The following is a 144,179-nucleotide window of genomic DNA, read 5'->3' on the forward strand; positions in this document are numbered from 1 at the left end:
TTCTGAAACCTTCACTAACAGCAATCAAATAGTCTAATAAGCAAACAATGACATAACTGAAAGTGAACATTGTACATGTTTTGTGTGATTTCACCCACAGAAACAGCATTTGTTATAAATGGCCGTCCTCGATATGAGCTGGTTTCTCATCATTGGTGTAAAAAATACAAGACTGAGTACACGTTTCACTTCAAAATTTAGACTATGCTACCATCTAGAGGAATATAGATATGGTAGCACCTTATTTTATTATTCCATGGTGATACTAGTGGCCCTCAGAGGTTCTGTAGAAACTAGTGTCTTTTTCAGCAGTAAGCGAGCATGTGTGTTTAAAACCTAAATATAGTCCCTTTGTGATTTTGACCTGATGAAGATCGTTGTCTTTTTTTGTGCATTAAATCACCATGGGAGCATGCCAGAGTTGCGGACATTCCTTTTTTCTTTGATACACGGAATATTCAAAAGTATGTGGATACCCCTTCAAATGAATGGATTCGGCTACTTCAGCCACACCCGTTGCTGATAGGAGTACAAAATTGAGCACAAAGCCATGCAATCTCCATAGACAAACATTGGCAGTAGAATGGCATTACTGAGGAGCCAATGCCAAGCGTCAGCTGGAGTGGTGTAAAGCTCGCCGCCATTGGACTCTGGAGTAGTGCAAACGCGTTCTCTGGAGTGATGAATCACACTTCACCATCTGGCAGTCCGTTGGACTAATCTGGCTTTGTCGGATGCCAGAAGAATGCTATCTGCCTCAATGCATAGTGCCAACTGTAAAGTTTGGTGGAGGAGTATTCACGGCCTGGGGCTGCTTTTCCTTATTCGGGATAGGTCCCTTAGTTTCAGTGAAGAGAAATCTTAACACTACAGCATACAATGACATTCTAGACGATTCTGTGCTTCCAACTTTGTGGCAACAGTTTGGGGAAGGCCTTTTTTGTTTCAGAATGACAATGCCCCGGTGCTCAAAGCAAGGTCCATACAGAAATGATTTGTCGAGATCGGTGTGGAAGAACTTCACTGGCCTGCACAGAGCCCTGACCTCAACCCCATCGAACATACAGAAATGATTTGTCGAGATCGGTGTGGAAGAACTTGACTGGCCTGCACAGAGCCCTGACCTCAACCCCACCGAACACCTTTGGGATGAATTGGAACGCCGACAGTGAGCCAGGCCTAATCGTCCAACATCAGTGCCCGACCTCGCTAATACTCTTGTGGCTGAATGGAAGCAAGTCCCCGCAGCAATGTTCAAAAATCTAGTGGAAAGCTTTCCCAGAAGAGTGGAGGATGTTATAGCAGAAAAGGGGGGACCAAATCCATATTAATGCCCATGATTTTGGAATGAGATGTTCAATGAGCAGGTGTTCACATACTTTTGGCCATTTTTTGTATATATGTCAATGGACTGTCCTTGGACTGATTCAAATATTAAACGTCTCACTACTTTTTAAGCATTTTGCGTGTTTATTTTCCTTGAAGATGGGGTTTATATAGACCAAGGTTCTGCAATAGGTTGATCGCCAGCTACCAGTTGCTCACAGCCCACCTATGAGTAACTCGCCAAACAATTCTGAAAGTACATGCAATTTTCACGTGTTCCACCACAAACTGCCATAAACAAATCTCACAGGCATCAGATTCCGCAAGCTCACAGCTACTATCTAATCAACGCAACGTTCACATTATCCCACCCCTGGTTAGCCACAATTGGTTTAAAAAGCCAAACATAACACAAAATCTAAAAATTAATTTCCAGCAGTATTGCCCATGTCTGTATGTGGCACGTGCGTTTGTCTATCACTCTGTGTGTAGCCAGTTGATGTTATAACCGACTTGTGGGTTGACAGAAATACTTTCCCTTAAACCTTCTTAATTAAATGTTAACTGCAGAGTAGGCTTACCTGACAGAAGTATATAATGAGCAGTGCTTGACTTGGGATGGAAGAAGAGCAGGAGCTGTCTTTTTCCAAGTCGGTCCATTAGACTACATTATGTTAACCAAAATTCACAAATGACATTATGCGATAGAGACCTCTGATTATTCACTGTTTATGATTTACACACATTTTCCATTTCTTCATGACTATTATTATAGCTTACATGACAAGTAACCATTACTTGGAAAACTGGAACTGGAATCCTGGAAAACTGCTACCACCTCCTGCCGTTGTGCCCTTGATCAAGGCACTTAGCCCCCCACATAGAACTAAAGTATTAGTCACATGTTGTCAACATACAATTATTCCCTCCTTCAATAAATCAGGGATCAAATGGATAAGGTGGGCTACATCAAAGCAAGGTATCTAACTAGACATGTTTACATAGAAGGCTCAACTATTCATGTTTCGGGGGAGATCTATGCACAGCAAGTTATTTGTCAATTACACTATTCTTCGAATATTTTTAACGCTGTCGCAATTACATGGCTACTGTTTCTTAAGGATCCGCCCCTTTAACATTTAAAAAAAATGTTGCCTAAAATGACATGCCCAAATCTAACTGCCTGTAGCGCAGGACCTGTATCAAGGATATGCATATTCTTGATACCATTTGAATGGAAAACACTTTGAAGTTCGTGGTATTGTGAAATTAATGTAGGAGAATATAAAACATTAGATATGGTAAAAGATAATACAAAGAAAAAAACAACAGTTTTTTTGTATCATCATCTTTGAAATGCCAGAGAAAGGCCATAATGCTCTTCAGAGTCTGACCACACAGACTCTGACTAGCCTCAGGTATGGAGCTACTTTGGGGTCTGGTGGTGATGCAAGGCCTGGGGTCTGTTTGCACCTGATCTGCCTGTTTGTGCTTCTTTAAAAAGAAGTCTGATATCTCTCCCTTTCTTATCATGTTTATTTGACCCTATGAAAGAATAAGACAGTCTATTTTTACATCTAAGCATCCAATTACCCACATTTTAGTCCAATCTCAATCTTAATTACAAATCCCCATTATCTTGACTGTACCTTAAAATCAACTACCAGCCGAGGTTACTAGTTAGATCATGGCTAGCCCTACTCTGCAGTAAGTAACTTAGCTAGCTATAAGTTCTTACACCTTTACGATAGCAAACAGGCTATCTGAAAATTGTGGTAGTCTTTTGAGTAACGTTAACAGATTGATAATAACAATTGTTCGTTTTGAGTTCAAGTACGAACATTTAACTGAGTTAATGGATTTCAAATTGCTGAATGTTAACTTGCAGAACACTGACAGCTGAAGCCTACTAGTTACCTCACATAAGCTAAACATTCGTATCCTGTAACTTACCACACTGCACTGTATGTGTGTGTATTACTAGCACAGATGTAAACATAATGTTCTCTCTTTTCTGATTAACTCTGTTAATGGAGCCAAAGGTCTAACTTTAACTTACACAACGACTAAACTTTCATAAAGTTTTTCAGGAAACCTAAACCCGATGCTAAACCTTAAAACTTCAAATGTGATGCTTTCGCCAATCGTGAAAAGAGCTTGTGGAGCTGTGGAAATATGATCTCTTCTTCTTCTGTATGTTCTTCTTCTTCTGTATCTCACAACCAACGTTAATATTCTCTCTTCCTCGTCCTCGATTTGAAAACGTCAAAATAAATGCTTCTTTCAACATGAGGTGAAATGAGATGTCAATCAGCATCATACTGCCAGTAGAGAATTACATTTTGGGGTGGCACCCGGGGTGGCCAATCAGATGTCAGGGGTGTCCAGTGCCACCCCGGACACCCCTCTGGCTCCGCCCCTGGTTAGTCGTGTCTGTCATTATTTTAAACATGCTGCATAAATGTCGCGCTCTCTCTCCTTGGGCAACAGCCCACTTGCACTGGCACACACACAGCACCACATACATACACTGAAGGGTCATTCCGATATTGGCTGACACAGTTTTTTAATTGATAGATCATCTTTAAAAGTGTGCTTTCATGAATTGCATTAACAACAATTATGAAACTAATTTCCATGACTTTTCATGAACTTTACAGTCTTTTGAAAACTTGGAACAGTGCAAAATGCCATTCAGGCTGTCACATTTTCCTACTGTCATTTACAGATTCACAGACTAGCGGCAAATACCTTTGAACAAAGCAGAATCAGAAAAGTAATGCCCACTCTCCTTGCGATTCAATGAAGAGTCCGCCTTCATTACGCTTTGATCAACCTTTTTTGCCTCAGTATGTGAATCTGGGCCAGCGATAGGCTACTTTCTTTTTATAGAGGAGCTGGTACACAATTCCCCATTTGAAGTGCCAGTACAGTGTTCTGGACAGCTTCGGCCCAAGTCAAGCACTGTAAGTATATCAGTTGCATCTGTTATTTGCTAATTTCGCCATGAAATGAGCAGCAGCAGGACAGAACAATTGCTAGACAGGCACGTTAGATGGCACATTCATCACCTACATTCCTCACCTACTAGATGCATAATTAAAGGTACATATGCACAATTAAAGGGGAATTACACAATTTTTTGTGTTTGTTACATTTGTTCCAAACCTAAAACAAATGGTCTTCTGATGTGATTTAATGTTTTACATGGGCTTAGGACATCCAATTGTGTTTTTTCTCTATAAACAATTGTCATTTTTAGAGTGAAAAACAACAGCATCTTAAAACCAGGAAAAATATAATAATTTAGGAAAATATAAAACACAATTTGGGAGAAAAAAAAATCACAGATTTTATAGGGTATATTAATCATTATTTTACCAGGTATATTCACAGAAAACATAGTGCACTACTTTTTCCTGTACACTAAAGACCTTGCAGAGAGCAAATATAAGCAAATATAAGCTTTTGAAACTAATATTTAAAAAGAACTGATGTTGGCACAAGATGGAAGGAAAGTTAGAGTTGCAGATGAGAGGAGAATGTGCCTATTTGACAGCTAGAGAAAATGTGTAGCTCACGTCATGTTTTCTTTTTTAAACGTAGCTCTCATCTTAGAAAAGGTTTGCAGACCCCTGATATAGACTGTGTGAGTACTTTCAAGTTCAACACCAGCCAGGCAACAACACTGTACAATAAGGTACATACTGTTCACACACATGGTGTGTGGGTGTTATGTGTTATGCTTGGGAAATCAGATGATTTTAGTTCATGGATGGTCAGTAAAGCTAATCCTGAGTTTGTGGTTCAGCCAAACAGCAGCCCCGCCACTTGGTTTGGTATAAAGCTGAGGGATGGGGCTTGGAAAAGGGTCTTTATTGCACTGGCAGGTTATGTGATTGGTTAAGTATTAACATTCTGTTTTATTGTGACCTGTAGAATGCCTGGAATTTGATTGCTTTCATAACTTGTTTAGAATTAATTTAGCAGATGCTCTTACCCAGAGCGACTTACTTCTGTAAAGTAGTGAGTTTATACATTTTTTGTACGTTTCCCCTGTGGGAATCAAAATCCACAACCATGGCGTTCAGTGTGGGAAAAGTACTTTTTCGTCCACCAGCCACCATGGCAGGTAAATATTGTCTGTATACCACACCCCCTCGTGTCGTGTTCTTTAATTATAGTAGTTCAGAACTCTATGCTGACATTTTTTATAAGGAGTAGGCCTACATGATGTGCTTCTAAGTGGAAATGTAGGAGCACACATAAATCTAGGATAACAATTAAAGTATTTGAGTGTCTTAATGATAATAAATTACTAAAAGTTAATGAATAAATGATTTTAGGAGTGATCCATGCTCAATCAAGCACAATCATTAGGTGAGACAAAAATGTTCAGCTGCCCCTTTAAGGGACTGGCCATTACTGTGGTAACTTTGAGCACTTTCTTGTCAGTGATGAAATAAACATCTCAGACTGCGATGTCATCCTAACAGCAGACAGTTGAAAAACATTGAAAAACAACCTAGCGTGTGAACAAAACAATACAACTGGCCAAGAAACACGAGGACAAAATCACACTAGTAGGGGAGAGCCTGGACCAAAGTAACACATGCCGAAAGTAACACGGCCAACATTTACCTGGAGCTAACTCTGCAAATAGCACTGCTATCGATCAATAATATAATAATACTCTTAGCAAAAAGGTGTATCTTTAAATTACAATAAGTAGAATCTATGAGAATAGAACGTTTCAGAACTTTTGTGAAACATCACAGCACAGTTTAAAAATATAAATAAAAAATGGAAGATGGGAGGGGTTGAGTGGAGCTATTGTAAAATATACTGTGTCCATAAAATGGATATAGTATATTAAAGGTGTAAGTAGAAGTCTATGGGTCGTTGTCCATTCGTTTACTCCAATTAGGGGAAGGGTGGTAGGGTTAGGGGGAAATAATGAAGGAAAATATATTTTATATATATATATATATATATATATATATATATATATTATATATTAACTCAGTAAAAAAAGAAACGTCATCTCACTGTCAACTGCATTCATTTTCAGCAAACTTAACATCTGTAAATATTTGTATGAACATAAGATTCAAGAACTGACACATAAACTGAACAAGTTCCACAGACATGTGCCTAACAGAAATGGAATAATGTGTCTGTGAACAAAGGGGGGTCAAAATCAAAAGTAACAGTCCGTATCTGGTGTGGCCACCAGCTGCATTAAGTACTGCAGTGCATCTCCTCCTCATGGACTGCACCAGATTTGCCAGTTCTTGCTGTGAGATGTTACCCCACTCTTCCACCAAGGCACCTGCAAGTTCCCGGACATTTCTTGGTGGAATGGCCCTAGCCCTCACCCTCCGATCCAACAGGTCCCAGATGTGCTCAATGGGATTGAGATCTGGGCTCTTCGCTGGACATTGACATTCCTGTCTTGCAGGAAATCACACACAGATCGAGCAGTATGGCTGGTGGCATTGTCATGCTGGAGGGTCATGTCAGGATGAGCCTGCCAGAGTGGTACCACATGAGGGAGGAGGATGTCTTCCCTGTAACACACAGAGTTGAGATTGCCTGCAATGACAAAAAGCTCAGTCCGATTATGCTGTGACACACCGTCACAGACTATGACGGACCCTGCACCTCAAAATCGATCCCACTCCAGAGTACAGGCCTCAGTGTAACGCTCATTCCTTCGACGATCTACGTGAATCCGACCATCACTCCTGGTGAGACAAAACCGCGACTCGTCAGTGAAGAACACTTTTTGACAGTCCTGTCTGGTCCAGCGATGGTGGGTTTGTGACCAACAGGCGACGTTGTTGCCGGTGATGTCTGGTGAGGACCTGCCTTACAACAGGCCTACAAGCCCCCAGTCCAGCCTCTCACAGCCTATTGCGGACAGTCTGGGAACTGATGGAAGGATTGTGCGTTCCTGGTGTAACTCGGGCAGTTGTTGTTGCCCTCCTGTACCTGTCCCGTAGGTTTGATGTTCTGATGTACCTACCCTGTGCAGGTGTTGTTACACGTGGTCTGCCACTGCGAGGACAATTAGCTGTCTGTCCTGTCTCCCTGTAGCGCTGTCTTAGGCGTCTTACAGTATGGACATTGCAATTTATTGCCCTGGCCACATCTGCAGTCCTCATGCCTCCTTGCAGCATGCCTAAGGCACGTTCACGCAGAGGAGCAGGGACCCTGGGCATCTTTCTTTTGGTGTTTTTAAGAGTCAGTAGAAAGGCCTCTTTAGTCTCCTAAGTTTTCATAACTGTGACCTTAAATGCCTACCATCTGTAAGCTGTTAGTGTCTTAACGACCGTTCCACAGGTGCATGTTCATGAATTGTTTATGGTTCATTGAACAAGCATGGGAAACAGTGTTTAAACCCTTTACAATGAAGATCTGGGAAGTTATTTGGATTTTACGAATTATCTTTGAAAGACAGGGTCCTGAAAAAGGGACGTTTCTTTCTTTTGTTGAGTTTAGTACCAGGCAAAAGCTTGGACATACCTACTCATTCAAGGGTTTTTCTTTATTTAGACTATTTCACACATTGCAGAATAATATTCCCTGCTACATATTGGTCGCCAAACCCACTGGCTCCAGGTCATCTATAAGTCTTTGCTAGGTAATGCGCCACCTTACCTCAGCACACTGGTCACCATAGCAAAACCCACCCGTAGCACGGCTCCAGCAGGTATATTTCACTGATCATCCCCAAAGCATTTGGCCGCCTTTCCTTCCAGTTCTCTGCTGCCAATGACTGGAACGAATTGCAAAAATCACTGAAATTGGAGACTTTTATCTCCCTCACTAACTTTAAGCGTCATCTGTCAGAGCAGCTTACTGATCGCTGCAGCTGTACACAGCCCATCTGTAAATAGCCCATCCAACCAACTACCTACCTCATCCCCATATTTGTTTTTGTTTTTCTGCTCTTTTGCACACCAGTATTTCTACTTGCACATCCTCACCTGCACATATATCACTCCAGTGTAAATGGCTATATTGTAATTACTTCACCACTATAGCCTATTTATTGCCTTACCTCCTAACTTCATTTGAACACACTGTTTACAGATTTTTCTATTGTGTTATTGACTGTATGTTTGTTTATCCCATGTGTAGCTCCGTGTTGTTTTTGTCGCACTGCTTTGCTTTATCTTGGCCAGGTCACAGTTGTAAATGAGAACTTGTACTCAACTGGCCTACCTGTTAAATAAAGGTAAAAAGAGTAAATAGTGAAGACATCAAAACTATGAAATAACACATACGGAATCATGTAGTAAGCAAAAAAGTGTTAAACAAATCAAAGTACATTTTATATTTTATATTCTTCAAAGTAGCCACCCTTTGCCTTGATGACAGCTTTGCACACTTTTTGTATTCTCTCATCCAGCTTCATGAGGTAGTCACCTGGAATGCATTTCAATTAACAGTAGTACATTGTCTCAAGCAAGTGCCCTAAATGCAGCTGGTGGCCACACCAGATACAGGTGTGCATTGTCTCATTAATGTGAAGACTGTTATATTGTCAAATCAATTCTCTAGGTATAATTATTACGTGATTAAACTAATCATGTAAACATTAGTTAACTAGGTGTCACGATCGTCGCAATGAGTGGACCAAGGTGCAGGGTGGCAGGCGTACATTTTCCTTTATTAAATGAACACCGAAAAAAACACAAAAAAAACAAACAAAACATGAAGCTAATAATAGTGCTAACATGCAACTATCCATAGACAAGATCCCACAAACTAAAAGTGGGAAAAAGGCTGCCTAAGTATGATCCCAAATCAGAGACAACGATAGACAGCTGCCTCTGATTGGGAACCATACCCGCCCAACAAAGAAATAGAAAAACTAGAAAGCACATAGAAATAATAAACTAGAACACCCCCCAGTCACGCCCTGACCTACTCCACCATAGAAAATAAAGGCTTTCTATGGTCAGGACGTGACACTAGGAAGTCAGGGCACCACAGGAAAGAACTTGTTCTCAACTAGCCTACCTGGTTAAATAAAGGTGAAAAAAAGACTAGTACTAGACTAGTACTTAAACAGCTGAATGTTCCTGTGTAGTCTTCAGTTTCAGAGATGACTTAACCATTCGTGACGTCCGGTTCGTATATCGGTCTATAGAGTGATAGATTTCCTAACCATATGTAACGTATTCAGCTGGCGCTGCACGTAACTGGACTGTATTTAAATATCCACGGACCACTTCAACTGGTTGGAATACAGAAATATTGTTTCATTATTCAACATCTTTATTTTAAAGTTTTGGTGGGAGGAATGCCTTTGTTCTACAGAGTAAATCCTCTCTCAATACTGCATGTCCAGTGAAGAGAGTTTCTGTAAGGAATTTACGACCTGTTATGAAGTCATAAAACTGTGGGGGAGAGAGAGAGAGAGGTAGAGAGAGAGAGAGACAGAGAGAGAGACAGAGAGAATGAGAGAGAGAGAGAGAGAGAGAGAGAGAGAGACAGACAGACAGACAGACAGACAGACAGACAGACAGACAGACAGACAGAGAGAGACAGACAGACAGACAGACAGACAGACAGACAGACAGACAGACAGACAGACAGACAGACAGACAGACAGACAGACAGACAGACAGACAGACATGCAAAAAATACATAGAACACCAAATAATGCATGCAGAGCAGAATTAGGCCGATACCTGCTAATTATCAAAATCCAGAAAAGAGACATTCAATTCTACAAACACCTAAAAGAAACGATTCCCAAATCTTCCATAACAAAGCCATCACCTACAGAAAGATGAACCAGGAGAAGAGTCCCCTAAGCAAGCTGGTCCTGGGGCTCTGTTCACAAACACAAACACACATCACAGAGCCCCAGGACAGCAACACAGACCCAACCAAATCACAAGAAAACAAAAAGATAATTCTTTACAATGTGTAAAGTAATTAACAAAAAAAACAGAGCAAACATAAATTGCTATTTGGCCCTAAACAGAGAGTATACAGTGGCAGAATACCTGACCACTGTGACTGGCCCAAACTTAAGGAAAACTTTGACTATGTACAGACTCAGTGAGCATGGCCTTGCTAATGAGAAAGGCCACCATAGGCAGACCTGGCTCTCAAGAGAAGACAGGCTATGTGCACAATGCCCACAAAATGAGGTGGAAACTGAGCTGCACTTCCTAACCTCCTGCCCAATATATGCCCATGTTAGAGACACATATTTCCCTCAGATTACACAGATTCACAATTTGAATTTGAAAACAAAAACAAAGCCGATTTTGATCAACTCCCATATCTCCTGGGTGAAATACAACAGTGTGCCATCACAGCAGCAGGATTTGTGACCTGTTGCCACAAGAAAAGGTCAACCAGTGAAGAACAAACACCATTGTAAATACAACCCGTATTTTATGGTTATTTATTTTCCCTTTTGTACTTTAACCATTTGTACATCATTACAACACTGTATATATACATAATATGACATTTATAATGTCTTTATTCTTTTGTAACTTCTGTGAGTGTAATGTTTACAGTTCATTTTTATTGTTTATTTCACTTTTGTATATTATCTACTTCACTTGCTTTGGCAATGTTAACATATGTTTCCCATGCCAATAAAGCCCCTTGAATTGAGTTTAATTGAATTGAGACAGAGACAGAGACAGAGAGACAGAGAGAGACAGAGAGAAACAGAGAGAGACAGAGACAGAGAGAGACAGAGAGAGAGAGAGAGAGAGAGAGAGAGAGAGAGAGAATGGAGAGAGAGAGAGAGAGAGGGAGGGAGGAGAGAGAGAGAGAGAGAGAATGGAGGGAGGGAGGGAGGGAGAGAGAGGGAGGGAGGGAAAGAGAGAGACAGAGAGAGAGAGAGAGGGTGGGCCGCCTATGATCCTCCCCCAAGGGCACGTCTTGACACTTGTTAAATGTTAATTTGTGGAATTTCTTTCCTCAATGCTTTTAAGCCAATCAGTTGTGTGTTTACAAGGTAGGGGTGGTATACAGAAGATTGCCCAATTAAGTAAAAGACCAAGTGCATATTATGACAAGAACAGCTCAAATATGTAAAGATAAATGACAGTCCATCATTACTTAAAGACATGAAGGTCAGTCAAACTGGAAAATTTCAAGAACTTTTAAAGTTTTGTCAAGCGCAGCCGCAAAAACCATCAAGCACTATTATGAAACAGAGTTACCTATAATGAAACTGGCTCTCATGAGGACCATCACAGGAGGGAAGACCCAGAGTTATCTCTGCTGCAGAGGATACGTTTATTAGAGTTAACTGCACCTCAGATTGCAGCCCAAATAAATGCTTCACAGAGTTCAAGTAACAGACACATCTCAACATCAACTGTTCAGAGGAGACTGTGTCAATCAGCCCTTCATGGTTGAATTGCTGCAAATAAACCACTACTAAAGGACACCAACAAGAAGAAGAGACTTGCTTGGGCCAAGAAACTCAAGCAATGGACATTAGACTGGTGGAAATCTGTCCTTTGGTCTGATGAGTCCAAATTTTAGATTTTTGAAACCAACTGCCTTTGTGAGACTTAAAGTAGGTGAACGCAGAGTAGGTGAACGGTATATATTTACATAATACAATATTTGGGATTGATGGAATATTAAAGCTGATATACCCTCTAAAAAAATCTAATCAAAAATCAAAACGCCTATTTTCTCAGATAACTCCGAAGCTTGAATGACGTAGTGAAGTCAGCACGTTCCTAATTTGGAGGATGACCTCCCTGCAAAAAAACAATAAATGTTCCACTGCCAATGTTTGTCTATGGAGATTGCATGGCGGTGTGCTCAATTTTATACATCTGTCAGCAATGGGTGTGGCTGAAATAGCCGAATCCACTCATTTGAAGGGGTGTCCACATACTTTTGTATATATAGTGTATATATCGTTGTATTTTTTTTTCACTTTCTCTTACTAAGCTAGTGAATGCAGCTAGCTTTAATTTATTTAACCTTTATTTAACTAGGCAAGTCAGTTAACAACAAATTATTATTTATAATGACGGCCTACCGGAGAACAGTGGGTTAACTACCTTGTTCTGGGGCAGAACGACAGATTTTTACTTTGTCAGCTCGGGGATTCGGTTACTGGCCCAACACTCTAACCTCTAGTGAATAGTTTAGCCTACTTAATCACCAGGTTCAAACAGAGAGCGATACTATGTTAGCGATACTATGTTAGCTAGCTGGCTATGGTTAGCCAAAACTGGAACTCTTCCAAGCCAAAGTAAGCCTTTTGTTTTATTAATTTATTGTCACTGGGGCCCAACGGTGTATCTGCTAAACTGCTTGCTGACTGTACACTCACTCTACTGCATTATTGTAGAGGGTTTACTATGACGTTAACTCTATTAGCTATGTTGACTATGACGTTATCTAATAAGGTGACGACAATGTAGGCTGTGTGTAATGGTTAGCGCTTACATGTATGATATGAAGGTTTGGTTTGGAAATGTTTTTTCGCCTGGTCACAGACAGCTGATGTGTTGCACACTGAAGTCAACAAACAAAGGGTAAAGGTGAGAGGAAGAGAGCGCGTAGATGCGAGAAAGAATCATACAATGAACAAAGTGATCATGCTGTTTGTATGTTGCTGCTATGAAAGTGAACTGTGTTTGCGTGTGATCAGCGTTGTATTCATTCTGACGATTCTGTTGAAAAACATTTCTTAAACGTAAGCAAACCGAACGAAACAGGGATCAACATATCTGAATTTGTCATATAGAAACTCTCGTTTGCGACTGTTAAAATAATGATTACACACTAGATTAGCAAGATGTAGGCAAGAGTGTTCAAGGCGTTATTGAATGTATATCTGTATAAATTAACACTCTTTATGGAGGAATTATGGTTTCAACTGTACCGGCAGATGGCAGACAGCGTGTATGGCGTGTATGGCGTTTTATGGGCGGCCAGTTTGTTGATGTCAACGTTATGAACTGAGTTCCCCATGGTGGCGGTGGGGCTATGTTATGGGCAGGCATAAACTATTGACAACTATTGACATAAACTATTATCAATGGCAACCTGAATGCACAGAGATACCATGATGAGATCCTGAGGCTCATTATAGTGCCATTCATCCACTGCCAACACCTCATGTTTCAGCATGATAATGCGCGGCCCCATGACACAATGATCTGTACACAATTCCTGGAATCTGAAAATGTCCCTGTTCTTCCATGACCTGGATACTCACCAGACATGTCACCCATGGCGCCTGCTTGGGATGCTCTGGATCGACATGTACGACAGAGCGTTCCAGTTCCTGCCAATATTCAGCATCTTCTCACAGCTGTTGAAGAGGACTGGGACAACATTACACAATCCACAAGTAACAGCCTGATTAACTCTACGCGAAAGAGCTGCATGAGACAAATTTGATTTGATTTACTAGGATGCCAATTAGCCGACACCAATGGCGACAGCTAGTCTTACTGGGGTCGAACATATAACGAAAAAATACATTACAGACAAAATACTTTACAATTACATATGTTTAAAAACATAAACATATAGTGTGTGTGTGTGCATCAGTTACACATACATGTCAGTACATACACACAACAAGTAGGTCACATGGGGGAGAGGCTTTGTGCTGTGAGGTGTTGCTTGATTTGTTTTTTATTTGGTCAGATCAGATACTGACTGGTTTTCTGATCCACGGCCCTACATTTTTTTAAAGATGCGTATCTGTATTCCCTGTAATGTGAAATCCATAGATTAGGACCTAATGAATTTATTTAAATTGACTGATTTCCTTATGTACTATAACTCAGGAAAATCTTTGAAGTTGTTGCATGTTGCGTTTATGTTTTTATCTTTATTATTCTGGTGGTCAATTACCTTATGCCATGGAAATGTGATAAGCATGATGAGTTTTCCATTTGCGAAGAGAATGAAGACTTTTATTCTATCAAGGCACGAGGAGCGCGCATGACAAGGACAGCTGGAGCAAACCTGATTGGTCGGGCTAAGCATGAAGTCATTGAAAAGGGTGAGAAAGATCTCCTACCACATTCCCATTAAAGTGAGATGAGAAGATGATGGTTAATGCAGCTATTATGTGATCCAATTTAGTCCGATTAATATCGTAAAGGAAAATATTGTGGTTGCGCAACATTGTGATGTTTATACATGGTTCATTTTCATAAATTACGAACCTATAGCATTAATTATTACAATTCTAGCCTACTTAAACACCAGGCGCAAACAGAGGGATACTATATTAGCTAGCTGGCTATGGCTATCCAACACTGGAACTCTTCCAAGCCAAAGTAAGCTTTTGGTTTTATTAATTTATTGTCACTGGGGACTGACGGTGTATCTGCTAAACTGGTTGCTGACTGTACACACACTCTCAAATTCTACATGTGACCTTTGGAAAATAAAAAATGGTTCCCAAATGCTCTGTGTGACCACCCACCAACATGGCTGATGAAATAGGCGTTCTTACCATTAATTTAAAAATGATCCTCATTTGGCTGGTGGCGGGTGTTAATTTCCAACCCTGCTAATGTTGCATGCGCCATGCTCTACCAACTGAGCCACACGAGACAACATACACACGCTTGAATGATTATGTTGTAATGTTTTAAACAACTATTCCAGACATCTGAAAGGTACCTATTCACATCTGTGTGGCTCTCCAAAACATGTGAGAGTTTCATATGATTCACTAGATCTAATCTCAATTTTCCAACACAGCTCAGAACAATGACCACCAATCTATATCTTAACATGGCAGTGAAGGGATTTTACATCCCCTTTTCAAGTAAATGCGTACAAGTTTGGTATGTGGAACATACTAGATCTAGGCTACATCCCAATTGCCACCCATTTCTCTACATAGTACACTACTTTTGACCAAAGCCCTCTGGGGCCTGGTCAAAAGTAGTGCACTACTGCATATAGTGAATAGGGTTCCATTTGGAACACATGCATAGTGTTTCTAAGTACTTTGTCTAATATCCATGTCTCTCTAAAGCGTGTCTGATACTTGAGCATCCGTGACTAGAGAACCACGAGGGAGGAACGTGTGATTTTGGGTCAAGGAGGTTTGGAGGAGAGCAAAGAGGAGAGGATGTACTTACTGGGAAAGCCAGCCTATTTAGAGAACTGGTGGTTGTAATATATTTTATGTTTAGTATCTTAAGGCCAAATCCTGAAACTGGCTTGACGTCCAGGATCAATAAGCGTCAACGTCTCGAGCTGTTTGCGCAGATCTTAAGTCAGAATAATACCCAGAAGTAACAATTGGTATGATACATCATCATTGATTGTTAACATTTCAAAGTTAAAATTATATGTTTATTCTAAATGTCAATAGACAACAGAACAGAGAGGACAACTTCTGGAAACCAAGGCAAAGCGCTAGGGCTAAGTTGACATTGCCTAGCCTCTATTTTAAGTCAATGTATTTTGTGTGAGCTCAAGTTATGTTGTTATCCATTTGATGAACATCAGATTGATATACTTAAACTGGGTTGGGGTCAATTCAAAGTCAATTCTGTAATCTTGGGAGATCAGTTGAAATAACAATTTAACAACAATATGTAGTCATTTTATTGGATCCATTTTTCATAGGTGTGACATGCATTGTAAAATAGAAAAACTTTATTGACCTGGAATTAGTACTAAATTCAGGTAAAACTAAGTATATGTTGTTCTCTAGAGCGTTAGAAAACAAGGTATGCCAGCAGCATACCACCCTGTTTGCTGGCTTGCTTCTGAAGCTAAGCAGGGTTGGTCCTGGTCAGTTCCTGGATGGGAGACCAGATGCTGCTTGAAGTGGTGTTGGAGGGCCTGTAGGAGGCACTCTTTCCTCTGGTCTAAAAAAAATATCCCAATCCCCCAGGGCAGTGATTGACACTGCCTTGTGTAGGGTGCTGTCTTTCTGATTGGACGTTAAATGGGTGTCCTGACTCTCTGAGGTCATTAAAGATCCCATGGCACTTATCGTAGGGGTGTTAACCCTGGTGTCCTGGCAAAATTCCCAATCTGGCCCTCAAACCATCATGGTCACCTAATAATCCCCAGTTTACAATTGGCTCATTCATCCCCCTCCTCTCCCCTGTAACTATTCTCCAGGTTGTTGCTGCAAATGAGAATGTTTTCTCAGTCAACTTACCTGGTAAAACAACAGATAAATAAAAAGTCTCATGATTTAAGCATATGTACTTTGGTTGGTGTCCATATTGATCGTGTCTGGGCATCTGGATAGATAAAAAGCTGTCTTTTAAAAAGCATGTTGATGAGTTAGTTGAGAATAAAAATGGGCTTCTTCTATAGAAATTGGTCTCACCTCTCGCTAAATAGTAGGAAGCAAATTATTCAGTTCTTATGATGTTGTGGTGCCTCTAGGGAAATTCAGAAAGCTGATTGAGGACCCTCTAGGGAAATTCAGAAAGCTGATTGAGGACCCTCTAGGGAAATTCAGAAAGCTGATGGAGGACCCTCTAGGGAAATTCAGAAAGCTGATTGAGGACCCTCTAGGGAAATTCAGAAAGCTGATGGAGGACCCTCTTGGGAAATTCAGAAAGCTGATTGAGGACCCTGTAGGGAAATTCAGAAAGCTGATTGAGGACCCTGTAGGGAAATTCAGAAAGCTGATGGAGGACCCTCTAGGGAAATTCAGAAACCTGATTGAGGACCCTCTAGGGAAATTCAGAAAGCTGATGGAGGTCCCTCTAGGGAAATTTCAGAAAGCTGATGGAGGACCCTCTAGGGAAATTCAGAAAGCTGATTGAGGACCCTCTAGGGAAATTCAGAAAGCTGATGGAGGACCCTCTAGGGAAATTCAGAAAGCTGATGGAGGACCCTCTAGGGAAATTCAGAAAGCTGATGGAGGACCCTCTAGGGAAATTCAGAAAGCTGATGGAGGACCCTCTAGGGAAATTCAGAAAGCTGATTGAGGACCCTCTAGGGAAATTCAGAAAGCTGATGGAGGACCCTCTAGGGAAATTCAGAAAGCTGATGGAGGACCCTCTAGGGAAATTCAGAAAGCTGATGGAGGACCCTCTAGGGAAATTCAGAAAGCTGATTGAGGACCCTCTAGGGAAATTCAGAAAGCTGATGGAGGACCCTCTAGGGAAATTCAGAAAGCTGATGGAGGACCCTCTAGGGAAATTCAGAAAGCTGATTGAGGACCCTCTAGGGAAATTCAGAAAGCTGATGGAGGACCCTCTAGGGAAATTCAGAAAGTTAATGGAGGACCCTCTAGGGAAATTCAGAAAGCTGATGGAGGACCTTATTATTGATGGTGTTTTTTTTATTGCTGGGTTTTTCTTTCTGCTTGAATTTTGTATTTATATATGCGTATTTTCTGTCATTTATGTAATTCAGGGCTCATCTGTAAAAGAGACCTTGATCTTGATTGTATTCCCTACTTAACTTTGTCTCTTGCTTGACATGCATGAATGTATAAACATATCAGTAACATGTATGCCTATAGAAAGTCTACATCCCCTTGAACTGTTTTCACATTTTGTTGTGTTACAAAGTGGGATTCAAATAGATTTATTGTAATGTTTTGTCATTGATCTACACAAAATATCCCGTAATGTCAAAGTGAATATTACAAATTAATAAAAATGGTATAACTAAAATATAGTCATTGCATAAGTATTCACCTTCTTTGTTTAGGCAAGCCTAAATGAGTTCAGAAGTCACATTTGGCTTAACAAATCACATAATAAGTTCACTCTGTGAGAAATAATAGGGGTTGACATGATTTTTTAATTGCTACCCCTTCCTTCCTCTGTCCCACATACATACAACATATGTAAGCTCCCTCAGTCAAGTATTGAATTTCAAGCACAGATTAAACTACAATAGACAGGGGAGATTTTCAAAAGCCTTGTAAAGAAGGGCAGTGATTGGTAGATGGGTAACAATAACAAATCACATATTGAATATATATTTAAGCATGACCAAGTTAATAATTATGCTGGGGATGATGTATTAAACCACCCAGACACATCAAAAATGCTAGACAGGAAGGAAGCTGCTTAGGGATGTCACCATGAGGCCATTGGTGATTTTAAAACAGCTACAAAGTTCAATGGTTGTGATCGGAGAAAAGTGAGGATGGATCACCAACATTGTAGTAACTCAACAATAATGACCTAAATTACAGATAGAAAATAACAAAATTATACAGACTGAAAATATTGCAAAACATGCTTGTTTAATGCAACATGGGACTAAAGTAATACTGCAAAGAAATACACTTTTGCCTAAATGCAAAGCCTTGCTGTATGTTTGGGGCAAATCCAACACAACACATCACTGAGTAACTGCCTCCTCATTTTCAAGCATGGTGCTGACTGCATCATAGTGTGGTTATGCTTGACATCAGCAAAGACTGGGGAGATTTTCAGGAAAAACAATCAAAAATGTGACCAACTGGGGACAAGATCAAATACAATTTCTAGTGGGGTTAGCATTAGTGTTAGGGTTAGAATTAGGGTTAGGGTTAGAATTGGTGTTAGGGTTAGAATTAGTGTTAGAATTAGTGTTAGGGTTAGAATTAGTGTTAGAATTAGGGTTAGGGTTAGAATTAGTGTTAGAATTAGGGTTAGGGTTAGAATTAGTGTTAGAATTAGGGTTAGAATTAGTGTTAGGGTTAGAATTAGTGTTAGAATTAGGGTTAGAATTAGTGTTAGAATTAGGGTTAGGGTTAGGATTAGTGTTAGAATTAGGGTTAGAATTAGTGTTCGGGTTAGAATTAGGGTTAGGAGCTAGGGTTAGTTTTAGGGTTAGGTTATAAAGCTAGGGTTAGGTTTAGGGTTAGGGTTAAGGTTTTTGGGTTAGAGTTAAGTTTAGGGTACGGTTTAGGTTCAGGGTACGGTGAAAGGGTTGAGGGTTAGGAAAAATAGGTTTTTAAATGGGACTGAATTGTGTGTGTCCCTAAATTTAGTTGTACAAGACTGTGTGTGTGCTCCTGCTTGTGTTGTGTGCATGTTGTGTGTGTGTGTGTGTGTGTGTGTGTGTGTGTGTGTGTGTGTGTGTGTGTGTGTGTGTGTGTGTGTGTGTGTGTGTGTGTGTGTGTGCTCTCCAGCATGTGTTAGCATGTGCTTGTGTGTAGTGTATCATCATCTCACATCAATGAATTAAAGGAAGGGGTTTGGTCTGCAGATATATCACACAGGCCAGCCCCCAAAGTGACTCTTATCAACTGTGTGCAAGGATTCCTCAGTGTTGATCTCACCAACCCCCATTGTAACACCTCTGGGTAGCAAAGGTTATGTTGTCTTTCCAGGTCTGTACATCTCATATCTGATTGGAGGTTAACTTTACAGTAATGCTGTTGGTCAACAACTCAGATGTTGTAAAGGGGTCTCAGATTCATTGTATCTTTCTCTTTTTTTGTTCCTGAACTGCTTTGGTGAGATACTCTTTCTTTCTTTCTCCCTCTCCCATGAGCTATGGGCCATGGCTCAAGCCATGGTTTCTTTGGCTCTCTCCCACTCTGGTCATGCTTAGAATAATGCTTTGTAATGCTTGTTAATGCTTTGTAACTTCAGCTTTATGCCTTGTAAATGTAATCATTCAATTTACAAATTAATTAAATACACTTGTATTTATAATTCCATTCTCAGACATTTCTTGATTGCCTATTACTGTAACTGCACTACAGTCTCTTGCATAATGATAGATCATCTGGTGGAGTCAGATTCTTAATTTAATAGACTTTGTTAACATATTAATTGAATAGTCCTATTACGAGGCACATGTGAGGTGTATATAATATGCTTATATATCAAATATTACTCATTACAACATCACAATAGACACATGACAAAAGGTCATGGGCTAAAACAACAAATCGTTTTGAGGGATTATACAACAACTTTTTGCTAGTGATTAAACTGTGGTTCCCTTGACAACATGACAGGACTCTTCATGCGTTCCTAAGGTCCAGAGTTTCTCTGAGTTTTCCAGTGAGTGTGTAGTGTGTGGAGAAGTTTGAGTGGTCCCTGTGAGCCTCAGCGTCCAGCCACCACTGTCTCTGTGCCTACGCACCAGCATGCATCTTACCCAGGACCCGAAAGTTGAGATAGGATTGAGCGATCAGGGGATGGTCAACCCTGCCTTTGGGGTAAGTGCTGCATCACTCTCTCAAAACAACTGAAGAACTGCCAAATCACACTGCCTTAAGTATCACAGAATCTCAAATGTATGTGAATGCCTTCAGTTCAGTGTTCATTGGTTCCTTGAAATCTTTGGTTTCTTAAGCTGAATTTCATGATGTTGGGTCACAATTGAACACAATTTTAGTGGGATATGGGAACTTTTTCCCACTGCATTCATGCTGGTTTACTTCGGTGCAGGAGGAAAACAAAAGGCTGAGTTATTCATCTTAGAAACTAGAGCTGAATTTAAGCTACTGTGGAATGTAATTTTCCCAGAGCATACTGAACAGACTGGGTAGCTCAATGGAAGACATTGTTTGATACCACAGCTTGTAGCATAGATATGTTGTTATCAAATACAGTCATGCAATCCAAAACCAATATATATATATATATAGAAATGACAAGAAATTACATTAAAATGGTAATAACACAGTTCTAACCTATAAACTGTGTGTTTGACTCGTGAGGAATCATTTAAATATTCTCTACATACAATTGGCCTTTTTATTTATTTATATGCGTACGTTTTCTCTCCCACTGCAAAGCCTTAATGGTAATCAATGTCTAGAAAACGGACTCAGAAAAGCAGTTAGCCAGGATGAATTAAGATGACAATAAGGATGATTATAAGGTACACAAAAGGCCATCAGATAGCTATATTGAGTCGTTTCCTCTTACCGTCCAAAGCGAATGCATGCAGCCGGCTATACACTGGTATCCCCTGTGGACCGGTTCGTACATAAAAACTTCTCCATTCAGGCTACAAAGGTGTCGATGACAAAACATTTATTTTTACTGCTCTAATTATGTTGGTAACCAGTTTATAATAGCAGTAAGGCTATTGTGGTATATGGCCAATATTCCGAGGCTAAGGGCTGTGTCCAGGCACTCCACATTGCATTGTGCATAAGAACAGCCCCTTAGCCATGGTATATTGGCCATATACCACATCCCTCAGGCGTTATTGCTTAATTATAAGATTATAATAAGACATGATAAAGGGGTTGTACTGTGCGTACTTATGACACACAAGTCTTAAAATGTTTTGGCATCGCTTAATAAGGCATTATAGTTATGGAGCTAAAGTATATGTTGCTGAATTACAATTTGTATTTATTTCAGACTGAATGGAGCGCTTAGTGTACACAGCTGGATTGAGAATTTATTTATTTTCACCCCCCCAAGCATATTTCTCCTCAACCTAACAAGACAACTAAAATAACAGCTGCCTGCACAAAATCTAAATAGCAACAATTGGCTGAGCCAAAGCAAACGTTCATGATGAATGTATGCGTGGACTAAACTGCAGTGTTATACATCTTTCTTCATGTCCTGGTATTTTCCCAGCACATTGAGTTGGGAAAATGCCAAGAACAGGCAAATCCCACCGTTAATAACCCTAAGACCAGGTACCACACATTAACATTGTCAAATCAAATCAGCTAAATCAATCAAATGAATAGCACATTATTATACAATTATCTGAGTAAAAACAATAAAGAAATGTATACGTTGAATGTTTTTTAATTCCTACACTGTATCTCCACTGCAGTATTTCCAACAATGACTTTTACTCTTTGCTGTGAATAAATAACATTTGGTCAAATATTTTTTACCAGGATCAAAATCTCACAGAGTAAAAATGTCTCACAAGTGTAAAAGATAAATATTGAGACCATGACTAGAGTCCATGACTGTCTGGAGATAATGTTTAAATTAAGGTTTGGAATGTTTTTCCGACTTCATGACAACAAGTGGAAAGTGTATCTGAACCAACAGCTTGTGTGTCCGAGATAGATCCCAGCATTTAGAGCGAAATGGTCCAGGGGATAGACTCCAAGTCCCCAAGTTTTGAAAAAATAAATATGGTGTATTCAATATCAATTCAGCAACAGCATGATGCATTAAACATTAATATAACGGTTGCATTCCACATCTCTTCTGCACTAAATACTATGCTCAGAAATGGAAGTGATGTTGTCTACTTAAAAAAGAGAAATATCCATAATACACTATATATACAAAAGTATGTTCAAATTAGTGGATTTGGCTATTTCCGCCACACCCGTTGCTGACAGGTGTATAAAATTGAGCACACAGCCATGCAATCTCCAAAGACAGATAATGGCAGTAGAATGACCAGAGCTCAGTGACTTTCAACGTGGCACCGTCATAGGATGCCACCTTTCCAACAAGGAAGTTCGTCAAATTTCTTCCCTGCCAGAACTGCCCCGGTCAGCTGTAAGTGTTGTTATGTAAACTGGAAGAGTCTAGGAGCAACAAAGGCTCAGCCCCGAAGTGGTAGGCCACACAAGCTCACAGAACCGGACCACCGAGTGCTGAAGCGCATAGCGTGTAAAAATCATCTGCCCTCAGTTGCAACACTCACTACTGAGTTCCAAACTGCCTCTGGTAGTAATGTCAGATATCGGGAGCTTCATGAAATGGTTGTCCATGGCCGAGCAGCTGCACACAAGCCTAAGATCACTATGCGCAATGGCAAGCGTTGGCTCGAGTGGTGTAAAGCTCACCGCCATTGGACTCTGGAGCAGTGGAAATGCGTTCTCTGGAGTAATTAATCACTCTTCACCATCTGGCAGTCCAACAGAGAAATCTGTATTTGGAGGAAGCACGGGAATGCTACCTGCCCCAATGCATAGTGCCAACAGTAAACTTTGGTGGATGAGGAATAATGGTCTGGGGCTGTTATTCATGGTTCGGGATAGGCCCCTTAGTTCCAGTGAAGGGAAATCTTAACACTACAGTATACAATGACATTCTAGATGATTCTGTGCTTCCAACTTTGTGGAAACAGTTTGGGGAAGGCCATTTCCTTTTTCAGCATGACAATGCCAATGGTGCCAATGGTACATAAAGTGAGGTTCATACAGAAATTATTTGTTGAGATCGGTTTGGAAGAAATTGATTGGCCTGCACAGAGCCCTGACCCCATCAAACACCTGTGAGCCTGGCCTAATCGGCCAACATCATTGCCCGACCTCGCTAATGCTCTTGTGGCTGAATGGAATTAAGTCCCCGCGGTAATGTTCCAGCATCTAGTGGAAAGCTTTTCCAGAAGAGTGAAGGCTGTTATAGCAGCAAAGGGGGGATCAACTTCATATTAATGCCCATGATTTTGGAATGAGATGTGCAACGAGCAGGTCTCCACATACTTTTGGTCATGTAGTGTAATTTGCCCATATATGGTTGTTGAGGTTGTTGAAAATCCACAGTTGGTTGTGTTAGTAAGGTGGCAAATTAGTAACTGATTGCCAAGACTCTGGACTCTTATACTTCTAAAATGGAATGAGGGAAGTGAAGGAAGTTCTAGTGGGAAGGCACATGGTTATGATTCGAGATTAGAGGGTCATTATGGTCATGTCACGCTGTACAGTAGGCTACACACCCACGTGCAGTGAAAAACTCCCTTCTACCAAGCTATTAGAACATTTCTATCAATGTCTATGGCAGGGATGGGCAACTCCAATCCTCGTTGGCCTGATTGGAGTCACACTTTTTCCCCAGCCCCATCTAGCAGACCTGACTCCAATAATCATCTAATCAAGATCTTCAGTTTGAAATGCAATTAGTTTAATCAGCTGTATTTGTGAGTGATGGGGAAAAAGTGTGACACCACTCCGGCCCCTGAGGACTGGTGTTGCCCATCCCTGGTTTTGGGATGGCCACATGGTTCTGAAAGAGCTGCAAAATCTGGACCCCTACAAATCAGCCGGGCTAGACAATCTGGACCCTTTCTTTCTAAAATTATCTGCCGAAATTGTTGCCACCCATATTACTAGCCTGTTCAACCTCTCTTTCGTGTCGTCTGAGATTCCCAAAGATTGGAAAGCAGCTGCGGTCATCCCCCTCTTCAAAGGGGGACACTCTTGACCCAAACTGCTACAGACCTATATCTATCCTACCCTGCCTTTCTAAGGTCTTCGAAAGCCAAGTCAACAAACAGATTACCGACCATTTCGAATCTCACCATACCTTCTCTGCTATGCAATCTGGTTTCAGAGCTGGTCATGGGTGCACCTCAGCCACGCTCAAGGTCCTAAACGATATCTTAACCGCCATCGATAAGAAACATTACTGTGCAGCCGTATTCATTGATCTGGCCAAGGCTTTCGACTCTGTCAATCACCACATCCTCATCGGCAGACTCGACAGCCTTGGCTTCTCAAATGATTGCCTCGCCTGGTTCACCAACTACTTCTCTGATAGAGTTCAGTGTGTCAAATCGGAGGGTCTGCTGTCCGGACCTCTGGCAGTCTCAATGGGGGTGCCACAGGGTTCAATTCTTGGACCGACTCTCTTCTCTGTATACATCAATGAGATCGCTCTTGCTGCTGGTGAGTCTCTGATCCACCTCTATGCAGACGACACCATTCTGTATATTTCCGGCCCTTCTTTGGACACTGTGTTAACAACTCTCCAGGCAAGCTTCAATGCCATACAACTGTCCTTCCGTGGCCTCCAATTGCTCTTAAATACAAGTAAAACTAAATGCATGCTCTTCAACCGATCGCTACCTGCCCCTACCCGCCTGTCCAACATCACTACTCTGGACGGCTCTGACTTAGAATACGTGGACAACTACAAATACTTAGGTGTCTGGTTAGACTGTAAACTCTCCTTCCAGACCCATATCAAACATCTCCAATCCAAAGTTAAATCTAGAATTGGCTTCCTATTTCGCAACAAAGCATCCTTCACTCATGCTGCCAAACATACCCTTGTAAAACTGACCATCCTACCAATCCTCGACTTTGGCGATGTCATTTACAAAATAACCTCCAATACCCTACTCAACAAATTGGATGCAGTCTATCACAGTGCAATCCGTTTTGTCACCAAAGCCCCCTATACTACCCACCATTGCGACCTGTACGCTCTCGTTGGCTGGCCCTCGCTTCATACTCGTCGCCAAACCCACTGGCTCCATGTCATCTACAAGACCCTGCTAGGTAAAGTCCCCCCTTATCTCAGCTCGCTGGTCACCATAGCATCTCCCACCTGTAGCACATGCTCCAGCAGGTATATCTCTCTAGTCACCCCCAAAACCAATTATTTCTTTGGCCGCCTCTCCTTCCAGTTCTCTGCTGCCAATGACTGGAACGAACTACAAAAATCTCTGAAACTGGAAACACTTATCTCCCTCACTAGCTTTAAGCACCAACTGTCAGAGCAGCTCACAGATTACTGCACCTGTACATAGCCCACCTATAATCTAGCCCAAACAACTACCTCTTTCCCAACTGTATTTAATTTATTTATTTATTTTGCTCCTTTGCACCCCATTATTTTTATTTCTACTTTGCACATTCTTCCATTGCAAAACTACCATTCCAGTGTTTTACTTGCTATATTGTATTTACTTTGCCACCATGGCCTTTTTTGCCTTTACCTCCCTTCTCACCTCATTTGCTCACATTGTATATAGACTTGTTTATACTGTATTATTGACTGTATGTTTGTTTTACTCCATGTGTAACTCTGTGTCGTTGTATCTGTCGAACTGCTTTGCTTTATCTTGGCCAGGTCGCAATTGTAAATGAGAACTTGTTCTCAACTTGCCTACCTGGTTAAATAAAGGTAAAATAAAATAAATAAAAATAAATGGTGGAGGTGGAGGGGAAATCCATTAGGTGGCAGCAAAAGATTAGCAGATCGTAGCCTGAGCATCCCACTGAAACCAGCTGTTGGATAAGTCTACCTTTTGTGGCTCAAACAAGCAAAGACACATGGAGTGGTTCTGAGAAATCCTGTTGAATTCTTTGACTGTGTTCATGTGATGAGGCATCGGAGGTACTGTTCTCAGATTAAAGGCTTTCAGAGTGATTTTAAGGCTTTTCTTGTGACAGTTGTAAGATTTCTGTACCTGTTCAACACATTGCTATCCATTTCTGCTTGAACCTTTTTCCCCAATACAGCACCTGCTTCCTCTCCACCTCTTGCCAGTGAAAACATATTCATACCACACATTTGATACGTATCATTTACCTTACCTCAATGAGAGATTAGGCATCATGATGAAGGTAGCTATGTTAGCAAAATTACAAAAGAAAATGTAACAGCTGTTTGTAGATACAGGTGTTTGTAGACACAAATAAGGTGTATGACTGAACATAAGTGTTGTCATGTGCGTGTCTCTAGAATGCAAGGAATATCTATACCTGCTACTGTATAATTGGTCAAATCAACTTCTTGCCCGATTAAACATTGCTAACATTACTTGAGCTCATCCAACAAAGACTGAGCTTTTTAAACAATTTAATCCATAGTGAATTAGTTAAAACATTGCGGAAGAACACACAGAGCACAGGGAAGGTAATACATCTTGTGGGATACGTGTTAACATGTACCTGACTTCTTTATCTTTAGGACACTGACTGGTTTTAAGTAGCGTCGGTGGTCTATATGGCCTTGTTTACCGTCAGAATGGATTACTAGCTGCCCACACCGGTGCCATTTTCGCCAATCACATGCTCCCATCAGACTCCGTATAGATTTCCCTTTCACGGTCGCAGGGTGCATGGGACAGAAGATGGACTCCATAGCTCAGGCCATAATAGTGACATGGATATGGATTCCTACGGGTCATTTCAATGATTGAACAAGCACTGGGGCCATTACACAGTAGCACTAGCACATATTAGACATACCCTTTTTCTTTGTGGTAAAATACAAATATTTTGGGATGGTAGGAATACCACTTAGACTTCCTTCACAGGCAGATGTTTCTTGTTTTCTCTTTTAGTCTTTGGCATACTGTTCTTTTAGAATGAATTTGACATCAGAGAGGAATGTTAAAGGGAGGTCACACAATCCTGTGTGGTTGTCGTAGGACTGTTTCTGTTTTTCTCAGAAAACCACTAAAAACTGTATCTTGAGATATATGTTTTACTTTAAAAATTATTCTTAGTCTTTGAAGAGTACTATACTTTTCTGGTTAACTTTTCTTCTCCAGGAAATGGTATATGTAAGATTATAAACTGGGTGCTTCGAGCTCTGAATGCTGATTGGCTGACAGCCGTGGTACAGTATACCAGGTATACCACGGGTATGACAAAACATTTATTTTTACTGCTCTAATTACATCGGTAACCAGTTTATAATAGCAATAAGGCACCAAGGGGGTTTGTGATATATGGCCAATATACCACGGCTAAGGGCTGGGTCCATGCACTCCGCGTTGCGTTGTGCGTAAGAACACCCTTAGCCGTGGTATATAGGCCATATACAACACCTCCTCTGGCCTTATTGCTGAAGTATACTGTACTGTATGGCGTCATGGAAGTGAATGGTCAGTGAACTAATTCATCAAGAATTGTACATTTTTAGATTGTTTTGGGAATTTCTTATGATAATAATAATAATTTACTTTGATGTCTATTTTTCTAGCTTTACGGGTAGCCTCAGAGGGTTATTTGTAGGTCACAAAATGTATGTCAAAGCATGTAAGCTTATGTAAGTATGTACAGTATTGTATTGATTCTTGAAGAATATAACTTATAAATACAAAAATATAAGCGCGTTTTACTCCAATATTTGTAAATATAAACAAACACCATATAGCCTCAAAACGTAGTTAAAACTATAATTTTGATATCATGGATGGTCAGTCCTTACACCCATAGCTGTGTCTATGAATTTGAGAGTGGTATCATTTCTCCAGCCCCACCCCTCAGCTTTTTACCCAAATAGTGGTGGGAGACAGTTTGTTATTGTTTCAACTGTAGATTGTCAATTTTAGGCTCTGAACTATATGGAACAACGAACAAAACCGCAAATTTCAACTTCCCCTCTAAAGACAGTTTTCCTCAACAGGGCCCAGACAGTGGTCAGTCAGAGAGGATTGACATGGATGGGGCTCACACGGAGGGTCTGGAAGAAGGTCAGGAGGACCAGAACAAAGGCCTGGACCTGGTCTACTCCATCAATGATAGGCCACCATGGTATCTCTGCATCCTGCTGGGCTTCCAGGTAAGGGAACAACACAGTGCAGGTTGTACCCTGTGTTAACCACCAGGGTTGGGCTCAATTTCATTTGAATTTAGTTAATTCAGGAAGTGAACTGAAATCCCCCTTCCAATTGAAAATTAAGAAGCTTAGAGGAAAATTGGAATTGGAATGTCAATTTATTTCCTGAATTGACTGAATTGAAATGTGATGGACCCAAAACCTGCTGTGAACCAGACATCTTCTTTATTGAAGAAACATGGACTTACTACGACTGTAATATGTGATTGTCTCACCTAGCTACCTTAAGATGAATACACTGTAAATTGCTCTGGATAAGATTGTCTGCTAAATGACTAAAATGTAAATGTACATCCTTTACCTACTCCCTCTTCCCCTGTATATATATATATATATCTTAGTCTACAGTTAAGTCTCCCTCTTCCCCTGTATATATATATATATATCTTAGTCTACAGTTAAGTCTCCCTCTTCCCCTGTATATATATATATATATCTCTTAGTCTACAGTTAAGTCTCCCTCTTCCCCTGTATATATATATATCTTAGTCTACAGTTAAGTCTCCTCTTCCCCTGTATATATATATATATCTCTTAGTCTACAGTTAAGTCTCCCTCTTCCCTGTATATATATATATATCTCTTAGTCTACAGTTAAGTCTCCCTCTTCCCCTGTATATATATATATATCTCTTAGTCTACAGTTAAGTCTACAGTTAAGTCTCCCTCTTCCCCTGTATATATATATATATATCTTAGTCTACAGTTAAGTCTCCCTCTTCCCCTGTATATATATATATATATCTCTTAGTCTACAGTTAAGTCTCCCTCTTCCCCTGTATATATATATATATATCTTAGTCTACAGTTAAGTCTCCCTCTTCCCCTGTATATATATATATATCTCTTAGTCTACAGTTAAGTCTCCCTCTTCCCCTGTATATATATATATATCTCTTAGTCTACAGTTAAGTCTCCCTCTTCCCCTGTATATATATATATATATCTTAGTCTACAGTTAAGTCTCCCTCTTCCCCTGTATATATATATATATCTCTTAGTCTACAGTTAAGTCTCCCTCTTCCCCTGTATATATATATATATCTTAGTCTACAGTTAAGTCTCCCTCTTCCCTGTATATATATATATATCTCTTAGTCTCAGTTAAGTATATATATATATATCTCTTAGTCTACAGTTAAGTCTCCCTCTTCCCCTGTATATATATATATATCTCCTACAGTTAATATATATATATATCTCTTAGTCTACAGTTAAGTCTCCCTCTTCCCCTGTATATATATATATATATCTTAGTCTACAGTTAAGTCTCCCTCTTCCCCTGTATATATATATATATATCTTAGTCTACAGTTAAGTCTCCCTCTTCCCCTGTATATATATATATATATCTTAGTCTAGTCTACATATATCTTAGTCTACAGTTAAGTCTCCCTCTTCCCCTGTATATATATATATATCTTAGTCTACAGTTAAGTCTCCCTCTTCCCCTGTATATATATATATATCTTAGTCTACAGTTAAGTCTCCCTCTTCCCCTGTATATATATATATATATCTTAGTCTACAGTTAAGTCTCCCTCTTCCCCTGTATATATATATATATATCTTAGTCTACAGTTAAGTCTCTTCCCTGTATATATATATATATATCTTAGTCTACAGTTAAGTCTCCCTCTTCCCTGTATATATATATATATATCTTAGTCTACAGTTAAGTCTCCCTCTTCCCTGTATATATATATATATCTCTTAGTCTACAGTTAAGTCTCCCTCTTCCCCTATATATATATATATATCTCTTAGTCTACAGTTAAGTCTCCCTCTTCCCCTGTATATATATATATATCTCTTAGTCTACAGTTAAGTCTCCCTCTTCCCCTGTATATATATATATCTCTTAGTCTACAGTTAAGTCTCCCTCTTCCCCTGTATATATATATATATCTCTTAGTCTACAGTTAAGTCTCCCTCTTCCCCTGTATATATATATATATATCTTAGTCTACAGTTAAGTCTCCCTCTTATAACCATTTCCCATCTACCATTTCTTGGAAATAGTTCTGCATGCTGGTTCCTAGCAGTCATATACTGTAAGTCCCCATCTCATGCCACTCCTACTCTGCCTTTCCTTACTCACTTTGAAGTCACCCCATATTTGATGTCACCATTCCTCAAAGGTAAAAAACATAATGGACAGGAAACAGCCCATATCTTAATAAGTACCACCAGTCAGAATGGTTTGAGCTGAAAAAAAAAAAAAGTTATACTTTTGACTCATCTGTCCATAGAACATTCTTCCAAGAGTCTTGATGATCATCCAGGTGCTTCCCGGCGTTTTTTTGCAATCTTGAGTCAACTTTTTGGACGAGATGGGTCCCATTATGTCTGGCGAAAACTAAACACTGCATTCCAAAGTAAAAACCTCATACCAACGGTCAAGCATGGTGGTGGTAGTGTGATGGTTTGGGGATGTTTTGCTGCCTCAGGACCTGGATGACTTGCCTTAACAGAAGAACCATAAATTCTGCTCTGTATCATTGAATTCTAGAGGAGAATGTCAGGCCATCCGTTTGTGAGCTGAAGCTGAAGCTGAAGCGCAGCTGGATAATGCAGCAAAACAATGATTAAAACCACACAATCAAGTCTACATGAAAATGGTTAAAAAGCAACACATTTGAAGTTTTGGAATGATCTAGTCATAGTTCAGACCTAATCCCAATTGAGATGTTGTGGCAGGACTTAAAACAAGCAGTTCATATTTGACAACCCACAAATGTTGCTGAGTTAAAGCAGTTCTACATGCAAGAGTGGGCCAGAATTCCTCCACAGCGATGTGAGAGACTGATCAACAGGAAGCATTTGGTTGCAGTCATTGCAGCTAAAGGTGGCACAACCGGTTATTGAGCATATGGGGGAAATACATTTTTCACCCAGGGGAATTGAGTGTTCCATAACTTTGTTGATTACATTTAAAAAATATATTAATTTCTTGTTGTTGTTATTTGTAAACGCAGGTTCCTTTGATCTAATATTAGGTTTTGGTTGAAGATCTGACAACATTTAGTATCATAAAAATATGCAAAAACAGAGAAAATCAGAATGAGGCAAATACTTTTTCACAGCACTGTATCTATGAAAAGCTAAGACTCTCACGAACACGCACGTGTAACATGTTTGTCTCTATGACGCTCACAAGTTACACAACAGTCGTTAGAAGGTAAGAGGTTCTTCTACACAGAAGATCATAGGAAATCCCAGGACATTGTGTCTATAATACTGTAATAAGCTCACATAGTTGCTGTCAAAAACTCCAAACTTCACACAGTTGTCACTGGATATGAGGGGGCCACTATTTCCTTCAATTCTACACATTTTGCCATAGGGGGTAGAGGCAAATGTTTACGGTTGTTAATATGACAACTGATGATCAATGGGCCCACCCCAGTCGGTAATTTGGTTCTGCTTACTACAATTTCAGATAGCTGGCCTCTATCTAAAATAATTTAGCTGACATGGGCCTATTGAGTGACTGCTAATGCACAACCAAATTTCGAAATTGCACCTTGTGTATTCTATTATTTTAACTCTGAGCAATAAGTTTAGACCGACTGAGTCCCCCCCACAAAAAACATTGGTTTGCAGGCCTACAAAAGAGGTGCCGCCAGTCACCCATCCCAGACTGACAGCATTCATATAAAATCATTGTCTTATCAGGTTTTTGCTTTTGACAACCCTATTAGTTAAATTGACATTTGTCAATACCACTCATTAATGCAACTGTTTGGATCAAATTGTTCTGTGTTCTACCTGTAGCTCTGGTTGTCCTGAAAATAAAATGGTAAAATACTTCATTGTGAGGCTAAATATAAATATTACTCGATAAATGAAAAGCAGATTTTTGCTTGGGTCTCGGGACTGATAGGGTTTCCCATAATGAGGAGGTTGGACAGACCCTTTAACATGAAGTTCTGGTGTATAGCATCGACCAGCACTTTCTGGAAGACCTGAGCAGACATCAAGGATGCATAAGCTCAAAGGCTCACCATAAGGTCAGGATATATAGTATATAGTGCCCTCGGAAAGTAATCAGACCCCTTGACTTTATCATATTTTGTTACCTTACATTAAATCCTCAGCAATCTACACACAATATCCCATAATGACAAAGTGAGAACAGGATTTTAGATTATTTTTTCTAATTTATTAAAAATAAAAACAGATACCTTATTTACATAAGTATTCAGACCCTTTGCTATGAGACTCAAAATTGAGCTCAGGTGCATCCTGTTTCCATTGATCATCCTTGAGATGTTTCTACAACTTAATTGGAGTCCACCTGTGGTAAATTCAACTGATAGGACATGATTTAGAAAGGCACAAACCTGTCTAGGTAGCCTAGTGTAGTGGTTAGAGCGTTGGGCCAGTAACCAAAAGATCAAATCCCCAAGCTGATAAGGTATATAAGGTCCCACAGTTGACAAGGCATGTCAGAGCAAAAACCCAAGTCATGAGGTTGAAGGAATTGTCCTTAGAGCTCCGAGACAGGATTGTGTTGAGGCACAGATCTGGGGAAGGGTACCAAAACATTTCTGCAGCATTGAAAGTCCCTAAGAACACAGTGGCCTCCATCATTCTTAAATGAAAGAAGTTTGGAAACACCAAGACTCTTCCTAGAGCTGGCCGCCCGGCCAAACTGAGCAATCGGGGGAGAAGGGCCTTGGTCAGGGAGGTGACCAAGAACCCGATGGTCACACTGACAGAGCTCTAGAGTTTCTCTGTGGAGATGGGAGAAGGAAGGACAACCATCTCTGCAATACTCCCCCAATCAGGCCTTTATGGTAGAGTAGCCAGACTGATGCCATCGGCAGGGACTGGAAGACTAGTCAGGATCAAGGCAAAGATGAACGGAGCAAAGTACAGAAAAATCCTTGATGAAAACCTGCTCCAGAGCACTCAGGACCTCTCAGACTGGGGCGAAGGTTCACCTTACAACAGGACAACGGCCCTAAGCACAAAGCCAAGACAACGCAGGAGTGGCTTTGGGACAAGTCTCTGAATGTCCTTGAGTGGCCCACCCAGAGCCCAGACTTGAACACGTTCGAACATCTCTGGAGAGACCTGAAAATATCTGTGCAGCAACGCTCCCCATCCAAGCTGATAGAGCTTGAGAGGATCTGCAGAGAAGAATGGGAGAAGCTCCTCAAATACAGGTGTGCCAAGCTTATAGCGGCATACCCAAGAAGGCTCAATGCTGTAATCACTGCCGAAAGTGCTTCAACAAAGTACTGAGTTAAGGGTCTCAATACTTATTTAAATGTAATATTTAAAAAAAATTTTTTTTTTTTTGCTTTGTCAATATGGGGTATTGTGTGTAGATTGATGAGTAAAAAAAACAATTAAATAAATTATAGGATAAAGCTGTAATGTAATAACATGTGGAAAAAGTCAAGGGGTCTGAATACTTTCTGAAGGCACCTGTGAACAAGGCCTTCAGAGATTAGTCAAAAGATAGACACAAACATAAAGGAGGAAGTGGATCTCGCAAACCATGAGGGTCCTAGGATGTCTAAAATGGCACCCTATTCCCTATGTAGTGCACTACATTTGACCAGGACCCATAGGGCCTGAAATGGCACCCTATTTCCTATGTAGTGTACTAATTTTAACCAGGACCCATAAAGCCCAATTGGCACCCTATTCCTTTTTTAGTACACTACTTGTGACGAGTCCCTATAGGGCTCTGGTCAAAAGCTGTGCACTATGTAGGGAATACGGTTTGATTTCCCACGTATACTTTCCCACGTATACACGTATATTTTCTCATTTTGGATGGCAGGGTAGCCTAGTGATTAGAATGTTGGACTAGTAACCAAAAGGTTGCAAGTTCAAATCCCCGAGCTGACAAGGTACAAACCTGTCATTCTGCCCTTGAACAGGCAGTTAACCCACTGTTCCTAGGCTGTCATTGAAAATAAGAATTTGTTCTTAACTGACTTGCCTAGTTAAATAAAGGTAAAATTAAAAAATACATTTTGACGCCAAAGAGCTCTAATTTCATGTTATCTGACCAAAGCACCGGTTCCAATCTAAGTGCCAATGTCGTTTAGTGAAGTCCAGGTGTTTACATTTGTTGGACAGCATGAAAATAGATCTCTTTGGCTACGCACACCAGCGGCAGGTTTGGCATCAAAATGAGAATGCATGAGCAGAAAATTACCCCGAACCTACTGTAAAATATGGTGGTGGATATTTGATGTTATGGGGCTATTTTGCTTCCACTAGTCCTCGGGCCCTTATTAAGGTCAACCGCATCATGAACTTTATCCAGTACCAGGACATTTGAACCAAAAACCTGGTTGCCTCAGCCAGGAGGCTGAAACTTGACAGTAAGTGAACAGTATCATCCAGCAAGACAATAACACCAAACACACATCAAAATCCACAAAGAAATGATTAATTGACAACAAAATTATAATTTTTCAATGTTCATCTCAATTTTCGGGCTTAAAACCCATTGAATTGAAGAGTACAGTCCATAAGCGCAGACAAACGATTTCAAGGATCTGGAAGGATTCTGTATGGAGGAATGATCTAAGATCCCTTTCAATGTGTTCTCCAACTCATTTTAGAAAAAGTTGTCACGACTTCTGCCGAAGTCGTTGCCTCTCCTTGTTCGGGCGGTGCTCTGCGTTCGACGTCACCGGTCTTCTAGCCATCATTGATCCTTTTTTCATTTTCCATTGGTTTTGTCTTGTCTTCCCACACACCTGTTTTCAATCCGTTGTGTATTTAACCCTCTGTTTCCCCTCATGTCTTTGTCAGAGATTGTTTTATTGTCAGTGTAGTGTGATTGTTGTATAGGTGCGCGTCGGGTCCTCGTTTGTGTGTTTATGTACATTTAGTGTTATGGAGCATACTCCGGGGACTTTATTAAAAGACTCCATTTTACACTCCATTTGACTCTCCTGCGCCTATTACACCTACGCATGACAAAAGTATCAGTGTCATTATCCTCGCAAGGTGAGACATTGATAAGTATTGAAAACAGGGTGACAATAATTTTGAACCCTACCTTTTTGATAAAAGAAATATGACTCTCTGAGCCATTATATTAGTATAAAATAATATATATTTTTAGCATACAATATAGCTCAGTATTTGAATTACTTATTTTATACATCATTTTTGTACATCTTTATCAAGGGTGTCAATAAGTTTGGATGCCACTGTATGTATGTAATAACTTATATTATTAATGGTAGCGGTAGTTATATTAATTGAAGGCCTATTAGTAATTTAACAACTTATTTTGTGCTTACATTTTTGTTGTTGCTGTTAATGTAGCTTCATTGCCAAAATCCTGACCTATCCCTTTAAACCAAATGTCATTATCGACTAATAGGGTATTTTTCCACTGCACTGTGTCAACACTGGACTATCCAGTTCCAGGCATAAGCGACATAATCGGTCACTTAGGGCCCCAGTTGGGGTCTCTTGGCAGTAAGAATACACCAGGTGCAAATTCAAAATTCAGTTGTGCATCAGCAGTTTTGCCAATTTTTAGATTGGTAGTTAGTCTAGCCAGCTATCTAAACTTGTATTAACCATGGCCGAATACCAACTGGGCACGCAGGCCCCTAACCTCCAGGGGGCCCCCATTGATTTTGTTAGTCATTCTCACTCATATTATATTAACATGGCATAAGTCATTACAAAAGGTGCAGAATTGCAGGAAATTACCTGCAAAACGGCACATTTTTGCTCTCTACCCCATGGCAAAATGAGTAGAATTGCAGGAAATTAACTGTAAAACATTTTTAAAAATGATCTACACCGTCAAGAGGGAGGCCACTAAAATGTTTTGCCATGCTTGTGTTATGCTAGTATAACACAAGCATTTGCACACCTACATGCTTAAAGCCCAGGGCTAACATGTCAAAGAAAGTAACAGAGGAGCTGAGGGGACAATTAAATGCATATCCTGTAGTCATTCAGCAAATATGTTTTCACACTACTGATTTCAACAATGTGTTTGTAAGGTCAGGCGGGTGTTTAGGGTGATTAAGGCTACCACTGAAAAGAGGAGGGCCAGCTAAGATCTGGGCCAATGTTGGTGTTATCCAACTTCAATGAACGCATTATGCGAAAGTTATGTGCGAAATGTGGTTTTGGCCTGGACCAAGGGAGATCTAGGCTAAACCAAAACCTGTGAAGAGCTTTAAAGGGATAGTGATAGATTTAGGCAATGAAGCCCTTTTTCTACTTACCCAGAGTCAGATGAACATATGGATACCATTTTTATGTCTCTGATTGAGTGTAGATTGAAAGAATTTGGAGGTAGTTTTGTGAGCCATCACTAACTAGCTTGAGCGCAACAGCTGGAAGTCTTCACGTACCATAAACATATAAATGTTATCCATGAGTTACTCTGACTTTGGTTAGGTAGAAAAAGGGCTTATTCACTATCGCTTTAAAAGTTTGGACTGAAAAAGAATGGGGAAAATAGTAAAGGTGTATGTAGCCTAATCATAATAGTATTAGAACAGTGTGTTCTGACATTTGTATTTGTGTGTGATATCAAGTCATGACAGGTATGTCAATGTGTCTTTCAGGGGTTGTTCTGTTGTTACGGTTATCTGTTTACAATATACTGTGACTCGGACCATGACATTTCATGTGTATGCCTTTCGGTCTTTCTTCTGCTTCTGTCAACAGCATTATATCCTGGCATTCGGTGGCATAATTGCAGTGCCTCTGATCCTGGCCGAGCCTCTCTGTATTGGACACAACAATGCCGCCAAGAGCCTACTCATCTCCACCATATTCTTTGTGTCGGGTGTGTGCACATTGCTTCAGACCACTATCGGAACCAGGTAGTTAGTCCTCTTGGCATTTCCTTAATAGCTTACCTTTCACATAAGGGCACACACATACAGTTGAAGTCAGAAGTTTATAGACACTTAGGTTGAAAAATGAGTTTTAATGACCCCAACAACTCCACACATTTCTTTTTAACAAACTATAGTTATGGCAAGTCGGTTAGGACATCTACTTTGTGCATGACACAAGTAATACCAAAGTATCTTTATCCACAGTAAAACGAGTCCTATATCGACATAACCTGAAAGGCCGCTCAGCAAGGAAGAAGCCACTGCTCCAAAACCGTCATAAAAAGCCAGACTACAGTTTGCAACTGCACATTGGGACAAAGATCGTACTTTTTGGAGAAATGTCCTCTGGTCTGAGGAAACAAAATAAAGGTGTTTGGCTATAATGACCATTGTTCTGTTTGGAGGAAAAAGGGGGAGACTTGCAAGCAGAAGAACACCATCCCAACCGTGAAGCACGAGGGTGGCAGTATCATGTTGTGGGGGTGCTTTGCTGCAGGAGGGACTGGTGCACTTCACAAAATAGCTGGCATCATGAGGCAGGAAAATTATGTGGATATATTGAAGCAACATCTCAAGACATCAGTCAGGAAGTTAAAGCTTGGTCGCAAATGGGTCTTCCAAATGAACAATGACCCCAAGCATACTTCCAAAGAAGTGGCAAAATGGCTTAAGGACAACAAAGTCAAGGTATTGGAGTGGCCATCACAAAGCCCTGACCTCAATCCTATAGAAGACTTGTGGGCAGAACTGAAAAAGCGTGTGCGAACAAGGAGGCCTACAAACATGACTCAGTTACACCAGCTCTGTCAGGAGGAATGGGCCAAAATGCACCTAACTCATTGTGGAAAGCTTCTGGAAGGTTATCTGAAACGTTTGACCAAAGATAAACAATTTAAAGGCAATGCTACCAAATACTAATTGAGTGTATGTAAACTTCTGACCCACTGGGAACATGATGAAAGAAATAAAAGCTGAAATAAATCATTCTCTTTACTTTTATTCCAACATTTCACAGTTTTAAAATAAAGTGGTGATCAAAAACTGACCTATAACAGGGAATTTTTACTAGGATTAAATGTCAGGAATTGTGAAAACTGAGTTTAAATGTTTTTGGCTAAGGTGTACGTAAACTTCCGACTTATATATACACTGATTGTACAAAACCGCTGCACCACTCGGGCTCCCGTGTGACGCAGTGGTCTAAGGCACTGCATTTCAGTGTAAGTGGCATCACTACAGTCCCTGGTTCAAATCCAGGCTGAATCACATCCTGCAGTGATTGGGAGTCGCATAAGGTAGTGCACAATTGGCCCAGCATTGTCCGGGTTTGGCCAGGGTAGGCCGTCATTGTAAATAAGAGTTTGTTGTTAACTGACTTGTTTGACATTAGTGATAGTATGAACTTTGACCCAGGCACAGATTCACAGCAGGCAGAGGTAAGGGTAAATCCAGAATATTTACTTAAGGGCTTCATATCAAAACAACAAAGCAAGGGAACACTGAACGAGACTTGAGCAGCTGGCCCAGTCCACAGAGGAACCTAAATAGTCATGAAGCAGGTGATCCCAATAAGCCCAATCAGGGTCACCTGGATACTAGAGGAAACCCACGGGTGCTCTCCAGTGCCAACCACAGGTAGTACACTCCATGTAGAAACCCTAACCTGTGATAACTTGCTGAGTTAAATAAAGTATAAATAAAATGTATTTAAAAAGAACACCAATTCCATGACTTAGACTGACCAGGAGAAAGCTTTGATCTCATATTGATGTCACTTGTTTAATCCACTTCAATCAGTGTAGATGAAGAGGTGGGAAGGTGTTCTTAATGTTTTGTACACTCAGTGTATAGGCCTCAGTGTATAGACACAAGGATGTATAAATGCAAACACATGTAGGAGCCTACTTTAAACCCACAGAGGCTTAGAAGAACACACAGACAAGGCTGTGTGCATGCATGCTTGAGTACACACGCAATCGTGCACACATCTGAAACCAAACACACATCTGAACCCAAACAGAGATCTGAACCCAAACAGCGATCTGAACCCAAACAACGATCTGAACCCAAACAACGATCTGAACTTAACATAAATCCTTCTCTAAACTCAGCAAAAAAAGAAACGTCCTCTCACTGTCAACTGCGTTAATGTTCAGCGAACTGAACATGTGTAAATATTTGTATGAACATAACAAGATTCAACAACTGAGCCATAAACTGAACAAGTTCCACAGACATGTGACTATCAGGAATGGAATAATGTATCCCTGAACAAAGGGGGGTCAAAATCAAAAGTAACAGTCAGTATCTGGTGTAGCCACCAGCTGCATTAAGTACTGCAGTGTATGTCCTCCTCATGGACTGCACCATATTGACCAGTTCTTGCTGTGAGATGTTACTCCACTCTTCCACCAAGGCACCTGCAAGTTCCCAGACATTTCTTGGGGGAATGGCCCTGGCCTCACCTTCCAATCCAACAGATCCCAGACCTGCTCAATGGGATTGAGATCTGGGCACTTCGCTGGCCATGGCAGAGCATTGACATTCCTGTCTTGCAGGAAATCACGCACAGAACGAGCAGTATGGCTGGTGGCATTGTCGGGCTGGAGGGTCATGTCAGGATGAGCCTGCAGGAAGGGTACCACATGAAGGAGGAGGATGTCTTCCCTGTAACGCACAGCGTTGAGATAGCCTGCAATGACAACAAGCTCAGTCCGATGATTCTGTGACACACCACCCCAGACCATGACGGACCCTCCACCTGCTCCAGATTACTGTACAGGCCTCGGTGTAACACTCATTACTTCGACGATCTACGCGACTCCGACCATCACCCGAGTGAGACAAAACCACGACTTGTCATTGAAGAGCACTTTTTGCCAGTCCTGTCTGGTCCAGCGACGGTGGGTTGGTGCCCTTAGGCAACGTTGTTGCCGATGTTGTCTGGAAAGGACCTGCATTACAACAGGCCTACAAGCCCTCAGTCCAGCCTCTCTCAGCCTTTTGCAGACAGTCTGAGCACTGATGGAGGGATTATGCGTTCCTGGTGTAACTCTGTCAGTTGTTGTTGCCATCCTGTACCTGTCCTGCAGGTTTGATGTTTGGATGTACCGATCCTGTGCAGGTATTGTTGCACATGGTTTGCCCGTGCAAGGACGATCAGCTGTCCATTCTGTCTCCCCGTAGCGCTGTCTTAGGCGTCTCACAGTGCGGACATTGCAATTTATTGCCCTTTCACACAGATGAGCAGGGAACCTGGGCATCTTTCTTTTGGTGTTTTTCAGAGTCAGTAGACAGGCCTATTTAGTATCCTAAGTTTTCATAACTGTGACCTTAAATGCCTACCGTCTGTAAGCTGTTAGTGTCTTCACGACTGTTCCACAGGTGCATGTTCATTTATTGTTTATGGTTCATTGAACAAGCATGGGAAACAGTGTTTAAACCCTTTTCAATGAAGATCTGTGAAGTTATTTGGATTTTTACAAATTATCTTTGAAAGACAGGGTCCTGAAAAAGGGCCGTTTCTTTTTTGGCTGAGTTTTTTTCCATCTAGGTAATCCTTTTGGAAATATCTGTCTCCAGTTCTAAGTAAAGTAAAGTTCCTGACAGCTTAATGCCCTAATGTACAGTATAGTGAAGACAGGTTTAGGGCCTGGGCCTACCACAGTTTAAGAATGATTCCTGTCCAAAGCCTTATGTTGAGTTTCCATGAGTTAGAGCTGAAGAGCCCAGGTGCAGGATTGGTCAGTATGGTATTATATCACTATAAGACTCGACAATCACCCAGATGAGTCTATCACAGCCCAGCAGTTATGTATCATAAACATAACCTAATTGCAACCTTATTTATTTAAGCTGGTTTGAACTAATACGTGTACCCTCTAGTAGTATACAGTAATGACACTGAATATGCACTGAGTAGACTAAACATTAGGAACACCTTCTTAGTATGGCGTTGCAGTTCTTGATTACAAACCAGTGCGCCTGGAACTTACTTAAAGCATTTCAATATTTGTCTGGCCCATTCACCCTTTGAATGACACACATACACAATCCATGTCTCAATTGTCTAAAGGCTTAAAAATCCTTCTTTAACCCGTCTCCTCCCCTTCATCTACACTGATTGAAGTGGATTTAACAAGTGACATCAATAAGGGATCATAGCTTTCACCTGGATTCACCTGGTCAGTCTTTCATGGAAAGAGTAGGTGTCCTTAATGTTTTTTGCACTCAGTGTATCTCAACTGTTGTAAGACCAAAATGGGTTGGTTGTATAAGGCTAAAACTACTGGACCAGGGATGCATCCAGTGGAAGAAATCATGAAAATAGGCACCTACAGTAGCTACCCAACCAGCTACCTTACTAACTACCCAACCAGCTACCTTACTAGCTACCCAACCACCTACCCATTTCAATTAAGCTTATCGTTACTATACATCATTTCTTGGCTCCTGATATCAGGAATCATTCCGTGGCCATTGAGATGACATTGGGATAATATTGGGTATGTCGTGATCGAGTTAACTTGAGCTTCTTTGACAATCTGCATCTATATACCTTTAGGTCAAAGGTTAGCTAAACTCATCTAAAAAGCCCAGGGTAGTTGTACTCTTTTAATCTTAAAACTTATTTGCTACCAGGCAGACTACTGGTAGATGAACCAGACCATTCCATCCTTAACCCATGCATGCCACTGGTTGCCTCTTTCTTTCCACAGGTTGCCAATCCTCCAGGGCGGTACCTTTAGCTTCATCACCCCCACTCTGGCCATACTTGCTCTGCCTAAGTGGCAGTGCCCTGCCCCCAGTGCCATGTCCCAGCAGCTTCAAAATGCCACTGGCTCCCTGCTAATGGACTCTGATGAGGTGTGGAAGTTACGCATGAGAGAGGTATGTTTGCGGTCTAGATCCAACAAGTGATATACAAAAAACTTCCTGAACTAATATCACATAGCAATATAAATCAAGACTAAATAAAAATTTATTTTTTTGTCGGGAGTAAGTGATATATTGATAACACAATGTCTGAACTCATGTACATACCACTCAGGACACTAAATCAATTGTACTAAGTGTCAATAGCACCTTACATCCAGCATCCAGGTATAATGGTTTGACTTATGACTTGTTAGAATATGTTACTTCTCTCCATACATGAAATTGTCAACTGTCTCAAACTGAGGCTCCTGAGTGGTGCAGCAGTCTAAGGCACTTCATCTCAGTGCTAGAGGCATCACTACAGACCCTGGTTTGATTCCAGGCTTTATGACAACTGGGTGTGATTGGGAGTCCCATAGGGCGGCGCACAATTGCCCCAGCGTGGCACAGTGTGGGCTTGGCTGGCGTGGCCCAGCGTGGGTTTGGCTGGGGTAGGCCATCATTGTAAATAAGAATTTGTTCTTAACTGACTTGCCTAGTAAAATAAAATAGTTGGGTGCACTTTCATTAAATTGTGCACCTAGCAAAATATTGTTTGGCTAGCGATGTTTCTGAACTGTACAATGTCAGGAAAGAGGGTACCTAGTCATTTGCATAACTGAATGCAGCCAACCAAAATGTGTGTTCCGCATTAATTAATACAACCCCTCTGAATCAGAGTGGTGGGGGGGCTTCTTTAATTAACATAATCGGCGCCCGGGGAGCAGTTGTTGTTGGGGTTAACTGCCTCAGGGCCAGAAAGGCAGATTTTTCCACCTTGGCTACATAGGATGGCAGAATTGGATAAACAAATGTCCTCCCGATTGATACAAATCATCATGATATCATTCTGCCAGGTAGGCTTACTTTGCAGCCGACATTTAATGCAGAATTGGATAAACAAATGCCCTCCCGATTGATACAAATCATCATGATATCATTCTGCCAGGTAGGCTTACTTTGCAGCCGACATTTAATGCAGAATTGGATAAACAAATGCCCTCCCGATTGATACAAATCATCATGATATCATTCTGCCAGGTAGGCTTACTTTGCAGCCGACATTTAATGCAGAATTGGATAAACAAATGCCCTCCCGATTGATACAAATCATCATGATATCATTCTGCCAGGTAGGCTTACTTTGCAGCCGTCATTTAATGCAGAATTGGATAAACAAATGTCCTCCCGATTGATATGAATCATCATGATATCAGACTTTGCAGTCAATAATTGATTGGGACGATTTTGGGGTAAAGCCCTTAGAAATGTTCACTCAAACAGCACCCAATGTAAAAATAAAAAAAACAATGTAGTTGTTTCAACTAATAATTATGAAGTAACTGGTTCCACAGGCTTTTTTTTTTGTTTACTCAACTTTTTGGTCCTAGTGTTACCTACATTTTTTTCCCCCTAAATTTAGCTCCAACTTGAGAAAACATAGGCAGAAAAATATGTCGACTTAAAATTATGTTTGCTCAAATTGTCTCATATGTTCATTTAACTCAAAATTATTATCTGAGCATCTTACCTAAAAAAGGCTGCTGAAGTAGTTACACACACAGTGCTATTAATAACATACAACATTTTCAATTTACATGATTACATTGTGCATGTTCATTTATAAAGTAATTAATGTTCAACATGATTATTTTATTTATCATTGTGATTAAGGAGTACAATTTAAACAGAGTAATATGCCCCACCAACATTAGACAACCATAACTAAAAAACTAAAATTGCTGAAATAGGTAGTGTAAATCAAATCAATGATGAGAGAATAGTCAGATTAACTGATAATTGACACAGACATGGTGGTGTAGCTGGAGGTTTGAAGTTCAAATCCCAGGTGACGACATGATGAATAATAGTTCGTTTGTAAATGAACATGCACAATGTAATCCTGTACGTTAACACGTGTGTCAAATATGTACGTTGAAAACATTATATTTTAAAAGCATTGTGTATGTTTAACTAATTCCACAGCCTTTTGTAGGTAAAATTCACAAATTATAATTTCTAGTTGAATGAGCATATGAGACAGATTGAGCAAATACATCATTTTAAATTGACTGAATTTTTGCCTACGTTTTCTCAAGTTGGAGCTAAATTTGTGCCAACAATGGTAATACTTGGATCGAAAAGTTAAGTAATCAAAACAAGGCTGTGGAACCAGTTACTTAATAATAATTCGTTGAAACTATATATATTATTTTACAGTGCATGATGACTGAATTGCGCGTGGCAAAGATTTAACGAATACTTCAGACCAAACTTTTTTAATACCTGGTTTGCATACCGATTGTTGCCTTAGTTAGCATGTACTGGTAGATATCATAATTGAAACGTCTTTCCTACCCTACCGGCTACCGATGTCGTTTAATTCTGTGAGCTGCTCCATGCCACAACCAGTTGAGAGCTGCAGGCTCTTGCTGTCTGATATTCCGGTGAAACTAGCTATGTGTGCCTGGTGCATGTGAATATAGTTCACGTGCTTTGCGATTGTGTAGGCTACTTTGTACATTATTTCTCTATTGAATTACATAATTGATACGGGGTATACTTCCGCTATACTACTTGTATACGCATCAATGGAGATTAAGAATATGAGTATGAGTATTTGCAATGCCCAATGACATTTTTGGGGGTATACTGTACATCTTAATATCCCTGCGTATATCCCCCACTACAACTCTGTATGTACTGTGTCTATATCCAATAGTGAGTGCTAAAAAGCTAACCAACTGTCTGAAATGACTCATATCCAAGAAACCCAGGACTCTAAATCAAACTGTCTTTTCTTTCACTGAGTTTCTGTTGTTTACATGCTTACACTTCTGACTGTAAGACTTTAAAAATTCAATATGTTTCCTCAGCTGCAACTTGTCACAGAGCACTTCAAATATTTTAGCCCCCATCAGGTATGAGTCACTGCCTCTTATATAAGCCTTAAAAGTCATTAGAAACTACACCTAGTCCTCAAGGGAGGCCCTTACAAATATACTTGACACTGACGATTTTAGGGCTTAGGTAAGATTAATTACCTTAAATAGTTTGCAATTCAGTGCATGTGGGCTGTGTGTTCACTGCTTCACCCAAAATATTTGATTGAAAACATTGGTAGTTTAGCGAAGACAAGTCTGGACAGTAATTCCTCCCAATACATCTTTTACACATTGACAAGACAGGTTTTATGTGTTTTTTTTGTTTTACAATTCACAACACACCCTAAAACATTCAACCTAAAACGTTCACCCTAAAACATGTTGATAGATGTTTATAGTGAATGTTGATGGATGTTCATAGGGAATATTGATTGATTTTAATAGGTGTAACAGATGTGATCGTACAATGCCCAGCCAGCAGCCCCAGTTGCTTGGTATTTATTCTGACAATAGAAGCACATTACAGTGCATTCGGAATGTATTCGGACCCCTTGAATATTTCAACATTTCGTTACGTTATAGCGTCATACTGAAATGTATTAAATAGTTTTTTTCTTCATCAATCTACTCACAATGCCCCATAATGACAAAGCAAAAATATTTTTTTTTACATTTTTCAAATATATAAATATATTTATAAAATTAAATATCACAAGTATTCAGACCCTTTACTCAGTACACTGTTGAAACACCTTTGGCAGCAATTACAGCCTTGAGTCTTGGGTATGAAGCTACAAGCTTGGCATACCTGTATTTGGGGAGTTTCTCCCATTCTTCTCTGCAGATCCTCTCAAGCTCTGTCAGGATGGATGGGGAGCAAGGCTGCACAGCCATTTTCATGTCTCTCCAGATATGTTTGATTGTGTTCAAGTCTGGGCTCTGGCTGGACCACTCAAGGATATTCAGAAACTTGTCCTGAAGCCACTCCTGCGTTGCCTTGGCTGTGTGCTTAGGGTCGTTGTCCTGTTGGATGGTGAACCTTCGCCCCAGTCTGATGTCCTGAGCGCTCTGGAGCAGGTTTTCATCAAGGATATCTCTTTTTTCATCAAGGATCTCTCTCCTCTGTTCATCTTTCCCTCGATTCTGACCAGTCTCCCAGTCCCTGCCACTGAAAAACATTCCCACAGCATGATGCTTCCACCACCGCGCTTCACCGTAGAGATGGTGCCAGGTTTCCTCCAGATGGGATGCTTGGCATTCATGCCAAAGAGTTCAATGTTGGTTTCATCAGACCAGAGATTCTTGTTTCTCATGGTCTGAGTGTCCTTTAGGTGGCCATGATCGGGAGTCTCATAGGGCGGTGCACAATTGGCCCAGCATCATCCGGGTTAGGGGAGGGTTTGGACAGGGAGCTTTACTTGGCTCATCGCGCTGTAGCGACTCCTTGGGGCGGGCCAGGCGCCTGCAGGCTGACCACCACTGACCACCTAGGAAACTATGCAGTTTTTTTTTTTTTTACGTGTTATTTCTTACACTAGTACCCCAGGTCATCTTAGGTTTCTTTACATACACCCGAGAAGAACTACTGAATATAAGATCAGCGTCAACTCACCATCAGTACGACCAAGAATATGTTTTTCGCGATGCGGATCCTGAGTTCTGCCTTACAACCAGTGTAACCGAGTGGATCACATGCAGCGACCAAAAAAAAAACGACTCAGAAAAAGAGGGAAACGAAGCGGTCTTCTGGTCAGACTCCGGAGACGGGCACATCGTGCACCACTCCCCAGCATTCTTCTTGCCAATGTCCAGTCTCTTGACAACAAGGTTGATGAAATCCGAGCAAGGGTAGCATTCCAGAGGGACATCAGAGACTGTAACGTTCTCTGCTTCACGGAAACATGGCTAACTGGAGAGACGCAATCCGAAGCGGTGCAGCCAGCGGGTTTCTCCACGCATCGCGCCGACAGAAACAAACATCTCTCTGGTAAGAAGACGGGCGGGGGCGTATGCCTTATGGCCAACGTGACATGGTGTGATGAAGGAAACATACAGGAACTCAAATCCTTCTGTTCACCTGATTTAGAATTCCTCACAATCAAATGTAGACCGCATTACCTACCAAGAGAATTCTCTTCGATTATAATCACAGCCGTATATATCCCCCCAAGCAGACACATCGATGGCTCTGAACGAACTTTATTTAACTCTCTGCAAACTGGAAACGATTTATCCGGAGGCTGCATTCATTGTAGCTGGGGATTTTAACAAGGCTAATCTGAAAACAAGACTCCCTAAATTTTATCAGCATATTGATTGCGCAACCAGGGGTGGAAAGACCCTGGATCATTGTTACTCTAACTTCCGCGACGCATATAAGGCCCTGCCCCGCCCCCTTTCGGAAAAGCTGTTTCGGTGTGCGAGTTCATTAGAACGTGCGTTGAAGATGTCGTTCCCATAGCAACGATTAAAACATTCCCTAACCAGAAACCGTGGATTGATGGCAGCATTCGTGTGAAACTGAAGGCACGAACCACTGCTTTTAATCAGGGCAAGGTGTCTGGTAACATGACTGAATACAAACAGTGCAGCTATTCCCTCCGCAAGGCTATCAAACAAGCTAAGCGCCAGTACAGAGACAAAGTAGAATCTCAATTCAACGGCTCAGACACAAGAGGTATGTGGCAGGGTCTACAGTCAATCACGGACTACAGGAAGAAACCCAGCCCAGTCACGGACCAGGATGTCTTGCTCCCAGGCAGACTAAATAACTTTTTGCCCGCTTTGAGGACAATACAGTGCCACTGACACGGCCTGCAACGGAATCATGCGGTCTCTCCTTCACTGCAGCCGAAGTGAGTAAGACATTTAAACGTGTTAACCCTCGCAAGGCTGCAGGCCCAGACGGCATCCCCAGCCGCGCCCTCAGAGCATGCGCAGACCAGCTGGCCGGTGTGTTTACGGACATATTCAACCAATCCCTATACCAGTCTGCTGTTCCCACATGCTTCAAGAGGGCCACCATTGTTCCTGTTCCCAAGAAAGCTAAGGTAACTGAGCTAAACGACTACCGCCCCGTAGCACTCACATCCGTCATCATGAAGTGCTTTGAGAGACTAGTCAAGGACCATATCACCTCCACCCTACCTGACACCCTTGACCCACTCCAATTTGCTTACCGCCCAAATAGGTCCACAGACGATGCAATCTCAACCACACTGCACACTGCCCTAACCCATCTGGACAAGAGGAATACCTATGTGAGAATGCTGTTCATCGACTACAGCTCGGCATTCAACACCATAGTACCCTCCAAGCTCGTCATCAAGCTCGAGACCCTGGGTCTCGACCCCGCCCTGTGCAACTGGGTACTGGACTTCCTGACGGGCCGCCCCCAGGTGGTGAGGGTAGGCAACAACATCTCCTCCCCGCTGATCCTCAACACTGGGGCCCCACAAGGGTGCGTTCTGAGCCCCCTCCTGTACTCCCTGTTCACCCACGACTGCGTGGCCATGCACGCCTCCAACTCAATCATCAAGTTTGCGGACGACACAACAGTGGTAGGCTTGATTACCAACAACGACGAGACGGCCTACAGGGAGGAGGTGAGGGCCCTCGGAGTGTGGTGTCAGGAAAATAACCTCACACTCAACGTCAACAAAACTAAGGAGATGATTGTGGACTTCAGGAAACAGCAGAGGGAACACCCCCATCCACATCGATGGAACAGTAGTGGAGAGGGTAGCAAGTTTTAAGTTCCTCGGCATACACATCACAGACAAACTGAATTGGTCCACTCACACAGACAGCATCGTGAGGAAGGCGCAGCAGCGCCTCTTCAACCTCAGGAGGCTGAAGAAATTCGGCTTGTCACCAAAAGCACTCACAAACTTCTACAGATGCACAATCGAGAGCATCCTGGCGGGCTGTATCACCGCCTGGTATGGCAACTGCACCGCCCTCAACCGTAAGGCTCTCCAGAGGGTAGTGAGGTCTGCACAACGCATCACCGGGGCAAACTACCTGCCCTCCAGGACACCTACACCACCCGATGCTACAGGAAGGCCATAAAGATCATCAAGGACATCAACCATCCGAGCCACTGCCTGTTCACCCCGCTGTCATCCAGAAGGCGAGGTCAGTACAGGTGCATCAAAGCTGGGACCGAGAGACTGAAAAACAGCTTCTATCTCAAGGCCATCAGACTGTTAAACAGCCACCACTAACATTGAGTGGCTACTGCCAACACACTGTCAATGACACTGACTCTACTCCAGCCACTTTAATCATGGGAATTGATGGGAAATGATGTAAATATATCACTAGCCACTTTAAACAATGCTACCTTATATAATGTTACTTACCCTACATTGTTCATCTCATATGCATACGTTGATACTGTACTCTATATCATCGACTGCATCCTTATGTAATACATGTATCACTAGCCACTTTAACTATGCCACTTGGTTTACATACTTATCTCATATGTATATACTGTACTCGATATCATCTACTGTATCTTGCCTATGCTGCTCTGTACCATCACTCATTCATATATCCTTATGTACATATTCTTTATCCCCTTACACTGTGTATAAGACAGTAGTTTTTTTGGAATTGTTAGTTAGATTACTTGCTCGTTATTACTGCATTGTCGGAACTAGAAGCACAAGCATTTCGCTACACTCGCATTAACATCTGCTAACCATGTGTATGTGACAAATAAAATTTGATTTGATTTGATTTGATTTGACCACGGTCGTCACTGATAGGTGTTTCCTCCGACACATTTGTGCGGCTGGCATCTGGGTTTAAGTGTTAAGAAGCGTGGCTTGGCGGGTCATGTTTCGGAGGACTCATGACTCGACCTTTGCCTCCCGAGCCTATTGGGGATTTGCAGCGATGAGACAAGATCAAAATTGGGGAGAATGTGTAGTTACGGACCTTTTTTGGTACCCTTCCCCAGATCTGTGCCTCGACACAATCCTGTCTCAGAGCTCTACGGACAATTCCTTTGACCTCGGGGCTTGGTTTTTTCTCTGACATGCACTGTCAACTGTGGGACCTTATATAGACAGGTGTGTGGATTTCCAAATCCAAGTCTGAATACTTATGTAAATAAGGTATCTATTTTTTTAATACATTTGCAAACATTTCTAAAAACCTGTTTTCGCTGTTTCATTATGGGATATTGTGTGTAGATTGTAGAGTTAAAAAAAAACATTTTAGAATAAGGCTGTGACTTAAAATGTGGAAAAATTCAAGGGGTCTGAATACTTTCTGAATGCACTGTAGATGTGCAGGACAACAGGATGTTGATGGCTGTAGATTCGTGATTCGTCGCATCCATGTCAATATCAGACTAGGTATTTTGTAATCAAATGTCATAACAATGACAAAACATTTAAAGTACAATAAATGTAAACACCTGACGATAGACACAAGGAGGCACATTAGACAACAGTATGTTGATGGTTGTAGATTCATGATTAGTCTGTTAGCATGGAAATAACTGTGCATTAGCAGGGAGGTTTGGTAGTTGGTATTTTGGTATTTTATTAGGATCCCCATTAGCTGTTGCAATAGCAGCTGCTTCTCTTCCTGGTGTTCACACAATACATGAAATATAATACAGAATGACATAATACAGAACATCAATAGTCAAGAACAGTTCAAGGACAGAACTACTTCCATTTTCTTTAAAGGTACACGTAGCCTACATATCAATGCATACACACAAACTATTTAGGTCAAATGGGGGAGAGGTGTTGTGCTTTATCTGTTTTTTGAAACCAGGTTTTCTGTTTATTTGAGCAATATAAGATGGAAGGGAGTTCCATGCAAAAAGGGCTCTATATAATACTGTATGCTTTCTTGAATGTGTTCTGGATGTGGGGACTGTGAAAAGACCCCTGGTGGTATGTCTGGTGGGAGAAGTGTGTGTGTCATAGCTGTGTGTAAGTTGACTATGCAAACAATTTGGGATTTTCAACACATTACTGTTTCTTATAAAAAAAGAAGAAGTGATGTAGTCAGTCTCTCCTCAACTCTTAGCCAAGAGAGACTGGCATGCATAGTATTTATATCAGCTCTCTGATTACAATTAAGAGCAAAATGTGCCGCTCTGTTCTGGGCCAGATGCAGCTTAACGAGGTCTTTCCTTGCAGCACTGGACCACACAACTGGACAATAATCAAGATTAGACAAAACTAGAGCCTGCAGAACTTGCTTTTTGGAGTGTGGTGTCAAAAAAGCAGAGCATCTCTTTATTACGGCCAGACCTCTTGCCATCTTTACAACCATTGAATATATATGTTTTGACCATGACAGTTTACAATCTAAGGTAACACCGAGTAATTTAGTCTCCTCAACCTGTTCAACAGCCACACCATTCATTAGCAGATTCAGCTGAGATCTAGAACTTAAGGAATGATTTGTACCAAATACTATGGCCTTAGTTTTAGAGATGTTCAGGACCAGTTTATTCCTGGCCACCCATTCTAAAACAGACTGCAACTCTTTGTTAAGAGTTTCAGTAACTTCATTAGCTGTGGTTGCTGATGTGTATATGGTTGACTTATCAGCATACATGGACACACATGTTTTGTTTAATGCCAGTGTCAGGTCATTGATTAAAAAAAATAAAAGAGTAGAGGGACTAGATAGCTGCCCTGCGGTACACCACACTTTACATGTTTGACATTAGAGAAGCATCCATTAAAGAAAACCCTCTGAGTTATATTAGATAGATTGCTCTGAATCCACGACGAGGTTGAAAAGCCATAACACATACGTTTTTTCAACAACAGGTTATGGTCAATAATATCAAAGGATGCACTGAAATCTAACAGTACAGCTCACTAAATCTTATTATTATCAATTTCTTTCAACCAATCATCAGTCATTTGTGTCAGTGCAGTACATGTTGAGTGTCCTTCTCAATAAGCATGCTGAAAGTCTATTGTTAATTTGTTTACACCACCCACCACTGCGACCTGTATGCTCTAGTCGGCTGGCCCTCGCTACATATTCGTCGCCAGACCCACTGGCTCCAGGTCATCTACAAGTCCATGCTAGGTAAAGATCCGCCTTATCTCAGTTCACTGGTCATGATGGCAACACCCACACGTAGCACGCGCTCCAGCAGGTGTATCTCACTGATCATCCCTAAAGCCAACACTTCATTTGGCCACCTTTCCTTCCAGTTCTCTGCTGCCTGTGACTGGAACGAATTGCAAAAATCGCTGAAGTTGGAGACTTTCATCTCCCTCACCAACTTCAAACATCTGCTATCTGAGCAGCTAACCGATCACTGCAGCTGTACATAGTCCATCGGTAAATAGCCCACCCAATTTACCTACCTCATCCCCATACTGTTTATATTTCTTTACTTTTCTGCTCTTTTGCACACCAGTATCTCTACCTGCACATGACCATCTGATCATTTATCACTCCAGTGTTAATCTGCAAATTGTAATTATCCGCCTACCTCCTCATGCCTTTTGCACACAATGTATATAGACTCTTTTTTTCTTTCCACTGTGTTATTGACTTGTTAATTGTTTACTCCATGTGTAACTCTGTGTTGTTGTCTGTTCACACTGCTATGCTTTATCTTGGCCAAGTCGCAGTTGTAAATGAGAACTTGTTCTCAACTAGCCTACCTGGTTAAATAAAGGTGAAATAAAAATAAATAAATAAATAAACAGAGAAATAGCATTTTATTTGGTCAAACAATTTTTCCCAACAGTTTGCTAAGAGCTGGCAGCAAGCTGATAGGTCTGCTGTTAGAACCAGTAAAGGCCGATTTACCACTCCTGGGTAGCGGAATTACTTTAGCTTCCCACCAGGCCTGAGGACAAAGTCTTTCCTCTAGGCTCAGATTAAAAATATGACAGATAGGAGTGGCTATAATCAGCTACCATCCTCAGTAGCTTTCCATTTAAGTCGTCAATGCGAGGTTTGTCACTATTGATCGATAACAATAATTTTTACCACTCTCCCACACTAACTTGACAAAATTCAAACTTGCAATGCTTTTCTTTCATTATTTGTTTTTTTACTCATGAATACAATTGCTTACTGTTCGTTATGGGCATTTCCTGCCTAAGTTTGCCCACTTTGCCAATGAAATAATCATAAAATAAATGGCAACATCAAATAGTTTTGTGATGAATAAGCCATCTGATTCGATGAAAGATGGAGTTGAATTTGACTAATATGAAATAATGTGATCATTACAATTAGAGTGTGCTAGCTAACTTGCTCTTACAGCAATTACATACAAAAGCACATCCCAGGATGCCCCCAATACAGTGGCAAACCATCATTCAGAGCCCCACCTGTTTAGCTAAAGAAAATTAAATAAATGAGTCACATATCAGTTTGCAAACACTGTAAAAACAAATTCATTGAGTGAATAAAGCCTCATACAACCATGGTCTCTTTCTTGCTATATTGAGTAAGGCAGCTCCAAAGTGCAGGTGTTCAAGCCTATCTCAGTGCTTTCTGTGGTGGAGGGGCAGCCAGCAGAAAATACAGAGCGTATATATTGGTAATCTTCACTAGTTGCGCTGTGATAGGTGCAGTGTACTGTCACTCATGGGGACACTACGTCACTGCAGAATCTACAGGGCGAGCTAGGCAGTTCAAGCCCCCTTGGATGCTGCAATAGATGTAAATTAGAAGTGCCCATCCAAGAAGGCTCAAGGGCATTGGCCACAGATAAAATGGTCAAATCACGTTATATCTACCGTAGCTTTGATTGGACTGATCTTGTCAACATCATATTTTCAAAACTTAGCTAGCAAGCTAGACAAGCAGTTATCATCATGAATCATGTTGACAAATCTACTGGCAAATCCTTTTCAATCCTTGTCATATGAAAATAAATTCTAGATTAAATGTATCGGTGCTCATGGGAAATCACAAATTCAACAGTGATTGGTTTTTGAAGGAAACAGTGGCTAACTGCAAGCGTTGCAAAGCAATCACTATTTTGCGTCCCATGCCAGCTATTCAGTGGAGCGGGTGTGTGTTCCAAGTTTGGCTTAAAGGATTTAAAACATCTATCTGAAAGCATATTTTTTCCAATCTTAAAAGGATAAACATTCACACGCAACACCATGCGCCAGAAAAGGTTGAATACGGTGGCCATGCTGTCAATCCAGGTCAACTGGGGAAAAATTAGCTCTGACTGGGAAAATACGTTTTGGATGGTCATCCAGAATTCCAAGTCGGGAACTCAAGCCTCATTCTAGACCTCTGACCTGAAGATCACTGATGTCATGATTCAACCTAGTTTTTTTCCAAGGTCCCAGTTGTCTTGAAAGCACCATAAATCCAGAGTATACCAGACTTTGATGACAAAGTATGATGACAAAATTTGCCCACAAAAAGAACCGCCGCTCCACCTTCCTATTTGAGTAAGCACAGCACAACGAGTCCAGAAATGTCTTGTATGCTGCAACATATACACTGCTCAAAAAAATAAAGGGAACACTTAAACAACACAATGTAACTCACAGTCAATCACACTTCTGTGAAATCAAACTGTCCACTTAGGAAGCAACACTGATTGACAATAAATTTCACATGCTGTTGTGCAAATGGAATAGACAACAGGTGGAAATTATAGGCAATTAGCAAGACACCCCCAATAAAGGAGTGGTTCTGCAGGTGATGACCACAGACCACTTCTCAGTTCCTATGCTTCCTGGCTGATGTTTTGGTCACTTTTGAATGCTGGCGGTGCTTTCACTCTAGTGGTAGCATGAGACGGAGTCTACAACCCACACAAGTGACTCAGGTAGTGCAGCTCATCCAGGATGGCACATCAATGCGAGCTGGGGCAAGAAGGTTTGCTGTGTCTGTCAGCGTAGTGTCCAGAGCATGGAGGCGCTACCAGGAGACTGGCCAGTACATCAGGAGACGTGGAGGAGGCCGTAGGAGGGCAACAACCCAGCAGCAGGACCGCTACCTCCGCCTTTGTGCAAGGAGGAGCAGGGGGAGCACTGCCAGAGCCCTGCAAAATGACCTCCAGCAGGCCACAAATGTGCATGTGTCTGCTCAAATGGTCAGAAACAGACTCCATGAGGGTGGTATGAGGGCCAGACGTCCACAGGTGGGGATTGTGCCTACAGCCCAACACCGTGCAGGACGTTTAGCATTTGCCAGAGAACACCAAGATTGGCAAATTCGCCACTGGCGCCCTGTGCTCTTCACAGATGAAAGCAGGTACACACTGAGCACGTGACAGACGTGACAGAGTCTGGAGATGCCGTGGAGAACGTTCTGCTGCCTGCAACATCCTCCAGCATGACTGGTTTGGCGGTAGGTCAGTCATGGTGTGGGGTGGCGTTTCTTTGGGGGGCCACACAGCCCTCCATGTGCTCGCCAGAGGTAGCCTGACTGCCTTTAGGTACAGAGATGAGATCCTCAGACCCCTTGTGAGACCATATGCTGGTGCGGTTGGCCCTGGGTTCCTCCTAATGCAAGACAATGCTAGACCTCATGTGACTGGAGTGTGTCAGCAGTTCCTGCAAGAGGAAGGCATTGATGCTATGGACTGGCCCGCCCATTCCCCAGACCTGAATCCAATTGAGCACATCTGGGACATCATGTCTCGCTCCATCCACCAACGCCACGTTGCACCACAGACTGTCCAGGAGTTGGCGAATACTTTAGTCCAGGTCTGGGAGGAGATCCCTCAGGAGACCATCCGCCACCTCATCAGGAGCATGCCCAGGCATTGTAGGGAGGTCATACAGGCACGTGGAGGCCACACACATTACTGAGCCTAATTTTGACTTGTTTTAAGGACATTGCATCAAAGATGGATCAGCCTGTAGTGTGGTTTTCCACTTTAATTTTGAGTGTCACTCCAAATCCAGACCTCCATGGGTTGATAAATTTGATTTCCATTGATAATTTTAGTGTGATTTTGTTGTCAGCACATTCAACTATGTAAAGAAAAAAGCATTTAATAAGAATATTTCATTCATTCAGATCTAGGATGTGTTATTTTAGTGTTCCCTTTATTTTTTTGAGCAGTGTATTATGTAATATGCCAGGGAGATATGTATACTGTAGCTAAGAAATTAATGATAAGTGTATATAGTGTAGAAAGCTGTTAGTAGGCCGTGTACCTAACCCTAATCATTTGGTCCCTTTCCCCGCAGAACTTTGCCTACTGTTCTGACTTGATGTAGCCTATAATCTGTTTTAGAGAAATGTCATCATCAAATATGGTCTGCTTATTTGCCCCCTTAATTTATCCTATGGTTCTGACTTGGTATACAGGGAGAATACTGTACAAATAGTGTCGCTGTACATTTTGGGGTGGCAGGTAGCCTAGTGGTTAGAGCATTGGGCCATTAACCGAAAGGTTGCTGGATTGAATCCACGAGCTGACAAGGTAAAAATCTGTTGCTCTTCCCCTGAACAAGGCAGTTAACCCACTGTTCCCCCAGTAGGCTGTCATTGTAAATAAGAATTTGTTCTTAACTGACTTGCCTCGTTAAAATAAATTAAATTAAATACACCTAGTCACTACAAAGATACAGGCGTCCTTCCTATCTCAGTTGTCTGAGATACTGACTTGCCTAGTTAAATATAGCTTAAATTAAATTATTTGTATAACTTTTACATTTCAAAAGTGCTGAACCTATAGTTATATTGACTGGTGGCATTGTCATGCTGGAGGGTCATGTCAGGATGAGCCTGCAGGAAGGGTACCACATGAGGGAGGAGGATGTCTTCCCTGTAACGCATAGCGTTGCTATTGCCTGCAATGACAACAATCTCAGTCCAATGATGCTGTGACACACCACCCCAGACCATGACGGACCCTCCACCTCCAAATCGATCCCGCTCCATTGTACAGGCCTCGGTATAATGCTCATTCCTTTGATGATAAATGTGAATCCGACCATCACCCCTGGTGAGACAAAACCGCAACTTGTCAGTGAAGAGGACTTTGCCAGTCCTGTCTGGTCCAGCGACGGTGGTTTTGTACCCATAGGCGACGTTGTTGCCTAAAAGCCCTCAGTCCAGCCTCTCTCAGCCTTTTGCGGACAGTCTGAGCACTGATGGAGGGCAGTTGTTGTTGCCATCCTGTACCTGTCCCGCAGGGGTGATGTTTGGATGTACCGATCCTATGCAGGTGTTGTTACACGTGGTCTGCCACTGCGAGGACGATCAGCTGTCCTTCTTGTCTCCCTGTAGCGCTGTCTTAGGTGTCTCACAGTATGGACATTGCCATTTATTGCCCTGGCCACATCTGCAGTCCTCATGCCTCCTTGCAGCAAGCCTAAGGCACGTTCACACAGATGACCAGGGACCCTGGGCATCTTTCTTTTGGTGTTTTTCAGAGTCAGTAGAAAGGCCTCTTTAGTGTCCTAAGTTTTCATAACTGTGACCTTAAATGCCTACCGTCTGTAAGCTGTTAGTGTCTTAACCACCGTTCCACAGGTGCTTGTTCCTTAATTGTTTATGGTTCATTGAACAAGCATGGGAAACAGTGTTTAAACCCTTTACAATGAAGATATGTGAAGTTATTTGGATTTTACGAATTATCTTTGAAAGACAGGGTCCTGAAAAAGGAACATTTCTTTTTTATGTTGAGTTTAGATCGATGAGGACAAAAAAACTGTTTAATCAATTTTAGAATAAGGCTGTAACCTAACAATATGTGGAAAAAGTCAATAGGTCTGAATAATTTCCGAAGCCTTCAGAAAGTATTCATACAGTACCCCTTGACTTATTCCACATTTTGTTGTGTTACAGCCTGAATTCAAAATGGATTGAAAAAAATAATAATTCTCACTCATCTACACACAATACCCCATAATGACAAAGTGAAAACACGTTTTTAGAAATGTTTGAACATTTCTAGATAATTTAATGAATAAATAGCTAATTTACATAATTATTAAGACCCCTGAGTGAATACTTTATAGAAGCACCTTCTGTGTTGATTTCTGCTGTTAGTCTTTTGGAGCCTTATTTCTTATCCTTCAAGCTCTATCAAGTTGATTGTTGACCATTTCTAGACAGCCATTTTCAAGTTTTGCCAATACCTAATTAAGTCAAAACTGTAATTAGGCCACTCAGGAACATTCAAATCAAATAAAAGCAAATAAAATCCAACTTTATTTGTCACAATGCGCCGACTACAACAAGTGTAAACCTTACCGTGAAATGCTTACTTACAAGCCCTTAACCAACAGTGCAGTTCAAGAAGAGTTAAGAAAATATTTACCAAATAAACTAAATTAAAAAATAATAAAAAGTAACACAATAACATAACATCAATGAGAACATATACAGGGGTACCGGTACCGATTCAGTATGCGGGGTACAGGTTAGAGGTCATTTGTACATGTAGGTCGGGGTGAAGTGACTATGCATAGATAATAAACAGCGAGTAGCAGCAGTATACAAAACTGTAATAGTCCAGTGGCCATTTGAGTAGTTGTTCAGCAGTCTTGTGGCTTTGGGGTTCTAGCTGTTATAAGGAGCCTTTTGGTCCTAGACTTGGCGCTCCGGTATAAATGTTGTCTTGGTAAGTGATTCCAGTGTTCATTTGGCCTTGTGTTTTAGGTTATTGTTCTTCTGAAAGATGAGTCTCTTTGTTCTTCTGAAAGATTAGTCTCCCAGTGTCTGTTAGAAAGCAGACTGAAATCAGGTTTTTCTCTTGGATTTTGCCTGTGCTTATACCTGTATTCCTTTTTCTTTTTATCCTAAAAAAATCCTTATTCCTTGCCGATGACAGGCATACAAATAACATAATGCAGCCAGCACTATGCTTGAAAATATGAAGTGGTACTCAGTGATTTGTTGTGTTGGATTTGCCCCGAACAAAACACTTCATATTCAGGACAAAAAGTTCATTTCTTTGTCCAATATTTTGTTCAGTATTGCCAAAGTGCCTTGTTGCAAACAGTATGCATGTTTTGGAATATTTTCATTCTGTATATGCCTCCTTCTTTTCACTCTGTCATTTAGGTTAGCATTGTGGAGTAACTACAATGTTGTTGAACCATCCTCAGTTTTCTCATATTACAACCATTAAACTCTGTTACTGTTTTTAAATGAACATTGGTCAAATCCCAAAGCAGTTTACTTCCTCTTCGACAACTGAGGTAGGAAGGACGCCTGTATCTTTGTAGTGACTAGGTGTATTTATTTTTTATTTAACTAGGCAAATCAGTTAAGAACAAAGTCTTATTTTCATTGACAGCCTAGGAACAGTGGGTTAACTGCCTTGTTCAGGGGTAGAACGACATATTTTTAACTTTTCGGCTCAGGGATTTGATCTTGCAACATTTTGGTTACTAGTCCAACACTCTAACCACTAGGCTACCTGCCGCCCCGTATTGATACACCATCCAAGGCCTAATTAATAACTTCACCATGCTCAAAGGGACATTCAGCGTCTACTTATTTTTTACATTTTTTAAACACATCTACCAATCGGTGCCCTTCTTTGCGAGGCATTGAAAAACCTCCCTGGTCTTTGTTGTTGAATCTGTGCTTGAATTTCACTACTTGATTGAGGGACCTTACAGATAATTGTATGTGTGGGGTACAGAGATGGGGTAGTTATTAAAAAATCATGTTAACCACTATTATTGAACACGGAATGAGTTCATGCAACTTGTGATTTGTTTTAAGCACATTTTACTCCTGAACTTATTTAGGCTTATCATGAAAAAGGGATTGAATACTTATTGACTCAAGAAATTTCAGCTTTTAATTTTGTATTAATAAAAAATATATATACTAACAAAATTCCACTTTGACATTATGGGTTATTGTTTGTAGATCGACGACACAAAATCTCAATATAATAGAAATTCAGGCTGTAACAACAAAATGTGGAAAAAGTAAAGGGGTGGGAATACTTTCTGAAGGCACTGTATATACATCAGGACATGTACATAGTGAACTCGTACACATTGTAAATACGTCATTAGAATGCACTATTTTAAAACATGACCTACCACTTGCATGTCAATATCAGACCGGGATTTATTGAAGTTTGTAGTCGCCCCCTATCTGTAAGCATGACCAATGGCGAAAGAGTTCCACAGGGATGCTGGCCAATGTTGACTCCAATGCTTCCCACAGTTGTGTCAAGTTGGCTCAATGTCCAGTGGGTGGTGGGCCATACTTAATACAACCAGGAAACTGTTGCGCTGGAAAAACCCAGCAGCTTTTCAATTCTTCACACACTCGAACCAGTGCGCCTGGCACCTATTACCATACCCGTTCAAAGGCACTTAAATATGTTGTCTTGTCCATTCACTCTCTGAATGGTACACATACTGTACACCATCCATTTCGCAATTGTCTCAAGGCTTAAAAATCTTTATTTAACCCGTCTCCTTCGCTTCATCTACATTGGATTAACAGGTGGATTAACAGGTGGATTAACAGGTGACATCAATAAGGGATCATAGCTTTCACCTGGATTCACCTAGCCAGTCTATGTTATGGAAAAAACAGGTGTTTCTAATGTTTTGTACACTAAGTTTATTGCTGCAGTGGCAAGTGGAAACATAACCAACCCTCTTATATAGGAAATACATTAGCTTCCGGAGAATAAAGCTAATCCAGTCTCACGCTAATCTCTTTGCCTTGTCATTCACAGATCCAGGGGGCCATCTTGGTGTCTTCCCTGCTCCAGCTAGTACTGGGCTTGTCAGGTCTAGTTGGTCTGGTGCTGAAGTTTATCGGGCCCCTGGCCATCGCTCCCACCATCAACCTCATTGGCCTCTCACTCTTCATAGAAGCCGGGAAGAAATCTGGGGCCCACTGGGGAATAGCTGCCCTGTGAGTAAAAGGCATTTTGCAATATTCCTGTGAAAACTGACTTTCACTGTTGTTGTATATTCAATGGAGGTGTGCAGAGGTTTTGAACAGGTTGCTCGAGGCTTCACTTGGCACCACAGCACTCAATGTTCAGATCATTTGACACTTGTTCTGTGACCAATGCAACCTTGAGGTGAGCAAACCATTAATAATAAGAGGGGCCTGACAATGACCAAACCTTCTTGTAGGTCTATATACGCTCTGTTTTTGTAGCCTTTTGAATGCGAAACCAAATATGTGACCAAACGGCTCAATTCTGTCTTATGTAGCAAAATTTTAAATAGTGTTTTTTACATTGGATAAAAGTAGAGACTCAGAGCTAGAAAATTGTATATCATACACTACAGTTGAGGAACAATGGGAAAGTAATTCTGCTTGAAAGGTTGATAAACTTTGAGAAAATTGCCTGTGAATATTTGAGTACACCTACTGGAGAGCTCTTTGTCTACACCCATTCAGCATTGTTGTCACGATAGTCATAATGATTGGACCAAGGTGCAGCGTGCATAGAGTTCCACATATTTTAATTAATAGAAACTCACTAACAAAACAAACAAGCACAAACGAAACGTGCTGCTACTGGTGTGCACACAGGCAACTATCTGTAGACAAGATCCCACAAACCTAAATATGATCCCCCATCAGTGTCAACGATAAACAACTGTCTCTAATTGGGAACCATACCAGGCCAACATAAACCATTAATCACCTAGATGACCCACCCTAGTCACTATCACGCCCCAACCAACAGAGAATAAACAGCTGTCTATGGTCAGGGCATGACAATTGTTCACACCCTCTTAAGCCTTAACCCCACCCATCTCTTTCACATATAAGGGCATGTGCTAAACAGAGTGAGTACAGTAGTGTACTAAACTATCACGTTTCAGGTAAGACCCAGATGCAGACAGTGTTGAAGTAACAACAGTTTATTACTAGTACAGGGGCAGGCAAAATGACAGGTCAAGGGCAGACAGAGGTTGGTAATCCAGATAGGGTGCAAAAGATCCAGAACGGCAGACAGTCTCAAGGTCAGAGCAGGCAGGGGTCAATAATCTAGTGTGGTGTGGCAAAGTATAGAACCAGCAACACGTGCCAGTATTGTGGAAAATCTCAATAATTATACAAATTCCTAAAGCATCTAATCCCTCTGTGCTGAATGACTACCGCCCTGTCGCCTTGACATTCTTAGTAATGAAATGCCTTGAGAAAATTGTGAAAAGTCATATTCTCAGTGTCACTCAGAAGCTTCTCGACCCAGTTCAGTTTGCATATCAGCCTACCAGAGGAGTTGATGATGCCATTCTTACCCTCCATTACATGGTCTATAGACATCTAGAGGGTGCCAAATCCCATGTCCGGGTTCTGTTTGTTGACTTTTCTTCTGCCTACAACACAATCCAGCCTTACGTTCTGGCACAGAGACTCATTTGGGACTTCTCCTTAGATGGGGGGCTGGTTTTGTGGCTGATGGACTTGAGCCAACGCTCACAGTGAGTCAAAATAGGTCCCCACGTGTCAGACATATGCAATACCAACACAAGCTCACCTCAGGGATGTGTTTTGTCCCCACTCCTGTACATCTTGTACACTCATAGTTGTACTAGTTCCGATATTGACAGACACCTCGTTAAGTTCGCTGATGACACTGCCTTGATCAGCCTGTTGCATGATGATGAGGAACATCATGGCCCGGTTCTAGATGACTGTAGAGTGGTGTGAGGAATCCCACTTGGTCCTCAATGCCAACAAGACCAAAGATATGTGCATAGACTTCAGGAAGTGTTCACCACCTACCTCTGCAACATCAGAGGTCAGAACATAGAGATTGTAAAGGAATATAAATACCTGTGTGTCCTCTTGGACAATAAGCTTCAGTGGAGTAAATGTACAGACCTGATCTACAAGCTGGGATCTTTTAATGTAGACTGTACTATATTGACTCTGTTTTACAAATCTTTTATTGAGAGTATTTTAACTTTTGTATTGTTTGTTAGTTTGGCAATGCCACTGTCAGCCAGATAAATATGTTGAGAAGGATTATTACCACAGCAAGCAAGATAATTGGAGTCAAACAGTCAGGCCTGGATGAGACCTTTAAGGTCAGGGCCCTCCGTAAGGCTCACATAATCATTTTAGACCCAAGCCACCTTCTGTACCTGGACTTTAAACTACTCCCCTCTGGGCGCAGGTATAGGGCACCCCTCAGCAGGAAAAACAGAACTAGACAATCATTTGTGCCAGGTGTGATATCCCTCCTAAATAGCGCGGGCTAATGTTCCTATCAACTCCGTAAGGCCACCAGGCTAGTCTTTATTTATTTAGTATTATTATATATAATTTTTTATTGCTATGTAACTGTTATGAAAGTTGTATTGTAAATTTTGTTTTGTATTTAACTTTAAATGTGTACATGACACTGCAACAAAATTTCCCTATGGGGACAATAAAGTCAGTAAGTAAGCAGGCAGGCAGAATGATCAAAACCGAGAAAAACAGGAACTAGAACAGACAGGAGCAAGGGGAAAACCGTTGGTAGGTTTCACAAAAAAAATGAGCTGGCAACAGACAAACAGAGAACACAGGTATAAATACACTGGGGGATAATGGGGAAGATTGGCGACACCTGGAGTGGGGTGGAGACAAACTCTATGTAAACTGGACACCACATATCCTGAGGCTGGATTTATTGTAGCTGGGGAGGCTAATCTGAAAACAAGGCTCCCTAAATTTTATCAGCATATCGAATGCGCGACCCGGGCTGGCAAAACCCTGGATCATTGTTACTCTAACTTCCGCAAAGCATACAAGCCCTCCCCCGCCCTCCTTTCGGAAAATCTAACCATGACTCCATTTTGCTGCTCCCAGCCTATAGACAGAAACTAAAACAGGAAACACCCATGCTCAGGTCTGTTCAACGCTGGTCCGACCAATCGGATTCCATGCTTCAAGATTGCTTTGATCACTTGGACTGGGATATGTTCCGCATATCGTCGTAAAATAACATTGATGAATACACTGATTCGTGGAGCGAGTTTATTAGCAAGTGCATTGGTGATGTTGTATCCACAGCAACTATTAAAACCTTCCCCAAAAAGAAATCGTAGATTGATGGCAGCATTCGCGCAAAACTGAAAGCGCGAACCACTGCTTTTCATCAGGGCAAGGCGACCGGAAACATGACCAAAGACAAACAGAGGAGCTATTCCCTATGCAAGGCAATCAAACAAGCTAAGTGTCAGTATAAAGACAAAGTAGAGTCGCAATTCAACGGCTAAGACACGAGGGGTATGTGGCAGGGTCTACAGTCAATCACGGACTACAAAAAGAAAACCAGCCCCGTCGCGAACCCCAATGTCTTGCTCCCAGACAAACTAAATAACTTCTTTGCTCGCTTTGAGGACAATACAGTGCCACTGACACGGCCCGCCACCAAAACCTGCGGACGCTCCTTCACTTCAGCGAACGTGAGTAAAACATTTAAACATGTTTAACCCTCGCAAGGCTGCCGGCCCAGACGGCATCCCTAGCCGCATCCTCAGAGAATGCGCAGACCAGCTGGCTGGTGTGTTAACGGACATATTCAATCAACCCCTATCCCAGTCTGCTGTTCCCACATGTTTCAAGAGGGCCACCATGGTTCCTGTTCCTAAGAAAGCTAAGGTAACTGAGCTAAATGACTATCGCCCCGTAGCACTCACTTCCGTCATCATTCATCATGAAGTGCTTTGAGAGACTAGTCAAGGACCATATCACCTCCACCCAACCTGACACCCTAGACCCACTCCAATTTGCTTACCGCCCCAATAGGTCCACAGACAACACAATCGCAATCACACTGCACACTGCCCTAACCCATCTGGACGAGAGGAATACCTATGTAAGAATGGTGTTCATCGACTACAGCTCAGCATTTAACACCATAGTACTCTCCAAACTCATCATTAAGCTTGAGACACCCCGCCCTGTGCAACTGGGTCCTGGACGTCCTGACGGGCCGCCCCCAGGTGGTGAGGGTAGGAAACAACACCTCCACCCCACTGATCCTCAACACTGGGGCCCCACAAGGGTGCATTCTCAGCCCTCTCCTGTACTCCCTGTTCACCAATGACTGCGTGGCCATGCACGCCTCCAACTCAATCATCATGTTTACAGTGGTAGGCTTGATTATCAACGACGACGAAACAGCCTACAGGGAGGAGGTGAGGGCCCTCGGAGTGTGGTGTCAGGAAAATAACTTCACACTCAATGTCAACAAATCAATGGAGACGATTATGGACTTCAGGAAACAGCAGAGGGAGCAGCCCCCTATCCACATCGATGGGACAGTAGTGGAGAAGGTGGAAAGTTAAGTTCATCGGCGTACACATCACGGACAAACTGAAATGGTCCACACATACAGACAGTGTGGTGAAGAAGGCGCAGCAGCTCCTCTTCAACCTCAGGAGGCTGATTAAATTTGGCTTGTCACCAAAAACACTCACAAACTTTTACAGATGCACAATCGGGAGCATCCTGTCGGGCTGTATCACCGCCTGGTACGGCAACTGCTCCGCCCACAACCGTAAGGCTCTCCAGAGGGTAGTGAGGTCTGCACAACGCATCACTGGGGGCAAACTACCTGTCCACCTGGACACCTACACCACCCGATGTTACAGGAAGGCAAAAAGTGCATCAAGGACAACAACCACCTGAGCCACTGCCTGTTCACCCCGCTATCATCCAGAAGGCGAGGTCAGGTCAGTACAGGTGCATCAAAGCTGTGACCGAGAGACTAAAAAACAGCTTCTATCTCAAGGCCATCAGACTGTTAAACAGCCATCACTAACATTAAGTGGCTGCTGCCAACATACTGACTCAAATCTCTAGCCACTTTAATAATTAAAAATTGGAGGTAATAAATGTATCACTAGCCACTTTATATAATGTTTACGTACCCTACATTACTCATCTCATATGTATATACTGTACTCTATACCATCTTCTGCATCTTGCCCATGCCGTTCGGCCATCGCTCATCCATATATTTTTATGTACATGTTCTTATTCATTCCTTTACACTTGTGTGTATAAGGTAGTTGTTGTGAAATTGTTAGATTACTTGTTAGATATTACTGCATGGTCGGAACTAGAAGCACAAGCATTTCGCGAGTGTAGCGAAATGCTAACCATGTGCATGTGACAAATAAAATTTGATTTGATTTGAAGCCCGGTAAAACAGATCAGGGTGTGACACTAAACAACCAAAGCTTTCAAGAATGGTTTATACTTTGTCTATCGACATGTCTGTATACAGTTGTCTCAGTGATATCATTGTTTTTAGGGCTTCCAAGTGGCGCAGCTGTCTAAGGCACGACATCTCAGTGCTAGAGGTGTCAGTACAGACCCTGGTTTGATCCCGGACTGTATTACAACTGGCTGTGATCTGGAGTCCCATAAGGTAGCGCACAACTGACTCAGCACCTTCCGGGTTAGGGGAGGGTTTGGCCAGTGTAGGCCGTCATTGTTAAATAAGAATGCATTCTTAACTGACTTTCCTAGTTAAATAAAAGTAAAATAAAATTATATTGACATCAAACTTGTCGTTATGAAAGATTATACACAAAAACAAGCTACATTACATCAGCAGCCTGGTGGTCCAAAATTGCATGACTGGTGTATTTTAACACCAATAAACCCATCCGTTTAAAAATGTATTTAGTATTATGTAAATCTAGCAAACCAGGCAACTGAAAGCAACTTTCTAAACAATGTTTTGGCTTATTTCTAGCTTGCTAGCTAGCTAACCAACGTTAAGTTAGCTGGATCGCCAGTTCAAATAATGGCTATATCATATAGCTGACAATGTCTTAACTTTAGCTCATTTGTATTCATTATTACAGGAAAATAATCTCACTACAAGATCATTATTTACAAGTTAAATGGCGAGCTAATTACAGAAAACAGCTTACGGTTGAGAGTGTGACAAAATTAAAGCAGGGCTTTCTACTGTAGAATTTTAGAACTTGGATACTGTCTCGTTGGCCTAACGTTATATCCTAATTTGACATTGATGCAGGTCATGTTGTTCTTCACATTACCGTCTCTGGTATTTGTATTTATTATGGATCTCCATTTGCTGCTGCCAAGGCAGCTACTCTTCCCGGTGTAAAGCAAAATTAGGGCAGTTATACAATTTTAAAAACTGTAATAAACACAGAGGGGAGACAGAGAGCTGGTTTCAAGCACAGGGCGCAGTAAGTGTTTATTGCAAAGGCCCACGGGAGAAGGCAGGTAGCTGGGTCCAGGGGCAGGCAGAAGGTCATACACAGGAGGAGGCAGCTAGCTGGGTCCAGGGGCAGGCAGAAGGTCATACACAGGGGGTCAAAAAAGGCAACAGTACAGGCAGGGAAAAGGCTAGTAACGTAGTCCGAGAGATCAGGCAATAGGTTGCTAACAGGAAATCCAATAGGCTAAAGTATAGGCAGGGAATAGGCAAAAAGGCATCATTAGTGAGGCAGGCAAAATCTATCATACACAGGCGTAAATCACAGGAAACCCAGCGCTCTGAAAGACGTGTGTCACAAAACAAACAAAACCTCAGTGATGGGGTGCAGAGAACTGAACTAAATAAGGTGTGATAATGACATACAGGTGTGTGAACAGGTGATTAGAATTCAGGTGATTGGGATCTGGAGAGTGAGCTGTGTTCAGGGGATCTAGGTGTTTGAGAGTGTGAGCTGGAAAGTGGGCTGGGAAGTGAGCTGTGTTCAGGGGATCTATGTGTTTGAGAGTGTGAGCTGGAAAGTGGGCTGGAAAGTGGCCTGCGTTCAGGGGATCTACGTGTTTGTGGGTGTGAGTTGGAAGCAGACGTTACAAAAACATTAAAATAAATTCACAGGTTTCACAACACACTGTGTGCCCTCAGGCCCCTGCCCCACCACTACCACATATCTACAATACAAAATCCATGTGTACATGTGTGTATAGTGCGTATGTTATCGTGTGTGTGTATGCATGTGTCTATGGCTATGTTTGTGTTGCTTCACAGTCCCCGCTGTTCCATAACGTGTATTTTTATCTGTTTTTTAAATCAAATTTTACTGCTTGCAGTTACCTGATGTGGAATAGAGTTCCATGTAGTCATAGCTCTATGTAGTACTGTGCGCCTCCCATAGTCTGTTCTGGACTTGGGGACTGTGAAGAGACCTCTGGTGGCATGTCTTGTAGGCTATGCATGGGTGTCCGAGTTGTGCACCACTAGTTCAAACAGACAGCTCGGTGCACTCAACATGTCAATACCTCTCATAAATACAAGTAGTGATGAAGTCAATCTCTCCACCACTTGGAGCCAGGATAATTAATTTTAGCGCTCTGTGCACATCCAAAGGCCAGCCGTGGTTTTCCTGTTCTGAGCCAATTGCAATTTTCCTAACTCCCTTTTTGTGGCACTGGACCACATGACTGAACAGTAGTCCAAGTGCGACCAAACTAGGGCCTGTATGACCTGCCTTGTTGATAGTGCTGTTAAGAAGGAAGAGCATTGCTTTATTATGGACAGACTTCTACCCATCTTAGCTACTGTTGTATCAATATGTTTTGACCATGACCGTTTACAATCCAGGGTTACTCCAAGCAGTTTAGTCACCTCAACTTGCTCAATTTCCACATGATTTATTACAAGATTTAGTTGAGGTTTAGTGAATGATTTGTCCCAAATACAATGCTTTTAGTTTCAGAAACATTTAGGACTAACTTATTCCTTTTCACCCATTCTGAAACTAACTGCAGCTCTTTGTTAATTATGTGTTGCAGTCATTTCAGTCGCTGAAATGTATAATGTTCAGTCATACGCATTCATAGACACACTGGCTTTACTCAAAGATTGAAAAAAGTAAGGGGCCTAGACAGCTTTACTGGGGAATTCCTGATTCTAACTGGATTATGTTGGAGAGGCTTCCATTAAAGAACACCATCTGTGTTTTTTTTAGACGGGTAACTATCTATCCACAATATAGTGGATAGATAGGAGTGTAAAGCCATAACACATACGTTTTTCCATCAGCAAACTATGATCAATTCATGTCAAAAGCCATACTGAAGAATAAAAAAACAGCCCCACAATCTTTTTGTCTTCAATTGCTCTCGCCAATCATCAGTCATTTGTGTAAGTGCTGTGCATGTTGAATGTCCTTCCGTTTAAGCATGCTGAAATGGAAGGACATTTGTTTACTGTAAAATAGCATTGTATCTGCTCAAACACAATTTTTTCCAAAAGTTTACTAAAGGTTGGTAACAGGCTGATTGGTCGGGTATTTGAGCCAGTAAATGGGGCTTTACTATTCTTAGGTAGCGGAATTACTTTTACTTCCCTCCAGGCCTGAGGGCACACACTTTCTAGTAGGCTTACATTGAAAATATCGTCCTCTATTTTCCTCAGTAATTTCCCATCCAAGTTGTCAGACCCCGGTAGCTTGTCATTGTTGATAGACAACAATCATTTTTTCACTTTACGGAATTCAAAATTACAATGCTTGTCTTTCATAATTTGGTCAGATATACTTGGATGTGTAGTGTCAGTATTCATTGCTGGCATGTCATGCCTAAGTTTGCTAATCTTGACAATGAAAAAATCATTAAAGTAGTCGGTTTTGTGACGAATGAGCCATTTGATACAATGAATAATGGAGCTGAGTTTGCCTTTTTTCCCCAAAATGTCATTTAATTAAGGTGCTCCAACGTGTTTTACTATCATTCTTTTTGTAATTTATCTTTGTTTCATAGTTTCTTAGTTTTTTTTGTAGTATCTTCTTCTTTTTATTTAGTTTAGTCACATGATTTCTCAATTTGCAATCCGTTTGCCAATCCATTGTGCAGCCAGACTTACTTGCCATTCCTTTTGTCTAATCCCTCTCAGCCATACAATTTTTAAATTCCTCATCAATCCATGGAGATTTAACAGTTTTTACAGTCATTTTCTTAACGGGTGTGTAACTGGAATAAGCAATTTCATAAATGTGTCAAGTGCAGCGTCTGTTTGCTCCTCATTACACACAACAGACCAACAAATATTCTTGACAAACAACATAGGACTCACTACAAAACTTACTGTATGATCTCTTGTACACTATATTAGACCCAGCCTTTTGAATTGTATTTTTCCTAGATATGGCTATTATATTGTGATCACTACATCTGATGGATCTGGAAACTGCTTTCAAGCAAATTTCTGCAGCATTAGTAAAGATGTGATCAATACATGTTGATGATTTCATTCCTGTTTGTAACTACCCTGGTAGGTTGATTGATGACCTGAACCAGGTTGCATGCACTGGTTACAGTTTGAAGCTTTCTCTTGAGTGGGCAGCTTGATGAAAACCAGTCAATATTTACATTACCCAGCAAATATACCTCTCTGTTGATATCACATACATTATCAAGCATTTCACACATTTTATCCAGATACTGACTGTTAGCACTTGGTGGCCTATAGCAGCTTCCCACGAGAATGGGTTTTAGGCGAGGTAGATAAACTTGTACCCATATTACTTCAACAGTATTTAACATGAAATCCTCTCTAAGCTTTACAGGAATGTGGTTCTGAATATAAATGGCCACACCTCCACCTTTGGCATTTCTGTAGATCTTATAAACCTGTATTGCTACCACTGTATCAAAGGTATTATCTAAGTGAGTTTCAGAGATAGTCAGAATATGAATTTCATCTGTTACTATGAAATAATTGATTTCATGAACCTTGTTTCTTAAGCTGTGTTAATGTGGGCTATTTTGCGCACTTTTCTTCTGGGATGCTTGCTTATTTTCATTGCTTTACTAGGAAGCTTAGCAGATGTAGATATGTTCATGTTATTTATGTTCATGCAGGGTGAGCTTCACACAGTGGACTTCCTACTAGGGCACACCACCTCAGTGTTAACAGTATACATCTGGTTCATAGGCACATGATTATTGCATACAATAGCTGTAGGATCAGCAGAGGCATTCAGGGCAGTTAGAGGGACATAAATTAGGGTACTTACATTGTGTCTACCAATGCCCATGGTATAATGTACATTTACTGAAGATTCATGACAACTCAGTGTCAATGATAGGGATTAACTGAGCTGGGCTCGGGTCATTGATCATTCATTGTCTCTATAATGCTGTGAAAGGATCCAGGAACCCAAATGATTTAGGTGGATCCAAAACTACTTATAAGACGTGTTTTGTTTCCAAAAGGTATCAAAATTGTCAACAAAAGTTACACCCATGGAGCTGCAATAATCACGCAGCCAGTTGGGAAGAGAAAAAATCTCGCTAAAGCATTCAATGCCACAATTCAGAGAGAGCACGGGGCCAGATATGATGATATGATGATGGTGTCTACAGTAGCAGAGAGTCAAATCCAGTTTCAACTGTTCAGAGCTGCCCTTCGTAATGTCATTAAAACCCACGTGGACTACGATAGAATTGATTTCCAAGTTCTGACGTGGTATATTCAGGAGCAGCTTTGTAATGTTATTCACTCAAGCTCCGGGATAGGATATTGTTTTTGCACCAGGAACGGTCACACAATTGCTGCAATGGAACTCTGAGTGATCTGGTTTGCCCCGAAACAAAGCATAATAGATACAGCTCCTACAGCGATGGAACCTTTCATTTATTTCTCCAGACAAACACACACTATATCAAATGAAATCAATGTTTATTTGTAACATGCACAGGACACAGAAGGTGTAAACTGTACAATGAAATGGTTCCTTGCATAGTGGGGGCTTTTGTTTAGACATATAGCTAGCTAGACAATGAGCCATAATCCCAAATCATAACGTCACTACCATGCATGAATCTACAGGTAGCTAAAGCTAACAAACTAGGTTCAATGTTAGCTAGCTAGCTAACATTAGGCTTTAACTAGCAATGCAAATGTCTCTGAGATACGAATAATATTACTACACAGATCATACACGTAACATTAGCTAGTGAGCCAGCCAGCCAGTTAACTTTAGCTAGCTAGCTAACAGTACACCTTAACCTGCAAAGAAAATAACTTTCTGGCAAAAGTAGTAACGTATAATATCTGAAAATGTAGCTAACTAGACTCTCTTATCTGTATACATGGATGAACGCTTCTCCCTCTCTGTTACCGATGCCACGGTTGCCCTTAGTTCATAAATATAATCCGGAGACAGGTGTTTTTTTGTAGTTCTTTGTGATATCTTTAAAAAATCTGTGTTAGAAAGGATTACCTACACATACTGAGCAGCAGACATGGCAGACCAATCTGAACTCATCTCCCGGCATGTCCAGCCCATCCATTATCTCAGCCAATCATGTATGGCTAGGGTGAAGGTTCCTGACTTTTTCCGTGGCTAAACCAACTAGGCTCATAATTTAACAATTTTATCCGTATTATGGTAGCCCAGGAGGTCTGGAGGCGAAAGAAATGCACACCTGTTTTAGGCGAGGTGCTGGTTAGTGGAGTAGAACACTCAAAAAAGAAAAGGTGAGCCGCACACTGTAGGAGCTCAGATGCAATAATTGAATAACCTAATAACCAACATTTCTACAGACAAGCTGTCTTCATCAGGGTACAGTATAATGGCAAACACTGCAGGTCACTAAGCTGATGGCACAAATTAGGGGCAATTAGGGGAGAATGCCAACCAGTAGTGCAGCCCACATATAGGGAGCACCGTGGCACACCGTAGGAGATAAAAAGAGAGGCAGAGAGTGAGCCAAGAGGCGGGAACAAAGCTCCCGGGGCACGGAACCAAATACGAGGAGGTGGCCCAGAAAGTTATTTTATTCTTACGTTTATTTTATGTTGAAATGTATGTTTTATGTTGAGATTCTAGTCATTAAGGCGTGCTTTCTGACTAGAATCTCCCTGTCTCTGTGTCCATCCCTGTGCGCTCAAATCCAACACCCCGTGGTTTACCACAGTATTTACAGATGGCATACAAGTTTGTTTTTAAGGCACATGTTCCAGAAGGCATTTCTGCCAAAAAACGCATTTTGATAAACAAATGTTTACTTCCAAATGCCTCTCCTGTGAAGTAGTTTCCTAAAATGAGTCACATATGATCAGCGTGGTCTAACAAACAAGCCAGTAGAACATGTGACAGTCTCTTCTAAGAGGTAACTCACAGTAAGCAAGGAGAAAACAAAAGATTTCCCCAGGAGACACAGCTTCAATTGACCCAATGTTCAGGCTTTATCTGTGTCACAATAGTTGGTTCTGATTCAAGTCACACAACTTCAGTCCCGACTTCAGTAGTCATGCTATTCAACTCTCATCCCCAAATGACAATTTAAGCAAATGTTTCCGATTTCTTGATCTGTGTTGTCCTAAATGTCCGTCTGTACAGGCTCTTTGCCCAGCGAACGGACGACATCTGCTCCCTACCAGTTAATCTGACAAAGCTTCAACCGCCTCAGATCTTAAAAAGTGCCCTGCAGACAGAACTGTCACCAGCCAACTCACTGCACCCCTCGCTCAGCCTCTCCTTCAACTCTTACCCCCCCACCCAACCCTACCCCAACCCCTGTGAAATGTGTCTTTATTTACAGAGGGGCGGGCGGGTGGGCGTCTCTGGATAATGTCATAACTAAATGCATTACGGTGAGAGAATCTTGTGGGATCCTGTCTCCATGTCTGGCTACTAATCAGCCACATCCCACTTAGCCTAGTGCCCCTTTCCTCCCTCTCTCCTACCATCTTGATTCCTCCTGCATGCTCAGCGGCTTAGCCGAGTCACGGGGAGGCCACTGTTGTCGTTGCTGTGCCAGACAGTGCCGGTTTATGAATGGAAGCTGCAAAAGTGACCACTGAGCTTCTAGACCAATGTCTACATTTGATACCGTTCCATTAATTCCATTCCAGCCATCCTCATTTCCTTCACCTGCCTCCACTGCTGGCAGACAGGCATCCACACCCTTCCTTGGAACCTCTGTCAAGTGCCCTTTAGTGCTGGGGAAATTATTATGTAACCACTCTTTCTGGTAGTAAGGGGAATCCGTCTAAATTCTGGAAAACTGTCCATCTCTGAAGCAAAGCTGCCACTACTCTCAAACCCCTGGATGCTGTTTATCATAGCGTCCTTTGTTTTATCACAGGAAACATTTTAATTACTCATCACTGCATTCTTTACCAAAGGTTGGCTGGACCGCTTTAAAGTCACAAGCTATTTTTGTTTACAAAGCTCTGCTCCACAAACTTCCGATTTACCTAACATCAAATTACAAGTTATCAAACCCATTCACAGGTGTGTCTAGAGTGTTAGGTAAATCAGCTTTTAATTTCCTTGTACCCTATGTTTGGAATATTCTCCAAAATACAGTACATTTCGACTGGATGCTTCAGTGTCCCTAAGGCAAATCTGACAACTGACTGATTTTTATAATCAAGAATGTGTTTGTTTTAATTGACTGTGTTTTGTATGTTAATATGTATATTGTGTATATTTATGCTTATCTATACTTGCCTATTGATGGACTTGTTTTGTAATGCGCAGGCCAGTGCTCGTTTTTAAAAAGAGACTTTAGTCTCAATATGACTTCCATGTTAAAATAAAGGTAAATAATGAAAATAGGGGTCACATACCTAGCCTGTGTTCTGTGAAGGTTTGCTATGGAGGCAAAAACTGTGGTTGGATGTATTGATAGTGAATTAGATAGGCTTTATTCCTGGAAACAGTGCTGGGAGTTGAAGAGAGGATCTGCATCGTGGGGAACACCCTTGACCGGCTTCATACAGCTGTCACAATATTAGACGGCACCGATAGCACCCAAGGCCAGGCAGTGTAGTGTTAGGAAATATGCCTCAAATGGCACCCTATTCCCTATATAGTGCCCTACTTTTGCCCGTGCACCGCATAGGGAATAGGGTGCCATTTGGGATGCAAATTTAGTGAACAGGTTATCACTCATCTGAGCGCTGTTATCAATCTACAAATATTTACCATCAGTATCCCACAATTACATAAGATAACATGCATTTGATTGTCATAATATGTTCTGGGGTTTATCTTTAATACACTATGAATTTCAGTTAGTTTTATCACCCAGGATTAGCCGTAATCTCCCTTTTGTTGTGAGCTTTAAGCAACGCCTTAACGTCTTAAATAAAGGGTGGGATCACACTCGCACAACCGCATGTAATGACATGTTATTCTTCAAGCTAATTCACTCAAGTTGATGTGTATGAAAACATGTCAAGTCTATATATGGGGGCGACAGGTAACCTAGCAGTTAAGATTGTTGGGCCAGTAACCGAAAGGTCGCTGGTTTGAATCCCTGAGCTGATTAGGTGAAAAATCTGTTGATGTGCCCTTGAGCAAGACACTTTACCCTGATTGCTACTGCAATCTCTCTGGATAAGAGTGTCTGCTAAATTATTCAAATGTGTAAGTTATTGTGGCCCTGGGTTAGAAACCACTGGCTTAAGGTGGTCCAATGTGTGTGAGAATCCTTGTGTTTGTCTTTCCTTCCCACAGGACAGTGTGCCTCATCCTTCTGTTTTCTCAGTACCTGAGCAAAGTTGAAGTTCCTTTGATTGCTTACAAGGATAAGAAGTGGGAAGTGTTCCAGTATCCTCTCTTTAAGCTGTTTTCAGTAAGTTACTATACCTGTTTTCTGTGCTGAAAGATACTCGCTTCAGGGTAGCCTAGTGGTTAGAGCGTTGGACTAGTAACTGGAAGGTTGCAAGTTCAAATCTCCGAGCTGACAAGGTACAAATCTGTCGTTCTGCCCCTGAACAGGCAGTTAACCCACTGTTCCTAGGCTGTCATTGAAAATAAGAATTTGTTCTTAACTGACTTGCCTAGTTAAATAAAGGTAAAATACAGTACATCACTGTTTTATAAACCACACTTTAATTCTGCACACGTTACGTTTCAGACACAGACTGCGTGTACTTTGTGGCCCTTCGTAGCCCTTCGTAGCCCTTGCATAAACACCTGCAGTATACAACTTCTGTTTAAAGAAAATGCGTTTCTTACAAGAAAATGTATGAACATTGTTACCATTCATACATCTGTTACCATAAAAACTCTATTGTTCTAAATTAAATGTATACTTAAACCAGAAATATCTTACCGTACGGACTCGGGAGAGGCGAAGGTGGAGAGCTGTGCGTCCTCAGAAACACAACCTAACAAAGCCGCACCAATGTGTCAGGGGAAACACCGAAACACAACCCAACAAAGCCGCACCAATGTGTCAGAGGAAACACCGTACACCTGGCGACCGTGTCAATGTGCACTGCGCCAGGCCCACCACAGGGCCAAACCCTCCCCTAACCCGGACGATGCTGGGCCAATTGTGCGCCCCCCATGGGTCTCCCGGTCGCGGCCGGCTGTGACAGAGCCTGGACTAGAACCCAGAATCTCTAGTGCCACAGCTAGTACTGCGATGCAGTGCCTTAGACCACTGCAGGTTTCAGTTTTACTAGGATGTGGCGGATGGGTGTAAGCATCTGCCTCTGGTGCTAAAAGTTGCATGTTCAAATCCAGCGATAGAAAGTAGTTTTTTCGAGTTTTGGTTTAAGCCTATCCTAAACCTTAACCATTCTGATTTAAAACCTAACCTTAAGATATAGGTGTTAATGACTAAATCTAACCCTAACCTTAAAAATGTGGAGTTAATGCCTAAACTTAACCTTAAACACTTCGAAATTTGACGTTTGAGAAACATGGATGTGAGAGCTTGTTGTTTAGTCCAGGACTACATTTAATCTGGGTCCAGGAAACTGGCCCACTGTGCGCTACAAGAACAGAACACTTTTGGAGCCAAGCATAATATGAATGTCACTCTCAGTGCCTTCTCTTTTAACACCAATTTAGTAGCAATACATTCCTTTGGGAGTGATGATTAATGGACAGTCTATGCCAAAGGCAAGTTAAAAAATGATGGGATAGAAAAAAGCTAAACCATAGATGAAAAGGAGTTCACAGCAGGGTTTAGTCATTCTTATTTGTACACCACAATCTACTCCTCGATGCACCTCTATAGAACTCAAATTTTGCCAGTTGGGAAGTGTCACTCAGGTGTCAACATCACAACAAAAAGCTTGTAAGAGAGCCTAACAAGCCTAGAGTTTAGTATCAGAATGAGGATGTTCCACCCTGCAGCTAGGGAACTTCTGGAGTTCACTTGTGATAATGTGGAAGAGGTACTGTATGTCAAGACAAGCACACATCTTACATTTACATTCTAGCAGCACTTTAGAGTTGTCACCTCTCTGCATGGATACCTACCATTCACATTTCAAATTAACGTCTGATGGAAATTACACAATGAATACAAACAAAAACATGCCACAAAGTAGCAGCATAAATACTATATGTCTCTAAACGATGTTTAAACGACATCTAAACTAAATGATATGTCTAAACAATGTATCTAAATTCTATTTTTAAATGATATGTCTCATTGAGATGTCTAAACTAACCAATGTTTATAAATTGTGTCTAAATGATGTCTTAATGAGATGTCTAAACTAAACAATATGTTGAAACAAAGTTTTAACTTTTTTATTTATTTATTTTATTTGACCTTTATTTATACAGGGTTTTTCTCATTGAGATAATATCTCTTTTCCAAGAGAGACCTAGTCCAATAGCAGCAGGGGCAACAACATTCCAGACAAAACAACTTACATACACTAACACAACAATAAACAAAACTATACACATACAGTACAACAATTACATATTACATTAAAAACACAAACATCTTGACTAAAAAACAGCTGGCCTAAAAACAATTACACTCTTCTATGATATATACATCGATCAAGTGTTTAAACTCCAACAACGACACTAGATCATCACATTTTAAAATGTTCAGGAGGGAATTCCAGGACCACGGTGCTAAGTAACCAAAACTATTTTTACCATGACTTGTTCTAATTTTTGGTACTGTTAGAAGCAAATCAGAATGGGACCGTAATTGGTATTTACAGTGCCTTGCGAAAGTATTCGGCCCCCTTGAACTTTGCGACCTTTTGCCACATTTCAGGCTTCAAACAGAAAGATATAAAACTGTATTTTTTTGTGAAGAATCAACAACAAGTGGGACACAATCATGAGGTGGAACGACATTTATTGGATATTTCAAACTTTTTTAACAACCAAAAACTGAAAAATTGGGCGTGCAAAATTATTCAGCCCCTTTACTTTCAGTGCAGCAAACTCTCTCCAGAAGTTCAGTGAGGATCTCTGAATGATCCAATGTTGACCTAAATGACTAATGATGATAAATACAATCCACCTGTGTGTAATCAAGTCTCCGTATAAATGCACCTGCACTGTAATAGTCTCAGAGGTCCGTTAAAAGCGCAGAGAGCATCATGAAGAACAAGGAACACACCAGGCAGGTCCGAGATACTGTTGTGAAGAAGTTTAAAGCCGGATTTGGATACAAAAAGATTTCCCAAGCTTTAAACATCCCAAGGAGCACTGTGCAAGCAATAATATTGAAATGGAAGGAGTATCAGACCACTGCAAATCTACCAAGACCTGGCCGTCCCTCTAAACTTTCAGCTCATACAAGGAGAAGACTGATCAGAGATGCAGCCAAGAGGCCCATGATCACTCTGGATGAACTGCAGAGATCTACAGCTGAGGTGGGAGACTCTGTCCATAGGACAACAATCAGTCGTATATTGCACAAATCTGGCCTTTATGGAAGAGTGGCAAGAAGAAAGCCATTTCTTAAAGATATCCATAAAAAGTGTTGTTTAAAGTTTGCCACAAGCCACCTGGGAGACACACCAAACATGTGGAAGAAGGTGCTCTGGTCAGATGAAACCAAAATTGAACTTTTTGGCAACAATGCAAAACGTTATGTTTGGCGTAAAAGCAACACAGCTCATCACCCTGAACACACCATCCCCACTGTCAAACATGGTGGTGGCAGCATCATGGTTTGAGCCTGCTTTTCTTCAGCAGGGACAGGGAAGATGGTTAAAATTGATGGGAAGATGGATGGAGCCAAATACAGGACCATTCTGGAAGAAACCCTGATGGAGTCTGCAAAAGACCTGAGACTGGGACGGAGATTTGTCTTCCAACAAGACAATGATCCAAAACATAAAGCAAAATCTACAATGGAATGGTTAAAAAATAAACATATCCAGGTGTTAGAATGGCCAAGTCAAAGTCCAGACCTGAATCCAATCGAGAATCTGTGGAAAGAACTGAAAACTGCTGTTCACAAATGCTCTCCATCCAACCTCACTGAGCTCGAGCTGTTTTGCAAGGAGGAATGGAAAAAAATTTCAGTCTCTCGATGTGCAAAACTGATAGAGACATACCCCAAGCGACTTACAGCTGTAATCGCAGCAAAGGTGGCGCTACAAAGTATTAACTTAAGGGGGCTGAATAATTTTGCACGCCCAATTTTTCAGTTTTTGATTTGTTAAAAAAGTTTGAAATATCCAATAAATGTCGTTCCACTTCATGATTGTGTCCCACTTGTTGTTGATTCTTCACAAAAAAATACAGTTTTATATCTTTATGTTTGAAGCCTGAAATGTGGCAAAAGGTCGCAAAGTTCAAGGGGGCCGAATACTTTCGCAAGGCACTGTATTTACTGACGTGACTAAAAAAATAACAGAGATACAATGGCATTTTACCCAATATGGCCTTATAAATCAGTGTATACCAGTGTTTAAGCCTACGCAAGTTCAATGACGACCAGCCAACAGCACTGTAGAGATCACAATGATGTGTTAGATGTTTCTGATTTGTAATGAACCTGAGGGCTGCATGATACACTGAATCAAGTGCTCTCAGGGTAGTGGCTGAAGCCTGCATATACAGTGGGGCAAAAAAGTATTTAGTCAGCCACTAATTGTGCAAGTTCTCCCACTTAAAAAGATGAGAGAGGCCTGTAATTTATCATAGGTACACTTCAACTATGACAGACAAAATTAGATTTTTTTTCTCCAGAAAATCACATTGTAGGATTTTCAATGAATTTATTTGCAAATTATGGTGGAAAATAAGTATTTGGTCACCTACAAACAAGCAAGATTTCTGGCTCTCACAGACCTGTAACTTCTTCTTTAAGAGGCTCCTCTGTCCTCCACTCGTTACCTGTATTAATGGAACCTGTTTGAACTTGTTATCAGTATAAAAGACACCTGTCCACAACCTCAAACAGTCACACGCCAAACTCCACTATGGCCAAGACCAAAGAGATGTCAAAGGACACCAGAAATAAAATTGTAGACCTGCACCAGGCTGGGAAGACTGAATCTGCAATAGGTAAGCAGCTTGGTTTGAAGAAATCAACTGTGGGAGGAATTATTAGGAAATGGAAGACATACAAGACCACTGATAATCTCCCTCGATCTGGGGCTCCACGCAAGATCTCACCCCGTGGGGTCAAAATGATCACAAGAACAGTGAGCAAAAATCCCAGAACCACATGGGGGGACCTAGTGAATGACCTGCAGAGAGCTGGGACCAAAGTAACAAAGCCTACCATCAGTAACACACTACGCCGCCAGGGACTCAAATCCTGCAGTGCCAGAGGTGTCCCCCTGCTTAAGCCAGTACATGTCCAGGCCCGTCTGAAGTTTGCTAGAAAAAACTCAACTCGTCGTGTTTGGAGGACAAAGAATGCTGAGTTGCATCCAAAGAACACCATACCTACTGTGAAGCATGGGGGTGGAAACATCATGCTTTGGGGCTGTTTTTCTGCAAAGGGACCAGGACGACTGATCCGTGTAAAGGAAAGAATGAATGGGGCCATGTATCGTGAGATTTTGAGTGAAGACCTCCTTCCATCAGCAAGGGCTGTGAAGATGAAACGTGGCTGGGTCTTTCAGCATGATAATGATCCCAAACACACCGCCTGGGCAACGAAGGAGTTGCTTCGTAAGAAGCATTTCAAGGTCCTGGAGTGGCCTAGACAGTCTCCAGATCTCAACCCCATAGAAAATCTTTGGAGGGAGTTGAAAGTCCGTGTTGCCCAGCAACAGCCCCAAAACATCACTGCTCTAGAGGAGATCTGCATGGAGGAATGGGCCAGCAACAGTGTGTGAAAACCTTCTGAAGACTTACAGAAAACGTTTGACCTCTGTCATTGCCAACAAAGGGTATAAAACAAAGTATTGAGATAAACTTGTGATTTACCAAATACTTATTTTCCACCATAATTCGCAAATAAATTCATAAAAAATCCTACAATGTCATTTTCTGGATTTTTTTTTCTCATTTTGTCTGTCATAGTTGAAGTGTACCTAAGATGAAAATTACAGGCCTCTCTGATCTTTTTAAGTGAGAGAACTTACACAATTGGTGGCTGACTAAATACTTTTTTACCCCACTGTATATAACATCATTAAATTATAAAACCGACAGTAACGTACATCATACCAGCTCCTTCCTGGCCTCAAAAGAAAAACAAGCCTTATGCCGGTAATAAAATCCTATTTTCAGTTTGAGCTTCCTTATCAAGTTCTCTACATGCACAGTGAAGCTCATCTTATCATCAACCCACACACCCACATATTTGTATACTTTAACTTGCTCTATAGTATGTCAAGCCAATGTAGCAATGACATGATTTGCAACATGCCTGGCATTTGAAAATACCATGCATTTTGTTTTACCCGAATTTATAATCAGCTTTAAATCATACAGATTCTGTTGTATGATGTTAAATGCTCTTTGGGCATTTTCAAAAGCTAAAGATAAACTACTACTACTTGAATAAAGAACAGTATAATCTGCATGAAAATTAACATCTGCTGTTTCAATAAGATCCCCAATATTATTGATATACAAAATGAACAACACTTGGCCCAAAATAGAACCTTGCGGAACACCTGAGTACACCTCTATGGACTCAGATTTACAACCATCCGCCATTACACATTGTGTACGATTTGATAGGTAATTTATAAACCAATCTAGAGCATGACCAGTAAACTAAACAATACATTTCTCCTTTCTGTTCATCCACAGGCTTTGTTTGGGATGTGTGGTGCCTGGTTGGTCTGCTTTTTGCTAACCATCTTTGAAGCCCTTCCCTCTCAGCCGGACCAGTATGGCTACACAGCCAGGACTGACGTGAACCTGGATGCCATCACCAGCGCACCATGGTTCCACGTCCCATATCCGGGTGAGATGGAGCAATATCATTTATTATTTTATTTTGTATTTGTATTCTTTCTTTATTCAGGGAAAACCCATTGAGACCAGGGTTTCATTCCCAATACTGCCCTAATCCCAGTAACACAAAAAACAATACAAAGTAAAAAACAAAACAGCAGAAAAGCACTATTACCATTGAGTAGGCTTGGGTTTTTCTAGGGCGTATGAACGGGGTGGTGGATAGTGGTAATCCATTGACTGAATATGGCTAGCGAATGGATAAACAAAGACATTGATCATGTGACACCATTCATTCCTATGTGAAGACGCAATAGCGCAAAAGCCAAATTATGTCGGTTAAGATGGAAATGTTGTTGCAGGCTAGTTTAGTGCTGCCCCCTCTCATTGAGTAACTCAAGTTGATGGCTGACCGGAGTACTGTAGGCTGCCATTAGCAACTATATTATCCTTATAACTTCTTCTGTGTGCGATTTTAAAATAATGATTTCAAGGACAGACATATGTTGTATTAGAATCAGTTATGGGTACCATGATTGCGGTAGCAGAGAAAATAGTCTTTGGCTTAGGTGACTGGAGTCTCTGACAATTTTATGGGCTTTCGTCTGACACAGCCTATTATATAGGTCCTGGATGGCAGGCAGCTTGGCCCCAGTGATGTACTGGGCCGTATGCATTACCCTCTGTAGTGCCTTATGGTCAGATGCAGAGCAGTTGCCATACAAGGCGGTGATGTAACCGGTCAGAATGCTCTCGATGGTGCAGCTGTATTTATAGGAATACATGCCAAATCTTTTCAGTCTCCTGAGGGGGAAAAGGTTTTGTCGTGCCCTCTTCACGACTGTCTTGGTGTGTTTGGACCATGGTAGATCGTAGGTAATGTGGACACCAAGATGCTTGAAACTCTCGACCCAATCCACTACATCCCCGTTGATGTTAACTTCTTGAGAGTAGGGTGCAGCATTCAGAATTCTGGATGAAAAGCATGCCCAAATTAAACTGCCTGCTACTCTGGCCCAGAAGATATTATATGCATATAACTGGTAGATTTGGATAGAAAACACGCTAAAGTTTCCAGAACTGTTAAAATAGTGTCTGTGAGTATAACAGAACTGATTTGGCAGGCAAAAACCTGAGAAAAATCCATTCAGGAAGTAGTTTTTTTGTTGGTTTTGTAGTTTTCTATTCAATGCCATTACAGTATCCATTGACTTGGGACTTAAATTGCAGTTCCTATGCCTTCCACTAGATGTCAACAGTCTTTAGAAATTGTACTCACTGTGTGACCGCAGGACGCGGTCCATGAGTCACTGAAAGGTCACTGGTGCCCTGTGGAGCCCGAAAGGCAGAACCCGGTAGTGGTATAGCCCCCCCCTCTTCAGGGAGGCCGCTGCCAGTGGCTGCCAGTGGCACCTGCCAGTACCCCTTCGTCAGGTCCAAGGTGCTGACGTATCTCGCCATCCCCAAGCGGTCGATCAGGTCGTCCACCCGGGGCATGGGTTAGGCATTGAAATAACTGACCTTGTTCAGGCCCCGGAAGTCATTACGGAAGCAGACGGTTCCGTCCGAAACCAGCACTATGGGCCTATACAACTCACGGTGTGACTCCTCCAGTACCCCCATTTCTAGCATTGTCGCCACTTCCCGCTGGACCGTCACCCTGGTATCTGGTATGGCCGTTTACGTACTTTTTCTCCTGGATGGGTGTGGATATGATGTTCCACGAGATCCTTGCGCCCCGGCACCTCGGAGAACAAGGCCGTATTACCCTGGACCAACTCTCTGAGTTCTTGTCGTTGGGTCGGGCTGAGGTCTTCCCCCATTGCAACTTTGACTGAGGGTGGGCCCTGCTGTGGCCAGGTCCACGTTATGCACAGCGCCTCGCATGCATGCCCTTTCTTCAGTAAATTCACCTGGTAAAGCCGACTACCAACTCAATGATATCGAAGGGCCCATGCCACGTAGCCAGGAATTTATTCTCCATTGTAGGGATCAGCACCAAGACCTTCTCACCTGGTTGGAACTCTTGTGGTTAGGCCCCACATTTGTAGACACGTTCCTGGGCACGTTGCACCTGGGCCATGTGCGCTCTCACCACTGGCCAAATCGCCATCATCCTCTCCCTCATCTCCTCCACATGTTCTACTATGCTACGAAGGGGGTTTGGCTTCCCAGACCTCCGTGGCCAGGTCCAGCAGCCCGCGGGGCCGACGGCCATACAGGAGCTCAAAGGGGGAGAACCCCCTGGATGCTTGGGGTACCTAGCATACTGAAAACATCAGGTGGGGCAGCAGCTGGTCCTTGTTCCTCCCATCTCTCTCTCTCTCTCTCTCTCTCCCTTCTTTAGCATCTGTTTTAGGGTCTTGTTGAAACGTTCCACCAGCCCATCCGTTTGTGGATGGTACACACTGGTCCTCACTGTTTTATTTGTAACAGATTGCAGAAATTTTTCATCACCCGAGACATGAACGTGGTGCCCTGGTCCTTCAGGATTTACCACAGAATACCCACCTGGCTAAATAAATGGAAGCGCTCCCGTGCGATACCTTTTGCTGCCGTCGTACGTAGCGGGATTGCCTCAGGATACCGGGTGACCTAATCCACGATGACCGGGATGTATTGGTGTGCCAACGGAACCACCAACGGACCCACCAGATCCATTGCCACCCGCTCGAATGGCACTCCTTTAATGGGCAAGGGAACCAAATGGTTTCAATAATGCACCCTAGGAGCTGTGATCTGGCACTCCGGGCAACTACGGCAGGAGTCCTCCATGGCGCGCTTGACTCCGGGCCAGTGGAACCAGTTCCTGATCCGCTCCCTGGTTTTCTCTATCCCCAGGTGTGCCCCAAGCAGGTGGGTGTGGGCAAGATGCAACACAGTCCTAACATACTGGCTGGGTATGAGTAACAAGTATTTTGTCTCCCTACTATGCTTTACTACCTGATACAATAAATGATGCTTGATTGTGAAGTGGGGGTAGTGCCAATCATTTACCCCAGGTAACAGTACGCCATCCACCGCAATCACCTGGCCCCTAGTGCTCTGGAGATTGTGGTCTTCTAACTGGGCCGTCCCGAACTGACCCGTGAGGATTCCAGTGTTGGGAAGTCCGTCTAGGGCCTCCACCCCCATAAAGGGGAGCCTGAGGTCTTCCTCGCATGGTGGCTCGCTTGCCGGAGCGGGGTCGTCTCCCTCCTCCGGTCTGACTCGGGCCCAGTGGAAACCTCTCATGGCGGGGGCTGGGTTGCACAGGCCACTGTCCTTTTTTCTTTTCTTCCCACCTCCCGTGCTCGCCTCCCCAGGTCCCTCCTCCACAGGGCCTAGAAGAGAGGGCAGTCTCGACCGAAGATAATGGACACGGGTAGGTTAGAGACAGCTCCCACGCGCATCTGGCACTCCCCCCTTGGGGTGGTTATCCTCACTGGCACCGTTGGGTACCTCTTTGTGTCCCCGTGTACACAGGACATCGTCACCTCCTCATCCCCCGGTTCTTCCTTCCCCTCTCATGTGAGCCACTGCGGGTGGGCCAGGATCACCATTCTGCCGGAGTCCAGCAGAGCTCTGGTGTCGATGCCATCGATTCGTACAGGAAACATTGGAGGGGCCGTCTCGGTGTGCGCCCAACAGGAGGTGACGTAACTCGCCATCCGAGTTACCCCAGAGCTGGGGGATGCGGAGGGCATGGCCTCCTCCCGGCCGGTACAGCTCCACACACTCATAGCCCGGCTCACCGCACTCATAGCAACGTCTCTGATCTGGGTCCAGCAGCTGCCGACGTCATCTGTTTGGGTCACCCTCCCACTTCACAGCCTCGGCTGGTTCTGTCCGGGCCCCCTTCAGCCCCTCACCTCTCTCTGTGTTGTTTGTCCGCCTCTCCGCGTCTCCTCTCTCTGCTCGGGCCCCTCTCAGCAGGTCCTGGGTGTTCTGATGAATTTCCACAGTGGTCAGCAATTCCTCCAGGCTCTGGGGATTCTGCATGCTCACCGTCTTTTTGCATCTCGTATGGCAGGGCCCGAAGGTATTTATCCAGGTGGAGCTTGTCGAGCATCGGGAGGGACGGTACTTCCGTCAGTAGGCAGCCCTTGGTCAGGCACACAAGGTCGCTCATCTGAGCATGGGGGGAAAGGGTGGGGTCAAAGGCCCAGTCATGGACCAGTTGTACACGGCGTGCGAGATTGAACCCATAACGGCTCAGTATCTCCCATTTGAGTCCCTCATAATTCGTGTCCTGGTCAGTATTCAAATCAAAGTAGGCCTTCTCGGCCTTCCCAGAGAGCTAGGGTGCCAACAGACTGATCCACTTGGGCTGGGGCCATCCTTCCCTCTGGGCCGTCCTCTCGAAGGTGCACAAATATGACTCCACATCATTTTCCTCCCTTAACGGAACCAGGAACTGATTTGGGCCAAAATCCTGAGCCCTCACAACCTTCATCTGTGCTACCTCCGCAACCAGTCTGCGGTTTTGTTGGTGCTGCTCCTCCAGTGCTTGCTCCTGGAGAGCCTGTTGCTTCTGCTGGCAGAGGATGAACTGAGCCACCAGCTCCTCCATGGTAATCTCCGTACACTCAACCCCAGATGCCCGCATTCTCCACCAAATGTGGTAAACCGTGGGGTGTTTGGTTGAGCTTGCAGAGATTGACACAGAGACAGCGAGGTTTTAGTCTGCAAAACAACTTTACTAAGACAGAAAATAAACATAACAAAGAAAATCACTTTTCCACGGCTGGTTGGCACTTTCTTCTAATTACCTCCACTTAGAGTTGTCTGTATTGGGGTGCCCAGCTCCCGTATTCCCAGCAGAGAGAGTCAACGTCGCCTCACGTACCTCCCCTCTATTACCATCCCCTGGGTAGACCTCCTTTTGTGTGTGTATATATATCCCAAACCTTCAAGGCCTAATTTTAATCTCAATATAAAATTAAGTATTTTAACTGTGACTTTTAAATTAAATTGGTCAAAAAGAAGCAAAAATACCTTCTTAGCAAGAGCAATTTCTCAAGCAAGAATTTCTGTTGGCAGAGAACTTTGGAACACTTTCTTATTGTTCTATTAAGCATTTTATTGGTAATGTATCCAGGCAGGCCAAAACTCTATCCCACCAAAACAGAAATGTTTTCAATCAGCTCTTACACTAAAAGGGCATTATAATAATTTTCACAATTTCACAGTATTATTCCAACCTTATAGTGTGTAAAACATGAGAAATCATGTTTTTGACTGCACGGGGCCTTTAACCCTTCTTTAACCAATCGAGATGAATGCCTAATCTTAAAGTTTTAACCCTATCCTAAACCTTAAAATGTTTAAATTTCACGATTGGAGCAACTTCAAAATTTGACGTTTGGAGAAACAGAACGATGCTGAGCAGAGGGAGCAATTCAGGGTGTCAAAAACACTTTGAAATTTGACTTCTGGAGAGGAAAAATTCCGCTGTGACACTGTGAGAGATTGTTGCATAAAATAGGGTAGGTAATTGAGGCTTGTCTGTCAGTTCACCTACTGAAGTTAGCCTCTTTCATCTAGGTATGTGTCCCAAATGTTACCCTTTACCTTACATACTGCAATAATTTTGACAAGGGCCCTTAGTGGTCAAAAGTAGGGCACCATGTAGGGAATAGGGTGCCATTTTGGACGCAAACCTAGAACCTGCCAAACAAGATAACCTAGCTCATTAAACTGGCATTCCTGCAACTGCAAGTGCTACAAATGCTATGAAAGTATCGGATGGAACAAAAATAAACTATTTGTCGCCTACCACAACCTTTTTGAATAGAACATGACTTCCAACTAATTATTGGTTTTCAACATTTGGCAGTTGTTTACACAGTTTAATTAGCATGCAGTATATGTTTATGTGTCCCAGCCTCAAATCATTTGTGAGCAAACCACACAAAGAGCAAGGAATTCATAGTTTATCTCTCCCAGTTCACCTCTTCTGTACTGTAGCATTTGTACCTGTCAAAGAATACATTACAATGTTGAAAGTCTGTAAAAAAAAACTGTAGACAACTGTAATCTTTCTGTCAGTGTCACCAAATAATTTTAATTAAAAGGATATGTACAGTATGTGCTTGAAAACATATATATTTTGTGTGTGCAGATGAATGTGTGTGTGATAATCTGTCTACTCTCTGTCCCTTTAGGCCAATGGGGCATGCCCACAGTGAGTGTGTCCTCGGTGTTGGGCATGATGGCTGGCGTCCTTGCCTCCACCATGGAGTCCATTGGGGACTACTATGCCTGTGCCCGTCTGTCTGGTGCCCCTCCTCCGCCCACCCACGCAATCAACCGGGGTATCGCTGTGGAGGGCATTGGCTGCATCCTGGCAGCGCTGTGGGGCAGCGGGAACGGCACCACATCCTATAGCCAGAACATTGCAGCACTGGGCATCACTAAAGTATGTCCTCCATAGACTATTTTGTGCCACGTTCAGTATAGGAATGTGATGATGACTTTATTGTAAAGCCGCCTATAGCAATTACATGAGGCTGATAAAACATGCAGGACTATCTAAGCTTTTTTATTTAAGGCTGCCAGCCTGTCAGCCTGCCACATATATCATGACTGATAGCCCCCATACCTTAATGATTAATGACTTGTAATGCTGTGCCCTCTTCGTTGTGCCCATCATGCCAGGTTGGCAGCAGACTGGTCCTTCAGACAGCTGGTCTCCTGATGATTATCCTAGGACTCGTTGGGAAGTTCGGGGCCGTTTTCATCACCATCCCAGACCCGGTCATCGGAGGCATGTTCCTCGTCATGTTTGGAATGATTGCAGCTGTGGGAATCTCCAACCTTCAGGTAAAAAACATGTAATAGAAAAAATGGGTCGACTGAAGTTCTGTTTAGATCAATACATCTGTGTATTGATAAAGTATCATCACGGATAAAATACACCTGCATAGATATATGTTTATGCTTAAAATATCATTATGTATCATACATCTCTACAAGACTTCTGTCCTTTGTCAGGCAGTGGCGTCCTGTAATTCTAAAAATGTTTTTGACGTAACTTGTGTGTTCATGATTATATGTTGTCTGTGGAGGGGGGTGACTTCCTTCTTTTCATTTATGAGTTCTTTCCCTTTTTCCATGGTGATGAATGACACAGGGATTTTACATGCGTGTTACCTCATTTTTATTCCCCAGTGAAACACAATAGAGTCCCATAAGCTTCTATAAGCTAAAACTTTAAAAAGTTTAATTGTAATGCACATTTGATTTTGTTTGATTTAATTTATAATAATATTTAGAGGCGCCAATAGTTTTGAAAACAAACTTATTTTAATTTTAATTATATTAGTATAAAATAATATAATTCCACCATTTTTTTAGCTTACAAATTATAGCTCAGTATTTATATGATTTATTTTATACGATGTTTTTTGCTCATCTTTATCAAGGGTGCCAATCATGTTGGATCTGACTGTATTATCAAACATCACAGAAGCGTCATGAAGAGGTTATAATAGATTGCATTTATATAGAGCTTTTCTACCAACTCAGGTACTCAAAGTGCTTTGCATAGTAAGGAGGAAACTCACCTCATGGCAACCATGAGGAGAGGTAAGCCTCAACCCTCAGCAGGAGAGGTAAGCAGTGACATATGCCAATTAGGAATGAGGATTAGGTGGCCATGATGGAATGGGGCCAGGTAAGGAATTTTGCCAGGACTCTTATGTTAAGTGCCATGGGATCTTAGTGACCACAGAGAGTCAGGACACCCGTGTAATATCCCATCCGAAAGATGGCACCCTACACAGGGCAATGTCCCTTTCACTGCCCTGGGATCTCCTTAAATCAGAGGGAAGAGTGCCACCTACTGGCCCTCCAATACCACTTCCAACAGCATCTGGTTTCCCATTCAGGACCAACCCTGCTTAGCTTCAGAGGCAAGCCAGCAGCGGTATGCAGGGTGGTATGCTGCTGGCAAGGGAGTTTAGGGAGGGCAGCCTCACACACAGAAACATTTTCTAACCATTATTCTAATCAGCTCATCCACAAAGCACTGATAAAGCATTAGCACCTGAACAGGGGTCTGGGGCTGCTGTGCGCTTGCTGTCAAGCTGCGTGGCTGCTATAAGGCAAACGGGAGCAGTGGTTCCTCAAAAAATGCTGTGCTGTCTGTGACCCAAAGCTTATGGACTTGTATTGAGTCTTTCCAAGAAAACATCAATTATATTTTTATGATCCAGGATCCAGTTGTAAGCTGTTATGACCTGATGAGTTTGAACAGGGGTCTCCTGTGGACCACAAATCAAATCAAATTGTATTGGTCGTATACACATATTTAGCTAAATGCTTGTGTTCCTATCTCCAACAGTGCAGTAATATCTAACAATACACAACAATACACACAAATCTAAACAGCAAATGAATGGAATTAAGAAATATAGAAATATTAGGACGGCAATGTCAGAGTCCGGAGTATAAATAGACTATATATACAAAAGTATGTGGACACCTCTTCAAATTAGTTGATTCGGCTATTTCAGCCACATCCATTGCTGACAGGTGTATAAAACCGAGAACACAGCCATGCAATCTCCAAAGACAAACATTGGCAGTAGAATGGCCTTTCTGAAGATCTCAGTGACTTTCAACGTGGTATTGCCATATGACACCTTTCCAACAAGTCAACTGTAAGTGCTGTTACTGTGAAGTGTAAAGTCTAGGAGCAACAACTGCTCAGTCGCGAAGTGGTAGGCCACACAAGCTCACAGAATGGGACCACCGAGAGCTGAAGCACGTTGCACATATAAATCATCTGTCCTTGGTTGCAACATTCACTACTGAGTTCCAAACTGCCTGTGGAAGCAACGTCAGCAAGTAACTGTTTGTTGGGAGCTGCGTGAAATGGGTTTCTATGGTGGAGCAGCCGCACACAAGCCTAAGATCACCATGCGCAATGCCAAGCGTCGGCTGGAGTGGTGTAAAGCTTGCCAAGCATTGGACTCTGGAGCAGTGGAAATGCATTCTCTGGAGTGATGAATCACGCTTCACCATCTGGCAGCCTGACGGATGAATCTGGGTTTAGAGGATGCCAGTAGAATGCTATCTTACAACTGTGAGTTTGGGGAAGGCCATTTCCTGTTTCAGTATGACACTGCCCCCATACACAAAGTGAGGTTCATACAGAAATGGTTTGTCGAGATTGGTGTGGAAGAACATGACTGGCCTACACAGAGCCCTGACCTTAACCCCATCAAACACCTTTGTGATGAATTGGAATGCAGACTGCAAGCCAGGACTAATCGCCCAACATCAGTGCCAGACCTCACTGAGGCTCTAGTGGCTGAATGGAAGCAAGTCCCCGCAGTAATGTTCCAACATCTAGTGGAAGGCCTTCCCAGAAGTGTGGAGGCTATTATAGCAGCAAAGTGGGGATTTTGGAATGAGATGTTTGACGATGTTTGACGAGCCGGTGTCAACATACTTTTAGTCATATAGTGTAGTGTCTTTTTGTCCCACCTTTAATGCACCTGTTCTGACCTCGCCTTCTAGATGGTAGCGGGATGAACAGGCCGTTGCTCGGGTGGCTGAGGTCTTTGATGATCTTCCCTTAACACCGAGTGCTGTAGATGTCCTGTTATTCTTTGGGCAGATCGCACTACCCACTGGAGAACCCTGTGATTGTGGATGGTGCAGTTGTCATAAAAGGCGGGGATACAGCCCGACAGGATGCTCTCAGCGGTGCATCTGTAAAAGATTGTGAGGGTCTTAGGGGCCAAGACAAATGTCTTCAGCCTCCTGAGGTTGAAGAGCCGGACTAAGGACTAAGATTCAAACAGACCACCATAGTCCCTGTGCTCAATAAAGTGAATGTGACCTGCCTAAAAGATTACCGCCCCGTAGCACTCACGTCGGTAGCCATGAAGTGCTTTGAAAGGCTGGTCATGTCTCACATCAACAACATCATGCTGGAAACACTAGACCCACTGACATTTTGCATACCACCCCAACAGATCCACAGATGACGCATTCTCAATCACACTCCACACTAGCCTTCCACACCTCGGCAAAAGGAACACCTATGTGAGAACTTTGTTGACTACAGCTCAGCGTTCAACACCATAGTGCCCACAAAGCTCATCACTAAACTAAGGAACATGGGACTAAACACCTCTCTCTGAAACTGGATCCTGGACTTCTTGACGGGCCGCCCCCAGATGGTAAGGGTAGGCTACAACACATCTGCCACGCTGATCCTCAACACTGTGGCCCCTCAGGAGTGCATGCTTAGTCCCCTCCTGTACTCCCTGTTTACCCACAACTGCATGGCCAAACACGACTCCAACACCATCATTAAGTTTGCTGATGAACAAAAGTGGTAGGCCAGATCACCAAACATGTATGAGACAGCCTATAGGGAGGAGGTCAGAGACCTGGCAGTGTTGTGCCCGGACAACAACCTCTCCCTCAATGTGAGCAAGACAAAGGAACTGATCGTGGACTACAGGAAAAGATGGGCTGAACAGGCCCCCATTAACATCAACGGGGCTATAGTGGAGCGGGTCGAGAGTTTCAAGTTCCTTGGTGTCCACATCACCAACAAACTAGCATGTTCCAAACACACCAAGACAGTTGTGAAGAGGGCAAGACAACACCTTTTCCCCATTGGGAGATTTGGCATGGGTCCCCAGATCCTCAAAAGTTATACAGCTGCACTGTCGAGAGCATCCTGACTGGTTGCATCACTGCCTCCCAAGTCATAGACTGTTCTCTCTGCTACCGCACAACAAGTGATACCGGAGAAGCTGACCTGCCACTAATTCAGTAGAGTGGTGAAATGATCAGGAAGCCAGGATAAGGCTGATGTAAAATCAGACAACTCTTGGTCAAGTCGTTATTGCTTAAGAGAATAGGATTTTTCTCAAGAACTTAACTTAGTTGAAGTAGATACAAATCTAATGGGTTCCTCTGCTCCCCACAGTACGTGGACCTGAACTCCTCCAGGAACTTACTCATCTTGGGCTTCTCAACCTTCAGTGGCCTGGTGCTCCCTACCTGGTTCCACTCAAACCCAGGCATCATTGACACAGGTGATTATGTCACATCAAATCAAATCAATCTTTATTTGTCACATGTGCCGACTACAACAAGTGTAGACCTTACCGTCAAATGCTTACTTACAAGCCCTTAATCAACAGTGCAGTTCAAGAAGAGTTAAGAAAATATTTACCAATAAATTAAAGTAAAAAATAAAAACAAGTAACACAATAACATAACAATAATGAGGCTATGTACAGGGGGTACAGAGTCAGTGTGCGGGGGTACAGGTTAGTTGAGGTAAATTGTACATGTAGGTAGGGGTGAAGTGACTATGCATAGATAATTAACAGAGAGTAGCAGCAGTGTACAAAACAAATGGGGGGGGGGGTGTCAATGTCATAGTCCGGTGGCCATTTGATTAATTGTTCAGCAGTCTTATGGCTTGGCGGTAGTAGCTGTTTTAAGGAGCCTTTTGGTCCTAGACTTGGCGCTCCGGTACCGCTTTGCTGTGCGGTAGCAGTTAAAAAAGTCTATGACTTGGGTGACTAGAGTCTCTGACAATTTTATGGGCTTTGCTCTGACACTGCCTGTTATATAGGTCCTGGATTGCAGGAAGCTTGACCCCAGTGATGTACTGGGCTCTACGCACTACTACCCTCTGTAGCACCTTATGGTCAGATGCCAGTGTTTAACGCTGAGCTGTAGTCAATGAACAGCATTCTCACATAGGTCTTCCTTTTGTCCTGTTGGGAATGGGCAGTGTGGAGTGCAATTGAGATTGCGTCATATGTGGATCTGCTGGGGCGGTATGCGAATTGGAGTGGGTCTAGGGTATCCAGGATGATGCTGTTGATGTGAGCTATGACCAGCCTTCCAAAGCACTTCATGGCTACAGGGCGGTTTATCATTTAGGCAGGTGGCCTTTGCTTCCTTGGGCACAGGGACTATGGTGTTCTGCTTGAAGCATGTAGGTATTACAGACTCAGTCAAACTCAGTCAGTTGAAGAAAAAAAAATCCATCTGGCCCCGCGGCTTTGTGAATGTTGACCTGTTCAAAGGTCTTGCTCTCATCACCTACAGAGAGCGTTATCACACAGTCATCCGGAACAGCTGGTGCTTTCATACATGCTTCAGTGTTTCTTGCCTCAAAGCGAGTATAAAAGGCATTTAGCTCATCTGGTAGGCTCGCGTCACTGGGCAGCTCGTGTGTGGGTTTCCCTTTGTAGTCCGTAATATTTTTCAAGCCCAGCCACAACCGACAAGCGTCAGAGCCGGTGTAGTGGGATTCAATCTTAATCCTGTATTGACACTTTGCTTGTTTGATGGTTTGTCTGAGGGCATAGAGAGATTTCCTATAGGCATCTGGATTAGTGTCCCGCTCCTTGAAAGCAGCAGCTCTTGCCTTTAGCTTGATGCTGCCTGTAATCCATGGCTTCTGTTTGAGATATGTACATACGGTCACTGTGGGGACAACATCGTTGATGCACTTATTGATGAAGCCGATGACTGAGATGATATACTCCTCAATGCCATTGGATGAATCCCAGAACGTATTCCAGACTGTGGTAGCAAAACTGTCCTGTAGCGTAGCATTCGCGTCATCTGACCACTACCGTATTGAGCAAGTCACTGGTACTTCCTGCTTTAGTTTTTGCTTGTGAGCAGGAATCGGGAGGACAGAATTATGGTCAGATTTATGGTCAGATAGAGTTGGTTGAGTGCGGTATCTCAGCATTGGCCTGTGGAGGTAAATAGATGGCTACGAATAATATAGATTAGAACTCTCTTGGTAGATAGTGTGGTCTACAGCTTAAGGTACTCTACAATACCTCAAGAATTCTTTAATATTAGACATTATGCACAAGCTGTTATTGACAGAAAGACCGAAAACCCCCACCTCTCGTCTTACCAGACGTAGCTTCTGCCAGGGGTGCATTGAAAATCCCTCCAGCTCTATATTATCCGTGTCGTTGTTCATAAGATATTACAGTTCTTAATGTCCCGTTTTTAGGATAATCGGAATTGTAGGTCATCAATTTTAATTTCTAATGATTGCATGTTAGCAAGTAGAATTGATAGCAGTGGGAGTTTACTCGCTTGCCTACGGATTCTCAAAAGGCAGCCCGATTGGTATCCTCTTTTCCTCCGTCTTTTCTTCACGCAAATGATGGGGATCTGGGCCTGTTCCCAGGAAAGCAGTATATCCTTCTCGTCGGATTCGTTAAAGGAAAAAGCTTCTTCCAGTTCGTGGTGAGTAATCCCAGTTCTGATGTCCGGGAATTATTATTGCTCATAAGAGACAGTAGCAGCAACATTATGTACAAAATAAGTTAAAAAATAAGTTACAAACATCACAAAAAAACGAACAAAATAGCACAATTCATTATGGGCATGTAAAACGTCAGCCATCCTCTTTGGCGCCATCTTATCACTGTAGTATATAGGATTAATATATGGGATAAGCTGACTGTATGCGATGACACACATACGCACCAGTCTTGTCTGGTTTCATCAGGTCAGGACTGCTTACCTTCAAATCCTCTTGGCCAACCTCAGTGTCACTGCGTGACAAAAATCTGGCAGATGACCCGGTTTAGGCTCCACCTGGACAGTCGGCTACGACGACCAGCCGGCTTACTAGTGCTACTTATTGACTTCACCTGTCCTCACCTCCCTCCCCCTTCACCATCCTGTTAGGATTCTTACAGCACAGCTGCTGCATTGGTTAAACATGGTGGTTATTATACAGGATCTTGTTACATGCACACAGTACACCCCTGGGAATTAAGCCGTGTGTCTGAACTATTGACTGATGCCTCACCACCTTCCCGGATTATTGTTTACTGTACAGGTCCGTTTTGATGTGGGTTTTTTCTCACTCATCTACACTCAATAACCCAAAATGTCAAAGAAAAAACATGGTTTACATTTTTTTCTTGTAGCAAATCTTTTCCAAGCTAAATAGAGAAGTATTCACACCGATGAGTCAATATATTAGAATCACCTTTGGCAACAATTACAGCTGTGAGTCTTTCTAGATTAGTCTCTAAGAGCTTTGCAAACCAGGATTGTACAATATTTACACATTATTCTTAAAATAATTCTTCAAGCTCTGTCAAGTTGGTTGTTGATCATTGCTAGACAGCGAAGTCTTGCCATAGGTTTTCTAGACGATTTAAGTAAAAACTCTAACTAGGTCCCTCAGGAACATTCAATGTCATGTTGCTAAGCAACTCCAGTGTATATTTGGACTTGTGTTTTAGGTTAATGTCTGGCTAAAGGTGAATTTGTCTCCTGGTGTCTGTTGGAAAGCAGACAATCAGGTTTTCCTCTAGGATTTTACCTATGCTTAGCTCTATTCTTTTTCTTTTTATCCTACAAAACTCTCTAGTCCTTGCCAATGACAAGCATACCTATAAGATGATGCAGCCACCACCATGCTTGAGAATATCAAGAGTGGTACTCAGGGATGTGTTGTGTTGGATTTGCCCCAAACACAATTATATGTATTCAGGACATAAAGTTAGTTTCTTTGCCACATGTTTTTCAGTTTTACTTTAGTGCCTTATTGCAAACAAGATGCATGTTTCGGAATATTTTATTCTGTACAGGCTTCCATCTTTTCATTCTGTCATTTGGGTTAGTATTATGGAGTAACCTCAATGTTGTTGATCCATCCTCAGTTTTCTCCTATCACAGCCATAAACTCTGTAAGTTTTAAAATCCCTGAGTGGTTTCCTTCCTCTCCGACAACTGAGTTAGGAAAGGCGCCTGTATCTTTGTAGTGACTGAGTGTGTTGATACACCATCCAACATGTAATTAATAACTTCACCATGCTCAAATGAATATTCCATGTTTTCTCTATTTATTTTTACCCATCTACCAATAGGTGCCCTTCTTTGCGAGGCATTGGAAAACCTCCCTGGTCTTCGTGGTTGAATCTGTATTTGAATTTCACTGCTCAACTGAGGGACCTTATAGATAGTTGTATGTGTGGGGTACAGAGATTAAGTAGTCATTCAAAAATCATGTTAATTAAGACAGTATTATTGCACACAGTCAGTCCATGCAACTTATGTGACTTGTTAAGCAAATCTTTACTCCTGTACTTATTTAGGCTTGCCATAAGAAAGGTGTTGAATACTTATGATTCAACACATTTCGGCTTTCATTGAATTATTTTGTAAACATTTCTGAAAACATAATTACACTTTTAAGTTATGGGGTATTGTGTGTAGTCCAGTGACACCACATCTCAATTTAATCAATTTGAAATTGAGGCTGTAAATTCAAGGGGTGTGAATACTTTCTGAAGGTACTGTACATGTTGTCCACATTAGACATTCTGCTAGATTGATTTCCATGTAAGGCACAAATGCCCCCAAAGCAATATCCTGGTTCTCTTGTTCCAAAATCATCTATTGAAACCAGTAAGGCGGAGAACCATGCAATGATAGGTGAAACAAAGCTGGTTTGTACTGTAGATAACCATATATTTGTATTCACAGGGGTAAAAGAACTGGACCAAGTTATAGTTGTTCTCTTCACTACGCATATGTTCATCGGTGGGTTCTTTGGATTTGTATTGGACAATACGATTCCAGGTGAGCCAATACAACAACAGTATATATGATTACATTCCACATGTGCAACGCTCATCCAGACACTGATTTCACAGTCATGTTATGGCCACAATTGGATTTACATGGATTCATGAGGAAGTTGCAATCATTTTAATTCTTACAGGCACTGAAAAAGAGAGGGGCATTAAAAGTTGGCGTAAGAAAGTGACAGAGGAAGGCAGCACGATGACAGAACGGTCCTGCTACGATATACCTTTTTGTACTAACTGTTTACAGAGGTTCAAGTTCTTCCAGTACCTGCCTTTCCTTCCATCTTACAAGTCTCCAGAACTTAGAACATAAGAATGTCTCCAGTCTTAACTGGACCCCAGGAAGACTAGCGGTGGCTAAGGTGCCAACTAATGAAGATCTGAAGAATAAAGAACAAAGAACTTGTGATTAGCACACTGTTAGCACCACTAGTATTCTCCACCACACTTTTAGACTGAGTCTGCCAGCAGCTGTGGCTTTACTGCCAATGGCATCATAACACAGGGAGGTGGGTACAGACTTGGAACTGTCACACACCTGGTTCTTCTCTCTTATTTGTCAAAATCCAATGCAATTACATTCCATTGCACTGGAAGCGAGGTGGAGAATTCGCAAATGCAAATAAATTACATATTTAAGTCAAGACTTTGGTCCTTTGTCAATTTCATTTTGTTATGTTGGTTGTCATATACCTCAAAGATGAATGTGCCTTATCAGCCAAATATTAGTTAAAAGAAGGCGTCCGCCAACTAAATGAATGAAGATTGTTGAAAAAAAAAGATACTCTCACAATATCCAAACTCGTTCACTACAAAGTATTAAGTGATGTGTTGGACAAGTATACTTAGTAATATGCTAGTGTGGATATTATATGTACTAGTCACCTTGACATTGCACATTATTTCTGCAATTGATCAACTTCGCTGATAAAGGGCTATTCTTCTAAATAGTGCTTCTCAACCCTGTACCTGGGGACCCTTAGCACTACACACCTGATTCAAATCATCAAAGCTTGATGAGGATGATGATGATGGATACCATTTGGATACCGTACCAGCTTGATGATGATCAACGTTTGATGATGATCCTGGATATTCCATCTGTCTTCAAACCACGTAAAGGGCTCAGACTTTGCCCTGACACTACACAGTTGATTCAAATATTAAACTCATTTTTATTTTTTATTTAATTTAACTTTGATATTAACAGGGATTCCCATTGGGACCAAGGTCTATATCACCCTGCTAATACAAATTCTAAAAAATACACATTTATTAAAGAAAAACAATCACATTCAGGTCCCCAATCAACATTTTTAACTCTCAACGAGGTACCATAACATTCAGTTGTGGGGAACTCAGTAGATTGTTCCATACATGGGGTGCAAAGAAACTAAAAGCAGTTGTACCTAACTCTGAGGAGACTGGAGGCCTTTCTAGATTTAGCCATCTCTGATACTGAGTATGGTAACTCGTATGTCTAATGGTTATAGACGGAGTTAAGGTATGGCAGGAGTTTTTGTAAGAGCTCTTTTAAATAAAAATAGGGCGATTTTTGTATTTTTATTTAACCTTTATTAACTAGGCAAGTCAGTTAAGAACAAATTCTTATTTACAATGATTTCCTACCCCGGCCAAACCCGGACAACGCTGGGCCAATTGTACGCCGCCCTATGGAACTCCCAATCACGGCTGGATGTGATACAGCCTGCCGATGAATCAACCTGCGTGACTTCAAAGAGGGCCAGCCTACTTTTTGGTAAAGAATGCAATGATGTGTACTGAATTTCTCGCCCGTAATAAAACAAAGTGTGCTATGGTAAACTGCATCTAATGGCTATAATGAAGCGGCATCTGCATTCATATAGATGATGTCACCATAGCCTAGAACCGGCTGGAATGTCGATTGAATGGCCTTCTTTCTACGGTTAAGTGAGTGGCGGACCTATTTATATAGAATAAGCCCATTTTTATTCTTAATTTCTTCACTAACTCATCAATATGCTTTCTAAAAGACAGCCCGTTGTCTATCCAGATGCCCAGATATTTGTAAGCAAGGACACAATCTCAGTGGGCACCATCCAAGATAATAGTTTGTCATTTTTTATGCGGTCGGGAAGACAACATATACTTCGTTTTTCCCGCGTTCAATACTAATTTAAGGTCAATAATAGTTTTTTCAAAATCACATAAGGCAGACTAGAGATCACATAGAGCCTTGTACAGCTCAGAGTTACATCCAGCATCCAGCTCAGAGTTACATCCAGCATCCAGCTCAGACTTACATCCAGCATCCAGCTCAGACTTACATCCAGCATCCAGCTCAGACTTACATCCAGCATCCAGCTCAGTTACATCCAGAGTTACATCCACTATCTGTCTCAGAGTAACATCCAGCATCTGTCTCAGAGTAACATCCAGCATCCAGCTCAGAGTTACATCCAACATCCAGCTCAGAGTTACATCCAACATCCAGCTCAGAGCTATATCCAGCTCAGATACATTCAGCAACCGGCTCAGCGTTACATCGAGCATCTATCTCAGTTACATCCAGCATCCGGCTCAGAGTTGCATCCAGCATCCAGCTCAGAGTTACATCCAGCATCCAGCTCAGAGTTACATCCAGCATCCGGCTCAGAGTTGCATCCAGCATCCAGCTCAGAGTTACATCCAGCATCCAGCTCAGAGTTACATCCAACATCCAGCTCAGAGTTACATCAGGCATCCAGCTCAGAGTTACATCCAGCATCTGTCTCAGAGTTACATCCAGCATTCAGCTCAGAGTTACATCCAACATCTGTCTCAGAGTTACATCCAGCATTCAGCTCAGAGTTACATCCAACATCTGTCTCAGAGTTACATCCAGCATTCAGCTCAGAGTTACATCCAACATCTGTCTCAGAGTTACATCCAGCATTCAGCTCAGAGTTACATCCAGCATCCAGCTCAGAGTTACATCCAACATCCAGCTCAGAGTTACATCAGGCATCCAGCTCAGAGTTACATCCAGCATCTGTCTCAGAGTTACATCCAGCATTCAGCTCAGAGTTACATCCAGAATCCAGCTTAGAGTTACATCCATTATTCAGCATCCAGCTCAGAGTTACATCCAGCATCCGGCTTAGCGTTACATCCAGCATCTGGCTCAGAGTTACATCCAGCATTCAGCATCCGGCTCAGAGTTACATCTGGCATCAAGCATCATGCTCAGAGTTATATCCAGAATCCAGCATCCAGATCAGAGTCACATCCAGCATCCAGCCAGAGTTACATCCAGCATCCAGCAATTAGCTCAGAGTTACATTCAGCATCCGGCTCAGAGTTACACCCAGTATCCAGCATCTCACTCACAGTTACATCCAGCATCTGTTTCAGAGGTACAGCCAGCATCCAACTGAGAGTTCCATCCAGTATGCAGCACCCGGCTCAGAGTTACATCCAGCATCTGTCTCAGTTACATCCAGCATTCAGGGATTGTAATATACTCTGTTTCACGGAGACATGGCTAGCTGGGGACATGCAGTCGGAGTCCGTACAGCCAACGGGATTTTCAGTGCATCATGCCGACAGGAACAAACATCTCTTTGGTAAGAAGAAGGGCAGGTGTGTATGTTGCATGATTAACGACTCATGGTGTAATTGTAACAACATACAAGAACTCAAGTCCTTTTGTTCACCTGACCTAGAATTCCTCACAATCAATGTCGACTGTACTATCTCCCAAGAGAACTCTCCTCGGTTATCGTCACAGCCATGTAAATCCCCCGCAAGTGCAGAGGTGGGACCAAGTCATTGTTTTACAAGTCACAAAGAAGTCTCAAGTCTTAGCACTCAAGTCCTAAGTCAAGTCCCAAGTCAAGACAGGCAAGTATCAAGTCAATTCTCAAGTCCTAAACTTTGAGTTTCGAGTCCTAAACAAGTCATAATGTGCTCTTCGCCAAATGTAATACCATTTCACATTTTTAACAAGAGTAATAGTTAGATTATTACATTTACTCAAATCATGAATGCTTTTAAAAATATCAATATATTTATTACTTTCCAAATAAATGTTATATTTCCATGGAAATACATGGGTAGTCATGAGAAAGACCCCATACCCCCCACCCAATAGTGATCGACTATCGAGGATCGCTATGGGGCGCAATTGGGCAATGTAGGCTTGTACACAATCGCCCAACCTTAACACACACAATCTCTGTGTGTGGTTACAGTAGGCTAACGTATGTCAATGGTTTTAGGAACAGCAGAAACATCTGGCAGGATTTAGGCTACCAACTGCCTAGCCAGTTGTAGCTCAATCTTGGGTGCAATGATCACATTCCTGCACTGACTGACTGTGTGGAGGCTCATTGATTTAACGTTACGTTAGCCTACATGCTACACTAGCAAAGTTGTAAATTATATAGCTGTCGGCTATATTAGCCACGACTTACCGTTCTTTGTGCAGCTTCAAATGTCGAACAAAGTTAGAAATTGTTGCGCCTCCGTCTATAATTTTCTTCCCGCATGTTTTGCAAGTTGCAATACATTTTTTTTTTATACAGTGTCGTCTTTATATCCGAAAATAATAATTTTGGGTATCATTTTTCCAAGGACTCCATCTGAATTCACCCTCCGACATTGCTCTGCACTGCCACGCACAACTTTTTCTCAACCCGGGCGGCATCCCAAGCCGCGTTCTCAGACCATGTGCAAACCGGCTTGCTGGAGTGTTTCAAATCTAATTTTATTAGTCACAAGCGCTGAATGCAACAGTGAAATGCTTACTTACAAGCCCATAACCAACAATGCAGTTCAAAAAATATATATGATTAAGAATAAAAAATTGAAGTAACAAGTAATTGAAGAGAAGCAGTAAAATAACAATAGCGAGACTATACACAGGGGGTACCGGCACAGAGTCAATGTGCGGGGGCAGTGGTTAGTCATTGAGGTAATATGTACATGTAGGTAGAATTATTAAATTGATGATAACAACAGAGAGTATCAGTGGTGTAAAGAGGGGGGGCAATGCAAATAGTCTGGGTAGCCATTTGATTAGATGGTCATGAGTCTTATGGCTTGGGGGTAGAAGCTGTTTAGAAGCTTCTTGGACCTAGACTTGGCGCTCCGGTACCACTTGCCGTGCTGTTGCAGAGAGAACAGTCTATGACTAGGGTGGTTGGAGTCTTTGACTATTTTTAGGGCCTTCCTCTGATACCGCCTGGTACAGAGGTCCTGGATGGCAGGAAGTTGGCCCCAGTGATGTACCCTCTGTAGTGCCTTGCGGTCGGAGGCCGAGCAGTTGCCATACCAGGCAGTGATGCAACCAGTCAGGATGCTCTCGATAGTGCAGCTATATAACTGTTTGAGGATCTGAGGAACCATGCCAAATCTTTTCAGTCTCCTGAGGGGGAATAGGTTTTGTTGTGCCCTCTTCACGACTGTCTTGGTGTGCTTGGACCATGTTAGTTTGTTGGTGATGTGGACACCAAGGAACTTGAAGCTCTCAACCTGCTCCACTACATCCCCGTCGATGAGAATGGGAGCGTGCTCGGCCCTCTTTTTCCTTTATGGGCATTTTCAACCTATTACTATCCCAGTCTGTCATCCCCACTTGCTTCAAGATGGCCACCAATGTTCCTGTACCCAAGCAAGCTAAGGTAACTGAACTGAATGACTATCACCTGGTCTTATGGACAATTGTTTTGCTTCGCTCTGCTGCTCCCCAGATTGCAGTTCACTGAGATACATATTTAATTGGTCACTGGAAAAGGGGATGTTTGCAAATGTATGGAAGCATGCGAAGCTGTGTCCTATTCCGAAAGACAGCAAAGAACCCATTACTCCTGCCAATAGTCGACCAATTAGTCTACTCTCTACACTCAGTAAGATATTGGAGGGTATTGTGAGTAGACAAATGTGGGAGTACATGGAAAAGAGTGATCTGATTACAGCCAATCAGCATGCTTATCGCAAAAACCATTCCACCTCCACTGCATTGGTTGACATGACTGACCAGTGGCTCAATGCTATGGATAATGGCAAATGTACTATGTAGGTGTACTATTTTTGGATTTCAGTGCAGCATTTGATTTAGTGGATCACTAAATAATTTGGACAAAATTAATGCATTATGGTTTTAAGGAGGTACAGTCATATCTAACTGACAGGAAACAGTCCACCTATATCAATGGTTCATTTTCTTCCCCTAATGTGTTAAACTGTTGAATACCACAGGGCAGCTGCTTTGGACCACTTCTCCATTTAATATATATCAACGACCTTCCCTATGCCTTGGTTGAAACTCATTCTACTATATTTGCAGATGATACTACAATTTATGCAGCAAGACAATCAGTTCAACAGGTACAGCAGGTTTTAAAAGGAGATTTGGGGAATATCAGGAAGTGGGTTTGCCAAAACACACTTGTTTTAAACACCAAGAAAACCAAAGTTATGTTGGTCTGTTCAACTAGGAAAAGGCCAAAACAGCATGGGATACAATTAAGTATGGGAGGAGTACAAATTGAGGAAGTGGCAGAAACCAAACTATTGGGAGTGCAGCTAGACAACTGTTTATCATGGTCGTCTCAAATAACTAATCTATGTAAAAAAAAATCTAATAAATAATAATCAAATAAAAATAAAACAGCAGGCATAATCAGAAGGATAGCTAAATTATTCAGCAAATAACACAAGCATTAATTGATGAACTACTGTTCGGTAGTCTGGGGAAATGCATCATCAAGGAAAGTTAGGAGGCTGCAGAATGCACAGAATAAAGCAGCAAGAATTGTTTTAAGGTGGAGATATGGTTGTTCTGTTGCAGTCATGCGCAGTGTCCTTGGTTGGTCATCAATCGACAAGGTCGTTGAAAAAAACATGCTTATTTTATTTCATAATATACATAATTTAAAACGGCCAAGTTCTATTCACAACAGTATTCAGTTGGTAAGAGACAGACATTCCGTAAATACAAGGAATAGATTGTCCACCATCTATGCGTTATCCAGACAGAAAAGAGAAATAGGCAAAATAACATTTAGATTTAGAGCAATACAGAAATGGAATAAATTAACTGAGCAAACTAGAAACCTTTCAATATATAAATGTAAACATTATTTTAAAACAATTTAAATATAGTGTATAGAAATGTTGTGGGACTATAGTAGATGAAGAATCAATATTTTTTAGATTGAGTATTTATTGGGTCATTATGCTAGTATATTACGTATGTTTGTAATAGTGTGTTTAAATGTGAAAGTGTGTTTGTATTATAAATTGTATTTTAATGTTTAAGGACTCTTGGAAGATTAGTCCAAATGGGGACTAAAAGAGTCAAAATAAAATTACCTTGTAGCACTCACATCTGTCATCATGATATTTGAAAGTCAAGGACCATATCACCTCCACCGTACCCAACACCCATGACCCACTACAATTCGCATACCACCCCAACAGATCCACGGACGACGCAATCGGAGTTGCACTGCATACCGCCCTATCTCACCTGGACAAGAGGATTATCTACGTGAGAATGCTGTTTGTTGACTACAGCTCAGCTTTTAACATCATAGTTCCCATCCAAACTCGTCACTAAGCTCATGGCCCTGGGTCTGAACTCCTCCCTGTGCAACTGGATCCTAGATTTCCTGACAGACCGACCCCAGGTGGTGAGGTTAGGCAACAACACCTCCGCCACACTGATCCTCAACACGGGGGCCCACCAGGGGTGTGTGCTCAGCCCCCTCCTGTATTTTCTGTTCACCCATAACTTCATAGCCACGCACGACTCCAACTCAATCATCAAGTTTGCTGATGACATGACAGTGAGGAGGTTAGAGCACTGGCGGAGTGGTGCCAGCAAAATAACCTCTCCCTCAAAATCAGCCAAACAAAGGAGCTTATTGTGGACCACAGTAGACAGACCACAACCGCATGGCTGTCCAGAGGGTGGTGCCATTAGCCCAACGCATCACCAGGAACACTCTGCCTGCCCTCCAAGACATCTACAGCACTCATGTCAAAGGAAGGCCAAGAACATCATTAAGGACCTCAATGACTTGATCCACGGACTGTTCACTCGGCTACCGTCTGACAGACGGAGACAGTACAGGTTCATCAGAGCCAAGACAGAGAGACAAAAACCAGCTTCTATTATCAGGCCATCAGACTTTTCAACAGCCATCACTAGCCAGGTGATGCACACTCACTCACACAAAACACACAAGCTATCACACACACACACCTCATAATCACAAACACACTAACATACACACACACACACCTCATAATCACAAACACACTAACATACACACTCACTCACTCACTCACTCACACAAAACACACAAGCTATCACACACACACACCTCATAATCACAAACACACTAACATACACGCTCACTCACACAAAACACACAAGCTATCACACACACACACACACTCTGTCAGGCATATGTGTATAGGTGGCAGGGAAGTCAGGTGCAGGAGAGTCAAACGGAGTGTAAAATGGAGTCTTTTAATAATGTCATAGTAACATGCTCCATAACACTAAACAGGAAAAAGAACATAAACAAATATGGGTACGAAGACCCGTCGCGCACCTATACAACAAAAACACTACGCTGACAATAAACAATCTCTGACAAAGACATGAGGGGAAACAGAGGGTTAAATACACAACAGGTAATGAATGGGATTGAAAACAGGTGTGTGGGAAGACAAGACAAAACCAATGGAAAATGAAAAATGGATCAATGATGGCTAGAAGACCGGTGACGTCGAACACCGAGCACCGCCCGAACAAGGAGAGGCAACGACTTCGGCAGAAGTCGTGACACACACCTCATAATCACAAACACACTAACATACACACTCACTCACTCAAAACACACAAACTATCACACACACACACCTCATAATCACAAACACACACACACACACACACACACACACACACACACTTCATAATCACAAACACACTAACATACACACACACACAGCCGTGCTCGTGTCACATATTATAGAGACATTGAACTACTGGACACTTCCTGTTTCACATGGTGTATTAAAATACTACATCCCAACAATGCTGCTTATTATATTTCTACTACTGTACATCATATTTTAGTTACACTGTTTATACACACTGCATATCTATTTATATACTGGATTCTTGACATACTGTAGCTGTACCTATCATTCTTTGTATATCTTGTGTAAATTCTCCCGGTGTACATACAGTGGGGAGAACAAGCTGATTTTGCAGGTTTTCCTACTTACAAAGCATGTAGAGGTCTGTAATTTTTATCATAGGAACACTTCAACTGTGAGAGACGGAATCTAAAACAAAAATCCAGAAAATCACATTGTATGACTTTTAAGTAATTAATTTGCATTTTATTGCATGACATAAGTATTTGATCAACTACCAACCAGTAAGAATCCCGGTTCTCACAGACCTGTTAGTTTTTCTTTAAGAAGTCCTCCTGTTCTCCATTCATTACCTGTATTAACTGCACCTGTTTGAACTCGCTACCTGTATAAAAGACACCTGTCCACACACTCAATCAAACAGACTCCAACCTCTCCACAATGGCCAAGACCAGAGAGCTGTGTAAGGACATCAGGGTTAAATTGTAGACCTGCACAAGGCCGGTATGGGCTACAGGACAATAGGCAAGCAGCTTGGTGAGAAGGCAATAACTGTTGGCGCAATTATTAGAAAATGGAAGAAATTCAAGATGACGGTCAATCACCCTCAGTCTGGGGCTCCATGCAAGATCTCATCTCGTGGGGCATCAATGATCATGAGGAAGGTGAGGGATCAGCCCAGAACTACACGGCAGAACCTGGTCAATGACCTGAAGAGAGCTGGGACCACAGTCTCAAAGAAAACCATTAGTAACACACTACGCCGTCATGGATAAAAATCCTGCAGCGCACGCAAGGTCCCCCTGCTCAAGCCAGCGCATGTCCAGGCCCATCTGAAGTTTGCCAATGACCATCTGGATGATCCAGAGGAGGAATGGGAGAAGGTCATGTGGTCTGATGAGACAAAAATAGAGCTTTTTGGACTAAACTCCACTCGCTGTGTTTGGAGGAAGAAGAAGGATGAGTACAACCCCAAGAACACCATCCCAACCGGGAAGCATGGAGGTGGAAACATAATTCTTTGGGGATGCTTTTCTGAAAAGGGGACAGGACGACTGCACCATATTGAGGGGAGGATGGATGGGGCCATGTATCGCGAGATCTTGGCCAACAACCTCCTTCCCTCAGTAAGAGCATTGAAGATGGGTTGTGGCTGGGTCTTCCAGCATGACAACAACCCGAAACACACGGCCAGGGCAACTAAGGAGTGGCTCCATAAGAAGCATCTCAAGGTCCTGGAGTGGCCTAGCCAGTCTCCAGACCTGAACCCAATAGAAAATATTTGAAGGGAGCTGAAAGTCCGTATTGCCCAGCGACACCCCCGAAACCTGAAGGATCTGGAGAAGGTCTGTATGGAGGAGTGGGCCTAAATCCCTGCTGCAGTGTGTGCAAACCTGGTCAAGAACTACAGGAAACATATGACCTCTGTAATTGCAAACAAAGGTTTCTGTACCAAATATTAAGTTCTGCTTTTCTGATGTATCAAATACTTGTCATGCAATAAAATGCTAATTAATTACTTAAAAATCATACAATGTGATTTTCTGGATTTTTGTTTTAGATTCTGTCTCTCACAGTTGAAGTGTACCTATGATAAAAAAATTACAGACCTCTACATGCTTTGTAAGTAGGAAAACCTGCAGTGTATCAAATACTTGTTCTCCCCTCTGTATGTGTAGATTGCATTTTGACAACTGCTACAGTGTTATTTGCATTGTTATTAATTGGATTCGTCCCACCGTTCTTGATTTCTTGTTTCTTTTGTGTTATATATTTTGTAACGTTTTAATTATTTGTGTACTTATTTGACATTCTACTGCATTGTTAGGAGCTAGTAACATAAGCATTTCGCTGCACCCACTAAAACACCTGCTAAACTGGATACGCTGCCAATAAACTTTGATATGATTTCGGAGCACAGCTGCAAGCAACCCGATCGTAATGCCTGTGGTAAATTTGGTTTGACTTTGGATATCCCTATGTGGCTAGTTCGGGACGATCAGTAAATTACACAATGTACATGGGACAATATTAAAACATCAAACCAACTATAAATTGTAAGATTTCATATACAAATATTGAAAGCATTTAATAAGAAAATTTATAGAAAATACTGTCCCAAATCGTGAACGAGATTTGGGACAGTATTTTCTATAAATTTTCTTATTAAATGCATTTCTCATTGAGGATGATTGAAACCGAGGCTAAATCAGCCAGTTCTGATTTAACGAAATGTTTTCTCAACAATATATAAAACACACTGAGTGTACAAAACATTAGGAACATCTTGCTACTATGCTACTATTGAGTTGCATGCTCTTTTGCCCCAAGAACAGCCTCAACTTGTTGGGCATGGACTCTATAAGGTGTCAATAGCGTTCAAGAGGCATGCTGGCCCATGTTGACTCCAATGCTTCCCTCAATTGTGTCAAGTTGGCTTGATGTCCTTTGGGTGGTGGACCATTGTTGATACACACGAGAAACAGTTGAGCATGAAAAATCCAGAACCGTTGCAGTTCTTGAGACACTCAAGCTGGTGCACCTGGCACCTACTACCATACCCTTTTTTATTTTATTTAACTAGGCAAGTCAGTTAAGAACAAATTCTTATTTTCAATGATGGCCTAGGAACAGTGGGTTAACTGCCTGTTCAGGGGCAGAACGACAGATTTGTACCTTGTCAGCTCGGTGATTTGAACTTGCAACCTTCCGGTTACTAGTCCAACGCTCTAACCACTAGGCTACCCTGCCACCCTGTTCAAAGGCACTTAAATATTTTGTCTTGCTCATTTACCCTCTGAACGGCACACGTACACATCCATGCCTCAACTGCCTCAAGGCTTAAATATCCTTCTTTAACCTGTCTCCTCCACTTCATCTATACTGATTGAAGTGGATTTAACAGGTTACATGAATAAGGGATCATAGCTTTCACCTGAATTCACCTGGTCAGTCTATGTCTTGGACAGAGCTTGTTTTGTACACTTAGTGTAGATGGACATTCCACCCACTTTTTATCTTGTAACATGTAAATACATCATAAGAATTTAGCTGTCATCAGCGATCGAATCATTTAGACAAGTTTCAAACAATGCCAAGATGTCAGGATTTGCATCCTGTACACAAATGTCAAGTCCATTTGAGACATGAATACTCTTAATACACATTTTAGATGCACCAATCTTAGCCCTTTACGTGACTTGAAGACAGATGTATCCATTATCATCATTCAACTTTGTATCCATCATCATCAGGTGTGTAGTGCTAAGGTAAAAACAAAAATGTGCACCTCTTTGGGTTCCCAGGACCAGGATTAAGGACGGGATTCAATCCGTATCGCAGAAGTATTGCGGAAGATCCACGTTATAGCTTGAAATATAAAGGCAATGTTCCCACGTTTGCACAGACTGCATTCATGGTAAACACTGCATATGTCAGCTCAATCATAAATTACCTTTACATTTTAACCCGGATCTTCTGCGATAAGGGTTGAATCCAATCATAATAAACACTGCTCTAAACATTCCATTGTGGATTTTATCATTGCAGCTTATTTTGTACAGTTGAATTCTTATACCGTTTTACTTTACTCTTCCAAATTACCTTTTGTATATGTTTTTGAACTGAGACCAACAAGATGGAAGGGGATTGGTTGACTAATGCATGTGTCATCAATAAACTTGATATACTATATATTCCTTATGTTATGACAAGTAAAGTAAGTAAGTAGCATTGCACAAGCCAGAGCCTATTTAAAATCAAGAATGGTTCACCACCCAAAATACATATTGCCAACTTGACACAACTGTAGCATGATGTTCAAGTACACCCCCAATCCATCTCCTTTTGCTGAGTGCCAGGAAGAGACAAATTAGGACCAATTTTGACAGTCTTTGGTATGACTTGGCTATGAATCAAACTCCCAACCTTCTAATCACAGGGCAGACACTCTAACTACAAAGCCACTGAGTTGGCATTATGTCATGACAAGGGTTCTTCACAAATCTCTGTTTTTACACGAGACTGTAGAAAAGATAAGTGCCACTCTTGTTTAATATCATTGAAAAGTATTACACCGTGACCTTGATGCTCCTTTCCAATAAATATTGATGGTCGGATCCTGGTGACATGATGCTTGACTGCAGTTTGACAGGGGTGGGGGGCAGATCAGTTGGTTTCTGTCACTGTCTCGATATACTTTGCCTTATTGTTGGTGAAAATGGACCATGGACCAAACCATTCATCTTCAAAGGAAAAGGGAATCACATTCAACGAATAATGGAACGTATTGTGTCAATGCTTATAGTGCCAATGCTTATTTGAATTTGGCTCTCCTGTATGTCAAGGCGCGAGTTTGCGTTAGCGCACGTCTTCAGCTCTTAGGCAAGGTTACGTATCAAACAAGCACTCTTGGATGCAATGGAATATTTTGTCCCTGATCCCAAAATCTAGTGTGACATCCGAGAGTCTGCAAAACCTTTCATCTCTGTCTCAAGACAAATGCACAATTGTATTTTTAGAAGGTCTCTTGACTCGTCTGATTTTGTGCCTGCATAGGCCTCCAGTATCACAAGGCTAAACTAAACTAAAGTTGATTCATAGGGCATAACGGGAAGATATGTAACAAAGCAAAGTTAGTCAGGTCACAATAATAACATCAATAGAGCTAATCAAACATCCCAAAAGGCAGGCCCTACTAGCACTGGCATCTGATATCTACTCTTGACATTGACCGCATAAAACAACAGCAATAAAAGCATTTAGGGGTTTCTGACAGACCCAAGTAGGTAGGTAAAATCTTCTAAAAGAACTATGATTATATTGTTTCCAGAAAAAACAAACATCACAACAAATTGGATGTGGCTGTTGAGTGCAGCTGTGTCAAATTTCTAAATTCAATGTGGATCCTTGAAGTTTGCACTTGACGTCACTGGACCCCCCAAAAAAGATACATGATTCATTCTGAAACCTGAGAAGTTAGCGACTCAAGGTTTGCAATCAGTAGACTTGTCTTCTTTTGGCTTACAACGCACCCATTCCTCAGTCATGTTTTGCCTTTTCTAAAGAAGCTACTGCTTCCTGAGGCTTTATGACCTACTCCTGTAGGTTTAGCATTTTTCAAGCTAATAGGAACCAGTAAGGGAGGAAATGCAGCCAGCAGGGAGCAGGATCTATTACTGTAAATTAACCTGTACATGCAGAGGCTAATTTCCTGAGAGACGGGGGCCTACAGATACACTACAAGACCAAGAGTATGTGTACACATGGTCGTTGGTACCCCTTTGCTGCTATAACAGTCTTCTGGGAAGGCTTTCCGCTAGATGTTGGAACATTGCTGGGGGGACTTGCTTCCATTCAGCCACAAGAGCATGAGTGAGAAAAGGCACTGATGTTGGGCAATTAGACCTGGCTCGCAGTCTGCGTTCCAATTCATCCCAAAAGTGTTTGAGGTCAGGGCTCTGTGCAGGCCAGTCAAGTTATTCCACACTGATCTTAACAAACAATATTTGTATTGATCTCACTGAATTGGCCTTCCCCAAACTGTCGCCACAAAGTTGGAAGCACAAAATCATCTGATATGTCATTGCATTCTGTAGCGTTAAGATTTCCCTTCACTGGAACTAAGGGGCCTAAAGCATGAAAAACATACCCAGACCATTATTCCTCCTCAATCAAACTTTACAGCTGGCACTATGCATTCGGGCAGGTAGCGTTTTCCTGACATCCGCCAAACCCAGATTCGCCAGTCGGACTGCCAGATGGAGAAGCGTCATTCATAATTTCAGAGAACGCGTTTCTACTGCTCCAGAGTCCAATGGCCAGCTGAGCTTTACACCACACCAGCCGACGCTTGGCATTGAGCATGGTGATCTTAGGCTTGTGTGTGGCTGCTCAGCCATGGAAACCCCTTTCATGAAGCGCCCGACGAACAGTTCTTGTGCTGAAGTTGCTTTCAAAGGCAGTTTGGAACTTGATAGTCAATGTTGCAACCGAGGATAGACAATTTTTATGCGCTGCACCTACCACTTCACGGCTGAGCCATTGTTGCTCCTAGACTTTTCACTTCACAATAACAGCACTTACAGCAGGGCAGGAATTTTATGAACTGACTTGTTGGAAAGGTGGAATCCTGTGACGGTGCCACATTGAAAGTCACTGAGCTCTTCAGTAAGGTCATTCTACTGCCAATGTTTGTCTATGGAGATTGCATGGATGTGTGCTCGAATGTATACACCAGTCAGCAATGGGTGTGGTTGAAATATTGGAATCCACTAATTTGAAGGGGTGTCCACATACTTTGTATATATAGTGTAATTCAAATGACAAAACATCTTTCTGACTGCATGCTGTCCTCATTACATTATTCTGGTGAACTGAACTCTATGCAGGACTTAAACCCCACAGGTCTCTAGCCATCACACAATCTACCATGCAGTGTCAGGTTATTTTAGGCTGTTCCATTCTTTTACTGGCACTTGTGGGGTTCCTTTCTACCATTGGGTATCAATAAAAAAATGCTAAATTGTAATTACCTCACAACATTTGCACACACTGTATATAGACTTTCTTTTTTTCTATTGTGTTATCGACTGTTCGCTTCTTTATTCCATGTGTAACTCTATGTTGTTGTTTGTGTCGCACTGCTTTGCTTTATCTTGGCCAGGTCGCAGTTGTAAATGAGATCTTGTTCTCAACTAGCCTACCTGGTTAAATAAAGGTGAAATTTAAAAATTTAAAAATTTAAAAAATGTGTGTGTGTTGAAGATATGGAACAAATTATCTTACAAAATGCAATTACCAAATCAAATCACATTTTATTTGTCAAATGCTTTGTAAACAACAGGCATAGACTAAAAATGCAATGCTAACTTATAGGTCCTTTTCCAACAATGCAGAGTTAAAGATAAAATTAAAATAGAAAGAGTGACACGAGTCTAACGAGTACAAATAACATGGCTATATACAGGGAGCACCAGTATGAGTCGATGTGCAGTGATATTAGGTAATTGAGTTAGCTATGTACTGTACATATAGTAGGGGAAAAGTCACTAGGCAACAGGATAGATAGTAGACAGTAGCAGCAGCATATGTGGTGAGTGTGAAAGTGTGTGTGTGTGTGTATGTATGTTGTGTGTGTGTGTATGTGTGTGTTGGGGTGTCCGTCTAAGTGTGTATGAGTGTGTGGGTAGAGTCCAGTGTGTGTGCATAGAGTCAGTGCAAGAGAGTTAGTCAGGGGTGAAAGTAAGGCTGTAATGTCCGGTATGGCCTCCCATCAAAATAAATAGGGGGGAACGAGGTACTGGTAAAACATGAGTCTATCACAATTAATGCATGATGCCCCCAAAAAACGATTGGCTATTTCGCCATTATGTATCGCCTTTTTGTAGCCCAATTAAATGGATCAGACAACATTGTTTTTATTGATCTGTTTGTGCACAAGTTAGCGCACAAAAAAGGTCAGTGCAGGTAGTCCGGGTAGCCATTTGATTAGCTATTTAGCAGTCTTGTTTAGCAGTCTAATGGCTTGGGGCTAGAAGCTGTTCAGGGTCCTGTTGGTTCCAGACTAGGTGCACTGGTACCACTTGCCTTGCGGTAGCAGAGAGAGCAGGATATGGCTTGGGTGGCTGGAGTCTTTGACAATTTTGCATAGAGGTCCTGGAAGGCAGGGAGCTCGGCCTCAGAGCCAAGCGATGATGCAGCCAGTCAATATGCTTTCAATGGTGCAGCTGTAAAACATTTTGAGGATCTGAGGACCCATACCAAATCTGTTCAGCCTCCTGCGGGGGAAGAGGCGGTGTTCACAACTGTGTGGGTGTGTGGACCATGTTAATTCCTTAGTGATGTGGACACTGAGGAACTTGAAGCACTCGACCCGCTCCACTAAAGCCCCATTGATGTGAATGTGGGCGTGCTTGCCTCTCCATTGCCTGTAGTCCACGATCAGCTCCTTTGTCTTTCTGACGTTGGGGGAGAGGTTGGTTGACTGGCACCACACTACCAGGTCTCTGACCTCCTCTATATTAGCTGCCACATCATCATCGGTGCTCACTCCTACCGATGTTGTATCGTCAGCAACTTGATAATTGTGTTGGAATCATGTGCGGCCACAGGTTACCTTGGCATTTTTCGGCACAGGGACTATGGTGGTCTGCTTGAAACAAGTCGGTATTACAGTCCGAGTCAGGGATACGTTAAAAATGTCAGTGAAGACACTTGCCAGCTGTTCAGCGCATGCTTTGAGTTTGCGTCCTGGTATTCCGTCTGGCCCCGCTGTCTTGTGAATTTGAACCTGTTTAAAGGTCTTACATCGGCTATGGAGAGCAAGATCACACAGTCAACCGGAACAGCTGGTGCTCTCATGCTTGAAGCGAGCATTGAAGGCATTAAGCTCGTCTGGTAGGCTCGGATTGCAGGACAGCTCACGGCTGGGTTTCCCTTTGTAATCCGTGATAGTTTGCAAGTCCTGCCACATCCGTTGAGTGTCAGAGCCAGCTTAATAAGATTCGATCTTAGTCCTCTATTGACACTTTGCCTGTTGAATGGATCGTCGTAGCGGGATTTCTTATAAGCGACCCAATTATTATATCTTACTCATTCCTTTTACAATGAATAAACTGGAACAAAAAATATCAATGAACATGCAATCAAGAGTGCACACCCTTCTACAATCTATCCAGGTCACCGATAAATATTGCTTCATTGGTTTTGACATAAAAGCATACATACTGATTTTGTAATGCATGCTTGGCAAAGGGATGAAGTGTGAGGTCTTACATTGCCAATTCATTGCTTAAAGGAGCAGTCCAGTCAAAAACACGATTTCCCTGTGTTTTTTATATATTTCCACACTATGAGGTTGGAATAATACTGTGAAATTGTGAAAATTATGATAATGCACTTTTAGTGCAGTAGCCGTTTGAAAAGGCCGCCTGAAATTTCAGCTTGTTTGGCTGGCTGGTGTTTTTGGGCTGGCTGGTGTTTTTGGACTGCCTGGTATAAGTTAATAGACCAGTAAAAAAGTGAGTCTGCTCTCTGCCAATTACAGCTCCTTTTCAGGTTACACATCCCCCCCCATTAGGCTCCTTCAATTAGGCCCCTCTCTCAGACCACTCCCAGACAGTCCTAGCATATTTCTGTTTATTTTTGAACATTTTAATTGAAAACAATCACAGTAAGGTACTTAATTGTTACCCAGAAGTGATTTGATATTGAGATAAAAATGGCTACATTGGACAATTTAGGAATATATTGTGTTGTATCTGACTTTTGTGTATATTATGCAGGATATTGTGGGAAAATGGTGCAAACATTAGAGTTACGCGCATTTTAGGATTCAGTCTTTTCTTAGTTTTCTCAGCTTTTCTCTGCAACGCTTATACAGATTAGACAATTTACCTTGATTTACATAGCTAATGTGTGTCTTAGCCTCGCTCCCAGCACTGCCACCTCCACTTCATGGTGGTGCCTGGTTGTCCAGCCTAGCAGCAGTGCTGGCACAAATCTAACAGGATTATAGCCATCCTAATCAGAAATAGATGTACAGGATTGTGCCCTATCGACAGATGCATAGGTTCATTAAGTGAAGAAGCTCCTGCCACAATATGAAAATAGAGTTCGGAACATGAGGTATTAGAGAAAGTTCATCATGAATATTAGATTGAATTAAGCAATTTCAATATGTTACATTGAAATATATCTGTCATATAAAATACCTATTTCCGGGATGGCAGCAATCAAACAATTGTTACATACCATACCAATCAATAATACAGAGCATGTCATAAGTTACCATTTCCACCTTATTGTTATGTACGGTACACATAGGACCACTTCTAAGAAAAGAGAAACCTGCACACTACTCTTACTAGTATCACTTATCTTATTAAAAATGTATGTGTCAGCCTCTTGGCATTCGTCTGAGCTTTTGTGAGTGTTTCTTATTTGCACCCATAAGTAGGTATTGCTCCACCCACATCCGTTTAGTGCAGCGAATACAGTAGGTCTGGAGCCAAAAGTTAAAAGAAACGTGTTGCCAATTACAAGAATGTGCATTTCATAAATATTCAAATAGGAGTTCATGCATAAACCGTATTACACATGTCTCTAAAACCACAATGAGGAAGACAACCTGCCATCGAATGCAGGTGAACAACATATTTACAGGGCAGGAGAACAACACATAAAACATTGGGCTGCTGTTGCCTTAACTACTGTACCTCTTGGGCTATGTTAAGCACCTTTATCCAGCTTTACTGTGCCCAGAAGTACATCATATTGAATTACTGCCCGCTGGCCTGGAGGCTGGCAGCTGGAATTTCTTCCTTAAACGAGTCATGATGCTCCTGGCATGGCTTCAATTGTCTGTAAGTGATCCTATTAGATTTGGGCAGAGGACAAAACTCCACTGTTCACCAAAAGGAAGAACGGGTATTATACGGAACGAGTAAAATGTGAACATGTAAAATGTGGGGATTTCCAAAGGTAGCTGGCAATAATTAAGCTCTAAAAGTTTAAGCCGGTGGGAGGAGGGGGACGGAATATGTCATTAATGTCGCTAATGTCATTTTCTTTGACTACATTTTTTGGAATGCACCAGATCTCCAAGATTTGCCTGTTCTTACTTTACCCACATCTAGTCTACAGTCTTGGATGTAACAGAGTGAATGATGAACACCAACATACAAATGGAATTAACCCTTGACCCAGTGTACTGAGGGCAAAGGAGTAATCCAAGGGTTGAATGTGCGTGTTATAAACTACACTGTACATCGCATCCCATTAAACCAGTAAGGTCACTCTTTTGTTTTCTTTTTTTTTTCTTTTTTTTCTTTTTTATGATTTTTTCCCCTTTTTTTAACCTTTATTTAACTAGGCATTTTTTGGGTTGCTGAGAATATTCCTGCTAAGCAGGAAATGCTAACTTGTAGTTTATTTGAGGTTTAAACAGGTTTCTAAAGTTTGTAATTTCCATATTGGACTTAATTTGCTGTTAACAAAACAATAATCAACCTCTACTAAAAATCCACATTCCCACATTTCCTGTTGCAGCAGGATTATTTTCCTGCTGTAGAAAACTGGCTCCAATTAAGATCATACATAAGTATTAATATCAAATTACTTCTGGGTTACAATTAAGTACCTTAAAAAGTACCAAAAACTATTTCTCAAGCAAGAATGTTGATAGTGAGAGGTCTGAGTTGGGAAGGGGAAATTGAAAACTAGCTGTTATTGGCAGACAGGTTTGGAACTCTTTGTTATTAACCAATTTACCGCATGGTGATGTCACCATGGAAAACTGAAACTCCCGCCCCTCCCGCCCATGCGAAGCTGATTACAAGGTCCTGTGTATATTGTATTTTCAACCATAAACTATCAGGAAATAACACTGACACATTTTTTTCACACTTTTACAGTGTTAGTTTCATCAACTGTTGTACAATAGGATATATAACACAGGAAAAACAGAATTTTGACTGCACTGGGTCTTTAAATCCAGCTACAACTCTTTCCACTATCTCTCCTTGTGTCAAGATATTAACGTAGTTTATGAGCTGTGTTACCATCACCTTAAAGACATTAGACTTCGGGGCAATTGTAAATCAATGCTAACCCATCCAGCACAAATGGTATGCATCTGAAATGGCACCCTATTCCTTTTGTAGTGCACTTCTTTTCACCAGGGCCAATAGAGCTCTGGTTTTAAAAAAAGTAGTGCACTAAATGATAAATAGGGGCCATTTGGGATACACACTGTGTCATAGACGCGGGGCTTTTGGCATGCACCCAGTGGAATAGAAACTTTCCACTTCACTAGAGGCACAATGTTATCTGGCTTTGCTTCAACAGTTTCAGTGATTTACATTCACACTATTATCTCTTACCGCCTCCCAAAACCTTCACACGCTAGTATCTGCCCATACGCATTGATTAGTACTGTCTACTACACCTGTTTTTCACAGCCCTCATAAGTTATACCCAATTATCTTGTTGTTTGGTTAGGTCTGAATGATTACGAATGAGGACTTAAATCACATACTGTAGAAGTAAGGGGAGAGAGAGAATTTTGAGCGAGGGAGAAAGTTAGGAGAGATTCAGGTTTCCATCAAACAAGGACATGTCTGTGGTCCGTTTCATGTCATAAATTCTTTTTAGGTTTAAAGACAACAAATGAATGATTCAAATCAAATCAAATGTATTTATATAGCCCTTCGTACATCAGCTGACACATCAAAGTGCTGTACAGAAACCCAGCCTAAAACCCCAAACAGCAAGCAATGCAGGTGTAGAAGCACGGTGGCTAGGAAAAACTCCCTAGAAAGGCCAAAACCTAGGAAGAAACCTAGAGAGGAACCAGGCTATGATTCAGCTTATAAAGGAGGTAGCAAGGTTAGCACACATCAGCCGATGACAGATTCTCCTGGACTGATAGCTCCTTGGAGAGCATTGAAGCTCACAGCCTAACATGGAGCAGGAAAATTATCCTGAAGCACAAGCTGACCATTTGACACACCTGCATATATTCCCACATACACTGGTTGTCACGCCCTGGTCGAAGTATTTTGTGTTTATCTTCATGTATTTGGTCAGGCCAGGGTGTGGCATGGGTTTTTGTATGTGGTGTGTATGTATTGGGATTGTAGCTAGTGGGGTGTTCTAGTTAAGTCTATGGCTGTCTGAAGTGGTTCTCAATCAGAGGCAGGTGTTTATCATTGTCTCTGATTGGGAACCATATTTAGGCAGCCATATTCTTTGAGATTTTCGTGGGTGATTGTCCTTAGTGTCTTTGTTCCTGTCGCTGTGTTTTCACCAGATAGGGCTGTTTCGGTTTTTGTTACGTTTTTTGTAGTTTTTGTATTGATTCGTGTTTTACGTTTGTTGATTAAACATGGATCGCAATCTACACGCCGCATTTTGGTCCGACTCTCCTTCACCAAAAGAGAACCGTTACACTGGTGGAGAAATCTCGGACCTAAACCACCTATAGAAAGTCTACACCCCTTTTTCCTTCACATTTTGTTGCGTTACAAAGTGGGATTAAAAGGGATTTGTCTTTTTTGTCAACTATCCACAAAAATACTATGTAATGTCAAAGTAGAAGAAATTCTAACATTTTTCAAAAAAGATGAATGAAAAAATAAAACACTAATATACAGTACCTTGATTAGATAAGTATTCACCCCCCTGAGTCAATACAAATAAGAAACACCTTTGGAGTCTTCTTGGGTAAGTCTCATAAGAGCTTTGCACACCTGTATTTTGCTATATTTGCCCAGTATTCTTTTCAAAATTCCTCAAGCTCTGTCAAGGTCTTTAGTTGAATCTGTGCTTGAAATTCAATACTTGACTGAGGGACATTACAGATGTTGTGTGTATGGGGGACAGAGGAAGAGGTAGTTAAAACCTCATGTCAACCCCTATTAGTTCACACAGAGTGAGTCCATATAACTTATGTGATTTGTTAAGCTAAATGTAACTTCTGAACTAATTTAGGCTTGCCTAAACAAAGAGGTTGAATAACTATTTAACAACTATTGTTTTATTTAATTAATTTGTAAAAATGTGTAGAATTTGTTTTCACTTTGACATTACGGAGTATTTTGTGTAGATCAATGACAAAAAATGACAATTAAATCTATTTGAATCCCACTTTGTAACACAACAAAATGTGAAAACAGTTCAAGGGGATGTAGACTTTCTATAGGCCCTGTATGTTGTTCGTTAAGAACTGCATGACTTGACACTGTGTACAAGTTATTACTTTCATTACAAAACAATGCTCATGGAGTTTTGGTTAGATCAGAGAGGGCACAATGTGTGAACCTAAATTGGCCTTTTGTTTTAAATGTATGTATTATGTCATGTTTCTTTCGCAACAGCTAATGGGGATCCTAATAAAACACAAGACAAAAGAAAACATCCTTCACAAGTTGACCATTTGACAAGCACTCATAAATTACCATACAAGAAATCACTGGCATATGTTGGTCATTAAGAACATTTTACAATGTGCAAATGTGTACAAGTCATTATTTTGTTCAAATTCTGTGTACATGGGCATTTGCATTGTTCCGAGCACACTGAGTGAACCTAACTGTAAATAGATTAATAAAGGGACTGTTGGTTGTACACTACTTTATTGAATCAAAGCCTATAAAAAGATTTAAAGAATGTGGAAAAACAACCTTGTTTGTGGAGAGCAGGAAAGCACATTTACTCTACAAAACAATACTTACACAGCACGAAACAAATTTGAATTTGAATTCAGTCATGGGCCTATACTAATCAGAAGAATGTAGTCTTACACGTCACACATATCAGATGTATTTCTCATAAAAATCAGACCTTGAAGAGTAGAAAAAGTATTCAGAAAGAAGGCAACAAGTCCTATTTTCTTGAGCATTACACCATTGGCTCTCTGTCATTATCTTTTTGCTAGCAATTGTCTGTTTTCCTGAGTTCTTACACTAACCAATCGGTCTGCTTTAGGCGAACTCATCTTTAATTCAGTATTTGAACATTGTTTACCTTGGGAGTTCACAACAGTGCAGCCTCTTCAAAATGGATATATCCATTTTAAAGGGTCTGGTAAATCTTTAGGTTGTCCTGCATCTAGACATACAGTATATGTATTTCTGGCCATATAATCACAGTGCATATGTTGGAAAGTAGCCACACGTTTCAAGTTGTAATGTCACATGCACAAGTACAGTGAAATGTCTCTTACAAGCTCTAAACCCAACAATGCAGTAATCAATATCAATGTAGTACTAAAAATAACAAGGTAGAACAAAAACACACAAGATATAACATTGAGAAATAAGAAGAACACGATAGTACAATGTGGAGGGATACTGGATCGATAGAGGTAGATACATATAGAGGTAAGGTTACTAGGCATCAGGATGTACTGTATGATAAAGAGAGTAGCAGCAGTATATATATATATAATGATTGTATGTGAGTGGGTGTGTGTGTGTAGTCAGTATAAATGTATGTGCATATTGTGTGTCTGTGAGCAAATGATGGAGTGAGTGTTTGTATGTGTGTTGGATTATCAGTGTGTGTAGGGCCCTGTGAGTGTGCATAGATTTTAAAAAGTAAAAAAAGAATAGAATACAAAGGTCAACTCAGATAGTCCTGGTAGTCAATTTGTTAGCTATTTAGTTAGCAGTCTTATGGCATGCGGATAGAAGCTGTTCAGGAGCCTGTTGGTGTCAGACTTGACGCACCGGTACCGCTGGTTGTGAGGAAGCAGAGAGAACAGTCTCTGGCTTGGGTGGTTGGAATCGTTAATGATTTTCCGGGCCTTCCTTTCACACCGCCTGATACAGTGCCTTGCGAAAGTATTCGGCCCCCTTGAACTTTGCGACCTTTTGCCACATTTCAGGCTTCAAACAAAGATATAAAACTGTATTTTTTTGTGAAGAATCAACAACAAGTGGGACACAATCATGAAGTGGAACGACATTTATTGGATATTTCAAACTTTTTTAACAAATCAAAAACTGAAAAATTGGGCGTGCAAAATTATTCAGCCCCCTTAAGTTAATACTTTGTAGCGCCACCTTTTGCTGCGATTACAGCTGTAAGTCGCTTGGGGTATGTCTCTATCAGTTTTGCACATCGAGAGACTGACATTTTTTCCCATTCCTCCTTGCAAAACAGCTCGAGCTCAGTGAGGTTGGATGGAGAGCATTTGTGAACAGCAGTTTTCAGTTATTTCCACAGATTCTCGATTGGATTCAGGTCTGGACTTTGACTTGGCCATTCTAACACCTGGATATGTTTATTTTTGAACCATTCCATTGTAGATTTTGCTTTATGTTTTGGATCATTGTCTTGTTGGAAGACAAATCTCCGTCCCAGTCTCAGGTCTTTTGCAGACTCCATCAGGTTTTCTTCCAGAATGGTCCTGTATTTGGCTCCATCCATCTTCCCATCAATTCTAACCATCTTCCCTGTCCCTGCTGAAGAAAAGCAGGCCCAAACCATGATGCTGCCACCACCATGTCTGACAGTGGTGATGGTGTGTTCAGGGTGATGAGCTGTGTTGCTTTTACGCCAAACATAACATTTTGCATTGTTGCCAAAAAGTTCAATTTTGGTTTCATCTGACCAGAGCACCTTCTTCCACATGTTTGGTGTGTCTCCCAGGTGGCTTGTGGCAAACTTTAAACAACACTTTTTATGGATATCTTTAAGAAATGGCTTTCTTCTTGCCACTCTTCCATAAAGGCCAGATTTGTGCAATATACGACTGATTGTTGTCCTATGGACAGAGTCTCCCACCTCAGCTGTAGATCTCTGAAGTTCATCCAGAGTGATCATGGGCCTCTTGGCTGCATCTCTGATCAGTCTTCTCCTTGTATGAGCTGAAAGTTTTTAGAGGGACGGCCAGGTCTTGGTAGATTTGCAGTGGTCTGATACTCCTTCCATTTCAATATTATCGCTTGCACAGTGCTCCTTGGGATGTTTAAAGCTTGGGAAATCTTTTTGTATCCAAATCCGGCTTTAAACTTCTTCACAACAGTATCTCGGACCTGCCTGGTGTGTTCCTTGTTCTTCATGATGCTCTCTGCGCTTTTAACGGACCTCTGAGACTATCACAGTGCAGGTGCATTTATACGGAGACTTGGTTACACACAGGTGGATTGTATTTATCATCATTAGTCATTTAGGTCAACATTGGATCATTCAGAAATCCTCACTGAACTTCCGGAGAGAGTTTGCTGCACTGAAAGTAAAGGGGCTGAATAATTTTGCACGCCCAATTAGTCAGTTATTGATTTGTTAAAAAAGTTTGAAATATCCAATAAATGTCCTTCCACTTCATGATTGTGTCCCACTTGTTGTTGATTCTTCACAAAAAAATACAGTTTTATATCTTTATGTTTGAAGCCTGAAATGTGGCAAAAGGTCGCAAAGTTCAAGGGGGCCGAATACTTTCGCAAGGCACTGTATATAGGTCATGGTATGAGTATAACCAGTGGTATGACCAGGAGAGGTCCTGGTACGAGTATAACCAGTGGTATGACCAGGAGAGGTCCTGGTACGAGTATAACCAGTGGTATGACCAGGAGAGGTCCTGGTACGAGTATAACCAGTGGTATGACCAGGAGAGGTCCTGGTACGAGTATGACCAGTGGTATGACCAGGAGAGGTCCTGGTACGAGTATAACCAGTGGTATGACCAGGAGAGGTCCTGGTACGAGTATGACCAGTGGTATGACCAGGAGAGGTCCTGGTACGAGTATGACCAGTGGTATGACCAGGAGAGGTCCTGGTACGAGTATGACCAGTGGTATGACCAGGAGAGGTCCTGGTACGAGTATAACCAGTGGTATGACCAGGAGAGGTCCTGGTACGAGTATAACCAGTGGTATGACCAGGAGAGGTCCTGGTACGAGTATGACCAGGAGAGGTCCTGGTACAAGTATGACCAGTGGTATGACCAGGAGAGGTCCTGGTACGGATATGACCAGGAGAGGTCCTGGTATGAGTACGACCAGGAGAGGTCCTGGTATGAGTATAACCAGTGGTATGACCAGGAGAGGTCCTGGTACGGTATGAGTATAACCAGTTGGTTTTTGGACATGCACCACAAACTAATCTGTTTTTATGAAACACTGGGAATATTTGGCCAGAGACGCATATGGTAGGACATGACACCCTAATTAGTCCCCCTTTATTGACCCTTATAGGACTCTTAGCTATAAAACATTTTTTTTAAATAGCACCATGAACTGAAAACATTGTTGTTGTGGTCATGTATCAAGGCCTCTGGATTCTCTGCTTCCAGTAAGAGTACAAAGGAACACTCCCCATTCACACAGGAATATAAAATATTAGAGGCTATATAGATTTTTTTCCCATTTTCCATTAGTTTCCTAGACAGGCAATAGGTTTTCCTACATTTCCCAGAGGGCATACTAGCAGGATGAGGGAGTGTGTGAATGGGACCGCAAAGATGGATGATGTGATGATTTTCACAATATAAGATACAATACATTGATGTTGCTTTCCCAGGGTTGCAATTTGCTATCCTTTTTAATGTATTTGCAGCCTCTTGAGTGTTTTCAGTGTGACTCAACTGGACTGTATGCATGTCTGAAACAGTTCTATAATGTATCTCAAATAACACTATAATTTTAGAATTATGAAGCAAGGAAAACTGAAAAAAAGAATACTGGATTCAGGAAAAAAACAAATACTACGGTATGTGAATACCCATGCTGAGAGCAAAAGTCACCTGTGAACCAAAAGTCACCTGTCCTCCCACAGCTGGACCAGTTGCCACCTAGATGTCTGGGTGTATTGTTTGACCTTTGACCCCACAAAGGTCCTCAGGAATCAGAATGTCTTGAACGCATTATGATAGTTTAGGGTTATTTGACTAGTGTATCACTTTCAGAAAAAAATTATATTATAGATCAAAAGCAAATAAATTGTTTTCAAGAGAGTCGGCCGGTGTTACTAAAGGTTTTCACTTTTGCTTATCTAATATAGTCATTGTAGATTCCTGGAAAGATGATAGCAACTCCCATACATTTTGTTTCATGTTTTATTTATTTAACCTTTATTTATTTAACTAGGCAAGTCAGTTAAGAACAAATTCTTATTTACAATGATGGCCATACATGAAAGTGGTGGTCTAGTGTATATTTTCACCCACTCCCACGTCTGTCTGGATGGCAAAACGAAGACTGGAACTTTGGAACAGGCAAAAAAAAAAAGAGTGGACGATCTCTCCTAGAAAACGTCTCAACTGTACTGTTGGGCATTGGATTTACTTCACTTGGAAGTTCAGAGTGCATGGCTTGTGTTTCCATACCAAGCTCGATTCTGTCGCTATAGCGTCATAGTATTAACATGTTGTGGTAGCTACTTAGTAATCCCATTATTATTGCTTAATAAAGGAGTTGAGCAGTTTACAGTTAGGCAAGAGGAGCATAAACTTCATTCCAAGCTTAATCCTGTCGTTATAGCGTCATAGTGTTAACATGTTATGGTAGCTACTTAGTAATCTAATTAAAATTGCATAATTAAGGGGTTGAGCAGTTTAAGCTTATTCCACTGGTGTAATAACATAATACCACTGTGTCACAAACTAGGCTCAATGTAATCATTACTGTGTAAATACACACAGGGAAAAAAGCAACTTATGGTAAAGCGTTACCCAGTCTTAGATTTGACCTGTTCTATTGGCTGCTTCATCGTACCTCTCCTTCACCGTGTTCTCTCCACACACATGGTATGGCTTAGTGTAACATACAGAATGCATTAACGTGGACATTTAGCAGGAGCACAGTAGTAGTGAATACAATTCTAAAAATTTGGAAACTAGCTCCATATGCCAGGGTAATTTAGTGAAAGCCTAATGTTGGTTTACGGTATGTTTGAAACTGATGAACCCTTGAAGACTTTGTTACAGTTTGTAAAGGAAGGATTCATTTACAGGCACTTAGTGGACCGTAAACTAACGTATTTGATGGTTGTAAATGAACTTTCCTGTTGTCAATCACATTTCTCTGAACTATGCCAAATTTAGCCAGCGTCTCAAGAAATAAATCTTTTGAAGTTACTGACAAATCTTAAACAGCATCAGGTCATGGGTGTTTATTTTGCCACCTTTCACTGTTTTAATTTAACGCATATTTGCAGAGAAGCTAAGGCAACATGTTACTATTCTGAATGCATACCTGCAGTGAGCTAAGTACCTGTAGTACTATTAGACAGGTAATTATTCACAGGTGAGCAGCAATGGTGGGTCTTGAATCCCTGTCACCAGAGGGTACTGTATATAGTCAAGAGTCGGGAGCGCTCCCAATGGGCCAGACCAGCCTCAGGCCCAACTAAGAGCTAGACGACTCCACACAGACTGGCTCTGACTGAAAGTGTCCAGGGGAGACAAAGCATTCACTAATCCAATCTAATTGATTCATCTATTTCCTTGTACCATGCAATGACCTAAAGGATTGCAAACCTTGAGAGCTGCTTAATACTTTCTTTCAAACTATGGACAGTAAATACTGCCAGCCATGACATTATGGGTACAGTGGTGCATAGCTTTTCAACCACCATGCATAAACTTGAATTTACTTTATGAATGTTTCAACCATTTATTTCAATGTAATCATTATTCTAATATATGCCAATTAGCAGACATGATTTCTGATCTCATTTTGCTACAGTATAGCTACAGTAAAAGTGCAATTTAGCTTATAGGGCATGGGTACCTAATTCTACGAGGTCCGGAGCCTGCTGGTTTTCTGTTCTACCAGATAATTACTTGCACACACCTGGTGTCCCTGGTCTAAATGTCCCTGATTAGAGGGGAACAATGCAAAAATGCAGTCGAACTGGCTTCGAGGTCCAGAGTTGAGTTTGAGGTTTCAACAATGAGGATGGTACAGTCTGCTTCTCTACCGTTTTTTTTCAAACGTTGTATTTAATATTTTCAGCATACCACAGTTATCAACAATAACAAAACACATACACCTCATACACAAAACACACAACAACGACGCTGAAGTCATACAAAAAGAAAATCAAACATGTTACAATAAGCAGGTAGAGGCAACATTTTTTTAAATCCCATCTCTGGGGCAACCATCAGATACCTGAACAGTTTAGACTAGACCAGACCTGCACATCTGGATTTTGCGTGGTGTTCCGTGTAAAAATCCAATACTGCCGGCGAATATCTGCCAAGACCTGGTCAGATCCTAGATGCAGCAACTGGTCATCAAAGTCTTTGATAAGGAGCCTTGTGGCTGAACGGCATGAGTCCAATATGACTGAATGTAACTCCTCCAGACTATTTTCCACAATTCGGCTGAGTCTTCCCTGCATTCTCTGGAGACCGGTTGTGTGGTCCAGCTCAGGAACAGGGTTACGGAGCCGGCTACTCTGAGGAACTGTTTTTTGTGCCTTTAGAAACACACTGAGCAGCAGCTGGGATATGATTCTTTAAGACTGTGACAGTAAAGCTGTCATTTTAGTTCTGCAGGGTCATCAAGGACCTATGCACTTGGCTTCTCCACTTGACGGTATCGAGTCCAAAAGGGCATGACAGCGGAAGTTAGATGGCACTGTTGCACTGGCGTCGTGTTGCACTGGTGTCATGTATGACTGGTAGGGAGGCCCTCAAAGCCTTGTAGGTTCCACCCTAGTCTTGTATGGACCGCTGCTGGTTCTCATTTAATGCCTTGGTGTACTCTGTGGCAGTTAAGGCACTATGGAGCACATACTTATTCTTCTTTTTAGGCTTGGAGAGAGGAGTTATCTCAAAGCTGACTGTTGTGCCCTGGAGATGGTTGACGTCAGTACTGACAGTAGGGAGGATAAGGGTCTCCCGGTCTCTTGACAGTTGGAGATGTTGGGCAGCTTCAGGCAGTAACACTGTTCTCTCTGCTCCATTGTCCAGAATCGCAAAAGTCTTGAGTGACCATTTCTCAAAAGCACTGGAACCACCTTCTGGAGAACCTGACCAAATTGGTTGGAATGGGGAGGTACACACTGACATTGGAGATAAATGATTGGGGGAGCACAGGATTCTTTCTGGGCCACTCTATGAAGCACCTGTAAATGTATCCCACCACAATCGTGACATGGCTTCTTCGTGGTACACTCTTCAGGCAAGTGGGTTCGGCCATTTCTCCAGCATTGTTTGCCCTCTTTAATCCACTCACCTGTCTTGGTCTTGAATTCTCCCTTGATCTTTTGGCACCTGGGGATGTAATGCTGGACCTGGGGGTCTGCCTCTCTCTGCGGGTGCTCTACCACTGTTCTTGATGATTGTGCTGGACTAGTCTGGTTGAGATTCGCTGCTGCTGAGCCGTGTCTTGAAGCCACCTTGACAGGTCTTTCAAGTTGTAGGGATTAAGGCTTGTTGAGTTTACCCTTCAGTTGTCGGAACTCTATGAAGCTGTCCCCGAGATACTATCACAGTTTTCTGAGAAGTCTGTCGACATAGGAAAAGCACTTCAACCCATAACTGGAACGACCTTCCAGGGATAGCAGCATGCTCACCAGCCGATGGACCCATAAAGAGAAGCTCTGGAACCCTTAGAATTACCAACTTTCCACCAACAGGGACCTGTTGCAATGAGAGGGCCTGTGAGTGGATCAGTTGACCTCTGTAGCTGCAGAGGTAAGGCCTGAGGGAGAGTACAATCTGGTGGTGTAGCTGGAGCTCAAGTGGAGGTAAGATGACTAATAGGTTGGATTGTTAACATTTTAGTGATCCCTTCACGTGCCAATCCCGTTAACTGAGCAGCGCGCCAAATTCAAAAACAGAAATACTCATAATAATAATTCATGAATCATACAAGTGTTATACATCGGTTTAAAAATGAACTTCTTGTTAATCCAGCCACAGTGTCAGATTTCCAAAAGGCTTTACGGCGAAAGCAAAATATGCTATTATCTGAGGACAGCACCCCATCAAACAAACACATGAAAATCACATTTCAACCCGCCAGACACGACACAAAAGTCAGAAATAACTATATAATTCATGCCTTACCTTTAAAGATTTTCTTCTGTTGGCACTCCAATATGTCCATCAAACATCACAAATGGTCCTTTTGTTCGATAAATTCTGTCGTTATATCTCCAAAATGTCAATTTATTTGGCTCGTTTGATCCAGAAAAACACTGGTTCCAACTCGCGCAACATGACTGCAAAGTATCTAAACTTGATCCAAAAATGTCAAACAACTTTCCTAATCCATCTTTAGGTATTTTTAAACGTAAATAATCGATCAAATTTAAACTGTATTCAATACCGGATGAAAACAAAGAGGAGCGAGCTTTCAGGTCGTGCTCCCCAACCACAACAGTACACTAGACTCGACCCTCATTCTGAACAGCCCTACTTCTTCATTTCTCAAAGGAAAAACATCAACCAATTTATTAAGACTGTTGAAATATAGTGGAAGCAATAAGAACTGCAAGCAAGTGCCTGAAAGAAATTTAGATACACATAGAAAATCCATTGAAAAGAGAGTGACCTCAAAAAAACATTTTCCTGGATGGTCTGTCCTTGGGGTTTCACCTGCCAAATAAGTTATGATATACTCACAGACATAATTGTAACAGTTTTAGAAACGTTAGAATGTTTTCTATCCAAATCTACCAATTATATCCATATCCTGGGTTCTGGGCCTGAGTAGCAGGCAGTTTACTTTGGGCACACTTTTCATCCGGACATGAAAATAGTGCCCCCTAGCCTTAAGAAGTTTTAAGTCCAATGCACCACTGTGGGCATGCATGGTGGTGCCATGGTGGGTCAGATGTCCATCTTGCATAGAGTGGGGAGAACAAGTATTTTATACACTGCCAATTTTGCAGGTTTTCCTACTTACAAAGAATGTAGAGGTCTGTAATTTTTATCAACTGTGAGAGACGGAATTTAAAACAAAAATCCAGAAAATCACATTGTATGATTTTTAAGTAAATAATTTGCATTTTATTACATGACATAAGTATTTGATCACCTACCAACCAGTAAGAATTCCGGCTCTCACAGACCTGTTAGTTTTTCTTTACGAAGCCCTCCTGTTCTGCACTCATTACCTGTATTAACTGCACCTGTTTGGACTCGTTACCTGTATAAAATACACCTGTCCACACACTCAATCAAACAGACTCCAACCTCTCCACAATGGCCAAGACCAGGGAGCTGTGTAAGGACATCAGGGATAAAATTGTAGACCTGCACAAGCCTGGGATGGGCTTACAGGACAATAGGCAAGCAGCTTGGTGAGAAGGCAACAACTGTTGGTGCAATTATTAGAAAATGTAAGAAGATGACGGTCAATCACCCTCGGTCTGGGGCTCCATGCAAGATCTCACCTCGTGGGGCATCAATGATCATGAGGAAGGTGAGGGATCAGCCCAGAACTACATGGCTGAACCTGGTCAATGACCTGAAGAGAGCTGGGACCACAGTCTCAAAGAAAACCATTAGTAACATACTACGCCGTCATGGATTAAAATCCTGCAGCGCACGCAAGGTCCCCCTGCTCAAGCCAGCGCATGTCCAGGCTCGTCAGAAGTTTGCCAATGACCATCTGGATGATCCAGAGAAGGAATGGGATAAGGTCATGTGGTCTGATGAGACAAAAATAGAGCTTTTTGGTCTAAACTCCACTCGCCATGTTTGGAGGAAGAAGAAGGATGAGTACAACCCCAAGAACACCATCCTAACCCTGTGTGAAGCATGGAGATGGAAACATCATTCTTTGGGGATGCTTTTCTGCAATGGGGACAGGACGTCTGCACCGTATTGAGGGGAGGATGGATGGGGCCATGTATCGCGAGATCTTGGCCAACAACCTCCTTCCAGCAGTAAGAGCATTGAAGACGGGTCGTGGCTGGGTCAACTAAGGAGTGTCTCCGTAAGAAGCATCTCAAGGTCCGGTAGCGGCCTAGCCAGTCTCCAGACCTGAACCCAATAGAAAATCTAGAGGGAGCTGAAAGTCCGTATTGCCCAGCGACAGCCCCAAAACCTGAAGGATCTGGAGGTCTGTATGGAGGAGTAGGCCAAAATCCTTGCTGCAGTGTGTGCAAACCTGGTCAAGAACTACAGGAAACGTATGATCTCTGTAATTGCAAACAAAGGTTTCTGTACCAAATATTAAGTTCTACTTTTCTGATGTATGTCATGCAATAAAATGCTAATTAATTAGTTAAAAATCATACAATGTGATTTTCTGTATTTTTGTTTCAGATTCCGTCTCTCGCAGTTGAAGTGTACCTATGATAAAAAATTACAGACCTCTACATGCTTTGTAAGTAGGAAAACCTGCTAAATTGGCAATGTATCAAATACTTGTTCTCCCCACTGCATGTTGGATAGGCTTGGGTTTCTGCTGTAGTGTCAGTGTTGCACTCTGCTGAACTGTCACCTGTTGCACTATTTTCTTCTGTCTGATATGCAGTCTGGATAGGGTGAAGGGGTCTGTCACCCCCCTCCCCAGTGTTCTCAACAGGGCAGGTTGCTCATTTGAAGGCCTGGCTGAGTCTGAAGGTGTAGGGAGTTGGAACAACTTCCAGGTTAAGACTGCTAACTTGTGGTTGAGTTTTACCCAGTTGTAGGACTTCAGGGTCCAAGTGGGAAGCCCCTAGTTTCAGGCGGACTGCTCTCAGGGGGGGATTGTCTTTTGTACCTGTAGTAGGGTTACCTACTAGGTTTGATTATATATTTTTTAAAATTACAATAAAAATTAAATAAAGGAGCCACAACAGGGAACGAATACAGTGCCAAAATTACAGAGGATTACGCACACAAAAAGTCAGCCTTCGATTGTGGTCGTCTATTAGTAGGCAAGTGGCTGCATGGCAAAACAAATGACATGGGCACTGTGTGCCATATGTTCAATCATACACAATGTCCACATATTTAGATTTATACATCAAAAGCAAATATATACATCTAACAAATCACTCCACTAGCGCATAGTGGCTTTACACTTGGCTAGGAGGCTATCGTAACATTAACCAAGCGTTGCAGGAGTGTTTGAACCTAAGACTGGCAGAAACTGGTCCACTCTACCACTGCCGTATATACAAACGTTTTCTGGCCAGTACCGCTCTTGAATAGTCATGGCACAAAATCTGTGGCACTGCCTCTCGTGGAGTAGGAATGAGAGTCCCTAACAGCAGTAAGATGGATCTTCAGATACTGGGGGACTGTATCATACATGATTTTTATGGGCCAATCCCAGCTTCAGCTGAATGACCCTTTTATAAACCGATAGCCAATGGAGTTCACAGAGCTGAGAAGGGCAAACAAGAGCCAGAGGGCTAAGATTCAGAATTACCCTTGACATTTTATTCTGAGCTGTCTGTACCTTGTTCTTGATTCATTTAGAAAGAGCTACTGTACCAAGTAATGCATGCATAGTCAAAGTGAGGCTGCACTTACACAGCTGCAAGTGTTTTCAATGTTATTTTATATGGAAATGTGGCTTTCTGGTTGACCTTTACAGTTACTTTCTGACCCATGCTCTCCCCTGTCAGGAACCTTTCTAGTTCACAGCCTAAGTATTTAACACAGTTCTTGGCTGTAACTGCTGTCACCAACCATGACTCTAAAGCCTGGTGATCTGCCTAACCTAATCTTAGAGCCAAATCAAATTAACTCTGTTTTCCCCAAATGAAGAGAGCTTGTTGCCTGACAGCCAGATAGTGATACTTGTCAGTTCTGCACTGAGCTGGTTCTCAACTTGTCACGTCCTGCCCATAGAAAGCTTTGATTTTCTATGGTAGAGTAGGTCAGGGCATGACTGGGGGGTTGTTCTAGTTTATATTTTCTATGTGGGGTTCTATGTTTGATTTTCCATGTTGGTGATTTGTAGGATTCCTAATTAGAGGCAGCTGGTTATCGTTGTCTCTAATTGGGGATCATACTTAAGTAGCATTTTGTCCACCTGTGGGTTATGGGATGTTGTCTATGTATAGTTGCCTGTGAGCACTATAGGTCGTCACGGTTCGTTTATTCTTCATTTATTTGTTTGCTGCTTCAACCTAGGTCTCTTAGCTTGTAGAGTAGTATCTGGTGGTCTACAGTATCTAAGGCCTTGCTTTACTACCTTTCTTGTGTAGCGGTATAACCCTAGCAAGGTTCAGGTCATATGGAACCCTCCCTTGTTCTATTGAGAGATCTATGATATGGGTGATGCAAGGGAACATATGTTCAGCAGTGTATTTTACAAACCTGGCAGGCATATTGTCCAGACCAGTTGCTTTAGAATATTTTAGTTCAGCTAAGCGCTTAGTTCTTTTGCATTGTGAAACCTTACCTAAATAAAATGAGTCCTCCAGCACCCCCTAAAGCTGTCTGCCACCTTGATCCTGTCAGATAAAATCTCCCCATTTCTGCTTAGACTGACATTACAGACTTTGGTTTTGAGCCTTTTGCTGTAGCCCAGCTGTTTCAGAGAGTGCCAAAGTGTCTTTGGATTGTTCCTGTGTTATTCAATTTTGTCATGGAAGTATAACCTCTTTGCCTCATTAACTTTTCTCACCTCATATCTCAATTTCTTGAAAATAATCAAATCAGACTGATCTGTAGACTTCCTGAATTCTAAAAAGCCTTCTCTCTTGTTGATAGCATAACAAATGACATTATTCATCCATGGTCCAGACATCTGCTTCATGGGTGCAACAAAGTCAATAACATTTAAAAATCCTTTAAAAATGTCCCAAGCTTTCTCTATCATTACACTGCAGTATGTGTGACCAGTCAACTTCATTTAAACAGGTGAAATTGTCCTTGTTGTAATTCTTGAATGATTTGACCTTGATTGTTTTATGTTGATTAAACAACTTTCTCTGTCTTTTCCTTGTGCAATAAATTATAAAGTGGTTACTCATATCACAGCCCCACTCTGGGATATCATGGACCTGTCAGAAACAGCCTCAACAAGTTCATGTTTAAGATCAAGTATGGTTAAAACAAATGTCTGCTCTTATGTACACAGACTTCTCCCCCTTCAAGCCATCTTTCCACAAAATCATGTCATTCTCAATTTAAAATTCAGAATAACTAATAGAACAGTCCAGCCATGACTCAGTAAAAGATATGATTTTGGGTAGAATCTCATAAGTTTATGGTGTATTGTGTAGATAATGCTGGTTATGTAACGTTTTCATTTGATAATGCTAGCGAGGCTGGATGTGATGGGTGTGTCTTGGTGGTGGCAAGGACACACCCAAGAAACACTCACATCAAACCACAACAGCAAAGCAATTCACTCTTGGGTTCTGTCAGGACCGCCAGCATTTCTTGAGGAGCAAGCCTAAAAACGAGGTCAAATCAGCAGGTGCAGTTCCCCTTTAAGTTAGCTGTATTGGAGTTGAGTTGCCTGATGGCTGAGGTTGTGCTATCTGTACTGGCATTGAGGCTTGGGCCTGACTATGACCAGGGGTTGACTGACTGTGACTCTCCTCCAAGAGGAATGAAGTAATGTGGTCAAGCATCTCCTGACACCTTTTTTGGCGCCTCTCGTACTGGAGCAGTTGGCTTCTAAGCTGCTTAGCCTTTGCCGTCTCCTCCATTTCAACTTTAGACACTGACTCCACAAGCTCTCTCAGTGACTACATGTTCAGAGTTTCCTGTTGCATAGGGGGTTAGCCCGTCAGCTCTTGTGGCTGGTTCAGCTTCCCTGCTGTGCACTGGTCGTACTGGTGGTAAGCTGGTAGGTGCATCAGCTCTGAGGAGGTTGCCAACCTCCAGGTGAAGTTGCTCATAGCCTAACCGCTTTGGTGGTTGGAGCTGTTGAACAGGACGTCCTGCCCATAAGTCTAGCAGAGAGCCGGCTGAATGTGAATGTCCGGAATCCATCCTTTTTGGTAGCCACCAAATCGATCTTGAAGCACCACGTAAGAAACGGTCCAGCTTGAAAGGACTGTATAGCTGGTTGTGTGAATGGTGATGGCCGCCAAAGGGCTCCTGTCAGAGCTACTCAAATTCAGGACTTCTCTTTGATCAGCTTTATTTTGCCAGTACAATCTTCAGAGGACAATTGTATGCATGCTTCTGAGAATGAAAGGAAACAAGTGGCACATCATATTCAACATAATCACAAAAAAATTAATCAGGCTTCAAATATCCTGGCTTTACACAGTTCAACAATACACATTTCCCATGTGATGCTACCTCAAAAGTGCTAAAGTAAATTGCAGTAACGTAAGTGGCCAATAGTTTAAAGGATAAAGGCTAAATGCTACAACAATATAATATCTCACATAATTCTACAACAAATAAATAAGTAGCATTACTTGAATCAACAATATGCTAAATGCTAAAGGCTAAGTAGCATAGGCAAACACTGGGGCAGTAAAGCAAGGGTCAAACACAATCTGATAAATTAGAAACTATAGAACAATTACATTTTAATTTAATTAGGCAAGTCAGTTAAGAACAAATTCGACTGCTGCACTACTCGGGAGCCCTTAAAGTAAAAAGTAAGACAATAACATCAGATAATAACTCTCTTTTGGTCAATGACGCATACTGCTGGTCCTCAGATGGATGCTGTTTAAGGAATTATTTGGTGCGGGGTGTGTGTGTGTGTGTGCGTGCGTGCGTGCGTGCGTGTGGTTTCTTCTACTTCTGTGGATTTTATATGGTGGTCGGCAACCATCTTTAAGGTGCATTACCATCACCAACTGGACTGGAGTGTGGACCAGAGACAGTGAAGGTCTAAATCCTACCAAATATTCTCGTCTCCCTAAGGAAACTAAATACAAAATTAAATACTACATCCCCTGAAGATTTCCCCAGCAGTTCACTATTACTCATCAAATCTAATAACAATCGCGCCCTTTCCCTCCCATATTTCTGTCACTGAAATAGAACATGTTCCATCTCCTCCTGACAATGATCACACCTCCCAGTCTGATGTTTTCCCACCAATTTCAATGTACTATTGAGCCTTGTGTGTCCAAATCTCAGACTTGTGACTACACTTTCCTCCCTTCTCTCTCGGCCTGAGGACCTCCCTGCCACCACCTTTTCCTGGATCTTATACAGGTGACTTCCCTTTCTCTCCTTGTTCTACAGCTCTTGCCATTTGTTTTTAACCACTATTCTTATTAAACCCTTGACTTCTGCTTTACTGATTGATAATTCCATCTCAACATTAGGATGTTTAAGAGCCTGCTTGGCGATAACATCCACCTCCTCATTCCCCTCTACTCCCACATGAGCTGGTACCCAGAGGAACATCACAATTACCCCCATCTGTCTCACCCTATACAAGCACTGCATAACCTCATACAATACATTATGTCTGCTCTGAGACACAAAATAATTTAAGCTCATCAGTGCTGCACAGGAGTCAGATCAGATGACTACTCATTTTGGCCTCACCTCCTCCACCCACTCTGCAGCCAATAGTATGGCCAACAATTCCATTGTGTAAACAGATAAATGATCCGTTGCTCTTTTGTCACTGCCACCTTAAACTCAGAAACACTAAAAGCTGCACCTGTCCTCCTTGTTTTAGGGTCCTTAGATCAATCTGTGAATATATTCAAGAAAGCATAGTATTGTGTTGTTAAAATGTTCACATACAACTGAATCTACTCCTTCCTCAACATCTCTTACCCTCTCAAACAACCCTAGATCTATCAATAGCTGAGAAAGAAACCAAGGTGGGATAGCAGGAAGAACCACAGAAGGGATAAACTCCCTCCCAAACAACCCCATCTCTTTCACCATGCCATTGCCTATCCACCTGAAGCTTGTATTCAGATTTCATTCATGTTTCCAGCACTCTAAGATAACCTTTTTTTGTAGGATGTGTAACCTTATGTCCTTGTAGATTTCCGGAATATGTCATGGCTAGCTGTTGTTTTAATTTTATCGGCATCTCTCCCAACTCTACCTGCATCGCTGCCACAGAGGAGGCCGTGAGAGCGGAGAGGTTCTTAGGCTTGGGCCAGGATTACATCTAGCTTTTTAAAAGATGTCTGAGCTGCTGTTCCATATGCTATACTTCCATAATCCAGTGTTGACCTTAACAGCATTATGTATAGCATTTTCAACACCATTCGATCTGCCCCCCACTCCATTCCTGACAGGCAACGCATCACATTCAGTATTTTCTTTCCTTTGACAACTACTCTGTTAATATGTGCCGCCCATGTCAATCGAGTGTCAAACCAGACCCCCAGGAACCTAAACGTTCACACCCTCTCCAGATTCCTTCAAGTATATCCCCCCCTTCCTTCTACAAAAAAAACACAGTCTGTTTTCTCTCAACTGAAAACTTGAAGCCCCACCTGAGGGACCACTGCTCAACTTCACTAATCACTTCATGAACTCTTCTGGCTGTATGGGTAATATTTCTCACTATCTTCCACAGTGAGGGACCACTGCTCAACTTCACTAATCACTTCATGAACTCTTCTGGCTGTATGGGTAATATTTCTCACTATCTTCCACAGTGAGGGACCACTGCTCAACTTCACTAATCACTTCATGAACTCTTCTGGCTGTATGGGTAATATTTCTCACTATCTTCCACAGTGCCCCATAATCCACAAACAATGATCTCTCAATATCAGGTCTCACCTGCCTTCTCTATATCTCTCACTGCAGCAATTTCCACACTTTTCAGCATAGAGATATCCCAATCTCATCTGGCCCCACCTATCTTAATCTTTCCACATACCTCTCCCACAGGAGTGATCCTGCCTATGTTTCCACATAACTGGTGCCAATACTCCGTCTTAGCTGTCTTAATGATCCTCCTTACTACTGCTTGTGCTTGTTTATACTGTATCAGGCATTGGTAATTCTGGGACCTTTTCAACATTCTGAAAACCCTGTTCCTACACTTCCTTGCTTGTCTAGACTCTTCAGTCCACCAGGGAACTGTGTTACTCTTTCTCCCCCGTAAACAATAGGATCATCTTTAAGCCATGTCTTCCGGAGACAAATCACATCAGGTTTGGCTGGTAACTCCTCAAGAAACTGTTTGAACTATTGCCCATTAGTCATCAAACTTCTGGCATTCCATTGAAGGATTAACACTGCTCAGCCTCCGACTGCAAGGCAATACAAGCTTTCTGCCATACAGGACCTCTATACCAGGCGGTGTCAGAGGAAAGGCCCTAAAGGTCGAAAAGGCACTAAAAATGGTCAAAGACTCCAGCCACCCTAGTCGTAGACTGTTCTCTCTGCAACCGCATGGCAAGTGGTACAGGAGTGCCAAGTCTAGGTCCAAGAGGATTCTAAACAGCCTCTACCCCCAAGCCATAAGACTGCTGAACATCTAATCAAATGTCTACTCAGACTATTTGCATTGCCCCCACCCCTTCCTTTACACTGTTGGTACTTTCTGTTATTATCTATGCATAGTCACATTAATAACTCAACCTACATGTACGTATTACCTCAATTACCTCCACTAACCGGTGCCCCCACACATTGACTCTGTCTCGCTATTGTTATTTTATTGCTGCTCTTTAATTATTTGTTTAGTTTATTTTGTATTTTTTGGGGGGGGGGTTTCTTAAAACTCCATTGTTGGTTAAGGGCTTGTAAGTAAGCATTTCACTGTAAGGTCTACACCTGTTGTATTTGGCGCATGTGACAAATACATTTTGATTAGATTATTATGAAAATGAACCAGTACATGATTCCTGGCTGGACTGATTCTCAATCTTATTGAGGTCATTTTGTCAGTCCTGTGATCCCAAAATACCTCATTGCCTGCCCCACTATGATCTGTATCTTAGTCTTTGATTGTAATTGTTCTATGCAATTGTAACAGTCCCAAATGTAACAAACCTTCCTCATGTCTATTACCATTCTTGTGTTCACCCCCATTCTTCTCTGTACATCACGTCCAACCTGCATCCTGACCTGCCCTGGAATACCTGCTCTTCTAGGTGCCCAGATTGTTTCCGCGTGTTCTACCCTCACTGCTTCTGCATGCAAGATTTTTCACTCACTCCTCACCTACTGCACTTCCACCTGTCTTTTCATCACTGAACAACCCCCATAGTTACTACACTTTAACTGGACCCCATATCCACATTCCCCATATGCATGTTCTCCCCCACACTTCGCACCTTTTGCCTTTACATTCCCAAACCTTTGACAGTTATAGCAACACAATGGTTTCGGAACATATGCTGGCACATGGTAACTCATATACCCAATCCTAACTTTTTCTGGCTGTACCAGATCCTCAACTTTAGTAGCACTGACAGGCTATCCACCTACTTCCACTCTCATGTCATCTGGAGGCGTTTTGCCTCAATAACAGAGCCTCCTTCAAGTGGTCCTTTATGTCTTTCATGTTAACAATTTCTGTAACTCCTGAAAAAACTCCCTTCACCCACTGCCGTCCAGTTTGATCCTGTACCAGTCAAAAGTTTGATCCTGCATACCACACATTTACATACAGTACCAGTCAAAAGTTTGATCCTGCATACCACACGTTTACATACAGTACCAGTCAAAAGTTTGATCCTGCATACCACACGTTTACATACAGTACCAGTCAAAAGTTTGATCCTGCATACCACACGTTTACATACAGTACCAGTCAAAAGTTTGGACACACCAACTCATTCAAGGGTTTTTCTTTATTTTAACTATTTTCTATGTTGTAGAATAATAGTGAAGACATCACAACTATGAAATAACACATATGGAATCCTGTAGTAACCAATAAAGTGTTAAACATATCAAAATATGTTTTATATTTTGATTCTTCAAAGTATCCATCCTTGGCCTTGATGACAACTGTACACACTCTTGGCATTCTCTGAACCAGCTTCACCTGGAATGCTTTTCCAACAGTCTTGAATAAGTTCCCACATATGCTGAGAACTTCCCGGCTGCTTTTTCTTCACTCTGCGGTCCAACTCATCCCAAACCATCTCAGTTGGGTTTAGGTCGGGTGATTGTGAAGGCCAGGTCATCTGATGCAGTACTCCAACACTCTCCTTCTTGGTCAAATAGCCCTTACACAGCCTGGAGGTGTGTTGGGTCCTTGTCCTGTTGAAAAACAAATGATAGTCCCACTAAGCCGAAACCAGATGGGTTGGCGTATCACTGCAGAATGCTGTGGTAGCAATGCTGGTTAATAAGTGTGCCTTGAATTCTAAACAAATCACAGACAGTGTCACCAGCAAAGCACCCCCACACCATCACACCTCTTCCTCCATGCTTCACGGTGGGAACCACACATGCAGAGATCATCTGTTCACCTACTCTGCATCTCACAATGACACAGCGGATGGAACCAAAAATCAAAATTTTGGACTCATCAGACCGAAGGACAGATATGTCCATTGCTCGTGTTTCTTGGCCCAAGCAAGTATCTTCTTCTTATTGGTGTCCTTTAGTAATGGATTATTTGCAGCAATTTGACTATGAAGGCCTATTCACGCCGCAGTCTCCTCTGAACAGTTAATGTTGAGATGTGTCTCTTACTTGAACTCTGTGAAGCATTTAATTGGACTGCAACTTCTGAGGCTGGTAACTCTAATGAACTTATCCTCTGCAGCAGAGGTAATTCTGGATCTTCCTTTCCTGTGGCGGAAACTCTCCCCTCTACATTTCATGGGAATTCCCCCCCAGAAACCGCTTGTGCATTCATTCACTCACTCACATTTTCATCACCTGATTAGGGTGCATATCATCTCTACATAGTCCATGCATTCATGATCCCTGGCATACAAATGCAAGTTTCAAGTTTTATTAGTTGTATGTGCAGGATACGCAAGGTATACATTGTCCAACAAAATGCTTTCTTGCAGTTTCCTTCTCGACAACGCAACAACAATAAGGAATAATACAAGATAAGAATACCATCATAAAGTAAATGGCTCAGTAGAAACATATGAATTAAGCATATGAAGTACAGTATGTTTGAGAAATGCCCTCTGAAACAAACGTTAAAGGAAGAGTTCCTCCTCATGGTCATTGGGATGACATGTGCGTCAGGCTTTGTTGCCCAACCCAGCCTCCTGGGATGGGCAACACAAAAACTCTTTGTGTCTTTGAGAAGTGTTCAGTGTTTACTCTTTGCATCCAGGTGCCTATCGTCACGTTGCTTTTTAACATGCCAGCTATACTGTGGGCTTTCTGTGTGCTAGGTTTGGGCTTAGGTTGCTTAGGTTAAGACAGGTGATATTTCAGAGAAAGATCTTTCTTCATTTGAAAGATCAATGTAAATACACTCTAATGCACCACTTCCTTGTATACATATAGGGCCTAGGCAACCCTACTGTGTGTGTAGTATTTTGACAACCCTTCTCCCTCTGAGCTTTGACTTGTACTGTATGTTTTTCTGTCACTTTTCATATTGATTTTGTTTGAGAGCAGTGGCGTAAAAGTACTTAAGTCGTTTTTTTAGGGTATCTGCACTTTACTATTTATATTTGACCGTTTTTACCCCACTACATTCCTAAAAAAAAACATTTACTTTTTACTGCATACATTTTCCCTGACACCAAAAAGTACTCTATAAAGAATAGAAGTATGGTCCAATTCCCGCACCTACTAGCAAACTTAATGTCTGACAGACTCACTAAACACAAATACTGTTTGCAAATAATGTCTGAGTGTTGGTGTACCCCTGTCTGTCTGTATATAAATAAATATAAACAAGGAAATGCATTCTGTTTTTCTTATTTTAATGAATTTGATGCATAGCATTTACTTAAGTATGAGAATTGAGTACTGTACTTAAGTACATTGTAAACCAGATACTTGTAGATTTTTTCTCAAGTATTATTTTTCTGGGTGACTTTTACTTGAGTCATATTCTATGAAGGTATCTTTACTTTTACTCGAATATGTCAGTCGAGTACTTTTTCCACCACTGCTTGAGAGATATGGTGTAGCTTTAGCTTCAACAAATACACATATAGGCAATCCTACCCTGGAGTCATATAGGCAATCCTACCCTGGAGACATATAGGCAATCCTACCCTGGAGTCATATAGGCAATCCTACCCTGGAGTCATATAGGCAATCCTACCCTGGAGACATATAGGCAATCCTACCCTGGAGTCATATAGGCAATCCTACCCTGGAGTCATATAGGCAATCCTACCCTGGAGACATATAGGCAATCCTACCCTGGAGTCATATAGGCAATCCTACCCTGGAGTCATATAGGCAATCCTACCCTGGAGTCATATAGGCAATCCTACCCTGGAGTCATATAGGCAATCCTACCCTGGAGTCATATAAGCAATCCTACCCTGGAGTCATATAGGCAATTCTACTCTGTAGTCATTTTTTCTTTATTTAACTAGGCAAGTCCGTTAAGAACACATTCTTATTTTCAATGACAACCCACTGTTCCTAGGCTAACTGCCTTGTTCAGGCGCAGAATGACAGATTTTTACCTTGTCAGCTCTGGGATTCGATCTTGCAACCTTTCTGTTACTTGTCCAACACTCTAACCACTAGGCTAGGGTAGCCTAGTGGTTAAAGTGTTGGACTAGTAACCGGAAGGTTGCAAGTTCAAACCCCGAGCTGACAAGGTACAAATCTGTCGTTCTGCCCCTGAACAGGCAGTTAACCCACTGTTCCTAGGCTGTCATTGAAAATAAGAATTTGTTCTTAACTGACTTGCCTAGTTAAATAAAGGTCAAATAAAAAAATAAAAGGCTATGCTGCCGCCTTCTACTCTGTAGTCATATAGGCAATCCTACTCTGTAGTCATATAGGCAATCCTACTCTGTAGTCATATAGGCAATCCTACTCTGTAGTCATATAGGCAATCCTATGCTGGAGTCACCTTACAGTGAAATGCTTACTTACAGGCTCTAACCAATGATGCAAAGAAAAATAAATAAAAAGTATGTGTAGGTACTGTAAAGAAATAAAACAGTAAAAAGACATTTGAAAAAAAGAGTAGCAAGGCTATATTCAGACACCAGTTAGTCAGGCTTATTGAGGTAGTATGTACATGTAGGTATGGTCAAAGTGACTATGCATATATGATGAACAGCGTAGCAGAAGTGTAAAAAGAGGGGTTGGGAGGAGGCACACAATGCAAATAGCCCGGGTTACCTGTTCAGGAGTCTTATGGCTTGGGGGTAAAACTGTTGAGAAGCCTTTTTGTCCTAGACTTGGCACTCCTACTATGGAGTCATATAGAATACTACTCTGGACAAGGCTTGACAAGGCTGCCACTGAAAACTCTAGGCATTTCCTTGTGTCTTACCATCACCGGTATTTAGACTTTGTTTGAGAGACATGGTGTGGCATGCCATTTACCATCCCTACCTGGATTCAATACCAAGATCCCGCCAGCACCCCACAGTTATTATGTAACATAGAAGAATGTATTTCACATTTCATGATAAAACTGTTGCCCTAATGTAACCTTCCCCTGTGGGGAAATCAGATTATTCTTAAGCAGTTAAGCAGTCGGCCCACTGCCATCAACAGGGAGGGCATGAAGTCTGGTTATACAAGTTTCCTTAAGCATAGCCAACTGTGTACATCTCTATGCTGTGGTGTCAGTTCTGTTTCTTTCTGTAATCTAACCTTGTTATTGGTCTCTCTGATAGATTTGTACTAGTAACCCGGATTTTGAAACGTGAGCAAGCAGTTTGCAGAATTTATCAACAAAGAGTTTGCAGCGCTTAACTACTCTGTGCTGTTGGAGCTCCCTGGTTCAATAAACTTTCACTGTATTTGAGCCTTTATTAATGATATTTTGTACCCATTTCATCTCAGCGACAGACT

The 144,179-nt window shown here is 41.9% G+C and overlaps 1 protein-coding gene across 1 annotated transcript; it reads left to right on the forward strand.

Moving 5' to 3' along the window:
* Nucleotides 1-20,287: 20,287 nt before the first annotated feature.
* On the forward strand, nucleotides 20,288-98,432 carry si:dkey-106n21.1 (solute carrier family 23 member 2). Its single transcript, XM_024380353.1, has 12 exons — nucleotides 20,288-20,464; nucleotides 28,335-28,490; nucleotides 37,227-37,384; nucleotides 42,121-42,292; nucleotides 60,863-61,044; nucleotides 75,561-75,678; nucleotides 82,044-82,200; nucleotides 88,337-88,590; nucleotides 88,830-88,994; nucleotides 93,127-93,235; nucleotides 97,695-97,790; nucleotides 97,933-98,432. Exons 1-12 carry the CDS (start codon nucleotides 20,393-20,395, stop codon nucleotides 98,109-98,111), a joined length of 1,818 nt encoding a protein of 605 aa, XP_024236121.1. The 5' UTR covers nucleotides 20,288-20,392; the 3' UTR covers nucleotides 98,112-98,432.
* The last annotated feature ends 45,747 nt before the right edge of the window (nucleotides 98,433-144,179 follow it).

This window comes from Oncorhynchus tshawytscha, linkage group LG19, assembly GCF_018296145.1.
Source record: "Oncorhynchus tshawytscha isolate Ot180627B linkage group LG19, Otsh_v2.0, whole genome shotgun sequence".
Taxonomy (NCBI): Eukaryota; Metazoa; Chordata; class Actinopteri; order Salmoniformes; family Salmonidae; genus Oncorhynchus; species Oncorhynchus tshawytscha.

Bases quoted from the DNA above. Each gene is read 5' to 3' on its own strand.
- si:dkey-106n21.1 (XM_024380353.1), top strand. From the start codon at position 20,393: ATGCATCTTACCCAGGACCCGAAAGTTGAGATAGGATTGAGCGATCAG. The intron at 82,201-88,336 runs GTGAGATGGAGC...CTGTCCCTTTAG, and splicing joins GTTCCACGTCCCATATCCGG to GCCAATGGGGCATGCCCACA. The intron at 97,791-97,932 runs GTGAGCCAATAC...TAATTCTTACAG, and splicing joins ATTGGACAATACGATTCCAG to GCACTGAAAAAGAGAGGGGC.